Genomic DNA, 101,173 nt, shown 5'->3' on the forward strand with positions numbered 1-101,173 from the left:
TCTATATGTTATTTTGTGTTTCTAAATTGTTTCATCATTTGTGTTATAATAGCATTTAGATATTGTGGTTGCTTTGGATAGTACATCAATGTAATAGAATTATGGAGAATACAATAATAATCCTTGAGGCTGAGTAGGTGGAGATGTTGCTAGTAAGTCTCGGTTCAATGCTGTTTAATTCAAAGAAGAAGGCTTATGGTTTCTACCACAAATATAGAGGAACTATGGGTTTTAGTATTATGAGATAATTTTTACATATGAACAAGAAAGACAAGGCAACCATAACTTCACAAAGATTTATATGTTATAAATCTGTTTGTCAGAAGAAAGAGACATTTATATAAGTAAGCCACAAGGTGAGACAAGAATAGAGTGCTAGTGGCGTGGATGATTTAAAAAAATTAAAGTGTGGGTGGTGTGTGTATATATTTATAATTTATTTATACATCATACATAGCCGAGTTCGCCCTGATTGACCCTGTATTTTGCAATTTGTTCCCTATATGCACTACAAAAAATGAGAAAATAAACATCACCAACACCAATCATTCTTTAAAAAAAAATGTTGACCTTGATATAATAAATCAAGAAAACATAGACGAGTATGAGTACTATAGATAAATTAAAAATATATATAAGTGTGGGTGGTGTGTGTATATATTTATAATTTATTTATTTACATTATACATAGGGTCGGTCAAGCTAGGCCGGGTTTCGCCCAACACCTCAGCCCAGACCTGACCCACCCCGGCCTCAGACCTATAAATCTCAGTACAGGCTCTTCTCACAGGCTAAAAAGGTTAGCCCAAACCTTGTCTAGGCTCAGTATGGGCTAGGGCGGGTTCGGGTGAATCGGGCCAAATTGACACCCTTATGGTTGCAGTGCAGCATCGACAGTACAAGTCGCCAAACTCATCAGAGGCACCTTTTGTCCAATTCAGATCGTCTATGGCGCAGTTGCCCATAGCAGCCTGTGCGACGCAAATTGGGCCGTGCATGCAATAACCTTCTTACCTCGCTCGGGCAAGGCATTTGGGTAGGGGTGAGCAGTCTTTGCACACACGGCTCAGTCTGCACCGCTCAAGCCACTACGGGCAGTGCGCCATAGAGGATATAGATTCCCTTTTGTCTGCCTTTTAGTTGTTCTATGTAATTAATGTTCTATTACTTCGTTCCTTATGAAGCTTTACATTTCTTCCCATATATGGAATGTTGGAATTGCAATGTTAGCTCATTTTTTTTTGTAAGACAATGTTAGCTCATTTGATGGCAATAGAAAACAACAACAACAACCTTGATTAATTATCCTTAATTACATACAGGAGTTATAAATAAAAATCAACTTAAATAAAATTTAAACAATTAAATCAACTCCTCTGCTCCTTGATTGTTTCTGAATATTTCTCTGCAACCTGACGCTTGATATCTTGAACAAAGAGTGATATGTTGGGATGAGAAGAACCCCCTTCTTCAACTGCTTTCCTTACTATCTCCCCAATCTGTCTCGCTTTCTTCCTTATCACTTCTCCTTCCTCTCCACCATCCATTAACAACCCTATAGCCTTCTCAACCTCTTCTCCCTTTACATACACTCCAACCTTTTCACCTTGTCCGATATGAACAGAGATGTCCACACCAACCCTTATTCCAATCCTCAAAATTTGCACAATCACCTTCTCGTTATAGAATTGATCTCCAAACATTGGCCATGTTATCATAGGCACACCTGCGCTCACCCCTTCCAGAGTCGAATTCCACCCACAATGTGTTATGAACACTCCCACCACCCTATGCGACAAGATCAACACTTGTGGCGCCTAGCCTCGAATCAAGAGTCCTCTTCCTTTGGTCTTCTCTTCAAATCTTTCTTACGATAACCATCTCTCCAACTCTTCTGATGGTTTATTATTGTTGCCTTGTTTGATCACCCATATGAATGGGCGATTCGATCTCTCCAAAGCTAACCCAATCTCTGCCAATTGTGAAGGAGCCAAGGGACATAGGCTTCCGAGACAAACGTAAACGACAGACTCTGCTTCTCTCGAATCCAACCATTCCAAGCATTGATTCTCATCAATGGCTGCTTTATTACCTCTCTCAGCGTTATCTAAAGTTTCCTTGTTGTATTGTGAAATAGGGCCAACACACCAAACTTTCTTCCCCATAAGCTTCTGATACTCATCCACATAACAAGTTTCCAATTCGTAAAAACTGTTGATCAACACACCATCCGATGTTTGCTCAGACTCTCTCATTTGTATTCGAAATTCTTGGAAAGAGGATTCATCGTCAATAACACTTGTCAGTAGCTGAGCCTTTGTTAGCTCGATTCGATGAGGCATGCCTGGAACCACAAATGGCTCCGAATCGGATTGGATACTTTCATGTGGCTTGTAATAGAGTAAGTTTTGGCTGCAGAAGAGACTGAAGCAAGACATACCATTGAAGAAAAATCTTGGAATTCCGAACTTAAGAGCTGTATGGGATGTCCATGGGAGACACATATCGGAGATTAAGCAAATTGGGTGTGGCTCCATTTGTGGAATAGATTGTTCTAAGGCTGGTTGAAGCATGCTCGCAGCGTCGAAGAAGTTTTTCAGCATTGATTCTGAGGGGACATGATCGATGTTCTCACACCCATCTGGCAATCCGAATTCTGTAGATGGGAAACAAAGTTGGAGAAGTCGGATTCGAAGGCCAGATTGGGTGGCTCGATTGATGATGGATTTGAATCGGAAAGCGTTAAATGGGGTAGTGATGATGGTGATGGTAACGCCTTGTTGGGCTAGCAAACTGGCTATGTCTGTCATAGGAATCATGTGGCCTTGAGCCATCATAGGAATCAAAATGAAGTGAAGCTCATGGTTTTCAATGGAAGAAGTCATGGGATCGAGTTGAAAATCTGGAAGAGAAATTATGAGAGTTTCAAATTCGGTGTACTCAAGAGACAGTATCACACAGAGACGCGAGAAATTAATGGTTTCAGATGGATCATCCCCTTAGTAGTGTATATATATATATATATATATATATATATAAGAGTGGATCACCGAAGGGTGTAAAACGTAAGGTCGCACACCATTTTTGTCTATTCGGTTCAGCTCAGTTCGGTTAATTCGGCTCGGTTTCGGATTCCGTTTGGTTTTGACACCCTTAGCTACACATGGCAAAATAAACATATTTATATTCGGACCATCCATCAAGTCACAATCATGCACTAGGAATGTCTCAAAACAAAATCAAAAGCAGGTCTGATTCATGGCATTCCGAAAAGACCTCATTGTGGGATGAAGAGGCGAGCTTGACTCATTCGAAAAAAGATTGACTTGAGTGGCAAGTCTTTAGCCTAGGAAACTAGGCATCCGCGGATGAGTGATCCTGATTATCAATCGCTCAATACTTGAATCCAACACGTTTAGTAATTGACCAGACATGACAAGATAAACTTACCCTCTCTATTCCCTCCAGATCCCTGCCCGGACCAGTTCTCCAGTCCCCCTTAACAAGAAGGCGCAATGAGCACCCTACCTCTGTTGGAACACTCTGTCCAGATGGGGTCCATCCCCGCCACCTTATTAGAGGAACTGGGGAACTAGGTCGGGCAAAGAACTTGGGGAGAAAATTTCCCCCCTACCCTTGACTTCCAATCCTTTCCTTGGTCACTTTTTGTAACCATTTCTTGGTTGACTCACTCATAGTCTCACAGTCAATGTTGTAGGTGGCAAACCAACAATTCTTTGCATATCTAAATACATGGTTCATCACCTACAACATTGCTTGCAATCAAAAGCTTCAATTGGATCAAAACCCCTAATTCTAGGGTAGAGTTGAGGGCATTGTTCATGGTAATTGAAGATGGCTTTCCAATTTTTTTGAGGAATTTTTCTGGGTCAAGTAGCAGGGTAGTTGAAGGATTAGGATAGCACAGTTAAGGTCGTCTATTTTTTAAAATATCTTGGGAAGCTCCAATTTAGCTTAACCCAATTGAGGATTTGTGTTGCAGGGATTTAAATTGCCGTGCAGAATTGTGGATGATCATGGGTGCAAGAGAAAAATAAGAGGACATTAATGTCATTTTACCCCATCAAGGTTATATTGGTCATAAAATGACTTCAACACTCCTAGCGACAGTTAACGGAAAGGGTTTTAGTTATTAATTAGTTTGGAAAGCAAGGGATGTATGCATTATTTTCCAAACCTCACGGGTGAAAGTGTAATTAAAGCAAACCTCAAGGGAGACAGGTGTAAATTACCCCAAAAAAATTCTCATGGTTTTGCTTTCTAGCTTTGGGTATTTTTAAAAAGGTGGAGGTTTATAACTTAATATATAATGTCGGGAAATAGACCTACTTGGGCCCGTGTAGTACGCTATTTCTGCATGGAAAAAATCCTCTCCAATTCTCTAAAAGTGCTGTTCGGGGCAGAGAGCTCGACACTTGGAAGATGTTAAATCCAACGGTTCCAAGCTCGACAAGAAAAAACAAAAAAAAACAAAAAAAAGGACAATTTCTTAGGTCTACTAGATAAGAACTATTACAAGATAAGTAGGTTTCAAATTTGATTTACATCCATTACTTTCCATTTTAAAAAGATTTACTCAATCCCCAAAGTTGGTTAAGAATAAATAGAAGCGAACTTCCAAAATTATCCCAAAAATCTGTTTTAAACCACGATAGAGGAAAATAGGAGGGAAGGGCGCACAACTTTCTCTACCTTTTTTCTTTTTAATTGTTTCTCTCAATCTTTTCTTTCTTTTTTTTTTTTTTGACCGAGTTTCCCTCCACCCATTCACCACGGAGTGGGAGAGGGCGGTAACAGGTTTCGCGAGGGTATTGAAGGGTATTTTGGAACTGTAGGTGCAGCGGACGGAGGGTCGCTGGCGTGCACCTGGGGGAAAGAATGAAAATGGGAAAATGGGAGTCGCCACCTAGATTTAGGGTCTAGGACCCATGAATGGTGCCCCTCCTTCGCAGAAGGGGCGCTAAATTAACTCCAATGACTCAATGGATGGTCTGCCCCAGATCTCTAGATAAGTGTCAAGTTACGGGTTGGGAAGGTGTTAGGCACCCAGCAACCGCCCGGTCGACGGCCGGTCTTCCTAGACCAAACTCTGTTGGGTACTGTTGTGTTAGACATATTATGCACCTAATTAAACTAATTTTTCTTTTGAAGATTTTTTTATTAACTTGATTGAAATTTATGAACCTAATTAGGCTAATTAAGATTAATGTTTTAATCCTAATTACTACTCCTAAGTTTGGTGATTATGTACATTATGCATCCTAATTAAGCTAATTAATGGATTTTACCTAAATTAGAAAGCCTAACTCTATGGTCAAAAACATGGTTGACTATAAAAAAGAAAACCAAGTTTAATTATATTATGGAAAAGGACAATCATTGATAAGCAAAACAGCTCATAGGCCAAAATAGCCAAAATTATGAAAATACCACTAAAGGGCCAAAATATGTACACAGGCATGAAATCACATTTAAATGCTGTAAATAAGCAAAACATGATTAAATAACATTAACATCATGCATTTGGATCATCAAGAGCACATGAAATGGCAAGAAAATGTGGGGTGGTAAAAATTACCAAAATGCCCCTATTATGGCAAACATGTAGAAAATGCTGACTTATGCTTAAAACATGTTTATTAATGTTAAAACATGTGGCAAAAGTAACAAGAGCCTTTTCGGGGTCCTAAACAAGGTTTGGTCGCAAAATGACCAAAATGCCCCTAAGGGAAAAATGGTAAAGTGTCAAAAAGACAGTTAGAATCATTATAGGCATCGAAAGTGATGTTAAACATCCTAAAATGACTGAACACACCAAATGATATTTCTAGAATGATAGCCTAGGCCCACGTTTGGTAAATTACCAAAATGCCCCTAGAGGGCGCAAATGACTTTGTATGCATATCTATCAAGCATGATGGTCACGTATGCATATGAAAACATCCTAAACCAGTCTAAAACAGCATGTCATGTATAAAAACATTTTTTCCTATTTTTCCAGAATTTCTCATTATAATTAAGAAAATGACATTTATACCCCTAAATGAGGTGGGAAATGTATAAAAACTATCAAACATGCATATCAGTGGATAATGATTCCATAAAATCAAGCATGATTAAATATGCATTCCATAATTTTTTTGTGAATTTTTATGCGTTTATGTTATTTTTAATATTTTCTGAAATGCTAAAAAAGAAGAGAAAACAAAGAAAAATACAAAATCCCCATCACAGATCCGAATTGGACCAAACCAGAGCCTATTCCCACTAATCAAAACATGATCTTTAACATGGTTATAACACTTTTGTCCAAATACCCACCCACATGTTCAGATTCTACATAATCCGAAATCCTTTACATGGGAAAAAATCTCACAAAAAAAAATGATTTGGAGATTGAAAAAATTAATGAATGTTAAACATAGTGACAAGCATCATCCCTGAAAATTTCATATTTTTATCACTCTTGTATTATTTTTAACATTTTTATAACTGAAAAACAACCTTTGTTGTAAAGAAAATCAAAACAAATACTTAGAAATAAGTAAAAAATATGAAAAAATACCCTTGAAGCGTGGAAGTGCCTGGGCTCAGCTTGAGTAACCTTTTTTTGACCGTAAGTATCGTCGGAAACCTCCAAAAGCCCCTCCAAGTGTGGTTGCTTTGAATAGCAAGAGTGGTGAAGAAGGGGTATTTATAGAATTTTATATCAGTAATGGAGCATAACCTATGGATAAGAAAACCATGGATGGAAAGAGGGGATCAAGGACTACGTGAAGGTAACTTTTCACTAATTTTCCTCTGTCCCTAGACCCTCCAAATGGTCTCCTATTTATAGGAGAAAATCTGTTCGAAGAAAAGTCTCAAAGACCCTTGGGGCCTTAGTGGCTAGGATAAGGTGATGGGCTGGCTTGCGTGTGGCCAGGCTTGCTGAGCAGCCTGGGCTTGCGTGTGCCTAGGCTTGCTGTGCAGCCTGGGCATGCGTGTGCCTAGGCTTGCTGGGCAGGTGGGCATGGGTGATGGGCCATGTGTGGCTCAGCCTAAATGGTGGGGGCTTGTCCCCTGCCGACAGTCCAGCTGGGCCGGGTCATACTGGGTTGACCCGGTTCGGGTCAGTCCCGTCTGACTCGGGTCGGTCAAAATGTTTTTTTTTTTTTATTTTTTCTCTCTTTCTCAAAGATTCCATTTTAAAGGCCCACATTCAAATATTGATATCTTCCAATCTGTGTGGCCGATTTTGACGCGCCACATATTGCCGCAAAGGTCTCAACCCGTACTTTTCATCCATGTGACAGATATGGTCGGATTTTGCCTAAAAATGGCATGAATATCGAGAAAAGCACATAAATGGTGTTTCACACCGATCAAGGTCCAAATGATACCAAAATTACATGAAATTTTACGTGTAAGCACAATATGACCAAATAAAGTTATCCAAATGATTTCAGGTCACATCGGGTGGCTCGAGTACCAAGAACCATACCAGGGGCAAAACGGTCATTTTCACAAAAGTTACCTAATTTGGCCGAAACTTTACGTGAAAACTTAATATGACCAAATGAGGTCATCCAAAATATTTTGGACTAAATCAGGTGGTCCAGATACCGAGAACCGTGCCAGGGGCAAAACGGTCATTTTCATGAAAGGTGCTGGATTTGGGAGAAACTTCACATGTGAACTTAAAATGGTTAAATACGGCTATGTTAAGGGTTTAGGCTCTATTTGGGACAGTTTGGTTACTAAAAGTGGGGTAGGGGTAATTTGGTAATTCTTGCCATTCAGTCACCACACGAGTTACGAACTTTACCATCATTGCCAAGACACACTTCCAAGGTATCAAAATGTGGTGTCTACAGAATGCCCCCATTTGACGGAGGGCACGCAGTGGACGAAAGTCAAATGAATGACTCCGCATTTTGTCACAGGGGAGCGAAAATAGGACCTACACCTTGCTCAAGGATGCGAGCATTAAAATGAAAATCCGGAAAACAAAAGCCCCCTCGGCAAACAAATTCCAAGATTTTCAAAAAGAGAAAAAGAAGCAAAGTAGATCGGAAAAGAAGTCGTTAAAGATCAGCAATATGAGATACCCAATAACCCAACTAGGCGGTTATCCGATTGAAAACCCGATAAATCCCTTAACTATTCTAAACATCTGGCAAATCTTGCTTAATTTAAAGGAAGGAGGTCAGATACTTACCTGAATCTCCAAAAGAATAATGCCTGGTGAAGTGAAATCTTACAGTTCTTACGCCAATAAAAATGAGTACGAAAGTTCCAAACTGCGATCAACTGCACCATTTGACCCTTGCGGGCTAAAAACTTTGTTATCCTGGGACTAAATACCCGGAGGGTTAAATACCTAGTTGTTTTGGGACTAAATACCCAGAGGGTTAAATACCTCGTAGCTTTGGGACTAAATATCATGAGGGTTTAATACCTCGTTATTTTGGGACTAAATACCCAGAGGGCTAAATACCTCGTTGTTTTGGGACTAAATACCTTGAGAATATAATACCTCGTTATGAGAGTTCAAGGCAAAATGCTACTTTTGTTATTTTTATTTTCTTAAGAATGCTAGAAAATAATGCATTTATTATAACATGTTTAGTGATTACCAAAATATTCTAACACAGTAATGGTCAAGCAAGAAGGAACTTAGAAAGAAAGCAATCTATCACCATGTTTATTCGAGAGACCAGGTACCACCGGCCGAATTCAGGTGTGTAGACTGAAATTTCAGATGGGTACATGATGTCATGTGTATACTTGAGATGGGCAACATGGAGGGCAACAAGATAATGGTGCGAAATCACATTGCATTAAAGTCAAGGTTACAAAAAAACAAACATGGGACATGAGAGAGGAGTCAAAGAGATCTAGATGCCCCAGTCCTTGATATTCGTGACCCACTTTATCTTGAGGCTTGGTCCTGATGCCACCCCCATAGCCCTGAGATCAAGCAAACCGTTCTATCTGACAATTCCTCAGGCGGGTGAAAATTCACAATCTCAATCGGGTCCCCCTGAGTTAGTCGATACTGTCTAAGAATGCAAGACGGCATATAAAATGAAGTATGGGTCAAGCCCATCAATCTGATGTAATTATAGCCTGGAGATCTTAGTATCGGGTTGCTCTCTCGCCACCAATGACAATCCCATCGGATGTCCTCAACTGTCTTATCTTGGAGAAATTTCTGCCAATCACTTATCAGATGAAAATTTGTGATCTCTCTCCTGCGCTAATAATGGAATGTACTGAGGTGATCAGCTGGTAAGGGCTTCAATAATTGCAACCTTTCAGTCAACCAGAGTTGGAGGACATAAGGACAACCTGCGAAATGATCTATACCAAATTTCTGAAGTTGTTGCATTCGGTCAAGACCCTTGAAAGTCTCAGCTAAAACTGTAGGCACAATGTCGCGACCCTCCTTGAGCTGGTTGATCACATCAATGATAATGGGGGATGCACCACGCCCTGGGGCACGTAAGAGACATCGAGCTATCATGCAAAAAAGATAAGCATTCTCTCTTTACTCATGAAAAATTCCTTTTGCGTATCGTCGAGGAGCGAATGACTTGGCGACCTTCATGATGTCGATCTTCCCAAAATTCATAAATTGCCTCATTTCTTTGGTACTCCAGCCGAAGAATTTTTGGATACCTTGAGAGTAATCCTGTCGTAGAGTGGGGCAGAACACATTGCCTTGAGGAGGAGACAGTAAGCAGGCTCTCAATTCTTCAATGGTAGGGCAAATCTCTACTGATCCAAACTGGAACACATGCAAATCAGGTATCCAAAATCGGGGTACTTGGCGCAGAAAATCATTATGTAGTTCCATACATCTCATGCGGCTAAGGACCTGGAGTTTGATAGTTTCTAGAATGTCGGATTGTCCGGTGGACCTAGTGAGGGTCCATCCTCGTAGTAAATCATCCAAAGTCTCGGTGCGTGGTCGATGCATCTGTACCATAAGCCACAAATTAGTCAGATAAACATACCACATCCCCACACCCTTTTTCTTTATTTTTTTTTTTGGTTGCACTCCCCTTCTGCTGCTCCTGATTTTTTAGGATGACCTATTCAAGAAATAACACATTATGTCTGGACCCATTTAAACCTATGACAACCATAAGAGACTTTTTTTTTTTTTAGGACCCCGCAGGGACGTCTGATGGCTCTACTACGGACAGAGAGACTGGAAGGAATGGTGAGCTCGCGAGAGAGGTTGCACCATTTTAAAGAAGTTGATGGTTTGAAAGAAAAGTGGATGGCGGGTTAGCAAGAGCAGATCCCGTTGACGTTAAAGATGGATAGAACTCTTTGGGAATTCTACCGATGGAGTAGGTAGTGGAAAGAATTCAACTAAGATGATGGGAGGATTAGATGATGAAAATAGCGATGAATTCATCGTTCCCTCAAAATAAAAGTCTCTAAGGAAATTCACGAGAAGCCCAAAATGATGGTTTTTATGGTGATGATGATGTGATGGGTGGTGCAACCGGGCTTGAAAGCTGCCTACGTATCCCAAGTGAAGGAATTAGGTCAAACGTAGTTCGTGGGGGTGGATGGATCAGACATAATACCTCTTCAGCTGATCCAAGTTGGTCAAATATTGTAGTTCTTGGCCGTCTAAGTCAACAAGATGAACTGTCTTCCCTAGGAGGATCTCTGTTATTCTGAATGGGCCGCTCCAATTTGGTCAGAATTTCCCCCTTGGGTCAGAGATGGGAGCCCTCTGCTCCTTCAACACTAAATCACCAACATTCATAGGGCGTGGGTGGACTTTCTTATTGAAGGCTCTTGCAATCCTCTGCTGATATTTCTTTGCATTGTCCATGGCCCTCAATCTCCTTTCATCAATCAAGTGCAACTCTTCATGCCTCCTCTTCAACCATTCAGCTTCAGGGAGTTGGCATTCCATGAGTACTCTCAATGATGGTACTTCTATTTCAACGGGGAGGACCGCTTCCATACCGTAAACCAAGGAATATGGGGTTGCCCCAGTCGGAGTACGGATAGACGTCCTATATGCCCATAGTGCATATGATAGTTTATCGGCCCAATCCGAGTGGGTGTCAGCCATCTTTTGGAGTATTACCTTCACATTCTTATTGGCCGCCTCAACCGCTCCATTAGTCTGAGGTCGATAAGGTGAAGATCTGTGCCTAAGGATCTTGAATTGATCACATATCCATTGGGCCTTCCCCCGAAAATGTGTACCTTGATCAGAGATAATCTCGCGGGGTACCCCATATCGACAGATGATGTTCTCTTGGATGAACTTAGCTACCTTAGCCGCTGTCAATATTACATAAGATTGGACTTCGACCCACTTCGTAAAGTAGTCGATGGCCACTAAGATGAATTCATGCCCATTCGAGGCCTTTGGTGTCACTTTCCCGATGATATCGATGCCCCATGTAGAGAATGGCCAAGGAGAGCTTAGTGTGTGTAGCTCTATTGGTGGCACATGGATTAAGTTTGCAAACACTTGGCATCTATGACATTTCTTCACATACTCAATGCAGTCTGCCTCCAAGGTGTTCCAATAGTAACCCAACCTTAGAATTTTCTTTGCTAGCATGCGAGCATTCATGTGTGGCCCACAAATCCCCTGATGTATCCGGTCCAAGATGGTCTAGGCTTGATCTTCGTCAACACACACCAATTACACACCATCGTAAGATCGCTTGTACAAGATATTCTCATGTATGATGAACTGGGTGACATAACGCCTAAGAAACTCCTTTTCCCTCAAGGTCGCATCTGTCGGATACTTCCCTTCTCGAATGAAATCTATAATGGGGGCGAACCATGGCCGGCCTTCAGGGGTCAAAGTGTTAATGCAGTTTTGATATGAGGGTTGGCTTCTTAAGTCTACCATGAATGGTTGAATCTTCTCCTTTGGGCCAAAATTGATCATTGACGCAAGCGTTGCCAAGGCATCAGCATATCTATTGTTATCCCTTTGGAAATAGTCAAAACTAATCTCCGCGAACTGCTTCATCAAGACTTCTGTATACCCTTGGTAAGGCTTCAGCTTTTCATCTCTTGTCTTCCAATCACCTCGGACCTGACATACCACGATGGACGAGTCACCGTACACTTGCAGGGTTTTTACCCCTATGGAGAGAGCTGCCTCCAAGCCAATGACACAGGCTTCATATTCGGCCATGTTGTTGGTGCATTCAAATTCCAATCTAGTGGCCATGGGCATGTAGACTCCCTCAGGGGTTATAAGTAGAATGCCAGCTCCGCATCCTTTCTGATTGGCTACACCATCAAAATACATTTGCCAAGGTTTTATCTCCCTTTCTATATTTATCACTGCTATTTCTTCATCAGGGAAGATATCCTCTAATCTTCGTGTATCCATGACTGGATGTGCAGATAAATGCTCTGTGATGGCCTTTCCTTTGACAGCCTTCTGTGTGACATAAGTGATGTCAAATTCTGATAAAAGTAGTAGCCATCGGGCAAGTCTCCCTGTCAACGCAAGCTTCTCGAATAAATACTTTAAGGGGTCCATCCTGGAAATCAAGAGAACCGAGTGAGCCAACATGTAATGCCTCAACCTCCGTGTAGCCCATACCAAAGCCGTGCAAGTTTTCTCCAAGGCTGTGTATCTTGTTTCATAATCTAGGAACTTCTTGCTTAGGTAATACACACCCTGCTCTGTATGACCATCTGGTCCATGTTGGGCCAACATCGATCCCATTGAATCCTCAAGCACAGAAAGATATAGTAGTAGAGGCCTCCCTGGTATTGGAGGAACGAGAACTGGTGGATTCATTAAATATTCCTTGATGCGATCAAAGGCGTCCTGACACTGAGGGTTCCATTCCTTCGGTTGTCCCTTCTTCAGTAATTTAAAAACAGGCTCACAAATTGTGGTTAGGTGTGAGATGAAGCGGCTGATGTACTGGATTCGTCCCAAAAACCCTCTTATTTCCTTCTCTGTCCGAGGTGGAGGCATTTCTTGGATCGCCTTGATCTTTGATGGGTCGACCTCAATTCCTCTTTGGCTAACCATGAATCCCAGGAGCATCCCTGCTGTTGCTCCAAATATGCACTTCTGGGGATTCAGTCTCAACTTAAACTGCTTGATTCGCTCGAAAAAGAGCCTTAAGGCCTTGAAATGTCCATCCCGATTGACAGACTTCACAATCATATCATCAACATACACTTCCACCTCCTTGTGTATCATGTCATGCAAGATAGTAGTTGCAGCCCTTTGGTAGGTAGCGCCAGCATTCTTCAGTCCGAAAGGCATCACCTTATATCTGTATGTCCTCCATTCTGTGATGAAGGAAGTCTTGTCTTTATCTTTAGGGTTCATCTGGATTTGATTATAGCCAGAGAAACCATCCATAAATGATAGGAGTGCATGCCCTACAGTATTGTCTATCAGAACATCCATATGTGGTAAAGGAAAATTGTCCTTGGGGCTTGCCTTGTTTAGATCTCTGTAATCTACACATACCCTGACTCGACCGTCCTTCTTTGGCATTGCTACAACATTCGCCACCCATTGCGCATAATTTGACACTTCAATGAACCCAACATTGAACTGCTTTTCAATCTCCTCCTTTATCTTCAAGGCCCACTCAGGATGCATGCGTCGGAGCTTTTGCTTAAATGGTTTTGCATTCGGGTATAAAGGGAGGTTATGCTGCACCACCCTAGTATCGATGCCTGGCATGTCAACGTACGACCAAGCAAATACCTCTTGAAATTCCTGTAGCAACTCCACCAATTTGTCCTCTTCAGCTTCATTGAGAGATATGCCGATCTTGACCACTTAGGGGTTTTCTTCTGTTCCCAAATTGACCAACCTGAATTCATCGGGTAAGGGTTGGGCCTTGTTTTCCTCGAAGGCCTTTATTGCTTCTAAAAGTTCGGGCGATGGTTCATCGCAGGATTCATCATCATTAGAAAGAGAATCATGAAAGGTGGGACAACAATCATACGCAAATGGAGTCATTTCATTTATTCCAGAAGTAGCGGTTACATCAGACGCAACTGACCCAACTGGGGTCGACTCGAACATTTTAAAAGGAAAAGTAGAAACAGAAGCACCATTATTATATGGTGGGATTACAGGAATGGACTGAGTAAGGACTGGACAACCTATGAATTCTAAGGACTCAGGTTCAGACACAACAGACTCCACAGTATTCAGAGGGTGGTAAACAAAGTCACCCAAGCAGCTCCAGTTGGGGAGGATGCCTATAGCAGGGTGAATCATTAGGTGTGGGGTAGGAACATCATCTCCTCCGTCTTCAATGACCATAGCCACTTCATTGAACAATTCTGTTAGATCCAGGTTGTTCACCTCTTCCACTTGCAACTGGTTCATCTGCATTTGGATGTCGTGTTCCACCTCGACCCAATCAACCTCAGCATAAAAAAAGATCTCGAAACCTGAAACTTTGCACTTGGTGACCCCATCATACCACGGCTCAGGAAACCCATAGTATGGATAGTCCTCACCCTTCCTAATAAATTGTCCATTCAGGGTTTTAAAATAGGGAGCCATCTTGAAGTCTTCAATTTCTTTGTGTTTCTGATCTGGTATTTCTGCCACTGTGTTGGCTGCCTTTCCCTTGCCATTGTCTGCCATGAGATTTCTACCCTCAGACTGACTTTGCTCAGGTATGATTGTTGACTTCTTAAATCCTTCACCCTTCTGCTGCTGGCGGTTGCTTCAACCACAGTCTTGGCCCCTACGACCACTTGAATAGGCTTTTTCTTGTTCATACTTCTTCACTATCTTTTTCTCATCCCGAGTTTGAAAATCCTGCTTAGTTGGAATATATCCGAGACCATGACGTTGATTATTTGGGGAAATAGCTGGTACAACTATGATGCCCTGTTGATACTTTTCGAAACCCATTCCGGGAAAATAGCCCATCTGCAGGATCATTCGCGGTACGACAGGATTGGTGATATTGAACTCTGGGAGGAAAAATAGTTCTCTTGGTGGAAATGGTCCATTTATGGCACTCACATTGCTCAAATGAAAACCCCCAAGACGAACATCACCAACCACCTTACCATCAACTGTAATGGTAGCCAAAGTGTTCACTAGTTCAGGATCAGCCTCAACCGTCACTACCTTCCCGTTGGATATGAATTTCACCTTCTGATGGAGGCTTGAAGCGACTGCCCCAGCCTTATGCAACCATGGACGACCCAACAATATATTGAACGAGGTGAGTATATCAATGACCTGAAAGTCAACTTCAAAATTGGTTGATCCAATGGTGATAATGGTGGTAAATACACCCAATACGTCCCTCCTTGTATTGTCATAGGACCTAATGCTTTGGTTTGATGGCTTTAGCTGTGCTTGGTCGAATCCCAAACGCCTGAAAGTATGGAGTGGGATTACATTCAGAGCGGATCCATTGTCTATCAGAACCTGAGGGACCCTACTCTTATTGCAGTCCACAGTGATGTGTAATGCCTTAGTGTGATTAGCCCCCCCTGAAGGGGGATCCGCATTCGCGAACATCAAGGAATTCACTACATACACTGCCCCTACAAGATTTTCCAATTCGGTAGTGTTAGTTTCCATAGGAACCTAAATTGTTGCTAAAGCTTTCAACACTGCGTTTCGGTGAGGAGGGGATGCCATCAGTAGCCCCCAGATGGAGATCTGAGCTTGAGTCTTCTTTAGCTGCTTCATGACTGGATTTTCTGGTTCTGCCTGGTTGATTGCTTGTTTCGGATCCTTCTGCTGCCCCGATTTCTCAACAATTAACTCAGTAGGCTTGTACTTCTTCCCACTCCGTGTCTCCGCAACCACTTCCTCAGACTGGGGAGTAGTGATAGGGATGTATACCTCTACATCATTATCTAGTTGTTCCCTTATCGCCTCTGAGCTCTTCCTTGGGATGTAGATCTCGAACTCTTCCTTCACCGCCACCGGTTTGGGACCATGCCCTGGTATATGGACTTCCATATCATACTGCTCTAAGTCATCAACTTCAATTATCTGAGGCTCCAAAATAGCTAATCCTTGGGTATCATCCGCAATTACATTGATGCTTGCGGAGTCAGAGTCTTCAGATAGGTCAGCTGCATTGTGTGGTTCAACTGCATTGATAGGGCTCCGAGGAGGGTACACATTAAAGGCATCATCAGGAATATTAAAGTTAGGAGGGAGAACTTCCAGAGTGCCGCATCCTCCCAAATCACGATCTCCATACTTCAAAAAATGCATGATTTCTCGCCTTACAATCTTCCTTTCTTTTTCATCTTTTGTCTCAACCATACTCTCTTGAATGTAAAACTCCCATTCTTCTATATCTTCAGGATCAGAATCGGATTCAGTGGTAGACTCTGAGCTGGTTGGACCTGGGATTGGGGCAGATTCTGAAATGTTCAACTCATCTGTATCTACCCGTATGTATTCTCCCGGAGGGGTAGACGGCGTGTAGTATGGGGAGCCAGAGTTAAATGACCAAGTGTCATCTTCATTGAATTCTGCTTCTGAGTCACTTGACTTTCCATTGTCATCTGCTGGCATTGGCTGGATTAATGAGGTTGGATCTGTCTCCATACATTCTCCTTGCAACATGTTGATAGAGTCATGTGATGGAAGAGGATTGGTTGTCACATTTGGCTGCTTTGGTCGGAGTTCAAACACCTTAGAATCCAACCTATCTTGAATAGCATGCCGGAGGTTGTAACAGTTGTTGGTAGCATGCCCCTTCTGATTATGATAGTGACAATACAGTTCAGGATCATACCATTTTGGAGGAGGATTTGGGATTGGTCGGGGTCCAGATTTCTCAATTAAGCCGGCTCTGAGGAGCTTTTCAAACACGACTTCCAATGGCATGCCCAGATCCGTAAACTTTCTCTTCGACGGTCGAGGAGCTGGAGGAGGGGCCGGGTGGACTGCTTGTTCCAACTGGTATGGTACTGTGGATAGTGTTGGCTCGGGAAGAGGAAGTGGAGGAAGAGCAGCTACCATCATTGTGTTCACCTCTTTGTTTCTCGGCCAGGGAGGTCTCCTACTACTGCTTGCTTCATAGGAACCTGTCTGGTATCTGCCATCCTGTGGGAGATTCTCCTCATGAATTGCATCTTCAACCTGTTCGCCGGCGACAATCAAGCTATCAAAAGTGGTGATGCCTTGTCCAAATATGTATGTGCGGTATGGATGCCGCAACCCCTTCATAAGCATGCTGACTTGCTCTCGCTGATTGGGTCGGTCCCACATCTGAGCTGCTTTGTCACGAAACCTTTTCAGGTAGCTAGTGAACCCTTCCTCAGGCAATTGCTTTGTTGTCTCTAATTCTCGCCTGGTCAATTCTACCTCAGTGTTGTAGGAGTATTGACGGGAGAAAGCCTTCATCATGTCTTCCCAAGTCCGAATCACAGATGGATCTAAGGCCATCAGCCAACGGTGAGCAGCGCCGGTTAGTGAAAATTGAAAAGCTTGCCCCAACTGTTCATCTGTGAAACCACGAGACTTCAACTGGCCGATGAAAGACCTCAAGTGGGTACGAGGATCTCCTCTACCATCAAACTTCTCGGTCTTCCACCTAAATCTGTCAGGGAGTGTTGCATGGGGGAAAAAGCATAATCCTTCAGTATCGATGATTTGATCCTCAACTCCTTTCAGGTTTCTGATTGTATGCTCAAGTCGATAGAACTTATCTTCCCAAGTCTTATCCTGTTGACTCTGCTGTGTTTGCCGAGCAGGAGTGGAATCGATCACGACTTGGTCCTCACCGTCAGCTGCTAGGGTTGGTGGTGTAGGCTGATGCAGGAAGAATCCTGGAGGATAAAGAGGATCCGATTGTACAGGAGTATTTGGTGTACGGTTGGGATTCCCTTGTGTCCTCATAGTTGTCATCATGTTCACCATCATCTGTTCCATTTTGGCCATTAATCTGTTTTCCATTGCTTCCCATCCAGACGGGGGATCACCATGCTCACTCATTCTGCCTGAACTGATGGAACTTCCTGAACTCTTTGATGTGACACTTGACGGAGGCAAAGAAGGAATTCTGACAAGTCTGCTTATAGTGGGATCTCTGACCCAAGCTCTCTCTGACAAGAAACTCTTTGACGAGAAATGATGTGAGGCGGGGGAGATTACAATGTCTGACTTTGTATGACCCCCTTGATAAGAGGAGAAAGGGAAGTGTGAGAATAATGGAGGTGATGATCTCTCTTCTAAACACGATCATAGACATTCGGCATACAATGGGGGACTCGAACACACAAAAATTAGCTCAAAAGAGAGTACCACCAACTCAAGAGCACATTAAGGAAAGGCATACCCAAATTGGGGGAACCCTCTTTTGACAAAACAAACAAGATGGTCCAAACAAGAATTTCATGCAGCCAACACTACCTTGAGACAGTCACCAAAGACCATATGGACCATATGGTGGATAAATTCGGATCTTCCCCTACTGCCAGGACAAAAATGTAAAACCTTTATCAGGTTGAGATCTACTACCAGGTTGAGATCTACGCCACATTGGATTGATTATCGAGGAGTAGGCATCACCCTATAGTTCCAATCTTGCGGTGTGGACGTAAAAACCAACACTGATGTAGTTATAAACACTTGCGCCCTAATGTTAAAGTCAAATCCTTATTCATCTGTCAATAGATGGGAGACTGAAACTAGTAGGATTGGCTATAAAGGAATTCTGGAATGGACCGCAGACAAAGTATAGTTAATTGTGGCGTTCCTACGCATTGGGTCTATGTTCAATACATGATGCATGCATAGGGTAGGCTATAGGACAGAAAAGGTCACCCTTGACAGAACCGATATACCTATCGCTCGTATGTACGAAGCGAGTCGACGGTACGTGGTTCCTTTGATACACCAAAGGTACGATATCAAGGGCTGTGGCTTCGCCGCGGATTACCCATGACTACACATGGGTTCCAACGACTAACCACGAGGTTGAGTGATTCCATGCAGCGAGTGTGTGCACGAATGTGATGCAGGAAGTGGCTATCATCCGACCTCAGAGTACTTAGTATGATGTGCCCCACCTCCCTGGGGGTAGAGGCACAACAGGGAATACCCTCGTCGTTTGATTTCACTTCGAGCACGATGCATGATGCAGTTAGTACAATCACAATATATACAAACAATTATGTATAACACAATAAGTATACAACAAAGAGTGGTCAATCAGAAGTCTGACAGTCCCCAGTGGAGTCGCCACTGTAGGTACAGCGGACGGAGGGTCGCTAGCGTGCACCCGGGGGAAAGAATGAAAATGGGAAAACGGGAGTCGCCACCTAGATTTAGGGTCTAGGACCCATGAATGGTGCCCCTCCTTCGTAGAAGGGGCACTAAATTAACTCCAATGACTCAATGGATGGTCTGCCCCAGATCTCTAGGTAAGTGTCAAGATACGGGCTGGGAAGGTGTTAGGCACCCAGCAACCGCCCGACCGACGGCCGGTCTTCCTAGACCAAACTTTGTTGTGTACTGTTGTGTTATACATATTATGCACCTAATTAAACTAATTTTTCTTTTGAAGATTTTTTATTAACTTGATTGAAATTTATGAACCTAATTAGGCTAATTAAGATTAATGTTTTAATCCTAATTACTACTCCTAAGTTTGGTGATTATGTACATTATGCATCCTAATTAAGCTAATTAATGGATTTTACCTAAATTAGAAAGCCTAACTCTATGGTCAAAAACATGGTTGACTATAAAAAAGAAAACCAAGTTTAATTATATTATGGAAAAGGACAATCATTGATAAGCAAAACAGCACATAGGCCAAAATAGCCAAAATTACGAAAATACCACTAAAGGGCCAAAATATGTACACATGCATGAAATCACATTTAAATGCTGTAAATAAGCAAAACATGATTAAATAACATTAACATCATGCATTTGGATCATCAAGAGCACATGAAATGGCAAGAAAATGTGGGGTGATAAAAATTACCAAAATGCCCCTGTTATGGCAAACATGTAGAAAATGCATGATAATTCATGAAAATGCTGACTTATGCTTAAAACATGTTTATTAATGTTAAAACATGTGGCAAAAGTAACAAGAGCCTTTTCGGGGTCCTAAACAAGGTTTGGTCGTAAAATGACCAAAATGCCCCTAAGGGCAAAATAGTAAAGTGTCAAAAAGACACTTAGAATCATTGTAGGCATCGAAAGTGATGTTAAACATCCTAAAATGACTGAACACACCAAATGATATTTCTAGAATGATAGCCTAGGCCCACGTTTGGTAAATTACCAAAATGCCCCTAGAGGGCGCAAATGACTTTGTATGCATATCTATCAAGCATGATGGTCACGTATGCATATGAAAACATCCTAAACCACTCTAAAACAGCACATCATGCATAAAAACATTTTTTTCTATTTTTTCAGAATTTCTCATTATAATTAAAAAAAATGACATTTATACCCCTAAATGAGGTGGGAAATGTATAAAAACTATCAAACATGCATATCAGTGGATAATGATTCCATAAAATCAAGCATGATGAAATATGCATTCCATAATTTTTTTGTGAATTTTTATGCATTTATATTATTTTTAATATTTTCTGAAATGCTAAAAAAGAAGAGAAAACAAAGAAAAATACAAAATCCCCATCACATATCCGAATTGGATCAAACCAGAGCCCATTCCCACTAATCAAAACATGATCTTTAACATGGTCATTATACTTTTGTCCAAATACCCACCCACATGTTCAGATTCTACATAATCCGAAATCCTTTACAGGGGCAAAAATGTCACAAAAAAATGATTTGGAGCTTGAGAAAATTAATGATTGTCAAACATAGTGACAAGCATCATCCCTGAAAATTTCATATTTTTATCACTCTTGTATTATTTTTAACATTTTTATAACTGAAAAACAACCTTTGTTGTAAAGAAAATCAAAACAAATACTTAGAAATAAGTAAAAAATATGGAAAAATACTCTTGAAACGTGGAAGTGCCTGGGATCAGCTTGAGTAACCTTTTTTTGACCGTAAGTATCTCCGGAAACCTCCAAAAGCCGCTCCAAGTGTGGTTGCTTCGAATGGCAAGAGTGGTGAAGAATGGGTATTTACGGAATTTTATATCAGTAATGGAGCATAAACTATGGATAAGAAAACCATGGATGGAAAGAGGGGATCAAGGACTACGAGAAGGTAATTTTTCACTAATTCTCCTCTGTCCCTAGACTCTCCAAATGGCCTCCTATTTATAGGAGAAAATCTGTTCGAGGAAAAGTCTCAAAGACCCTTGGGGCCTTAATGGCTAGGATAAGGTGATGGGCTGGCTTGCGTGTGGCCAGGCTTGCTGAGCAGCCTGGGCTTGCGTGTGCCTAGGCTTGCTGTGCAGCCTGGGCATGCGTGTGCCTAGGCCTGCTGGGCAGGTGGGCATGGGTGATGGGCCATGTGTGGCTCAGCCTAAATGGTGGGGGCTTGTCCCCTGCCGACAGTCCAGCTGGGCCGGGTCAGACTGGGTTGACCCGGTTCGGGTCAGTCCCGTCTGACTCGGGTCGGTCAAAATGTTTTTTTAATTTTATTTTTCTCTCTTTCTCAAAGATTCCATTTTAAAGGCCCACATTCAAATATTGATATCTTCCAATCCATGTGGCCGATTTTGACGCGTCACATATTGCCGCAAAGGTCTCAACCCGTAATTTTCATCCGTGTGACAAATATGGTCGGATTTTGCCTAAAAATAGCAGGGATATCGAGGAAAGCACATAAATGGTGTTTCACACCGATCAAGGTCCAAATGATACCAAAATTACATGAAATTTTACGTGTAAGCACAATATGACCAAATAAAGTTATCCAAATGATTTCAGGTCACATCGGGTGGCTCGGGTACCAAGAACCATACTAGGGGCAAAACGGTCATTTTCACAAAAGTTACCTGATTTGGCCGAAACTTTACGTGAAAACTTAATATGACCAAATGAGATCATCCAAAGTATTTCGGACTAAATCGGGTGGTCCAGATATCGAGAACCATGCCAGGGGCAAAACGATCATTTTCATGAAAGGTGTTGGATTTGGGTGAAACTTAAATTGGTTAAATACAGCTATGTTAAGGGTTTAGGCTCTATTTGGGACAGTTTGGTTACAAAAAGTGGGGTACGGGTAATTTGATAATTCTTGCCATTCAGTCACCACACGAGTTACGAACTTTACCATCATTGCCAAGACACACTTCCAAGGTATCAAAATGTGGTGTCTACAGAAACATACAAAAACCCTAGGATGGTGGATGAACCATCTATTTTTTTTTTTAATACGAGTTTCTATTGTTTTCTATTCCAACATTAAGGTGTACTTCCCTTTGGACATGACGCTATAGTTTTGTTTTATTTTTTGTTTATGAGGGGTACTCCAACAATTAAGGTGCATTTTCATCGGATTTCATGGTTTTAAAACAGTTAAATGAGGTTGGGGCAATTTTGGAAGTTTGTTTCTATTTTATTCTTGCGTGGAATGGGTACTTTGGGGATTAACTAGTAAATCTTTTTAAAATAGAAAATAGTGTAAGTAAAACAAATTTGAAACCAACTTTTCTTGTAATTTTGGTTCTTATCTAGTAGATCTAAGAAATTTAAAAAAAAAATAAAAATTGGGTCAATCGAGCTCAACACCGTTGGATTTAGCATCTTCCACGTGTCGAACTTTTAGCCTTGAACTACACCGCATTGCACTTTTAGGGAATTGGAGAGGATTTTAATCCATCTCTGCACTTAGAGCCTCAGACATAAGGGCAAGTGAAATGATCGCCACAACCCAGAGAAAATTTGCCTTTACATGGGGGGCCTGGCGGTCATTTCACCCACCCCTATGTCTGGGCGTAGAGGCAGTGCACCATATATAGGGATGCAAATGGATATTCGTAAATCCGTATTCGATCCGCATTTGTATCTGTTTAGGAAAATCCGAATCCATCCGAAACTAATTGGATACGAATATGATAATCCCCATATCCGACCGATTATTATCCGATTCGTTTAGCAGTCCGACGGTAATAAAATATCTGAAATATAACTCTGTGTTTGTCTATCCTTTTAAGTTACCGTATTGGATTTTGTTATCCTATTTTTATAAATTTATAAGCTAAGATAATGTGATTCTTTTTCTAGATTTGCTATTGGTTTATATATATTGTTTTATGCAATGTGATACATGGAATTACATATCTATTAAAAAATAAACATAAAAAACGTAAGAGAATAAAAGACTAAAAAGAGTAGAAGAAAGGGTAGTTACTGAACTCTGAAGTCTCAATCCTAACTCTCATCATAAAAACGGTAAATATGTCAACGGATAGTCGATTCGATCCGTATTCATATCCATTTAGGAGAACCGGTATTCAAAAAAGCACTATCCGAAAATTATCCGAATCCGTCCGAAAACCGATAGGATATTATCCGAATCTGTCCGAATATAATCGGATACGAATATGATAATACCACTATCCGACCGAATTCGATCCGTTTACATCCCTAACCATATGCACCCAGATAGCGTTCTTTCTCCCAATATCCTTACTTTATAAATAGGGAGTGAGATTGACAAATAGAATTGCAACTCTAGAAGTCTATTAAGAGGTGGAAATAACAAATTTTAGGGTAAATTATACGTCACCCCCTGGTTTTCAAACGAAACTCAGATACCCCTTGGTTTTTGAAAAAACTCAAATTACCCCCTGGTTTAGACCCCAATATGACAAATTAGTCTCTTCTATTAGTTTAATGCTGTTAAGTGATGATGTCAACCAATTAAATAAATTTAAATCCCTAAACTACCCTTGACCAATGTTGAAGATGAAGGAAGGGTAGTATTGTAAATTTAATTCTAATGTTTTAGTACAAGGATAAAATAGTCCTTTCACACCAATAACTAACAACAGACTAACACCATTACTATAGAGGGGGTGATTTGAGTTTTTTCAAAAATCAAGGGGTGATCTGAGTTTCGTTTGAAAACCAGAGGGTGACGTGTAATTTACCCTAAATTTTAAAAACATATATATAATTCCTTCTGTCCATTTACCATCATACAAAAGCCTACCCAGTGCGTAAGGCTAACTGTGACCACTAGAACACGACAGAGCAACATTACAAGTTGCCCAAGTCAGCCCTCGATCCGGATCCTCTCCAATTACTTGGGAGTTGTCCAACTACTTGGGTGTCCAACTCCTCTCCAACCACCCATCCAACAGCAAGGAGTATTTGGATATGCATCCCAACACTAGTCAACACTTGGAGATGCATGTCTAAATCTTCTCTGTCGTTGAATAGGTGATTGGAGAGCAATTGGAATTGGAGTTGGAAAAGATCTTTTTCTCTTCATAATGTTGTAAGAGTACATAATATATCGTACTTCACAAGTGTTTTCAGTTATTAGTCTCTAAAGAATTCAGGCATCACATCATGAGGTCTTTCAGTTGAGTCGAAGTCCACCCACATTTTGACTTGCAGTATCCATGGGTTTTAGTGCATGGTATCGGAATGGGTATCGGTCAACTCAGAAATTGATATGGTATTGGATCAATATTGGCACGGATTGGCCGTAGCAGACAAATTTGTCCTGATTCTCCTTTAAAAATAATTTTTTTTGACCATTTTACCCTTTGTATATACCGTTTCAATAATACGGTATCGACACGATATTAGGATCAATCACTTGCAAAATCGATACGTATACCCCGATACGAGAGATAAAATACCAATACCGATACCAATACCTCAAACCATGGCAGTATCAATGGATTTACTCTGTCTTTTGAACCGAAATCTGATACTCGACGAACCATGAATCAAATGCAAAAGTATTAGACTATTCAAGGAGGGCATGCTTTATCCTTGCACAATACAATTATTATAAAAATAAATCAACTTGAATAAAATTTTAATAAATATATTAAAATCTCTTTGATTTCACTTCAAATCAACTCCTCTCCTCCTTGATTGCTTCTCTACTACCTGATGCTTGATATCTTGAATAAAGAGTGAGATGTTCAGATGAGAAGAACCCCCTTCTTCAACTGCTCTGTTTGCTATCTCCCCAACCTCTCTTGCTTTCTTTCTTACCACTTCTCCTTCCTCTCCACCATCCATTAAAATCCCAATTGCCTTCTCAACCTCTTCTCCCTTCACATAAACCCCAAGCTTTTCACCTTCCCCCATCTGACAAGAGACATCCACACCAACCCTTACTCCAATCCCCAAAATCTGCACAATCAGTTTCTCGTTATAGAATTGATCTGCAAACATGGGCCATGTTATCATAGGCACACCTGCACTCACCCCTTCCAGGGTCGAATTCCACCCACAATGTGTTACAAAAACTCCCACTGCCCTGTGTAACAAGATCAACACTTGTGGTGCCCAGCCTCGAATCAAAAGCCCTCTTCCTTTAGTCCTCTTTTCCAATCTCTCCAACTCTTCTGATTGTTTATAATTGTTGCCTTGTCTGATCACCCATATGAATGGGCGATTCGATCTCTCCAAAGCCAACCCAATCTCATTCAATTGTGAAGGAGCCAAGGGACATAGGCTTCCAAAACAAACGTAAACGACTGACTCTGCTTCTCTCGAATCCAACCATTCCAAGCATTGATCCTCATCAATGGCTGCTTTATTACCTCTCTCAGCCTTATCTGAGGCTTCCTTGTTGTATAGCGAAACAGGGCCAACACACCAAGCTTTCTTCCCCATAAGCTTCTGGTACTCATCCACATAACTAGTTTCCAATTCGTAGAAACTATTGATCAACACACCATCCGCTGTTCGCTCAGCTTCTCTAACTTGTTTTCTGATTTCTGTGAAAGAGGGTTCATCGTCACGAACACTTCCCGATAACTGAGCCTTTGTTAGCTCGATTCGATGAGGCATGCCTGGAACCACAAAGGGCTCCGAATTGGATTCCACACTTTCATGTGGCTTGTAACAAAGTAAGTTTTGGTTGCACAAGAGACCGAAGCAAGACATACCATTGAAGAAAAACCTTGGAATTCCAAACTTAAGAGCCGTATGAGAAGTCCATGGAAGACCCATATCGGAGATTAAGCAGCTCGGGTATGGTTCCATTTCTTGAAGAGATTGCTCTAATGCTGGTTGAAGCATGCTTGCAGCGTTGAAGAAGTTTTTGATCAGTTCTCGTGAGGGGAGATTGTCGAGATTCTCACACCCATCTGGTAATCCGAATTCTATAGATGGGAAACGAAGTTTGAGAAGTCGGATTCGAAGGCCGGATTCGGCAGCTCGATCGATGATCGATTGGAATCGGAAAGCGTTGACTGGAGTAGTGACGATGGTGATGGTGACGCCTTGTTGGGCTACCAATCTGGCTATGTCTGTCATTGGAATCATGTGGCCTTGAGCCATTAGAGGAATCAGAATGAAGTGAAGCTCATGGTTATCAATGGAAGAAGCCATGGGAGTTGAAATTCTGGAAGAGAAATGAGAGTTTCAAATTCGGTGTACTCAACACAGTATCACACAGACGCGAGAAATTAATGGTTTCAGATCCTCTTAGTATATATATAGTGGAGTTGATCACATGAGTTTGAAAATTAGTGACGTAAGCGCTTACATCGCTTTGAGTAGAAAATTCTATTATGTATGTGACTATCTACGATGCACCTTTGAGAAATGGTGATTCAATAAGCCAGATTCTTGATCCCTAAATTCCCAGGCTCATTGAAGGGTGTCAACCTGTCATCCCGGTTAGGCGACTCAGGCCTAAACGGTAGGCCGTACTCACCAATTTAAGGTCCCACATCATTTTTGTCTGTTTAGGTATTTGAGTCTTATCGGGCAAGAAAAAGAAAAGGCTAAACATGACAAAATAAAAACATTTATATTGTGACCGTTGCTTGATTATTAATAAGTCAATATTTGAATCCAAGACAAGTCTACCAGAATAAACCAAGGGCCTCATTGGTATATTCTTATTTTTTATTTTTAGTAAAAAAAAAAAAATTTTGGTTGTGTTTGATATGTATATGGAGTTTGATTCTATTTAAAAAGGATTGAAAAAACATTAAAACCACAAATAGGTCCCCAAAAATCAGTTTTAGTCATTTATATGGGGACTTTAATCAGCACGCGCTCATACTTCTCAAATTCGAAGGGTAAGAGGTCATTTCTCGTTTAATTAGAAGTATCGACCCCCCCCCCCCCTCCTCCTCCTCCTCCTCCTCCTCCTGCAACACCACCTGGCACTTCCCCTTCTTATTTCTCCTACAACTCCACCCACCTCATCTTTTTTTCATGTGACCCCACCCGCCCTTACTGCTCCAACCTATCCCCCCACATTTGTCCCTTACACATTGCAACCGACCTCTTTCTGCAACGAGAATATACTGTTTTGCATCGATATCGACCATGAATCTTTGGTGAAGATGAAAGCTTTGGGCCCAAAAGGTCGACCCATCACAGCTTTGGGCCCAAAAGGTCGACCCATCACGAGATTGGATTCAATAAAAAATTGCAGTCCTGTAGTAACAAAATAACATGGGCAAAAAGTATAAGACTAGAAATATGGCAAGTAGTACGGCTTTGAAATATCTTTGTAAAAAGTACACCAATACGCGTCCTCTTGTGTAATCCGAAGTCCCGAACCATAAATAGTAGAGTTGAGTCGCATTAAACGATGCTCTCCTTAAGATATTTAGATACCCCAATTCTGCAATCCGGGTTGACTATACATCTATACCTCCTAGATAAAACAATTCTCTAATCACATAAGTTGCAGTTCCAAAGGAGATTACAAAAGGAGTCCAAAGGCTATATTTACTAACTCACTGACAATGACAGACTATGGTGGGGAAGAAAACATAAACTATAATTACTTCTAAAGATGTTTTCAAAAACAATTGTTAGAGAATGAGCAAGACCTCCTCTCTTTATATATATAGGAGAAAAAGAGACACCACTAAGGGATGTCTCCAAAAGATATGTCCCAAAACATGTCTTTTCCCATAAGGCTTGTTTTTTAGCCACTCAAACAAGTCTTCCAATAGGCACTCATTGGCTATTTAGGTGTATATTAGGAAATGACTTAACCTTCTAACACATCCAGCAAAAAAGTATTTTAAATCATTAATTTTAAAAACAATTAAAATTCCAACAAGTCCTCCTTTTGTCCATGCCAAACTCACCATAAATCTTGAGCATCGTTTCGCCTTCGTGGCTCTTGGCCAATCCGCTTCTTGGGTATCCCCAACTTCAAATTTTGCTTGCTTTCATTTTGTTCCATTAGAAATTCAATGTGATCTTTGCATAATTTTGTGGAGGTTTAATGGGGTTCTACTAGATTATGTGAAAGGTTGTGAGTTCCTGGCATTGGCTTTTCTGCAATCGCGACCTTGATGTTTTGTTTTGTCTTTTTTATTATATTCTTGGTTAATTGGTTATCAATAGCATGATATAAACTAAAAATTAGAACATTTGATGTGAATCATTAGATTATCTTTTCATTTTGTTGGGTGTTTCTCAAAGTATCTGAAGTTTGATGAACTTGTCGATTCTCTGCACAAACAGGTTCCCCTCCGCCTGTCTATTCTTATCCACTTCCAATCGGAATTAGGAAGAATCGCCTAAAAAATTGTAACCGATCGATGCTTATCCGAATTCCGAATGGTGATTCCAAGTGGGATCCATTCCTAGGAAGGAAGGTGGGTGAAGAGGAAATGTCTTCACCCACCACTTACAATATATATGAGATTTGATAATTTGGAACCATTCTACGCATAGGCATACCAAACCATTTCTCATTCTACACTCTATTATGTCTAATGTTTATCAAATGATTTTTAGTTTTTTTTTTTTTTTTTATCAAAAATGGTTTTCATTAATGATTCTTGTTAAATAGGCAAAAATAAAACTAAAAATGATACCCAAGAGAGCCTAACTTTTAACACCCCTACCCTCTTTATCCCCTCCAGCTCCCTGCCCGGCCGAGTTCCCTAGTCCCCCTAACAAGGGGGCACAATGACCACCCTACCCTTGCTCGAACACTCTATCCGAGTGGGGTCCATCCCCCGCCCCCTTATTAGAGGGGCTGGGGAACTAGGCTGGGCAGGGAACTGGAGGAGATAATTCCCCCCTACCCTTGACTTCCAACCCTTTCCTTGGTCACTTTTTGCAACCATTTCTTGGTTAATTCACTCATAGTCTCACAATCAATGTTGTACGTGACGAGAACCAGCAATTCTTTGCATATCTAAACACTTGGTTCATCACCTACAGCATTGCTTGCAATCAGAAGCTTCAATTGGATCAAAATCCCTAATTTTAGAGTACGCTTGAGGGTGTTGTTCTTGGTAATTGAAGATGGCTTTCCAATTTTTGGAGGAATTTTTCAGGGTCAAGTAGCAGGGGAGTTGAAGGATTTGATTAAGGATACCACAGTTAAGGTCGTCTATTTCTGAAAATATCTTGAGAAGCTCCAGTTTAGCTTTACCCAACTGAGGACCTGTGTTGCAAGGATTTAAATTGTCCTGCAGAATTGTTGATGATCGTAGGTGCAGGAGAAGAAGAAGAGCACATTAATGTCATTTTACCCCATCAAGGTTATATTGGTCATAAAATGAATTCAACACTCTTATTGTTTGCAACTAACGAGGACAGTTAACAGAGTGGGTTTAGTTATTAATTAGGTTGAAAAGGAAGGGAGGTATGCGTTATTTTCTAAACAAGGTGAATGTGTAATTAAAGCAAACCTCAGGGGAGGTACGTTTAAATTACCCAAAAAAATTGTTCATGGTTTTGCTTTTTAGCTTTTGGTAATTATAAAAGGGTCAGTTTGAATGTCGTAGGTTTATAACTTAATATATAATGTCGGGAAAGAGACCTACTTGGGCCCGTGCGGTACGCTATTTCTACGTGGAAAAAATCGTTTCCAATTCCCTAAAAATGCAGTACGGTGTAGTTCGGGCCGAGAGCTCAACACGTGCAAGATGTTAAATCCAACCATTCCGAGCTTGAGAAGAAAGAGAAAAAAAAAAAAAAGAGGACAATTTCTTAGATCTACTAGGTAAGAACTATTACAAGATAAGTAGGTTTCAAATTTGATTTGCATCCACTACTTTTCATCTTAAAAAGATTTACTCAATTCCCAAAGTTGGCTAAGAATAATAAAAAAGCAAACTTCCAAAATTGCCTCAAAAATCTGTTTTAAACTATGATGGAGGAAAATAGGAAGGAAGGGGCACGCAACTTTCTCTACCTGTTTTTTTGTCTCTCAATCTTTTTTTTTTCCTTTTTTTTTTGATCAAGTTTCCTTCCACCCATTTAGAGCGGAGCCGGAGAGGGCGGTAATAGGCATCGGAAGGGTATTGAAGGGTATTTTGAAACATACTAAAACCCTAGGATGATGGGTGAATCTAGTGGATCTAAGAAATTTTTTCAAAAAAAATAAAAATAAATTGGGTCAATCGAGCTCGATACCGTTGGATTTAGCATCTTCCACGTGTCAAGCTCTCAACCTTGAACTACATTGCACTGCATTTTTAGGGAACTGGAGAGGATTTTAATCCATCTCTGCACTTAGAGCTTCAGACATAGGGGCAAGTGAAATGATCGCCACAACCCTAAAAAATTCTGCCTTTACATGGGGGCATGGTGGTCATTTCACCCATCCTTGTGTCTGGGCGTAGAGCCAGTGCACCATATGCACCCAAGTAGCATTCTTTCTCCCAATATCCTTACTTTATAAATAGGAAGTGAGATTGACAAATAGAATTGCGTCTCTAGAAGTCTATTAAGAGATGGAAATAATAAATTTTAAAAAAACATATATAATTCCTTCTGTCTTTTTACTGGCATACAAAAACCTACTCGGTGCATAAGGCTAACTACGACCACTAGAACACAATAGAGCAACATTACAGGTTGCCCAAGTCAGCCCTCTATCCGGATCCTCTCCAACTACTTGGGTGGCCAACTCCTCTCCAACCACCCATCCAACAGCTAGGAGGATTTGGATATGCATCCCAACACCAGTCAACACTTGGAGATGTGTGTCCAAATCATCTCTATCGTTGGAGTGTAAGTACCGTGGTCCTCGCCGTGATGAGGTTTCCGCAACCTCGTTGGCGACAAATGATAGTATGGATAATATTGTCAATGTATAAGAATGATATCGGAGATTGGGGTCACACATTAAAATATACAAAAATGATGTGAAGTCGCCACTTAGGGTTAGGTCCTAGGACCCGTTAAGTGTAACCCTATCTGTTGTGAACAGAACCGGGCTACGTGATTCCATATGATCCGACCAGAGGTTCGGGTAAGGGGTCAGGTTACGAGTGTGGGAAGGTGTTAGGCACCCACCTCGCCCGGCCGAAACCGGTCTCTCTATAATAGATGCTACAAAATGATAAATATTCACTCTTTTTTATTAGGGGGGGGGACATTATGTATGCTACATTATGACATTATGAACTACGTTATATCTATAAAATATACAGTAAAATGATAAGACGATGAAGGACTACATCGAATCAATAAAAAATGCAGTAATTTTACCTGTGTGGATGTGTTCCTTTGGCTCAGGAGAGACGGACGAATGGACCGACGCCGATTCCTTTTTGGATAGAATAACGGGTCTTTTAAGTAGCTTGGCAGTAAACAAATGGATAGAATAACGTCTGTAACGAAGGGTTTCGCTTGTTATCCGTGCACTGACGGGATAACAAACTCTAAGAGCGGGATCGCTCTATTATCGGACGGGTAATCGAAGGATCTACCCACACCCAAAGACTTCACTCACTCGCACACTCATGAGAGATAAACAAAGGAAAAGAGAGTGAAAAGGGAGGAAAACAAGCCCTGAAAGGTCTCCCTACCCGAGAGGATTCGTCTTGGAGGGGAGGGGGACCCTCCTATTTATAGGGGGGGCGACCCCCACTGTTATACCCGTACCCCGGGATATAATTAAATATCATTTCTTCTCGTGACGTGTAGATACCGCTGCCATGTATGCTGGTGACCTGTTCTCCATGATGGTCAAACCTAGCTACAAAATCGTTGACCACAGCACGGGTGTGCCTGTGGAGGAAAGATTCCTCAACCGCCAGTGGGGAAAGTTCGTGGACGGCGACTTCGTCGACTACCCTCCAAGTACCAGCCCGGGAAGCGAGGAGTTCAGGAGAGAGCATCCTGGACCGTCACCTCAGCTGGATATTTCGTTCGGTGATGAGCTTAGCGTTGCCGTGGCGAAGCTGTTCGGGGTCATGGGTAATAAACCATGACAGGGGGGAAAGTAAGTTCTAGCCTCAAGTCTTATTAATTATTCTTCCCTTGGTAACCTCGAAGTGCGGGTCCGGGCTTGAACCGCTCGAGCTATTTCATGAGAGAAGGGAATAATTTAAGTTCGGGTCCCGCGTACCTTTAGGAAGTACATTGGGGACTTATACCCATCTCATATGAGCCCATCTAAGAATGGGCTTTTCCCTAATTAAGGTTGTGGGCAGGCCCACTTAACCTATTGGCCCAATGGTGGGTTATTCCATCCACTTACCCACATAGGACTAATGGGTTGACCCATTAGGCCTCATGACCCATTTGACTAAGGGTACCCATAGACCCATTTATTATAAAAGAGAGGAGGAGGGGGAGAGAACATTACTTCTTCTTCAACATCCTCTTCTACCCTAAATCGTGGAGGAGAGAAAGAGGAGAGAAAGAGGAGAGAAAGAGAAAGAGGAAGGAGAGAGAGGCTTGGAGGAAGGTGGAGACCCCATCTCTTGGGCAGAAATCGTGGAGCTCTCATCTTGGGGGTAGGTAAGCTTCTTCCTTCTTCTATTTTGGATTTCAAAAAGGGGTTGGGTAATGGGAGAGATTGACCTAGATCTCTCTTGGAACCTAGGGAGTAGATGGAGCTTTAAAGCCAAGCTATGGTGGAGTTAGTTCACTCCATTATGAGCTCTAATGTGAGGGTTCTCATTGCCTTTTGAGAGATTTAAGGTTGGACCCTAATGAGCTTAGGATGGAGTTTTCTAGAAGTCCTTGTGCTTAAAACCACTTGAAATGGGGTCCTTGGAGGGGAATCCTTCGGATTTTGGACCTGAAGGTGTGAGGGTTACATGTGATTTCGACCTGCAAGAAACCCCCGAAACTACCTTCCCGAGAAGGATTCGTGAAGGTCGGATTTACACTCGGATTGAGTTTTTCAAACCACATCTCGCATCCGACCTTGACAAAAATTGTCCTGAGCCCCTGTGAAGGTCGGATTTACACTTGGATTCAGTTTTTCTGAAACCACATCTGCATCCGACCTTGACTAAAACTGTCCCGGTTTCCTAGGATTTACATGTGGTTGCAGAATTTGGGCATGAAACCACTCCCGCAACCACTTCGTCTCGAAACCTTATACTTAAGTGTTTATGGGAGATCTTTTGGGGATCCGTTCCTTTCGCTCGTTTAACCTTATTCCACTCTTTGTATAGGTTAAAATATTCACTTTTGTGGCTTATTGCTTGATCGAGGCGACAACTGATAAACTGGGTGCTTGGCGTATACGTTGTGAGTGGGTTTGGTTGTATGGGCTTGTTATTATTATTGCATTATATATTATGTACTCATTATAATTAATAAGCATGATTGCGCATATTGCATAATTTTATATCTATTTGTTATAATGTTGATTGGTAATGTTGTATCTTGATGGGTCTCGGTGCCGGTGGGTACGTGGGAACCCGAACTCTATAAACATTTATGAAGAAATTATGTTGAATGTCATGTTGAATCTGTATGCGCGTGCCGTGCTTGTAACCGGGCACTAAACCGGATGAAAAGTTGATGCGCCCGGATTACCTCTCGGGACGATAGGACTTGCATGTAGTATATTGTGGCTAGGATTTCACACCCTTATGCTACGACCCTTACCAACAGGGGTTTAGGTGTTGGGTAATCAGTACACCGGATTCTGTGGAGGTGGGAGAGGCCAGTCATGGTAGTATTGGTTATCAGGGGTCTGCCACTGAGTGGTCTTGGAGGCTTCGATCGGCGTAGGTCCCACGTGACAATTGAGGTTTCATTGTGGCGATAAGTTAAGTGACCCACAGTGTCTCCCGAGTTGTCACAGTAGCATATGCCATTGACTTAGTTGTTTGTTAGGTGGAAAAATGGACTTAACATGTGCATGCATCATTGGACTATGTGAATTGCGTGTTTGTGCATTCCCATCCCCTCACTGGCTCAGTGGAGCTAACCCCCTCGTGCGCACATTTTTTTAGATTATGGTGCAGGTGACGGATATCTCGCGGGACTTGGAGTTCAGCCCTCGGGATACGATGAGATCGGTGAGGAGGAACCGGAGGCCGTGTTTGAGGAACATGGCGACGGGTGTCCTTGCGATGATTGTGCCTACGGGCCGTGAGGATATTCGGGACTCGATCCCTTTTTGATTACTTTTGAGGCTAAGGCCTATGGTGAAATACTTACTGTAATACCATTTTTGATAGTTATTAGATGATCATTGGAAATGTAACTAATTACTGTATTTATCATCTAGCTTTGAACATCTTGTAACTATTCGATTTATACGCTTCCGCAATACTACTGATCCTTGGAATGTAATATTCCTCTTTTCTGCATTCTGATATTATATTGTGTTAATATTGGATATGACTGTGCGTTGGGACACTGTGTCAGTGATCCGGGCGGTTTAGTAGGATGACACGCGTCGTCCTAGTCACCCTTTATATGATATTATATTCCTTGTTGGGATGGGGGCGTGACACCCACCCTGGGCCAAATAAGACCTCCACGGCGCCGAGGAGGTCTCCACGGCTTCGTGGAGGGCTTTCCCACGACGCCGTGGGCGACGTCATTAGGTTGATGTCGAAAGTAGTCCCGGTGCCGTGGAAAAGTACATGTGAGCCGTGGGACCCCTCCACAATGCCGTGGGACACTATCCACGACACCGTGGACAGTGTACTTCCTCTCATTTCAATTTTTGGGCCCAAATGGGCCATTTTTGGGTTCCAAAAGGTTTTTGGGCTCATGGGTTAGGTAGTCCAGGGTCCAGAAAGGGGGAAGGTGTGTCGCCCATCGTTCGTGTCCAGTTGTCATCCTCGCCAAAGGTGGTGACAAAAATTGGTGTCTACAGAGAGCAATTGGAATTGGAGTTGGAGTTGGAATTGGAGTTAGAGTTAGAGTTAGAGTTGGAGTTGGAAAAGATCTTTTTCTTGGATCCGGCTCCTCTCCATGGAGCTCAGCACCCAGGGCACGCCCAAGGGGCATCCAAGGGTGGGGTTGTGCAGCACACATCTCGGTGCATGCCTAGGGATGCGTGAGGCACAATCCAACGGCTGGATGCTCCCTGAGAGTGCTGGGCTCCCTAGAGACTAGCTCAACTCCTTTTTCTCTTCGTAGTGTTGTAGGCACAGAGTACTTTAATATATTGTACTTCACAAGCGTTTTCAGTTATTAGTCTCTAAAAGATTCAAGCGTCACATCATGAGGGCTTTCAGTTGAATCGCAGTCCACCCACATTTTGACTTGTAGTATCCATGGGTTTTAGTGCATGGTATCGGAATGGGTATCGGCCAACTCAGAATTTGATATGGCATTGGATTAGTATCGACACGGATTGGCCTTATCAGACAAATTTGCCCCGATTCTCCTTTAAAAATGGATTTTTTTACCATTTTACCCTTTGTATGTACCATGTCAATGATACGGTATCGGCACGATATTAGGATCGATCACTTGCAAAATCGGTATGTATCGCCCGATACGGGAAATGCAATACCAATACCGATACCGAAATCTCAAACCATGGCCGTATCAGTGGAGTTGCTCTGTCTTTTGAACCGAGATCTGATACTCCATGAACCATGAATCAAATGCAAAAACATTACACTATTCAAGGAGGGCATGCTTTATCCTTGCATGATATAATTATTATAAAAATAAATCAACTTAAATAAAATTTTAATAAATATAAGTCTCTTTGATTTCACGTCAAATCAACTCATCTCCTCCTTGATTGCTTCTCTACTACCTGATGCTTGATATCTTGAATAAAGAGTGAGATGTTAAGATGAGAAGAACCCCATTCTTCAACTGCTCTGTTTGCTATCTCTCCAACCTCTCTTGCTTTCTTCCTTACCACTTCTCCTTCCTCTCCACCATCCATTAAAATCCCAATTGCCTTCTCAACCTCTTCTCCCTTCACATAAACCCCAAGTTTTTCACCTTCCCCCATCTGACAAGAGACATCCACACCAACCCTTACTCCAATCCCCAAAATCTGCACAATCAGTTTCTCGTTATAGAATTGATCTGCAAACATGGGCCATGTCATCATAGGCACACCTGCGCTCACCCCTTCCAGTGTCGAGTTCCACCCACAATGTGTCACGAACCCTCCCACCGCTCTGTGCGACAAGATCAGCACTTGTGGCGCCCAGCCTCGAATCAAGAGTCCTCGTCCTTTGGTCTTCTCTTCAAATCTTTCTTCCGATAACCATCTCTCCAGCTCTTTTGATGGTTTATTATTGTTCCCTTGTCTGATCACCCATATAAATGGGTGATTCGATCTCTCCAAGGCCAACCCAATCTCTATCAATTGTGAAGTAGCCAAGGGACATAGGCTTCCAAGACAAACGTAAACGACAGACTCTGCTTCTCTCGAATCCAACCACTCCAAGCATTGTTCTTCATCAATGGCTGCTTTATTACCTCTCTCAGCCATATCTGAGGCTTCCTTGTTGTATAGTGAAACAGGACCAACACACCAAGCTTTCTTCCCCATAAGCTTCTGGTACTCGTCCACATAACAAGTTTCCAGTTCATAAAAACTGTTGATCACAACACCATCCGATGTTCGCTCAGCTTCTCTGATTTGTTCTCTGATTTCTTGGAAAAAGGGTTCAATATCGTCACGAACACTTCCCGATATTTGATCCTTTGTGAGTTCGATTCGATGAGGCATGCCTGGAACCACAAAGGGCTTCGAATCGTATTCGACACTTTCATGTGGCTTGTAACAGAGTAAGTTTTGGTTGCAAAACAGAGTGAAGCAAGACATACCATTGAAGTAAAACCTTGGAATCCCAAACTTAAGAGCCGTATGAGATGTCCAAGAGAGACCCATATCGGAGATTAAGCAGCTTGGGTGTGGCTCTATTTCTTGAAGTGCTTGTTCTAAGGCTGGTTGGAGCATGCTCGCAGCTTCCAAGAAGTTTTTGATCAGTTCTCGTGAGGGGACATGGTCGAGATTTTCACACCCATCTGGTAGTCCGAATTCTGTAGATGGGAAACGAAGTTGGAGAAGGCGGATTCGAAGGCCGGATTCGGCAGCTCGATCGATGATCGATTTGAATCGGAAAGCGTTGAGTGGAGTAGTGACAATGGTAATGGTGACGCCTTGTTGGGCTAGCAATCTCGCTATGTCTGTCATTGGAATCATGTGGCCTTGCGCCATTAGAGGAATCAGAATGAAGTGAAGGTCATGGTTATCACTGGAAGAAGCCATGGGCGTTGCAAATCTGGAAGAGAAAGTGGTTTCAGATCCCCTTATATCCTTATAAATATATAGTAGTATTTGTTCCTAAATCTACTGAACTGGTCTGTGGATGGCTACTGGCTACTGGCTACTGGCTATGGCGTGAGCATAATTTTATTGTAAATTAAAGAGTTGCCTTGCGTGAGCCATGTGCTGGGCTCGGTTGGCGCACAAAACGTGCCTTCAAATAGAATATTCATCGTCCCTAACAATCTTCTTATGCGAATCTTGAGAGTCTTGAGTTAAGGCCTCAAAAGTCAGAACTTGTCCTATGCATGGCTATATAAGTAATTATGTACAAAAAAATGAATTTAATGTTTGTGTCATATTTTTGTTAGATAAAGAGGGCTTCTCGTAGTGTCCAAATTTCCCAAAAGGAAAGATACCTAACTTTAGACCTTAGTGCATAAGAAATTAATTTACGGAGAAGAAAGAAACAGATTGGAAAATTAAGCCTCACCCTTCATTTGTTACGTTCTATCGCTAGGCCATGGATGTAGCTCATCTTGGGTACCCACTGCACGAGGCTCTCAGCACTGTAGGATCTAGAGATTGAGGGTCATAATGCACGATTCTGTTCTGTTTTTACTTTCTGTTTTGTTTAAAACCCCAGCCCAACCCTAGTTCACCCTGATTGGGCTAGAGTGGATCGGGCTGGCCTTAGTTGACCCTATATTTTGCCATTTGTGTTCTTATATGCACAAAAAAAAAAGGGAGACAATGAAACATCATCAACACCGATCATTCTTTAAAAAGAAGTGTTAACCTTGTTATAATGAATCAAGAAAACATGACCCATAAAGAGTGCTAGTGGCGCGGATGGTTTAAAAAATTAAAGTGTGGGTGGTGTGTGTATGTATTTATAATTTATGGGAAGCAGTTTTCTATACGGGAGTGTGGCCTACGCCAGCACTCCCATGTGTCTATCTCTCTCCTCCTTAAAACAAGGGGGCAGATGTGTCTTTTTACATGGGGAGGAGAGAGATAGACTCATGGGAGTGGTGGCATAGGCACATTCCCGAACAGAGAACTTTTTCCCATAATTTATTTATGGGAAGCAGTTTTCTGTACAGGAGTGTGGCCTACGCCAGCATTTCCATGTGTCTTTCTCTCTCCTCCTTAAAACAAGAAGGTAAAAATGTCTTTTCACATGGGGAGGAGAGAGATAGACTCATGGGAGTGCTGGCGTAGGCCACACTCCCGGACGGAGAACTTTTTACCTTTATTTATATACATTATACATAGGGTCGGTCAGGCTGGGCCAAGCTGGCCCAGATTGACCCAGTATTTTACAATTTTTTCCCTATTTGCACTATAAAAAAATGAGAAAATGAAACATCACCAACGCCAGTCATTCTTTTAAAAAAAAAGTGTTGACCTTGATATAATAAATCAAGAAAACATAGACGAGTGTGAATGGTGTACACTGTAGATAAACTTTAAAAAAAATAAAGTATGGGTGGTGTGTGTATATATTTATAATTTATTTATTTGCATTATACATAGGGTTGGTTGGGCTAGGACGGGTTCAGCCCAACACCTCAGCCCAGACCCGACCCACCCCAGGCTATAGGCTAAAAATGTTAGCCCAAACCCTGTCCAGGCTCAGGGTGGGCTAGGGCGGGTTTGGGTGGACCAAGCCAAATTGACACCCCTAAGGGATTATCATCTTCTCTAATTCCTAAAGTGTGACAACGCGGCAGTACTAGGTGGAAATGTTGATACCTGGCTGCTGCATCCAACGAACTCATTGATATCAACAGTTGGATGCGACAGCTACCAAGTGTCGAGGTGATGCAGTGAAGCATTGACAGTACGACTCGCCAAACTCATAGGAGGCAGCTAGCTTTTTAGTTGTTCTATGTAATTAATGTTCTATTGTTTCGTTCCTCATGAAGCTTTACATTTCTTCCCACATATGGAATATTGGAATTGCAAAATTCTAGCTCATTTTATGGCAATAAACAACAATAACAACAACAACCTTGATTAATTATCCTTAATTACATAGTGGAGCTATAAATATAAATCAACTTAAATAAAATTTAAATAATTAATCAACTCCTCTCCTTGTTTGTTTCTGAATGTTTCTCTGCAACCTGACACTTGATATCTTGAACAAAGAGTGAAATGTTGAGATGAGAAGAACCCCCCTCTTCAACTGCTTTCCTTGCTAACTCCCCAACCTCTCTCGCTTTCTTCCTTATCACTTCTCCTTCCTCTCCACCATCCATTAACAACCCTATAGCCTTCTCAACATCTTCTCTCTTTACATACACCCCAACCTTTTCACCTTGTCCGATATGAACAGAGATGTCCACACCAACCCTTATTCCAATCCCCAAAATCTGCACAATCACCTTCTCGTTATAGAATTGATCTCCAAACATTGGCCATGTTATCATAGGCACACCTGCACTCACCCCTTCCAGAGTCGAATTCCACCCACAATGTGTTATGAACACTCCCACCGCCCTGTGCGACAAGATCAGCACTTGTGGCGCCCAGCCTCGAATCAAGAGTCCTCTTCCATTGGTCTTCTCTTCAAATCTTTCTTCCGATAACCATCTCTCCAACTCTTCTAATGGTTGATTATTGTTGCCTTGTTTGACCACCCATATGAATGGGCGATTCGATCTCTCCAAAGCTAACCCAATCTCTATCAATTGTGAAGGAGCCAAAGGACATAGGCTTCCAAGACAAACGTAAATGACAGACTCTGCTTCTCTCGAATCCAACCATTCCAAGCATTGATGAGGATCAATGGCTGCTTTATTACCTCTCTCAGCCTTATCTGAAGCTTCCTTGTTGTATAGTGAAACAGGGCCAACACACCAAACTTTCTTCCCCATAAGCTTCTGATACTCATCCACATAACAAGTTTCCAATTCGTAAAAACTGTTGATCAACACACCATCCGATGTTCGCTCAGACTCTCTCATTTGTATTCGATATTCTTGGAAAGAGGATTCATCGTCAATAACATTTGTCAGTAGCTGAGCCTTTGTTAGCTCGATTCAATGAGGCATGCTTGGAACCACAAATGGCTCTGAATCGGATTATGAGAGTTTCAAATTAATGGTTTGAGATCCCCTTTACTAATATATAAATACAAGAGTGGAGTACATAACTTTGAAAATTAGTGACGTAAGCGCTCACATCGCTTTGAGTAGAAAATTCTATTATGTATGTGACTATCTACGATGCACCTTTGAGAAATGGTGATTCAATAAGCCAGATTCTTTGATCCCCAAGGAAAACGGTCATCCCGGTTAGGCGACTCAGGCCTAAACGGTTGGTAGTACTCACCGATTTAAGCCTTGCACGGCAAGAAAATACCTCATTTTGGGATGAAGAGGCGAGCTTGACTCCTTCGACAAAACAATGACCTTTGAGTGGCAAGTCTTTAGTGTAGGAATCTAGGCATTCGCGGATTCCAATCCTTTCCTTGGTCACTTTTTGCAACTATTTCTTGGTTGACTCATTCATAGTCTCACAGTCAATGCTGTAGGTGACAAATTCAATAAAATACAGAAATGGATCAAAATCCCTAATTTTGGTATAGGGTTGAGGGCATTGTTCATGGTAATTGATGATGGCTTTCCAATTTTTTTGAGGAATTTTTCTTGATCAAGTAGCAGGGTAGTTGAAGGATTAGGATAGCACATTTAAGGTCGTCTATTTTCAAAAATATCATGAGAAGCTCAGCTCCAGTTTAGCTTAACCCAATTGAGGATTTGTGTTGCAAGGATTTAAATTGCTGTGCGGAATTGTGGATGATCATGGGTGCAGGAGAAGAAAAAGAAGAAGAAGAGGACATTAATGTCATTTTACCCCATCAAGATTATATTGGTCATAAAATGACTTCAACACTCGTAGCGTTTGCAACTAATGGGGACAGTTAACGAAAAGGGTTTTAGTAATTAACTAGTTTGAAAAGCAAGGGAGGTATGTGTTATTTTCCAAATCTCATTGGAGAAATTGTAATTAAAGCAAACCTCAGGGGTGACACGGGTAAATTACCCCAAAAAAATGCTCATGGTTTTGCTTTATACCTTTGGATAATTATAAAAAGGTGGAGGTTTATAACTTAATATATAATGTCGGGAAATAGACCTACTTGGGCCCGTGTGGTATGCTATCTCTACATGGAAAAAATCCTCTCCAATTCCCTAAAAGTGTAGTTCGGGGCCGAGAGCTCGACACTTGGAAGATGTTAAATCCAACGGTTCCGAGCTTGATAAGAAAAAAAAAACAAAAAAAAAAGGACAATTTCTTAGGTCTACTAGATAAGAACTATTACAAGATAAGTAGGTTTCAAATTTGATTTACATCCATTACTTTCCACAATCCCCAAAGTTGGTTAAGAATAAAATAAAAACAAACTTCCAAAATTATTCCAAAAATATGTTTTAAACCTTGACGGAGGAAAATAAGAGAGAAGGGCGCACAACTTTCTCCATGTTTTTTCTTTTTAATTGTTTCTCTCAATCTTTTCTTTTCTTTTTCTTTTTTTTTTTGACCGAGTTTCCTTCCACCCATTCACCGCTGAGCCAGAGGGGGCGGTGATAGGTCTAGCGAGGGTATTGAAGGGTATTTTGGAACATACTAAAACGCTAGGATGGTGGGTGAACCATCTTTTTTTTTTTTTAATACGAGTTTCTATTGTTTTCTATTCCAACAATTAAGGTGTACTTCCCTTTGGACATGACGCTATAGTTTTGTTTTATTTTTTTGTTTATGAGGGGTACTCCAATAATTAAGGTGCACTTTCATCGGATTTCACGGTTTTTAACACAGTTAAATGAGGTTGGGGCAATTTTGGAAGTTTGTTTCTATTTTATTCTTGCATGGCATGGGTACTTTAGGGATTAAGTAGTAAATCTTTTTAAACAAGAAAATATTGTATGTAAAACAAATTTGAAAACCTACTTATCTTGTCATTTGGTTCTTATCTAGTGGATCTAAGAAATTTTTCCCAAAAAAAAAATTGGGTCAATCAAGCTCGACACTGTTGGATTTAGCATCTTCCACGTGTCGAGCTCTCAGCCTTGAACTACACCGAACTACATTTTTAGGGAATTGGAGAGGATTTTAATCCATCTCTGCACTCAGAGCATCAGACATAGGAGCAGGTGAAATGATCGCCACAACCCAAAAAAAACTTGCCTTTACATGGGGGCAAGGTGGTCAATTTATATGTGGTTGCTTTATTTACACTATAACACTAGCACCAGGGCTCACATTTGCAAAACTTGTTCATATTTCGTAGGTGATTATCTGTGGTTGATTTTTAGAAGAATGCAATAAATTTGCAAAATTGGTTCATTTTTTTTTTGGGTTTTTTACAATTACCATCCCAAAATCTTTACTATCTACTATTACCCCCCCCCCCAAAAAAAACTTTCAAACAACTGTTACCCCCTTCTGATGTATACTAACCACTAACTGACCCCCACCGTTACATTTCCGTAACGGTGGGGGTTAGTCGTGACAGTGTGCCGTTGTCACAAATTTTCTAGGACCAAAATGCCCTTTTGGGGTGGTAATTGTAAAAAATAAAAAAACCATCACCGTCCTTCTCCTCCTCCTTCCTCCTCTGCAACCCCAAACCTGAGAGAGAGAAAGAAGATGATGGGAAGCGGAGAGAACAAAGGCTTAGGTCGACTGAACATGATCTCATCTTTGCCGCTGCAAGTGCAACCATCCACCAGCGAGATGCAATCGACGAGCGTTTCACTCAAGAAGGACGATAGAGTTCCTCAGTGGAGCCATCAAGAGACGAAAGATTTTATCGCGATCAGAGCCGAATTAGAGAGGGATTTCACTATTACGAAGCGAAACAAGACGCTGTGGGAGAGCGTTGCAGTAAAGATGAAGAAGAGATGCTATAGAAGAAGCCCTAATCAGTGCAAGTGCAAGTGGAAGAATCTCGTTAATCGATGCAAGGTGATTCCTAATCTGGTCATTTCTTGAAAAACACAGATCGAAATTTGCCACCTTTTTTTAGGGATTGATTTTTTGGGTTGAAAAAAATTGCCTTCTATTTTTTAGGCCTGATTTTTTTGGGTTAATTTTTTATGCAGGGGAAAGAGACATCTGATCCAGACAATGGACAGCAATGTCCGTTCTTTGAGGAGCTACATGCGGTTTTCGTTGAAAGGGAGAAGAATATGCAGAGATTATTGGAATCAGAGGTTGGGAATGTGCAGGCGAAGAAGAAGGTGAAGAAGCTGAGTGGGGGAGATCGATCTTCTGATGATTTCTCAGAGGACGATGAAGAGGATGAAGATGAAAGCGAAGATGAGTGACTCACGAGGAGTGGAAACCGCCGGAAGAGGAAAGCTGATAAGGAGAAGCATCCGCAGCAGCCGAGGACCTCGGAGAGATCAGTGAGGATTAATGGTGGGAGCATTCAGGAGATGTTGCAAGAGTTCTTTAATCAGCAGCAGAGGATGGAGATGCAGTGGAGGGAGAAAATGGAGAGGAGGGCTCAAGAGAGGAGGTTGTTAGAGCAAGAGTGACAAAGGCTCCTTCTTGCTATAGTTCGTCTCACTCTGTCGCCATTGATTCTAACTTGGAAATGGATATATTAGAGATGCCTTTTTAAGCAATTTTGTTTTTGGACTCGATTTTGATTAGTTTTATCAGTAAAGACTATGAAGGTTTGAAACTTGAAATGAAGTGAAATGGAACAGAGGAGGATGAGGGAAGAGAGAAGAGTAGAGGAGAGAGATGCCCTTTTAACCTCTCTGTTTGGGGTTGCAGAGGAGGAAGAAGAAGGAGGAGGAGGAGAAGGACGGTGGATCGGTGATGGGTTTGTTTTTTTTTTTTTTTACAATTACCACCCCAAAAGGGCATTTTGGTCTTAGAAAATTCATGACAACGGCACACTGTCACGACTAACCCCCATCGTGACGAAAATGTAACGGTGGGGGGCAGTTAGTGGTTAATATGCATCAGAGGGGGGTAACAGTTGTTTGAAAGTTTTTTGGGGGGTAATAGTAGATAGTAAAGATTTTAGGGTGGTAATTGTAAAAAACCCTTTTTTTTTTTGTAAACAAAATTGGTTCATACTTCTTAAGTGTTTTCAAGACTTCTTAACTTGTAATTTATGTTTCACTTTCTAGAAAAAAAAAAGAAGGGAAAATTACATTGCCACCTCTTGAGGTTTGTACTAAATACAGAGCGATCCCTTGTGTTTCTAAATTATACCGTTGCACCCTCTAAGTTCCCAATCTGTTAATTAGGTGTTACGGTGTTGGTTAAGTTTGTCCTCAAATGACAAATATACCCCCTTTCAGGATGTGAGCTTACCATTTTGCCCAGGCATCCCTAACGTCACACCCCCTTCCCCTGTTACTCGAATCAGAAAGAGGGTTTAGGGTTATGTTGAGGTGGTTCAGCGGCAATGACTATGGGAGATGAGCAGCAACAGAAGCTGCTCGTTTTGAGGTTGTGTCTTCCCTCTTGGATTCTTCTACGACCTAGTTGTTAGAATTTTAGTTCTAATAAAATTCTATATTGACATAATTAAATCCCTAAACCAGGCTAATTAGGATTTTGGTCTAATAAAGTGGGGTCATTAAGTTATATTAGAAGTCTAATGTGGACTGGCTTAGTGTGGGCCAGATAGATTCCTATTGGGACTGTGATGAGTCAGACCCTATAGGGATTATTATATAAGGAAAGCTAGGTCCCCCCTCTACCCAATACAACTTATTATTCTCAATTGATATTGAGGAGTGCATTCTTGAAAGAGAGGGAGATATTCAGGGTTCGTCGTCCCTGCACATTCGGTATTCTCATCAAGCCAGTTACTTTAGGAACAGAGGGGAAGCACCTAGATCTTTGTTCTTTATTTTCCGCTGCAATCATCATCACTATGGATGCGAAACAAGGTTGGTGGTTCTATCCCTGTTTTCTATTATTTATTTGATTGTGTTCTTGAACGCCCTATGGAGATCCTGGCTTTTGGGATTTTGTCCCTACTCGGATCAATTTATTCTAACATGTGGTATCAGAGCCTCCATAGATCCGTTCTTGAACCTATATGGATTCGAAATAATAGATTTGGCTAAGGGAATCGAAAATTTTTCGTTTCAAATAAGGTTTTTTAGGGTTTTTTTAAAAATCCGTACGGGCATAGGCTTACTGCCAAAAAATTTCTTCGGCGAAAGTTGAAACAAAGTATATGGTTGGATAGATCTCAAAAAATCAGAGATTTTGGTGGGTGGATCGACGCCGTCACGCGCCGCAGGTAGTGGTAGGTGATATCACTCGTCGTTCAGATTTTAAAAAAAAAAAAAAAAAAACTGAGTTGCGGGTTTTGCTAACGTGCGTCGTGTATCGCTTAGGGCTTTTGCTAACGTGCAGCGTCAGGTCGGGTCAAACCATTTTCCGACCCGAGAACCCGACACGTCGACCTAGATTTCTAACCCGATTGGGTTGACCCGAACCCGGTTGGACCGGTGGGTGAATCGTTGGGTTGCCCATTGGTGAACCGGAACAAACCGATTTCGGGTGGCTTATATATGATTGGATCGGGTCTGCTGACCCATAAAGAACTGGGCCAGAACCAGACCTAGCCGTGGCCCGGCCAGTCCAGAACCAGGCCTAGCCCTGGCCCAGCCAGACCTGACCCAATATTCAATACCTAATTGAACCGAGCTGGACCGAGCAAATACAATTGAACCGGAATCTTTTGGTTAAACCAAACCGAACCAGTCAACTATTGATCGCCTTTTTGGCTGTAACTTTGATCGGGCTTTCTAGGAGCTACGAGACTCCGTTTGGGGTCCCGTTTTTTATGTTGGCTCTATTTTTCTATGCTCTACACAGTGGTGCCCTCTGTTTTGATCAGATATGCAAATTTTTAATATGTTTGGTATTCTTTTGATGCACGTTCTTTTATGGAATTTCTCATTTTGTTCCATTGGGAACCGAACCAATTTTCTGACTTGCTGGAATACCTACCTTGATGAACAGAATCATTGAATTTTGTGTTAGTTTTACGACATTAAAAATAGATATGCATATTTTAAATATTCTTGGTATTCTTTTGATGCATGTCCTATTCTGGAATTTCTCGGTTTGTTCCATTGGAAACTGAACCAACTTTTAGACTTGCTTGAATACCTACTTTGTTGAACAGCACTGTTGACATATTTGTGTTAATTTTGAGACATTAAACCCATTGTCATAAATTGTAAAATAACACAAATTTTTAAGGATGTAAGTAATTTTGGAAAATCCCAAGAGAGGGTTCCATGGGTTCGACAGGATGCAGCCGCCAAAACGACCTTCCTTGTTAGATTTGTGAAACACCGGTCTTATACAGTTGAGGGATGTCTTTCAACTCTGATGTGTGATCATACACCCAAAGGTGGTGATCATGTATTGGTACTTGAAGGGGATACATATGCAGTATGCATGAGAATAGACTGACCCTAGAATTCTGCACACCCAAAGGTGGTGGATTTTGAAAGTTGAGTTGTATTCCCATGGCCACTGGTATGTGGAGATTTTTACAATTGCATGTTGGGAATTCAGCCCAAAGGTGTTTTCAAAATGATGTATGTAAAATTCTCATTAGCTTATAAGGTTTCAAGCTATACTTGCATCATACTGATTATTATACTGTTCATTGTTTAAATTTTCAGTCACTTTTTCTGTCAACAATACTATGGTCACTATTGAGATTCTTACTGGGTCAAATTTTAAGAAATGAAAAGAGGACATTATGTTTGCCATGGAGATGGCAAATGTGCATACGTCCCTTGTTATAGATAAACCAATGGACCTAACAGATGATAGTACTGATGATGAAAAATCTGTGCATTCTGCATGGAAAAAGAGTAATCGATTAGCTGTACTGTCTAAAAGAGAACAATACCAGAACACCTTAAGAGTGGTCTGCCTGATAAATGTACTGCCAAGGAGTTGTTGGATGCAATCTCCAAGAGATACCAAGTTTCATCGAATGCTAAGATTAGGAGACTTCTGCAAGGGCTATTTAATATGGAATATCATGGTTCTGGGGGTGTTAGGGATTATATTGTTTGGATGGTTGACTATCAAATCAAAATCAAAGCCTTGAATATTGCTTTTCCTGATGCCTTGATTGTTCATCAAGTTCTTAATACCCTACCTTCTGATTTTGACATCATTAAAACCAACTACCTTTCCCAGGATGATATCTGGAGTATCGATGACCTTATTTCTAGGGCTGTATCTGAGGAAGAGAAACTACTTGTTATTTCCAAATCCCATGAGAGTGAAAAGTCTAAACATCATACTCATAAGTCTGCCAATAAAGAGTGCGATTGTATTAACAATTTGGGACCTAAGAAAGACTCTTTCAAGAAAGAAAGTGATCGCTGCTTCTTTTGCAAGAAGAAGGGTCACATAAAGAAGGACTGCAACAAATACAAGACTTGGTTATCAAAACCCAAGCCATCAGGTATTGATTCTTTGGTTTTTGTTTGTGAATCCAATCTACCAGAAGCCTCATGCAGTTATTGGAGGCTAGATGGCGGGACAACTAACTATGTTGGTTTCACCATGCAGTGATTCATAAATCGGAGGAGGCCAAATCAGGATTAATCAAGGCTTATCGTAGGGAACGATGGATATGTTGACGTAGAGTTCGTGGGAGATATAATTTTATTACTAGTTTCTAATTTTAATTTGACTTTAAAGAATATTTTTTATGTACCGTTCTTCTGGAGAATTTTAATTTCATTTTTAGTGTTGGACATTGGTAGTTACCATTTTTTTATTGTTTCAAATAAAGTTGGTTCCTGCATTATGTCCAATGGATTGTACCGACTGTGTTTATCTCCCAATGATATATATGCCTCATATAAAGTTGAAAACGTTGTTTCCAAAAGACCCTTACCTAAAGAACGATCTTTCACATTGTGGCATAAGATGTTAGGTCATATTTCTAAGGCAAGAGTGGAAAGGCTGATAAAGTCTGACATCCTACCCACTCTCGAAAGTGATCTAGAAATTTATGTAGACTGATGTAAGGGAAAGATGACCAAGATAAAGAAGAAAACTGTAGTCTATAGTTCTGATCTGTTGGAGGTCATTCACACTGGCATCAGTAGTCCCTATTCAGCCACATTGTGTAGAAATTTTTTATTTCATCACTTTTAAAAAACGTCTACTCCCGATATGGCTATCTGTTCTTAATTAAAGAAAACTCTGAATCTCTTGACAAGTTCAAGGTTTTTGGGACTGAAGTTGAGAAACAGTTGGAAAAAGTTATTAAAATTGTTAAATTCGATCGTGGGGGTGAGTATTATGGCAGACATGGCGATGCTGGACAGCTTAAGGGCATGTTTGCCAAATACCTAGAGGAGTCTGTTCTAGTTGGTCAGTTGACTATGCCAGGAAGTCCTGAGCAAAATGGTGTCACCGAAAGGCATAATTGCACTGGTGAAGAGTATGGTTAGTATGACAAATTCACCTAAGTTCTTATGGGAGAAATTTTTGAAAACTATTCCTTGTATCCTTAACCATGTAGTTACTAAACCCAGAAACCATCTTAGAGTTTGGGGGTGCCTTGCAGAAGTAAAATTATATTATCCGACTTTGAACAAGTTGGATCCTAGGACTACTCGTTACTATTTTGTAAGCTACCAAGATCATTCGAAGGGATATAAATTTTATAATCCCTGCGGAGGCACTAGGATTGTGGACTCATAGACAGCGAAGTTTCTGGAATTTGATGTGGCCGAAAAGAATGCTTGTTCTCAGACTGTTCAAGATAGTGACATGGTTGGTACATTAGTACCTATACAGACGGATGTGGGGCATACTATGCCATTGGTTACACCTGCTGGAGTTTAGGATCCTTATATTGATACGGTCCTTAACATTCATGTAGCACCTGATGAGATTCCTCTTAATCAGGATGCGGTTGAGGATCCTATCATTGATGAAGTTCCAGCTGAGATTCCTCAGATTCAGGGTGAGGCAGTGGTAGCACCATTACGAAAATCCATCAGGGAGAGAAATTCAGTTATACCATCTATCTATGAGGTCTATCTGGGAGAACATGACTACGACATAGGTTGTGTAGTTGATCCAGATACTTATTTGGACGTTGTTTCTAGTCCTCAGTTAGATTTGTGGTTTGATGTAATGAGAGATGAGGTGAAATCGATGAAACATAATGATGTTTTCTAAAAGATTTTAAAATGTGTATATTTCAATATGAGGAGGAATTACAATTTAAGGACGTTGTGCAATTTTTTAAGGACTTCGAAAGGGCTGTGAATGATAAGCGAGCTAATGAATTAAAAGCTTAGTTTGATTTAAGAAATAAGATACCAAAAAATATGTTCTCTATGTCACCTGTTATGAAACAAGTTGGAGAAGTCTACACTCCTTCGATTTTTTTAAGGATTTCAAGAGCAGTATAACTGGGTTAGTGTTTGCTACATCAAATTCTGGAATGAAAGTAAATACTTACATGAATATTTGGTTGGCATTGTTGATTTAGAATGTGAGTACAAAGTATGTAGTAACCCATACAAGCATATGGTTAACTGTAGTTGTGGTTCCCTCCCGCTATCTATGGATGCCATGAGAAAACCAAGATATGTATCGATTTTGTTAGGGTTTCATGGTTGTGGTTCCCTCCCGCAATTGATTATACCTTAGGGAGAGGATCCTCTTGTATTTGTTTCTGGCTTCTTTGAGCCAGTTTCTTTAATCTCTATACTATATTTTTTGCTTCTTAACACAATTGATCCTTCTAGCTAAAAAACAAAGGTTAATTGTAGTTGCAAGAAATATGAGGCATTTGGCATTCTTTGAACATTTACGATGTGCTATCAAATGTATTACAACAATAAATAAACACGCTGGTAACGAAACCTCAAAATCGTATTGCATTAGGACTGACAGAGACAGAACCCGATCTCAATTATGAGCAAGCAAAACACCGCACTATACATGACCTAGGGTTTCTAAGAGCAACCCAAAAATTGCAGAACATGAATCAGATATGCTTGTAGCAGGAGGGTGTCGATTCCAACAATAAGCCGAAGAAAGTGTTAAGTTGTGTACATAGATTACCTTCCCAACTATCTTTCATTCAACGGTAGATTACCTCACCGGATAGTGTTCGGATCCGTCACAGGAGAGTATTGATTCTACCGGAGAGAAAACCAAAAGTAATAGGGAAGGATTCAGCACAAGAAAGTGTCAATTCCACCAGAGAGGAAGCCGGAAATAGCAGGGGAAGAACCAATTAGGATTTTTTAGAGCAACCCAAAGTTCGTAGGGGCTGGTCTTCACTTCAATCAGTCACAATGATCAGACAAATGTACGTTATAGCAACCCAAGATCTCAGAGGATCCTTGCAGAGTTGTTCCAAGATCGCATAGGAAGATCGTTAGGGAGGAATAGTGAGGAGCAGTGGGATCAGTGAGGATGTAAAAGTAACAGAGGGCCTCACCGCTTGGGTTTCGAAGAGAATGGGAATGAGAGAATGGAAAGTGACAAAGAGGTTTATTATTCGAAGGGGATTAAGTTTGATCCGGGTGGGTTAATCGAGGATCCGCTTCCGGGTGATTCGAAGAAGCTTGAAGTGGTTCATTTAATTCTCACCGTTGTGTTTTTTTAAGGACATGTGTCTACAAATGAGGAATCGTTATCCTCCTGTTACTACACGGTGCAGTATTGCATCGTGCAGCACTGCAAAGGCCATGTGGCACAGCGGGGCCCATATGGTGCTCATGGCCTCTGCAGCCACCGCACGAAGTATTACTGCACCGTGCAGTAATAGGAGAGGATAAAAATTCACCAATGAGGACCTCACTGCACCTCACTAGTAGATGTTCACGCTGGAGAGGATTTTAATTCCACAAAAGGATACCTTGGGAGGCCTTGGAAGTACCCCTTGAGATCAATGGTGATAGGGGTGTTAGTGGGTCGGGTTTTCTAAACCCCAGCCCAACCCCCTTGTCAGGCTCAGCCCAACCCTAGTTCACCTTGATTGGGCTAGAGTGGGTCGGGCTGGCCCTGGTGGACCCTATATTTTGCCATTTGTCTCCTTATATGCACTAAAAAAAAGGGAGAAAATGAAACATCACCAACACTGATCATTCTTTAAAGAAGTGTTAACCATGTTATAATAAATCAAGAAAACATGACCCATAAAGAGTGCTAGTGGCGTGGATGGTTTTAAAAATTAAAGTGTGGGTGGTGTGTGTTTGTATTTATAATTTATTTATATACATTATACATAGGGTAGGTCGGGCTGGGCCAAGCTGGCCCAAATTGACCCTGTATTTTGCAATTTGTTCCCTATTTGCACTATAAAAAAAATGGGAAAATGAAGCATCACCAACACCAATCATTCTTTTAAAAAAAAGGTGTTGACCTTGATATAATAAATCAAGAAAACATAGACGAGTGTGAATGGTGTAGACTGTAGATAAACTAAAAAAAAAATAAAGTGTGGGTGGTGTGTGCATATATTTATAATTTATTTATTTGCATTATACATAGGGTCGGTTGGGCTAGGCCGGGTTCAGCCCAATACCTCAGCCCAGACCCGACCCACCCCAGCCTATAGGCTAAAAATGTTAACCCAAACCCTGTCCACACTCAAGGTGGGCTAGGGCTGGTTTGGGTGGACCGGGCCAAATTGACACCCCTAGGGATTATCATCTTCTCCAATTCCTAAAGTGTGACAATGTGGCAGTTCTAGGTGGAAATGTGAACACCTGGCAGCTGCCGCATCCGACGAGCTCATCGATATGGACAGTTGGATGCGACAGCTACCAGGTGTCGAGATGATGCAGTGTAGCATTGACAGTACAAGTCGCCAAAATCCTCTCCAGCGTGAACATCTACTAGTGAGGTGCAGCATTAACAACAACAACCTTGATTAATTATCCTTAATTACATAGTGGAGCTATAAATATAAATCAACTTAAATAAAATTTAAATAATTAAATCAACTCCTCTCCTTCTTGTCTGTTTCTGAATGTTTCTCTGCAACCTGATGCTTGATATCTTGAACAAAGAGTAAAATGTTGAGATGAGAAGAACCCCCCTCTTCGACTGCTTTCCTTGCTAACTCCCCCACCTCTCTCGCTTTCTTCCTTATCACTTCTCCTTCCTCTCCACCATCCATTAACAACCCTATAGCCTTCTCAACCTCTTCTCTCTTTACATATACCCCAACCTTTTCACCTTCTCCGATATGAACAGAGATGTCCACACCAACCCTTACTCCAATCCCCAAAATCTGCACAATCACCTTCTCATTATAGAATTGATCTCCAAACATGGGCCATGTTATCAAAGGCACACCTGCGCTCACCCCTTCCAGAGTCGAATTCCACCCACAATGTGTTATGAACACTCCCACCACCCTGTGCGACAAGATCAACACTTGTGGCGCCCAACCCCGAATCAAAAGCCCTCTTCCTTTGGTCTTCTCTTCGAATCTTTCTTCCGATAACCATCTCTCCAACTCTTCTGATGGTTTAATATTGTTGCCTTGTTTGATTACCCATATGAATGGGTGGTTTGATCTCTCCAAAGCTAACCCAATCTCTATCAATTGTGAAGGAGCCAAGGGACATAGGCTTCCAAGACATACGTAAATGACAGACTCTGCTTCTCTTGAATCCAACCATTCCAAGCATTGATGAGGATCAATGGCTGCTTTATTACCTCTCTCAGCCTTATCTGAAGCTTCCTTGTTGTATAGTGAAACAGGGCCAACACACCAAACTTTCTTCCCCATAAGCTTCTGATACTCATCCACATAACAAGTTTCCAATTCGTAAAAACTGTTGATCAACACACCATCCGATGTTCGCTCAGATTCTCTCATTTGTATTCGATATTCTTGGAAAGGGGATTCATCGTCACAAACGCTTGTCAGTAGCTGAGCCTTTGTTAGCTCAATTCGATGAGGCATGCCTGGAACCAAAAATGGCTCTGAATCGGATTCGATACTTTCATGTGGCTTGTAATAGAGTAAGTTTTGGTTGCAGAAGAGACTGAAGCAAGACATACCATTGAAGAAAAATCTTGGAATTCCGAACTTAAGAGCTGTATGGGATGTCCATGGGAGACACATGTCGGAGATTAAGCAACTTGGGTGTGGCTCCATTTGTGGAATAGATTGTTCTAAGGCTGGTTGAAGCATTCTCGTAGCGTCGAAGAAGTTTTTCAGCATTGATTTTGAGGGGACATGGTCGGCGTTCTCACACCCTTCTGGTAGCCCAAATTCTGTAGAAGGGAAACGAAGTTGGAGAAGTCGGATTCGAAGGCCAGATTCATTGGCTCGATCGATGATGGATTTGAATCGAAAAGCGTTAAGTGGGGTAGTGACGATGGTGATGGTAACGCCTTGTTGGGCTAGCAATCTGGCTATGTCTGTCATTGGAATCATGTGGCCTTGAGCCATCATAGGAATCAGAATGAAATGAAGCTCATGGTTTTCAATGGAAGAAACCATGGGATCGAGTTGAAAATCTGGAAGAGAAATTATGAGAGTTGAAAATTCGGTGTACTCAAAAGACAGACAGAGTATATATAAAAGAGTTGATCACATGAGTTTGAAAATTAGTGACGTAAGCGCTCACATCGGTTTGAGTAGAAAATTTTATATGGATGTGACTATCTACCGGCCATCCCAGTTAGCAACTCAGGCCTAAACGGTAGGCAGTACTCACCTATTAAAGGTCCCACATCATTTTTGTCTATTTAGGTATTTTAGCCTTATAGGGCATGTTCAGGCAAGAAAAGGCTGGACATGGCAAAATAAACACATTCATATTTTACCGTTGCACTAGGAATGCTTGATTATTAATAACTCAATATTTGAATCTAAGACAAGTCTATCAGAATAAACCAAGGGTCTCATTGATATATTCTTATTTTTTATTTTTAGTAAAAAAAACAGAGGTTTTTGGTTGTGTTTGATAAGTGTATGGAGTCTGATTCTATTTAAAAAGGATTGAAAAAACATTAAAACCACAAATAGGTCCGGCCACATTTATGTGTTTTGGCCAAAAATCCGTTTTAATCATTTATACGAGGACTTTAATGAGCACGTGCTCATACTTCTCAAATTTGAAGGGTAAGATGTCATTTCTCGTTTAATTAGAAGTATTGACACCCCCCCCCCCCTCTCCTCCTCTTGCAACACCATTTGCCACTTCCTCTTCTTATTTCTCCTGCAACTCCACCCACCTCATCTTTTTTCATGTGACCCCACCCGCCCCTACTACAACCTAACCCCCCACATTCTTCCCTCACACATTGCAACCGACCCTTTTCTGCAACAAGAATATATTGTTCTGCATTGATGTCGACCATGAATCTTTGGTGAAGATGAAAGCTTTGGGCCCAAAAAATCGACCCATCACGGGATTGGATTCAATAAAAAAATGGAGTCCTGTAGGAACAAAATAATATGGGCAGAAAGTATAAGACTAGAAATATGGAAAGTAGTACGGCTTTGAAATATCTTTGTAAAAAGTACACCAATACACATCCTCTTGTGTAACCCGAAGTCCCGAACAGTAAATAGTAGAGTTGAATCGCATCAAACAATGCTCTCCTTAAGATATTTAGATGCCCCAATTCTGCAATTCAGGTTGACCATGCATCTATACCTCCAAGATAAAACAACTCTCTAATCACATATGTTGCAGTTCCAAATGAGATTACAAAAGGAGTCCAAATGCTGTATTCAATAGCTCATTGACATTAACAGACTATGGTGGGGAAGAAAACATAAACTATAATTGCTTCTAAAGATGTTTTCAAAAACAATTGTTAGAGAATGAGCAAGACCTCCTATTTTTATATAGGAGAAGAAGAGACACCACTAAGGAATGTCTCCAAAAGATATACCCCAAAACATATCTTTTTCGATAAGGCTTGTTTGTTAGTCACTCAAACAAATCTTCCAATAGACACTCATTGGCTATTTAGGGTGTATATTAGGAAAGCACATAACCTTCAAACACATCCAACAAAAAAGTATTTTGAATCATTAATTTTAAAAACAATTAAAATTCCAACAAATCCTCCTTTTGTCCATGCCAAACTCGCCATAAATCTTGAGCATCGTTTCGCCTTCATGGCTCTTGGCCAATCCACTTCTTGGGTATCCCCAACTTCAAATTTTGCTTGCTTTCATTTTGTTCCATTTGAAATTCAATGTTATCTTCGCATAATTTTGTGGAGGTTTAATGGGGTTCTACTAGATTATGTGAAAGGTTGTGGGTTCTGGCATTGGCTTTTCTGCAATCGCGACCTTGATGTTTTGTTTTGTCTTTTTTATTATATTCTTGGTTAATTGGTTATCAATAACATGATTTGAACTAAAAATTAGAACATTTGATGTGAATCATTAGATTATCTTTTCATTTTGTTAGGTGTTTCTCAAAGTATCTGAAGTTTGATGAACTTGTCGATTCTCTGCACAAACAGGTTCCCTTGCGCTTGTCTATTCTTATCCAATTCCAATCGGAATTAGGAAGAATCGCCTGAAAGTTGTAACCGATCGATGCTTATCCGAATTCCGAATGGTGATTCCAAGTGGGATCCATTCCTAGAAGGTGGGCGAAGAGAAAATGTCTTCACCCACCACTTACAATATATATGAGATTTGATAATTTGGGACCATTTCTTCAACAAACCATTCTACACTCTATTATGTCTAATGTTTATCAAACGATTTTTACTTTTTTTATTATCAAAAATGGTTTTCATTAATGATTTTTGTTAAATAAGCAAAAATAAAAATAAAAATGATACCCAAGAGAGCCTAACTTTTAACAACTCTACCCTCTTTATCCCCTCCAATTCCCTGCCCAGCCGAGTTCCCTAGTCCCCCTAACAAGGGGGCGCAATGACCACCCTATCCCAGCCCGAACACTTTGTCCGAGTGGGGTCCACTCCCCACCCCCTTATTAGAGGGACTGGGGAACTAGGCTGGGCAGGGAACTGGAGGAGATAATTCACCCCCCCTACCCTTGACTTCCAACCCTTTCCTTGGTCACTTTTTGCAACCCTTTCTCGGTTAATTCACTCATAGTCTCACATTCAATGTTGTGGGTGACGAGAACCAGCAATTCTTTGCATATGTAAACACTTGGTTCATCACCTACAGCATTGCTTGCAATCAGAAGCTTCAATTGGATCAAAATCCCTAATTTTAGGGTAGGGTTGAGGGTATTGTTCTTGGTAATTGAAGATGGCTTTCCAATTTTTGGAGGAATTTTTCAGGGTAGCAAGGGAATTGACGGATTTGATTAAGGATACCACAGTTAAGGTCGCCTATTTCTGAAAAAACTCTTGAGAAGCTCTAGTTTAGCATTACCCCACTGAGGACCTGTGTTGCAAGGATTAAAATTGTCCTACAGAATTGTTGATGATCGTGGGGGCAGGAGAAGAAGAAGACATTATTGTCATTTTACCCCATCAAGATTATATTGGTCATAAAATGAATTCAACACTCCTATTGTTTGCAACTAACGGGGACAGTTAACGGAGTGGATTTAGTTATTAATTAGTTTGGAAAGCAAGGGAAATATGCGTTATTTTTCAAACCTCACGGGTGAATGTGTAATTAAAGCAAACCTCAGGGGAGGTACGTTTAAATTACCCAAAAAAATTGTTCATGGTTTTGCCATGAGAAAACCAAGATATATATCGATTTTGTTAGGGTTTCATAGTTGTGGTTCACTCCTGCAATTGATTCTACCTTAGGGAGAGGATCCTCTTGTATTTGTGTTGGGCTTCTTTTGGACAGTTTCTTTAATCCCCATACTATATTTTTGGCTTCTTAATACAGTTGATCCTTCTAGCTAAAACACAAAGGTTAATTGTAGTTGCAAGAAATATGAGGCATTTGGTATTCTTTGAACATTTAGGATGTGCTACCAAATGTATTACAACAATAAATAAACACGCTGGAAGCGAAACCTCAAAATCATATTGGATTAGGACTGATAGAGAGAGAACCCATTCTCAATTATGAGCAAGCAAAACACCGCAATAAACACGGACCCAGGGTTTCTAAGAGCAACCCACAAATCGTAGAACATGAACAAGATATGGTTGTAGCAAGAGGGTGTCGATTCCAACAATAAGCCAAAGAAAGTGTACAATTGGGTATATAGATTACCTTTCCAACTATCTTTCATTCAACGGTAGATTACGTCACCGGAGAGTGTTCGGATTTGTCACAGGAGAGTATCGATTCCACCGGAGAGGAAACCAAAAGTAATAGGGAAGGATTCAGCACAAGAAAGTGTCAATTCCACCGGAGAGGAAGCCGACAATAGGAGGGAAAGAACCAATTAGGATTTTTTAGAGCAACCCAAAGTTCGCAAGAGCTGGTCTTCACTTCAATTAGTCACAATGATCAGACAAATGTATGTTACAGCAACCCAAGAGCGTAGAGGATCCTTGCAGAGCAAGGAACAACATAAAGATCACATATATAGGAAAATCTTTAGGGACAAAGAGTGAGGAGCAGTGGGATTAGTGAGGATGTGAAAGTAACAGAGGGTGTTTATGATCTCTTCCAATATGATGTTGTTGCGTCAAGAAATCGTCGAGCGGTCCTGCGAGTGCCGTCACCTGCAAGTGGACCAAAGGGGACAACAGAGAGAACCGGTGTAGTCCCGGCCTAGGGCTCTCCGATGCCAAAGTTAGATCTCCTGGCGCAAACAGATGAATAGTGATTATTTAGTATGAGTTTAGATGTCCCTTTAAGGGTGGTGTACCTTTCCTTTAATAGTAGTGTATGGCAGTGTGGAGAGTCCTAGTTTGATGGCGAGTGTGTCGTTGAGTGGATAGAGGCCCTGGGTAATGGGGCTCTATCCTGATTGATCATCTCCCCGCGGGAGGGAGTGTCCTAGTGGTATCAAGATCCTTAGTGGATAGATACCCGAGTGTGGTGATAACGTCATTGGTGCTTGAATCCGTCTGGGTGACGTGACTTCTAAGCGGTGGCCTAGAGTCCTGGTGGTGACATGAATCTGTAGTGATACGATTGGGTCATAGATGAGTAGCCCCGATGTCTGTGCATGTCACGTCTGCTTCCACGATGTCGTGCCTGGGTGCAGGCCGTGCCTGGGTGAGAGGCCGCGCCTGGGTGAGAGGCCGCACCTAGGTGAGGTCGCGCCTGGGTGAGAGGCCGCACCTAGGTGAGGTCGCGCCTGAGTGGTGGCCGCTCCTGGGTGCAGGCCGCGCCTGGGTGTGGCCGCGCCTGAGTGGTGGCCGCACCTGGGTGAGGCCGCACCTGGGTGTGGCCGCTCCTGGGTGAGAGGTCGCGCCTGGGTGAGGCCACGCCCGAGTGGTGGTCGCGCCTGGGTGAGGCCGCGCCTGGATGTGGCCACGCCTGGATGTGGCCGCGCCTAGGTGAGGCCACACCTGGGTGGTGGCCGCGCTTGGGTGGTGGCTGCTCCTGGGTGAGGTCACGCCTGGGTGAGAGGCCGTGCCTAGGTGAGGCCGCGCCTGGGTGAGGCCGCGCGCCTGGGCGAGAGGTCGCACCTAGGTGTGGCCACGCCTTGGTGAGGCCGCACCTGAGTGGTGGCCGCGCTTGGGTGGTGGCCGCTCCTGGGTGAGGCCGCGCCTGGATGTGGCCGCGCCTGGGTGAGAGGCCGCGCCTTGGTGAGGCCGCGCCTGAGTGGTGGCCGCGCCTGGGTGAGAGGCCGCCTGGGTGTGGCCGCGCCTAGGTGAGGCCGCGCCCGAGTGGAGGTCGCGCCCGGGTGCTGGGACCCCAGTTCGTTCCCCTTGGTTCTGGAACGGGTCGCCCTGTGACACTTGGCGGTCGCTGATTGGCCCGGTGAATATTGGATGTATCATATGTATTCTAGAAAAATTGAGTGTTGCTTTTATCTTAAAGAATTAATCTGATTTGCTTATTCTTTTCACTTTCTGTTGAGCATCTGATGAGAGAGGATGTGTAGGTTCTCCATATTAATGTAGTTCTTTCTTTACTTCAATTCATTGATTCTTGTAAAAATAAAAATTAAAAAATTCATCCAAAAAAAAATAATTTATTCACCAAAAAAAAAAACCAGAGGGCCTCACTGCTTGGGTTTCGAAGAGAATGGGAATGAAAGAATAGAAAGTGACAAAGGGGTTTATTATTCGAAGGGGTTTAAGTTTGATCTGGGTAGGTTAGTCGAGGATCCGCTTCCGCGTGAGCCGAAGAAGCTTGAAATGGATCATTTAATTCTCACCGTCGTTTTTTTGAAGGACATGTGTCTACAAACCCCTTTGTCAGGCTCAGCCCAACCTTAGTTCACCCTGATTGGGCTAGAGTGGGTCGGGCTGGCCTTGGTTGACCCTATATTTTGTCATTTGTGTCCTTATATGCACTAAAAAAAAAAAAAAAAAGGGAGAAAATGAAACATCACCAACACCGATCATTCTTTAAAAAGAAGTGTTAACCTTGTTATAATAAATCAAGAAAACATGACCCATAAAGAGTGCTAGTGGCATGGAGGGCTTAAAAAATTAAAGTGTGGGTGGTGTGTGTATGTATTTATAATTTATTTATAAACAATATACATAGGGTCGGTCGGGCTGGGCCAAGCTGGCCCAGATTGACCCTATATTTTGCAATTTGTTCCCTATTTGCACTATAAAAAATGAGAAAATGAAGCATCACCAACACCAATCATTCTTTTAAAAAAAAAAGTGTTGACCTTGATATAATAAATCAAGAAAACATAGACAAGTGTGAATGATGTAGACTGTAGATATAACTAAAAAAATATAAAGTGTGGGTGATCTGTCTATATATTTATAATTTATTTATTTGCATTATACATAGGGTCGGTTGGGCTAGGCCGAGTTCAGCCCAACACCTCAACCCAGACCTAACCCACCCTAGCCTATAGGCTAAAAATGTTAGCCCAAACCCTGTCCAGGCTCAGGGTGGGCTAGGCCGGGTTTGGGTGCATCGGGCCAAATTGACACCTCCCTCCAATTCCTAAACTGTGACAATACGGCGGTACTAGGTGGAAATGTTGACACCTGGCAACTACCTCATCCAACGAGCTCATCGATATGGACAGTTGGATGCAATAGCTACCAGGTGTCGATATGATGCAGTGCTGCATTGACAGTACAAGTCGCCAAACTCATCGGAGGCAGCTAGCCTTGTAGTTGTTCTATGTAATTAATGTTCTATTGCTTCGTTCCTCATGAAGTTTTACATTTCTTCCCACATAAGGAATATTGGAATTGCAAAATTCTAGCTCATTTTATGGCAATAAACAACAATAACAACAAAAACCTTGATTAATTATCCTTAATTACATAGTGGAGCTATAAATAGTGGAGCTATAAATATAAATCAACTTAAACAAAATTTAAATAATTAAATCAACTCCTCTCCTTCCTGTTTGTTTCTGAATGTTTCTCTGCAACCTGATGCTTGATATCTTGAACAAAGAGTGAAATGTTGAGATGAGAAGAACCCCCCTCTTCAACTGCTTTCCTTGCTATCTCCCCAACCTCTCTCGCTTTCTTCCTTATCACTTCTCCGTCCTCTCCACCATTCATTAACAACCCTATAGCCTTCTCAACTTCTTCTCTCTTTACATATACCCCAACCTTTTCACCTTCTCCGATATGAACAGAGATGTCCACATCAACCCTTACTCCAATCCCCAAAATCTGCACAATCACCTTCTCATTATAGAATTGATCTCCAAACATGGGCCATGTTATCATAGACACACCTGCGCTCACCCCTTCCAGAGTTGAATTCCACCCACAATGTGTTATGAACACTCCCACCGCCCTGTGCGACAAGATCAACACTTGTGGCGCCCAGCCCCGAATCAAAAGCCCTCTTCCTTTGATCTTCTCTTCGAATCTTTCTTCCGATAACCATCTCTCCAACTCTTCTGATGGTTTATTATTGTTGCCTTGTTTGATCACCCATATGAATGGGTGGTTTGATCTCTCCAAAGCTAACCCAATCTCTATCAATTGTGAAGGAGTCAAGGGACATAGGCTTCCAAGACAAACGTAAACGACAGAATCTGCTTCCCTCGAATCCAACCACTCCAAGCATTGATGAGGATCAATGGCTGCTTTATTACCTCTCTCAGCCTTATCTGAAGCTTCCTTGTTGTATAGTGAAACAGGGCCAACACACCAAACTTTCTTCCCCATAAGCTTCTGATACTCATCCACATAACAAGTTTCCAATTCGTAAAAACTGTTGATCAACACACCATCCGATGTTCGCTCAGATTCTCTAATTTGTATTCGATATTCTTGGAAAGAGGATTCATCGTCACAAATAGTTCTCATTAGCTGAGCCTTTGTTAGCTCGATTCGATGAGGCATGCCTGGAACCACAAAGGGCTCTGAATCGGATTGGACACTTTCATGTGGCTTGTAACGGAGTAAGTTTTGGTTGCACAAGAGACTGAAGCAACACATACCATTGAAGTAAAACCTTGGAATTCCAAACTTAAGAGCCGTATGAGATGTCCATGGAAGAGCCATATCGGAGATTAAGCAGCTTGGGTGTGGTTCCATTTCTTGAAGTGCTTGTTCTAAGGCTGGTTGGAGCATGCTCGTAGCTTTGCAGAAGTTTTTGATCAGTTCTCGTGAGGGGAGATTGTCGAGATTCTCACACCCATCTGGTAATCCGAATTCTGTAGATGGGAAACGAAGTTTGAGAAGTCGAATTCGAAGTCCGGATTCGGCAGCTCGATTGATGATCGATTGGAATCGAAAAGCGTTAAGTGGGGTAGTGACGATGGTGATTGTAACACCTTGTTGGGCTAGCAATCTGGCTATGTCTATCATTGGAATCATGTGGCCTTGAGCCATCATAGGAATCAGAATGAAGTGAAGCTCATGGTTATCAATGGAAGAAGCCATGGGATCGAATTGAAAATCTGGAAGAGAAATTATGAGAGTTTCAATTTAAAGGTTTCGGATCCCCTTTAGTAATATATAAATACAAGAGTGGACCACATGAGTTTGAAAATTAGTGACGTAAGTGCTTACATCGCTTTGAGTAGAAAATTGTACATGTATGTGACTATCTACGATGCACCTTTGAGAAATGGTGATTGTGACCGTTGCACTAGGAATGCTTGATTATTGATACGTCAATATTTGGATCTAAGACAAGTCTACCAGAATAAACCAAGGGCCCTCATTGGTATATTTGTATTTTTTACTTTTAATAAAAATACAAAGATTTTTTATTGTGTTTGGTATTTGTATGGAGCCTGATTCTATTTAAAAAGAATTGAAAAACATTAAAACCACAAATCGGTCCGGGCACATTCATGTGTTTTGGCCAAAAATTAGTTTTAGTCATTTATACGGGGACTTTAATGAGCACGCTGTCACGGCCCTAGATCTTACTAAGCAACCGCGCCGGCACTTAGCACTCACTCTAGCACTAAGTCAGCCTTTCACCAACTCTAGCAAGGGACTTGGGAAGATAACTTAGAGAACACTAGAGAGACTTTGAAAGAATGCACTTGAATTGCTTGAAAGCTTTTAGTACAAGACTTGATAGCTTGCTTGCTTGATTGGGTGGTTGGTTGGTTGATTGGTTGTGCCTTAGCCAAATGAGGCCACCTCTATTTATAGGCACCTCAACTTACAATGTATGGTTAGGATTTGTACAAGTGTTCTCCATCCAATGGTGGAGAACTTTCTAGCCTAAGGAACTAGAATTTTCCCACCTCCTTTGTGGAGGATTCTAGCTCTTTGGAGAACTCTAGAATTGTCCTCCTTCCTTAGATATTTACAAAGCTTTTCTAGAAGCTTCTCTAGAAACTTCCTTGACCATCTTTGTTTCTAGAGGTTCTAGAACATATCTAGATTCTCTTCTAGTGTAGAGACTTCTAGGCCATGGACTAGGTCTTAGCCCAATGTCTAAGTCCATGGGCTTGCAAGTTAGGCCCGTGGGCCTTTGTTGGGCGGGCCGTGACACTCTCCCCCGCCCAAGTTGGCGACGCCTCGTCGCAACCTTCTTGGAGAACTTCACGTATATGGCCTCGCATGAACGCCTGTATAGCCTCCTCCCGTGTGAAGTAACAACGTCCATTGTGCCACAACTTGAGTCTTCCATGTCTCTCCTCGTATGGGCCAGTGTGTTGGCGAGCCTTCTCCTTAGACACCTCCTTTAGGGACTTGTCGAGCACTAACTCCCCGTCTTTGAAGCTTGTCGGTCGCCTTCTTTTGCTAGCCCTCCTCTTTCTCTTCTTCTTGGTCTTATCTTTGCAAGACCGGCCCACATCCACCTTCCCCTTAGGTGGTGATTGTTTGTGGATCCCTGATGGCCTGATGTCCTTACATCCATCAAGAGTCTTCTTAGTAGGCCTTGCTTCTGCATTTACAAGGCCGCCTTCCTTAGCTCCAACCGATACGTCGAGAGTGGAGTCTTGGAGCTTCTTTCCCTCTTTCTTGAGTCGAATCGCGGTCAAGAGCTTGGCACCCTCCTTAGTCCCTGACACCGTGGGGACCATGCATGGAGCACCTTCCTCCATGATGCACACCGTGTTGATGAATGGCATGGGTATAGCCTTAACCCTTCTAAGAAAATCCATGCCAAGCACCACTAGATAGTCATCCATGGGCACCACCGACAGATCCAAGGTGCCGCTCCACGTCCCCATCCGCATCTCGACCCCTCGAGCTATGCCTTGTATGGGACGAGCTTGGGAGTTAACCGCCTTAAGCCATCCTCCCTCCTTGGAGACCTTTAGTCCAAGCCTCTTTGCCTCCTCCGTTGAGACAAAGTTGTGGGTAGCACCTGTGTCGACCATGACACGTGTAGGCTTCCCGTTCATCTGCGCCTCCACGTACATCAACCCCTTCGTGGAGTAGTGACCTTGACCTCCGTCTTGGCCTTGATAGCACCAAGTCGCATTAGGGAACCCATACGAATCGGCTCTTCTTCTTGACTCTTCTCCTCGAGTAGAGCACTTAAGGCCTTCCTCTTTGGGCGCCCCTAGCCCAATGTGGCCCATCACACAAGAAGCACTTGTCCTTGGGCTTGAACTTATCCTTCTTGTCAAGACGAGGCTTACCCTCCTTGCCTAAAGAGGGTTTGCTACTACCTTCCTTGGGGTGATGAGCATCAGAACCTTGGTCTCCCCCACCATTCTCCCCATTGCTCTTTCTTGGCCTGTCTTCTCTTTGGAACTCCATCAATGATTCTGCCGCTGCTATGGCTGAAGCAAGGTCTTGCACACCACGGCGTTGCAGCTCTTGTGCAGCCCAGTTTTGGAGACCATCCATGAAGTTGAATAATAACTCCTCGTCAGTCATACTCGGGACATCGAGCGCAAGAGTGGTGAACTCTTTGACATAGTCCCGAATAGACCCAGTATGCTTGAGCCTTTTGATGTTCCTTCTTGCCAAGAAGGTAGCATTGTTGGGATAGAATTGCTTCTTTAATTCCTTCTTGAACTCATCCCAGGAGTCTATTGTGCACGTACCTCTTTCTATGTCGGCATGTCTCCTTCGCCACCATAGAGTTGCTGTGTCGGTGAGGTAAAGTGTTGCGGTCCGCACCTTAGTCGGCTCGTCCTCGAGTGCCATCGCCTCGAAGTACCTCTCCATGTGCCACACAAAGTTGTCGACTTCCCGCGCATCTCTCTTCCCATCGAATGGCTTGGGCTTTGGTACCTCCACCCTAGGTACCTCACGCGAGGTAGTGGCTCCCCGCACGCGCCCTCCTACACATTGCCCAATCCGCTTGTACCTCATCGATGCGAGCGTCCATCTTGGCCAATGCTTCCCATACTTGAGCCTTGAAGCTGGCAAACTCTTCCTGTTGGGCGTGCATTATGGTGTTGAGAGTGGTTTGTAGGGACTCCTTGAGCTCCCCCATTTGGCCCACTAGCTCCTCCTTGAGCTCCATCATGTGGCCTTCGAGCTCCTCCCCACTTTGCTCCACAACATCGAGGCGCTCCTTCACCTTGGCCGTTGCTAGCTCCACCCGAGCTAGGCGTGGCTCCATAACTCCACTAACGTCCACAGACTTGTCCTTGCCTCTTCGCCTCTCCTTGGTGGGAATGGCCTCCCTCCCACGGGCTTGCTCACTCACCATCATGTCTAGCACTTCCGATTCGTTAGCCATGATGTCGAATCTACAAGTATCTTCCCTCGCAACCGAAGCTCTGATACCACACTTGTCACGGCCCTAGATCTTACTAAGCAACCGCACCGGCACTTAGCACTCACTCTAGCACTAAGTCAGCCTTTCACCAACTCTAGCAAGGGACTTGGGAAGAGAACTTAGAGAACACTAGAGAGACTTTGAAAGAATGCACTTGAATTGCTTGAAAGCTTTTAGTACAAGACTTGATAGCTTGCTTGCTTGATTGGGTGGTTGGTTGGTTGATTGGTTGTGCCTTAGCCAAATGAGGCCACCTCTATTTATAGGCACCTCAACTTACAATGTATGGTTAGGATTTGTACAAGTGTTCTCCATCCAATGGTAGAGAACTTTCTAGCCTAAGGAACTAGAATTTTCCCACCTCCTTTGTGGAGGATTCTAGCTCTTTGGAGAACTCTAGAATTGTCCTCCTTCCTTAGATATTTACAAAGCTTTTCTAGAAGCTTCTCTAGAAACTTCCTTGACCATCTTTGTTTCTAGAGGTTCTAGAACATATCTAGATTCTCTTCTAGTGTAGAGACTTCTAGGCCATGGACTAGGTCTTAGCCCAATGTCTAAGTCCATGGGCTTGCAAGTTAGGCCCGTGGGCCTTTGTTGGGCGGGCCGTGACAACGCGCTCATACTTTTCAAATTCGAAGGGTAAGAGGTCACTTCTCGTTAATTAGAAGTATCGACCCCCCTTCTCTGGATTCTTATTGCCCCCAGTACCGGGGTGGTCCATTGCCCATCGTGTGGCTGTGGCACCAACCATGTATGCACGGTGGGGCCCACTCGCACGATGGGCACTGGTACTGGGGGGCCATACCCCCTCCTCTTGCAACACCATCTACCACTTCCCCTTCTTATTTGGAAGGAAATAAGACCATTACAAATGCCATAAGGACTAATCAGGAAATAAATGAACTGTTAACTATTTTCTATTATCTGCAGATCTATTCGAAGGAAAACAGGCTACAACGTCAAAATTCATCCTTACCATCTCACGAGTCAGTGTATCCACGAGTAAATTGGCCAGTCAAAATCACCATAAGAACAAAGTAGATGCGAGCATAGATCTGCCAAATTCAAGTAAGCCATGGCCAATCTCTACCTACCACTCACACTTCAAGAACTCAGCTTAATTTTCCTGTCAAAATTCCTTCTGCATCAATATTTAACGAAACCTCTTTAACCTGAAAGCCAAAAAACCAAAATAAGAAGAAGATAAACCACTGCTAGTGACGCTAATTCTGCTACAAACAAATGAAATCAAGCTGTGTACTTTAATTTGCTTCAAATTTCTGGTGTCATTTCTACCACTGATCAAGTTATTCACCATCACACTGGTTGCCATTGCATCTGGCCTCTTCTTCAATCCCTGATGACCAAAATAGCATAGTATTACTTGGGTGACATTTGCAGTGAATGGGATTGAGGAAAAGAGACTTGATTTATAGGGTTTGATTGGTTTGAACAACTGCATAACTGGGTATGGATCAGAGATGATAAAACAAGGTTGGGTTACAGGTTCCAGAAGTATACCTTAATTTCCAGCAATAATTGAATCACGAATTAAATAGAGAGACAGGAATTCAAGGACATTGAAGAAGAATAAGAGCCATCCTCTCTGCTCCAGCTAAATAAAAAATAAATAAATAAAATTAGTCCAAAACACCAACACAAGAGACATTCGTATTCTTTATTGATCTAATTCAGAAAAACCAAATTTCTCATGAGAGATGAAAGGGTTGCGGTTATTGCAAATTTGGTGGACGAACCAGTGTTTCTCACCGTACCCCCTCATACAATTCCTCTTTGATTTCAAATCTGGTGGACGAACAGATTTACCAAAACCCTCCTTTCATTTCGAATTTTTTCCAAACCTCGCCGCTGCGGTGGTTGTTGTTGCCGATGCTTCTGCTGCTTCTTCGGATTTATCTTAATCCTTGCCATTCTCCTCGGCGTTGCCGCCCTTGTCTTCTACTTTGTCGTCAAGCCCAAAACCCCAAGCTATTCGGTCGATAAACTCTCCATCAAAGACTTCAATATGACCCAACTGGCGACTTCCAGAAATCTCTAATCCTTTAAAAAACAACAAAATGCTTGAGACCAACTGAACCTAGAACAGCAGAAATCCATCAATCAATCCAATGCACACCGAAAAAAAAAAAAAATTAACAGGAAGATTCTTCTTGGATCAAAAGGAGAAGAGCAAAAATCTATTAATCAAATTGAAATTCTATTGATTAGAATAGTACAGAAGAAGAAGGAGATGTACCTCTATCTTTTCTTCTTATACACTCGATCAAAAGAAAGATAATTCGACTCCTCCGACAGTAGAAAATTGAGAATTGCGGGAAACTATTGTGAAAAAATTTCCATCCAAATATAAAATTGGGATGGTCGGCAGTATTAGGAAGTGTAGGATATTTTAAAGAGAGAGGAGATAAAAAGGAAAGTAGGAGGAATTTTTTTCATGTACGGTTCCTGACCGGTGCAGTTCCCAGTTCCTCCCACAAGAGGAGGGTGGATCTCGAATTTTTGTTGTGTATGGTTCCCAATGCAGTTCCCTAGTTCCTCTCACAAGAGTGGGGGTGGGACTCACCTGGGGCGTTTGACCGAACAATCTGCCCAGGTGAGGTCCACCCTCCTCTTGTGAGAGGAACTAGGGAACCGCACCAATCAGGGAACTGAAGATGATAATTGTTCGATGGATCCCACCTGAGTCACTTGATCGAACAGTCTACGTTGGGTGGGTCCCACCTCCTCTTGTGAGAGGAACTAGGGAACCGCACCAATCAGGAACCGTAGACGATAACAATTCAAACTAGGAGAGAGAGATATATGAGGAGGAGAATGTGAGAGATGACAGGAATAAGGAAATTAATTTTTAAATGAGTAATTGAATATTTAAAAAAATAGAAAGGGTACCAATATTTTGAAAAAAAATTTAAAAAATGGAAAAAATATATAATAAAAAAGATAAAGTAAAAGAAGGATAGAAGGTTCAAGTGAAAAAATAACCACAAAACATGAGTTCATGCACTTATATATATATAATAATAGTATGATATGAGGAGGAATTACAATTTAAAGATGCATGGCAGAAATTGCTTAATGACTATGGAGTGGAGAATCATTCATGGTTGCATCGTACATATGGACTAAAATATAAATGGGCAAAATGCTATATGAAAAATACCATCAAATTCGGCATGCGGAGTACATAGTTTAGTGATAGTTTGAACAAAGAATTGGAGGATTATTTAAAATCCAGTTTAGACATCATGCAATTTTTTAAGGACTTTGAAAGGATTGTAAATGATAAGCGAGCTAATGAATTAAAAATATAGTTTGATTCAAGAAACAAGCTACCCAAAAATATGTTTTCTATGTAACCTGTTATGAAACAAGTTGGAGAAGTCTACACTCTAGTTTGGACGTCGTGCAATTTTTTGAGGACTTCGAAAGGGTTGTAAATGATAAACGAGCTAATGAATTAAAAGCTTAGTTTGATTCAAGAAACAAGCTACCAAAAAATATGTTCTCTATGTCACCTATTATGAAACAAGTTGGAGAAGTCTACACCTTCAGTTTTTTTAAGGATTTCAAGAGCAATATAACTTGCTTGGTGTTTGCTACATCAAATTCTGGAATGAAAGTAAATACTTACGTGAATATTTGGTTGGTATTGTTGATTTAGAATATGATTACAAAGTAAGTTATAATCCATATGAGCAGCATCTGGTTAATTGTAGTTGTTGTTCTCTCCCGCTATCTATGGATACCATGAGAAAACCAAGATATATATCGATTTTGTTAGGGTTTCATAGTAGTGGTTCCCTCCCGCAATTGATTCTAACTTAGGGAGAGGATCCTATTGTATTTGTGTCGCGCTTCTTTCGGCCAGTTTCTTTAATCCTTATAATATATTTTTTGATTCTTAATACAATTGATCTTTCTAGCTAAAAAAAAGGGTAAAGTACACGTAACCCCTATAATGCACCCAATATTCCTCATACCCCCTAAGCTTCTAATAAGTCCACGTACCACTCCTCAATATTCCACGTGCCACCTCTGCTTTACCCCCTAATGCCATTTAAGTCCACACCAGGTATAAAATGCTAAAAAATTATCAAATTACCCTTTCTTCTATCTTTTCTAAATTCTGAAAAGACTTAATTGCCTTGAACTATTTGGTAAAATTTGAAAAGACCAAAATGCCCTCATTTTCTCCGAATCATCATCTTTTTTTACATATCCAAATACCCACCACCACCACCACCACCACCGCCGCCGCCACCCACCATTCATCATCAAAGCCTTCTTCTCCATCTTCTTCACCTGCTCATGTAAGACATGGAAAATGTCGAATAAAATGTACGAACCACAGAATTCCTTTCCGACAATTAGATCAGTTTTAATAACAGGTTTTTTTCTCGAAAAGGATTCGTATTGCATACTTCTTAATGCATCAATGACAAGGAAACTGAAACAGAATAAACATCAATGGCAAGGGAAAAAAAAACAGAACATTCAAAGCAGATTTAAGGACTTTATTGCAGAAGAAAAACTCATTTCCATAAAGCAATCGGTGTTTTACCTGACAAAGGTTAACATCTGAGGCCCAAGACACCCTTTTGATTTCTGCGATCCCCGCATATTAACAAGACAAAATCTTGCACTTCTTCCCGCTTCAGTTCTCGATAAATTAGAATAATCAGATAAAGAGACTTTATGATCGAGAGCAACTCACGATGATTCTCGATTCAGTTGTCAATAAGTTAGAATAATCAGATGAAGAGGAGATTTTAGGATCGGATACGAGAACCTTATCGAGGTCACGATAATCTAGAAATTCATTCCAAACCCTAATCTACAAATGTAATCGGATCTTTTTAGTAATTTATTGAAAAAAAAACCTAATTTTCAATGGTTTGCTTTACTTAAAAAAACGATGAGTGCAGTCATATAGTGAAGAAGCCTTTGATGACTGGTTGGTGGCGGCGGTGATGGTAGTGGTGGTGGGTATTTACATTGTAAAAAAAAAATGATGATTTGGGGAAGATGAGGGTATTTTGGTTTTTTCAAAATTTAGCAAATAGGTCAGGGCAATTAAGTCTTTTCAAAATTTAGAAAAGATAGAAGAAAGGGAAATTTGGTAATTTTTTAACATTTTATACCTGATGTGGACTTAAATGGCATTAGGGGGATAAAGCAGAGGTGGTATGTGGAATATTTAAGAGTGGTAGGCGGACCTGCTTAGGGGGTATGAGGAATATATTGGATGCATTATAGTGGGTACGTGTACTTTACCCAAAAAAAAATGATTTAACTGCAACGACAAGAAATAGGAACAGGTTTTTGTACAAGGTCGTGTAAACATTTAGGATGTGAGATGTATTACAACAATAAATAAACACGCTGAAAACGAAACCACAAAATCGTATTGGATTAGGACTAATGGAGAGAGAGAACCCGCTCTCAATTATGAGCAAGCAAAACACCGCAATAAACACGACCTATGGTTTCTAAGAGGAACCCAAAAATCGCAGAACATGAACCAGATATGCTTGTAGCAGGAGGGTGTCGATTCCAACGATAAGCCGAAGAAAGTATTTAGTTGGGTATATAGATTACCTTTCCCACTATCTTTCATTCAACAATAGATTACCTCACCGGAGAGTGTTCGGATCCGTCACAGGAGAGTATCGATTCCACCGGGGAAGTAATAGGGAAGGATTCAGCATAAGAAAGTGTCAATTCCACCGAAGATGAAACCGAAAATAAGCAGAGGAAGAACCAATTAGGATTTTTGAGAGCAACCCAAAGTTCACAAAGGCTGGTCTTCACTTCAATCAGTCACAATGATTAGACAAATGTACGTTATAGCAACCCAAGATCGCAACGGATCCTTGCAGAGCAAGGAACAACCTAAAGATCACATATATAGGAAGATCGTTAGGGACGAAGAGTGAGGAGCAGTGGGATCAGTGAGGATGTGAAAGTAACAGAGGGCCTCACCCCTTGGGTATTGAAGAGAATGAGAACGAGAGAATAGAAAGTGACAAAGGGGTTTAAGTTTGACTCCGGTGGGTTAGTCGAGGATCCGCTTCCGGGTGAGTCGAAGAAGCTTGAAGTGGTTCATTTAATTCCTACCATCGTTTTTTTAAAGGACATGTGTTTACCAATGAGGACCTCACTGCGCCTCACTAGTCGCCTCACTAGTAGAGATGCTCACGCTGGAGAGGGTTTTAATTCCACAAAAGCGGACCTTGGGAGACCTTGGAAGTACTCCTTGAGATCAGTGGTGTCATAGGGGTGTTAGTAACCCCTTTGTCAGGCTCAGCCCAACCCTAATTCACCCTGATTGAGCTAGAGTGGGTCCGGCTGGCCTTAGTTGACCCTATATTTTGCCATTTGTATCCTTATATGCACTAAAACAAAGAAAGAAAATGAAACATCACCAACACCGATCATTCTTCAAAAAGAAGTGTTAACCTTGTTATAATAAATCAATAAACATGACCAGTGGCGTGGATGGTTTAAAAACTTAAAGTGTGGTTGGTGTGTGTATGTATTTATAATTTATTTATATACATTATACTTAGGGTCGATCGGGCTGCACCAAGCTGGCCCAGATTGACCCTGTATTTTGCAATTTGTTCCCTATTTGCACTATAAAAAAATGGGAAAATGAAGCATCACCAACACCAATCATTCTTTTAAAAAAAAGTGTTGACCTTGATATAATAAATCAAGAAAATATAGACGAGTGTGAATGGTGTAGACTGTAGATATTTTATCCAAAAAAAAAAAAATGTAGACTGTAGATAAACTAAAAAAAAATAAAGTGTGGGTAGTGTGTGTATATATTTATAATTTATTTATTTGCATTATACATAGGGTCGATTGGGCTAGGCCGGGTTCAGCCCAACACCTTAGCCCAGACCCGACCCACCCCAGCCTATAGGCTAAAAATGTTAGCTCAAACCCTGTCCAGGCTCAGGGTGGGCTAAGGCAGGTTTGGGTGGACCGGGCCAAATTGACACCCCTAGGGATTATCATCTTCTCCAATTCCAAAAGTGTGACAATGCGGCAGGACTAGGTAGAAATGTTGACACATGGCAGCTGCTGCATCCAACGAGCTCATCAATATGGACAATTTGCGACAACTACCAGGTGTCGAGATGATGCAGTGCAGCATTGACAGTACAAGTCGCCAAACTCATCGGAGGCAGCTAGCTTTTTAGTTGTTCTATGTAATTAATGTCCTATTGCTTCGTTCCTCATGAAGCTTTACATTTCTTCCCACATATGGAATATTGGAACTGCAAAAATCTAGCTCATTTTATGGCAATAAACAACAATAACAACAACCTTGATTAATTATCCTTAATTACATAGTAGAGCTATAAATATAAATCAACTTAAATTTTATAAAATTTAAATAATTAAATCAACTCCTCTCCTTCTTGTTTGTTTCTGAATGTTTCTCTGCAACCTGACGCTTGATATCTTGAACAAAGAGTGAAATGTTGAGATAAGAAGAACCCCCATCTTCAACTGCTTTCCTTGCTATCTCCCCAACCTCTCTCGCTTTCTTCCTTATCACTTCTCCTTCGTCTCCACCATCCATTAACAACCCTATAGCCTTCTCAACCTCTTCTCCCTTCACATACACCCCAACCTTTTCACCTTCTCCGATGTTAACAGAGATGTCCACACCAACCCTTACTCCAATCCCCAAAATCTGCACAATGACCTTCTCGTTATAGAATTGATCTCCAAACATTGGCCATGTTATCATAGGCACACCTGCGCTCACCCCTTCCAGAGTCGAATTCCACCCACAATGTGTTATGAACACTCCCACCGCCCTATGCGACAAGATCAACACTTGTGGCGCCCAGCCCCAAATCAAAAGCCCTCTTCCTTTGGTCTTCTCTTCGAATCTTTCTTCCGATAACCATCTCTCAAACTCTTCTGATGGTTTATTATTGTTGCCTTGTTTGATCACCCATATGAATGGGTGGTTTGATCTCTCCAAAGCTAACCCAATCTCTATCAATTGTGAAGGAGCCAAGGGACAGAGGCTTCCAAGACAAACGTAAATGATAGACTCTGTTTCTCTTGAATCCAACCATTCCAAGCATTGATGAGGATCAATGGCTGCTTTATTACCTCTCTCAGCCTTATCTGAAGCTTCCTTGTTGTATAGTGAAACAGGGCCAACACACCAAACTTTCTTCCCCATAAGCTTCTGATACTCATCCACATAACAAGTTTCCAATTCGTAAAAACTGTTGATCAACACACCATCTGATGTTCGCTCAGATTCTCTCATTTGTATTCGATATTCTTGGAAAGAGGATTCATCGTCACAAACAGTTCTCAGTAGCTGATCCTTTGTTAGCTCGATTCGATGTGGCATGCCTGGAACCACAAATGGCTCCGAATCGGATTGGACACTTTCATGTGGCTTGTAACGGAGTAAGTTTTGGTTGCACAAGAGACTGAAGCAACACATACCATTGAAGTAAAACCTTGGAATTCCAAACTTAAGAGCCGTATGAGATGTCCATGGAAGAGCCATATCGGAGATTAAGCAGCTTGGGTGTGGTTCCATTTCTTGAAGTGCTTGTTCTAAGGCCGGTTGGAGCATGCTCGCAGCTTCGTAGAAGTTTTTGATCATTTCTCGTGAGGGGAGATTGTCGAGATTTTCACACCCATCTGGTAATCCAAATTCTGTAGATGGGAAACGAAGTTGGAGAAGTCGGATTCGAAGGCCAGATTGGGTGGCTCGATCAATGATGGATTTGAATCGAAAAACGTTAAGTGGGGTAGTGACGATAGTGACGGTAACGCCTTGTTGGGCTAGCAATCTGGCTATGTCTGTCATTGGAATCATGTGGCCTTGAGCCATCAAAGGAATCAGAATGAAGTGAAGCGCATGGTTATCATCAATGTAAGAAGCCATGGGATCGAGTTGTAAATCTGGAAGAGAAATTATGAGAGTTTCAAATTCGGTGTACTTAAAAGACAGTATGACACAGAGATGCGAGAAATTAATGGTTTCAGATGGATCCCCTTAGTAGTATATATACATATATAGAACAGTAAACGGTCATCCCGGTTAGGCGACTCAAGCCTAAACGGTAGGCAGTACTCACCGATTTATGGTCGCACACAATTTTTGTCTATTTAGGTTTTTGAGCCTGGTACGGCAAGAAAAGGGGAGAATAAATTGCCTATTTAGGTTTTTGAGCCTTGTACGGCAAAAAAAAGGGCAGAAAAAGCTACACGTGGAAAAAATAAACACATTTATATTCGGACCATCAAGTCACAATCGTGCAGTAGGAATGTGTCAAAACCCAATCAAAAGCTGGTCTGATACATGGCATTCCAAAAAGACCTCTTTATGGGATGAAGAAAGAATGACTAGTGTGGCAAGTGTTTAATGTAGGAATCTAGGCATCCGCGGATGAGTGATCAATCGCTCAATACTTCAATCCAACACGTATAGTAATTGACCAGACATGACAAGATAAACCTACCCTCTTTATCCCCTCTAGATCCCTGTCCGGGCCAGTCCCCTGTCCCTTAACAAGAGGGTGCAATGACCACTCTACTCCTGTTGGAACACTCTGTGCGGGTGGGGTCTTCCCCCGCCACCTTATTAGAGAAATTGGGGAACTAGGTCGGGCAGGGAATTAGAGGAGATAATTTACCCCTTACCCTTGACTTCCAACCCTTTCCTTGGTCACTTTTTGCAACCATTTCTCAATTGATTCACTCAGTCTCACAGTCAATGTTGTAGGTGACAAACCAGCAATTCTTTGCATATCTGAATAACTGGTTCATCACTTACAGCATTGCTTGCAATTAGAAGCTTCAATTGGATCAAAATCCCTAATTTTAGGGTAGGGTTGAGGGCATTGTTCATGGTAATTGAAGATGGCTTTCCAATTTTTTTGAGGAATTTTTCTGGGTCAAGTAGCAGGGTAGTTGAAGGATTGGGATAGCACATTTAAGGTCGTCTATTTTCGAAAAGATCTTGAGAAGCTTCAGTTTAGCTTAACCCAATTGAGGATTTGTGTTGTAGGGATTTAAATTGCCTTGCAGAATTGCGGATGATCATGGGTGCAGGAGAAGAAGAAGAGAACATTAATGTCATTTTACCCCATCGAGGTTATATTGGTCATAAAATGACTTCAACACTCCTAGCATTTGCAACTAATGGGGATAGTTAACGGAAAGGGTTTTAGTAATTAACTAGTTTGCAAAGCAAGGGAGGTATGTGTTATTTTTCAAACCTCACGGGAGAAAATGTAATTAAAGCAACGAGTAAATTACCCCAAAAAAATGCTCATGGTTTTGCTTTATAGCATTGGGTAATTATAAAAAGGTGGAGGTTTATAACTTAATATATAATGTCGGGAAATAGACCTACTTGGGCCCGTGTGGTACATTATCTCTGCATGGAAAAAATCCTCTCCAATTCCCTAAAAGTACAGTTCGGGCCCTAGAGCTCAACACTTGGAGATGTTAAATCCAACAGTTCCGAGCTCGACAAGAAAAAAAAATAACAAAAAAAAAGGACAATTTCTTAGGTCTACTAGATAAAAACTATTACAAGATAAGTAGATTTCAAATTTGATTTAAATCTATTACTTTCCATTTTAAAAAAATTTACTCAATCCCCAAAGTTGGTTAAGAATAAAATAAAAGCAAACTTCCAAAATTATCCCTAAAACTGTTTTAAACCATGATGGAGGAAAATAAGAGGGAAGGGCGCACAACTTTCTCCACCTTTATTCTTTTTAATTGTTTCTCTCAATCTTTTCTTTTCTTTTTCTTTTTTTTTTTGACCGAGTTTCCTTCCACCCATTCACCGCTGAGCCAGAGGGGGCGGTGATAGGTCTAGCGAGGGTATTGAAGGGTATTTTGGAACATACTAAAACGCTAGGATGGTGGGTGAACCATCTTTTTTTTTTTTTAATACGAGTTTCTATTGTTTTCTATTCCAACAATTAAGGTGTACTTCCCTTTGGACATGACGCTATAGTTTTGTTTATGAGGGGTACTCCAATAATTAAGGTGCACTTTCATTGGATTTCACGGTTTTTAAAACAGTTAAATGAGGTTGGGGCACTTTTGGAAGTTTGTTTCTACTTTATTCTTGCATGGCATGGGTACTTTGGGGATTAACTAGTAAATCTTTTAAAATAGAAAATAGTGTGTAAAACAAATTTGAAAACCTACTTATCTTGTCATTTGGTTCTTATCTAGTGGATTTACGAAATTTGTCCAAAAAAAAAATTGGGTCAATTGAGCTCGACACCGTTGGATTTAGCATCTTCCATATGTCGACCTCTCAGCCTTGAACTACACCGCATTACATTTTTAGGGAATTGGAGAGGATTTTAATTCATCTCTGCACTCAGAGCCTCAGACATAGGAGCAGGTGAAATGATCGCCACAACCCAAAAAAATTTTGCCTTTACATGGGGGGCATGGCGGTCATTTTACCCACCCCTATGTCTGGACGTAGATGCAATGCACCATATGCATCCAGAGAGCGTTCTTTCTCCCAATATCCTTACTTTATAAATAAAGAGTGAGATTGACAAACAGAATTGCGTCTCTAGAATTCTATTAAGAGGAGGAAATAATAAATTTTTTAGGGTAAATTACACGTCATCTCCTAGTTTTCAAACAAAACTCAGATCATGCCTTGGTTTTTGAAAAAACTCAAATCACCCCCTGGTTTAGAACCCAATATGACAAATTAGTCTCTACCATTAGTTTTATGCTGTTAAGTGATGATGTCGGCTAGTTAAATAAATTTAAATCCCTAAACTACCTTTGACCAATGTTGAAGATGAAGGAAGGGTAGTATTATAAATTTAATTTTAATGTTTTAGTACAAGGCTAAATTAGTCTTTTCACACCAATAACGAACAGCAGACTAACACTATTACCATAGAGGGGGTGATTTGAGGTTTTTCAAAAACCAAGAGGTGATCTGAGTTTCGTTTGAAAACCAGGGGATGACATGTAATTTCCCCTAAAATTTAGAAAAATATATATAATTCCTTATCTCCTTTTTTTTTTTTTTGGTAAACCCTTATCTCCTTTTACCTTCATAGAAAAGCCTACCCGTTGCATAAGGCTAACTGTGACCACTACACAACAGAGCAATATTAGAAGTTGCCCAAATCAGCCCTCAATCCGGATCCCCTCCAACTACTTGGGTGTCCAACTCCTCTCCAACCACCCATCCAATGGTTAGGAGTAGTTAGATATGCATCCCAACACTAGTCAACACCTGGAGATGCGTGTCCAAATCTTCTCTATCGTTGATTAGGTGAGTGGAGAACACTTGGAGTTGGAGTTGGAGTTGGAGTTGGAGCTGGAAAAGATCGTTTTCTCTTCATAGTGTTTGTATTCACAAAGTACTTTAATAGATGGTACTTCACAAGCGTTTTTAATTATTAGTCTCTAAAAGATTCAAGTGTCACATCACGACGGCTTTCAGTTGAGGCAAAGTCCTCTCACATTTTGAATTGCAGTATCCATGGGTTTTAGTGCATTGTATTGGAATGGGTATCGGTCAATCCAGAAATCGATATGAAATTGAAATGGTATCGGCATGGATTGACCGTATCAAACAAATTTGCCCTGATTCTCCTTTAAAAATGGGTTTTTGAACCATTTTACCCTTTGTATGTACTATGTCAATGATACAGTATCGACAAGATATTAGGATCAATCACTTGGAAAATCGGTATGTTACAATACCAACACCAATACCGATACCGATACCTATACCTCAAACCATGGTATCAGTGCAGTTGCTGTGTCTTTTGAACCGAGATCTGATACTCGATGAACCATGAATCAAATGCAAAAGCATTACACTATTCAAGGAGGGCATGCTTTATCCTTACACGATACAATTATTATAAAAATAAATCAACTTGAATAAAATTTTAATAAATATATTAAAATCTCTTTGATGTCACTTCAAATCAACTCCTCTCCTCCTTGATTGCTTCTCTACTACCTGATGTTTGATATCTTGAATAAAGAGTGAGATATTGAGATGAGAAGAACCCCCTTCTTCAACTGCTCTGATTGCTATCTCCCCAACCTCTCTTGCTTTCTTTGTTACCACTTCTCCTTCCTCTTCACCATCCATTAAAATCCCAATTGCCTTCTCAACCCCTTCTTCCTTCACATAAACCCCAAACTTTTCACCTTCCCCCATCTGACAAGAGACATCCACACCAACCCTTACTCCAATCCCCAAAATCTGCACAATCAGTTTCTCGTTATAGAATTGATCTGCAAACATCGGCCATATTATCATAGGCACACCTGCACTTACCCCTTCCAGGGTCGAATTCCACCCACAATGTGTTACGAAAACTCCCACTGCCCTGTGTGACAAGATCAACACTTGTGGTGCCCAGCCTCGAATCAAAAGCCCTCTTCCTTTGGTCCTCTGTTCCAATCTCTCCAATTCTTCTGACGGTTTATTGTTGTTTCCTTCTCTGATCACCCATACAAATGGGCGATTCGATCTCTCCAAAGCCAACCCAATCTCAATCAATTGTGAAGGAGCCAAGGGACATAGGCTTCCAAGACAAACGTAAATGACAGACTCTGCTTCTCTAGAATCCAACCACTCCAAGCATTGGTCCTCATCAATGGCTGCTTTATTACCTCTCTCAGCCTTATCTGAGGCTTCCTTGTTGTATAGTGAAACAGGGCCAACACACCAAGCTTTCTTCCCCATAAGCTTCTGGTACTCATCCACATAACAAGTTTCCAATTCGTAAAAACTATTACTCACCACACCATCCGCCGTTCGCTCAGCTTCTCTGACTTGTTTTCTGATTTCTGTGATAGAGGGATCATCGTCATGAACACTTCCCAATAACTGAGCCTTTGTTAGCTCGATTTGATGAGGCATGCCTGGAACCACAAAGGGCTCCGAATCGGATTCGACACTTTCATGCGGCTTGTAACATAGTAAGTTTTGGTTGCACAAGAGACTGAAGCAAGACATACCATTGAAGAAAAACCTTGGAATTCCAAACTTAAGAGTAGTATGAGATGTCCATGGAAGACCCATATCGGAGATTAAGCAGCTCGGGTATGGTTCCATTTCTTGAAGAGATTGCTCCAAGGCTGGTTGAAGCATGCTTGCCGCGTTGAAGAAGTTTTTGATCAGTTCTCGTGAGGGGAGATTGTCAAGATTCTCACACCCATCTGGTAATCCGAATTCTGTAGATGGAAAACGAAGTTAATTAGAGAAGTCGGATTCCAAGGCCGGATTGGGCGGCACAATCGATGATGGATTTGAATCGAAAAGCGTTAAGTGGGGTAGTGACGATGGTGATGGTAACGCCTTGTTGGGCTAACAATCTTGCTATATCTATCATTGGAATCATGTGGCCTTGAACCATCATAGGAATCAGAATGAAGTGAAGCTCATGGTTATCAATGGAAGAAACCATGGGATCGAGTTGAAAATCTGGAAGAGAAATTATGAGAGTTTCAAATTAATGGTTTTAGATCCCCTTTAGAAATATATAAATACAAGAGTGGATCACATGAGTTTGAAAATTAGTGAAGTAAGCGCTCACAACGCTTTGAGTAGAAAATTGTATCTGTTTGTGACTATCTACGATGCACCTTTGAGAAATGGTGATTCAATAAGCCAGATTCTTGATCCCCAAATTCCCAGGCTCATTGAAGGATGTCAATGAGCCTTGTACGGCAAGAAAAGGCTTACACATGGCAAAATAAACACATTTATTTCTCCTGCAACTCCACCTACCTCATCATTTTTTCATGTGACCCCACCCACCCCTACTGCTCTAACTTAACCCCCTACATTCGCTCCTTACACACTGCAACCGATCCCTTACTGCAACGAGGATATATTGTTCTGCATCGATGTCGGTCATGAATCTTTGGTGAAAAGGCGAGTTTTGAGCCCAAAAGGTTGACCCATCACGAGATTGGATTTAATAAAAAATAGAGTCCTGTTGGAACAAAATAACATGGGCAGAAAATATAAGACTAGAGATATGACAAGTAGTACGGTTCTAAAATATCCTTATAAAAAGTACATCAATACATGTCTTCTTGTGTAACCCAAACAGTAAATAGTAGAATTCACTTGAATCAAACGATGCCCTCCTTGAGATATTTAGATGCCCCAATTCTGTAAGATAAAACAACTCTCTAAACACATAGGTTACAGTTCCAAATGAGATTACAAAAAGAGTCCAAAGGCTATATTCATTAACTCATTGACGCTGAGAAACTATGATGGAGAAGAAAACATAAAGTATAATTGCTTTTAAAGATGTTTTCAAAAACAATTGTTAGAGAATGAGCAAGACCTCCTCTCTTCACATAAGAGAAGAAGAGACACTACTAAGGGATATCTCCAAAAGATATGCCCCAAAACATGTCTTTTCCCATAAAGCTTGTTTGTTAGCCGTTCAAACAAGTCTTCCAATAGACACTCATTGGCTATTTAGGTGTATATTAGGAAAGGATTTAACCTTCTAACACATCCAACAAAAACATATTTTGATTTTAAAAACAATTAAAATTCCAACAATTTCTCCTTTTGTCCATGCCAAACCCGCAATAAATCTTGAGCATCGTTTTGCTTTCATGGCTCTTGGCCAATCCACTTCTTGGCTATCCCCAACTTCAAATTTTGCTTGCTTTCATTTTGTTCCATTAGAAATTCAATGTGATCTTCGCATAATTTTGTGGAGGTTTAATGGTTCTGGCATTGGCTTTTCTGCAATCGCGACCTTGATGTTTTGTTTTGTCCTTTTTATTATATTCTTGGTTAATTGGTTATCAATAGCATGATTTGAACTAAAGATTAGAACATTTGATGCGAATCACTAGATTATCTTTTCATTTTGTTGGGTGTTTCTCAAAGTATCTGAAGTTTGATCAACTTGTCGATTCTCTGCACAAACAGGTTCCCTTGCGCTTGTCTATTCTTATCCAATTCCAATCGGAATTAAGAAGAATCCTTGAAAAGTTGTGACCGATTGATGCTTATCCGAATTCCGAATGGTGATTCCAAGTGGGATCCATTCCTAGGAAGGAAGGTGGGTGAAGAGGGAATGTCTTCACCCACCACTTACAATATACATGAGATTTGATAATTTGGGACCATTTCTTCAAAAAACCATTCTACACATAGGCATACCAAACCATTTCTCATTCCACACTCTATTATGTCTAATGTTTATGGAATAAGCTCGAAGTGGACATGGGTCTACCAATGAGGGCCTCACTGCACCCCACTAGTATATGCTCATGCTAGAGAGGATTTTTAATTCCACAAAAGCGTACCTTGGGAGGCCTTGGAAGTACTCCTTGAGATCAGTGGTGATAGGGGTGTTAGTGGGCCGGGTTTTTTAAAACCCCAGCCCAACCCCCTTGTCAGGCTCAGCCCAACCCTAGTTCTCCCTAATTGGGCTAGAGTGGGTTGGGCTGACCCTGGTTGCCCTATATTTTGCCATTTGTGTTCTTACATGCACTAAAAAAAAGGGAGAAAATGAAACATCACCAACACTCATCATTCTTTAAAAAGAAGTGTTAACCTGGTTATAATAAATCAAGAAAACATGACCCATAAAGAGTTCTAGTGGCGTGGATGGTTTAAAAAACTAAAGTGTGGGTGGTGTATATATATTTATAATTTATTTATATACATTATACATAGGGTCGGGCAAATGAGAAAATGAAGCATCATCAACACCAATCATTCTTTTAAAAAAAAGTGTTGACCTTGATATAATAAATCAAGAAAACATAAACGAGTCTGAATGGTGTAGACTGCAGATAAACTAAAAATAAATAAAGTGTGGGTGGTGTGTGTATATATTTATAATTTATTTATTTGCACTATACATAGGGTCGGTTGGGTAAGGCCGGGTTCAGCCCAACACCTCTGCCCAGACCCAACCCACCCCAGCCTATAGGCTAAAAAGGTTAGCCCAAACCCTATGCAGGCTCAGGGTGCGCTAGGCGGGTTTGGGTGGACCGGGCCAAATTGACAACCCTAACGGATTATTATCTTCTCCAATTCCTAAAGTGTGACACTAGGTGGAAATGTTGATACGTAGTAGGTGCCGCATCCAACGGTCCGAACTCATTGATATGGACAGTTGGATGCGACAGCTAGTCAGCTACCAGGTATCGAGGTGATGCAGTGCAGCATTGACAGTACAAGTCGCCATACTCATCGAAGGCACCTTTTGGCTGCCTTTTAGTTGTTCTATGTAATTAATGTTCTATTGCTTCGTTCCTGATGAAGCTTTACGTTTCTTCCCATATGTAGAATATTGGAAATGCAAAATTCTAGCTCATTTGATGGCAATAAACAACAATAACAACAACAACCTTGATTAATTATCCTTAATTACATAGTGGAGCTATAAATATAAATCAACTTAAATAAAATTTAAATAATTAAATCAACTCCTCTCCTTCTTGCTTGTTTCTGAATGTTTCTCTGCAACCTGATGCTTGATGTCTTGAACAAATAGTGAAATGTTGAGATGAGAAGAACCCCCCTCTTCAACTGCTTTCCTTGCTATCTCCCCAACCTCTCTTGCTTTCTTCCTTATCACTTCTCCTTCCTCTCCACCATCCATTAACACCCTTATACCATTCTCAACCTCTTCTCCCTTCACATACACCCCAACCTTTTCACCTTCTCCGATATGAACAGAGATGTCCACACCAACCCTTATTCCAATCCCCAAAATCTGCACAATCACCTTCTCGTTATAGAATTGATCTCCAAACATTGGCCATGTTATCATAGGCACACCTGTGCTCACCCCTTCCAGAGTCGAATTCCACCCACAATGTGTTATGAACACTCCCACCGCTCTGTGCGACAAGATCAACACTTGTGGCGCCCAGCCCCGAATCAAAAGCCCTCTTCCTTTGGTCCTCTGTTCCAATCTCTCCAACTCTTCTGAATATTTGTTATTGTTGCATTGTTTGATCACCCATATGAATGGGCGACTCGATCTCTCCAAAGCTAACCCAATCTCTATCAATTGTGAACGAGCCAAGGGACATAGGCTTCCAAGACAAACGTAAATGACAGACTCTGTTTCTCTCGAATCCAACCATTCCAAGCATTGATTCTCATCAATGGCTGCTTTATTACCTCTCTCAGCCTTATCTGAAGCTTCCTTGTTGTATAGTGAAACAGGGCCAACACACCAAACTTTCTTCCCCATAAGCTTCTGGTACTCATCCACATAACAAGTTTCCAATTCGTAAAAACTGTTGATCAACACACCATCCGATGTTCGCTCATATTCTCTCATTTGTATTCGAAATTCTTGCTGGAAAGAGGATTCATCGTCACGAACACTTGTCATTAGCTGAGCCTTTGTTAGTTCGATTCGATGAGGCATGCCTGGAACCAAAAATGGCTCCGAATCGGATTCGACTCTGTCATGTGGCTTGTAACAGAGTAAGTTTTAGTTGCAGAAGAGACTGAAGCAAGACATACCATTGAAGAAAAACCTTGGAATTCCAAACTTAAGAGCTGTATGGGATGTCCATGGGAGACACATATCGGAGATTAAGCAACTTGGGTGTGGCTCCATTTGTGGAATAGATTGTTCTAAGGCTGGTTGAAGCATGCTAGCAGCGTCAAAGAAGTTTCTCATCATTGATTTTGAGGGAACATGATCGGCGTTCTCACACCCTTCTGGTAGCCCAAATTCTGTAGATGGGAAACGAAGCTGGAGAAGTCGGATTCGGAGGCCAGATTGGTTGGCACGATCGATGATCAATTTGTATCGAGAAGCGTTAACTGGAGTAGTGAAGATGGTAATGGTGATGCCTTGTTGGGCTAGCAATCTCGCTATGTCTATCATTGGAATCATGTGGCCTTGAGCCATTAGAGGAATCAGAATGAAGTGAAGCTCATTGTGATCACTGGAAGAAGACATGGGAGTCGAAAATCTGGAAGAGAAAATGAGAGTGTCAAGAAAAATTAGTGGTTTCAGATCCCCTTAGATCCTTAGTAAATATATACTTCCTAAATCTACTGAACTGGTCTGTGGTTGGCTACTGGCTACTGGCTATGGTGAGGTGTTTTTTTTTATTTTTTTTATTATTAAATTAAAGAGAGGTTATGGATAGAGCCATGAGCTGTCCTGTCTCCGCTGGCGCACCAAACGTTGGTGATTATTGACGTAAGCGATCACATCGTTTTGACTAGAAAATTCAATCCGTATGTGACTATTTACTACGAATCTACGATTCACCTTTGGCTCCGGTGAGCCGACTCAGGCCTAGAGGGTCCTCATCAATTTAACAGTCATAATCTCACAATTAAGATTTTAAAAATTGCAAACTGGGATCGAATTGGTCAGAGTTGATTCAGATCCGAATATTCGAATATTCGAATCTGAATCAGCCTGGACGGGTCCGATCCAACCGATTCATGGTTTTTTTATGTTTGGATCGAAAATCATCCCTCCACATCAGCACAACAATAATAAAAAGAGAACACTAACTAGTCATGTAAACCCATACCAACACGGAAGCCAATGATAATGTGCATAAAGGCATTGATTTGGATGAGATTTTTTTATTTTACTAGGAGTTGAGCGATCTTTTGATGCGCTATTATATTTCGGTGCAAGAACCTCATGACCAGTTAGTGTTCTTTTTCTAGGGGTGTCAATTTTGGACCGGAATCATCCTGCTAGAAACCGGAATTGATCCACCCAATAGCTTATTGGTTCAGATCTGGTCTGATCCCAAGAACTGCTAGAATCGAAAAAATTGACCAGAACTAGAATAAAATCTGATGCATGATGTCATACAAAAGAAAAATAACTTCAAAAACTGTGTTTTTAATATTATCTCCACTCATACCTAATAAGTGCAATGTATAGTTTATTATTTCAATAAAAATCTTTATTGCCGAATCACCAAATTGATGATGACAGATGGCGAATTATTATCATAGTTTGTTGATTCTAAATCCTCTCTCTCTCATTCTCTGCATAAACAAAGTCTAAATATGAGGAATTATGTGAAAGTTATAGACATCAAAATTAGTTCAAGTCTAACATATCTGTTCACATGAGATGGTAATATACACATTGAAACATTGGAACGTCTACCGTTTTTCTAGAGCAACTCATATTGTCTTTATTTTGGGCTTTACATTATAATAATGTTTGGACCCTCTTAGGAACCAGAACCGGACCATCCATTACTTAATGGTCCTGGATCTCAAATTTGGAACCAGTGAGCTTATTGATCCGGATCTGGTTTTGACATCTTAGAGCCAGAACCCCTAGAGAACTGAACTAATAGTCCAGAACCAGACCAATTGACACCCCTATCTTTTTTCCATTAAAAGAAAATTAGAAAAATAAAATAAAGAGTTCCAAGGGTTACTTTTATCACAAGGCCTAAGTGGTAATAAAGAGTTCGACTATATTTACCAATTCCATCTTCTTCTTCTTTTTTGTAAATAACTAAATAACTCCATCTTCTGGGATTGGTGTGTGGTTCATTATCCTCTCTGGTTCTCTATCCGGTACAGTTGCCCGGTTCCTCTCATAGAGGGCCAAAAATAATGACCTAACCCCCTGCCCGAACACATTGTCTGAGTGAGGTTAAGTCGTCATTTCTGCCTCCCTATGAGAGGAACTGGACAACCGTATTGGGCAGGAAAAAAATTTGTGATTTGTGCGATCTCACTAAAATAAAAAACTCCACATTCTTTTTTATTTCTTTGAAATTACAACTATTATCAGTAATATGTTAAATTTAATCTAATAATTAGTTATCAATTATCTTTAAAAAGTAAAAATTTGTTACTTTATTTCCTATTGAGTTTTTTTTTTTTTTTTTTGGGTAAATTTAATTTCCTAGTTAGTGTTAGATTGTGTTACTACTAAATCTATGATGTCTACTAAGGAAAGTCTTTAAAACATTAAAAAGTGACATCTAATTATGCTTGCAACACTAACCGTCCAGATTTTAGCCGTTTATATTGGATCCCCTAATTAATTAGGCATAATTATATTTAGGGGGGAAAAGAATGCTACTTGGTCGAATCGTTATCCCCTTCAATTCCTCCAATTCATCACATGAGGGCGAAAATGACCATCCTATGGTTCCTACCCCTGCCTAAAAACACTGTCCAAGGTGGGATCCACTATCCCCTACTAGAGGAATTGGAGGAATTAGAGGTGCCCACGAATTGGAGGTGACAATTATTCTAATTGGTCTAATGGCTAATAATTTTATCTTCTCCATTTCCTACGTGCTCCATTTCCCCAAGTTCCTCTAATAGAAGGGGATGTACCCCACCCGAGTAGTGTGTTCAGGCAGGGGTAGGGTGGTCATTTTTGCTCCCTCTATTAGAGGAACTTGGGGAAATAGACCTTCATAGGAAATAGAGCAGATAAAGGTCCCCAATGGCTCTGCACCTACACACAAAAATGGGTGAAAATACTTTGTTGCCCCATGGAAAGGCAAAAATCTCGTCTGAGATGAAGCTTGCACACACACCCCTATTGGCCTACGCACAAGCAGGCTCTAGAGGCCCAAGTAGCGATCTCTTTCCAATCAATGAGGGGTGGGTGATCGAACCGCATAGTGAAAGTCATTTAATGAGGATAAAGAATGTGGGATGTGAAAGGGCATGCATAGGAATATACACTGTAGCATCATGGGTTTCTTTTCACTAAGGCTGTGTTTGGATGTCTAGAAAAGAAAATAATAGATCAAAGTTGGGCCGTCAACTTTGTCATTATATATTTTTGAGAAAATGTTCTCTGTGGGGGAGTGTACACATTACGCCCAAACACATGGAGTGAAATGATCACTCCACCCCATGAAAGGCGATAGTGATTGTCTTGGATGCTGTCGTGTGCTCTCCCATTAGTCCCCGTGCATGCTCCTCCAAAGAGAACTCTTGCCCTGTATTTGTTGTTTGTTTTTTTTTTCCCTTTTATTTGCTTCCAAACATGGCCTAAAATGTAAAAGTCAGATGCTTAGACATAAACATTTCCAAGACGGTCGGTGGACCAATTAAGCTATTGCTTTTTTGTTTTTTATAAAGACAATTAAGCTATTGATCAAAAACTATACTTAGGCCATCCTAACTCAACAGCAAAATCTTTCTCATTAAAAAAAAAACTCAACAGCAAAATCCAAATTCCAAATATTGTAGTTGGTGGTGTTTCCTACGTCCTCTCACAAGACACTGTGAGATGATGCCTCTATCCCCTAGGTAGATATCCAAGTATGCTCACCCATTTACCAAGACACCTGTGTAGAGACCATGCGACCAAGTAGAGATCTCTTGCCCTAAATTAAACTAAAAGATCGTGGAAGTTTTGGGGCAATTTCACATTATCGGGAAGGGGTATCAATTCCATGCCCGTATGCCAGGCCCGACCGAGCTTGGCCCAGTCCGGACCGAATATTAAATGTGTCGGGTTCAAGCCCGACAAGTTTATAATCGGACGGTTCTAGTCTGTCGCACGCTTGATCGGACCAACCATTTAAAAACCCGATCTAACCCGTCCGGTTAATGCCCAACCTAGCCCGCTACTTTATTTTTTTTTTTTTAATCTGTTATACAAGGCAGAGATGTAAGACTAATGTAATATACAGTGATAGATAAATACATGTAATTGCACAACAATTGCAGAGAGAAACGAACCAAAAAGGAACAGGCACGAACAAATTGAGTTGAGTCGGATCTAACAGATACTCTCCTTAAGGTTTTAAATGCCCCCACTTCTGCAACAGGGTTGACCTTACACCTAGCCCTCCAAGATGAAACAACTCCTAAACTTATAGGTTTCAGAACCTGATACGAATACTGAGGATACCAAACGGCTACACTATCCCTCAACTAATTAATAGAAAATACAGTAAGAGATTAGTTTCTGGAACGGACTGTTGCAGAGACAATTCGTTTCTGTTGTATGTAAAATGACAAGCAAGACATGGTATTTATAGTGCTGGAGTACCCTTTCATGAAAAGATATACCCATAAGAATACAGGTAACCTACGTACAGGAAACAACTCTTGCAAGAGAGGTGTGACAATATGTATTTTCTTCACGTATAGGGAGGGGGTGTATCTATTAATATACGAATAGACATGTATGGTTCAACCATATATATGAACTATGGGTGAACCAAACCGAGTTTTAAAATGAAAATTAAAACCCAAATGCAAAACTTCTACTAAAAAGAAAGTTTTGCCCACACCCACACCCCAATAAGGATGACACATATTAGTATCAATATCGATAAGAGTTTTAAAGCTAATGATCTAGATCGGATTGGAATCGATCCTCAGATTTAAAAACAAAGAGTTTTAGGGTTTTTGGATGTGAATAGACCGTATCGGATCGATGAAAATGGGGTTGATCATGAGTCATCATAGATTCATCGATCTGATTTCTGATTCTTAAATACCAGTGTTGCGAACTACTACTACATCCTTTGCAGGCAGATGATAGAAAAGGCAAGAGAAAGGTCGACAACAACATGGTTTGAGGTATCGGTATCGTATCATCCGTATTGAAAATATGTAATCAGTTTTGTTAGTTGTTGATATCGATACTATGTCGATATCAAATTTGTGACACTGTACAAACAAAGGTAAAACAGTCAAAACCCTATTTTTTTGGGGAAATCAATGGCAAATATGTCTGATATGGTTGATCGATACTATCGATATCGTATCGATTTTGTACCTGATCGATACCCGATCCGATATCGTGCATTGCTAGTGAGTTTATTACTTGCACGCAAGGTCTTGACTCCTGAGTAAAACGCCACGTGGTACCACTGTGACCACCGTGAAATGAAACAAACAAGGCATACAAAGTTTCTCCAAATGGCAATGACGGCAAATCATGCTCGCACAAATGGCTCCTCTTCTCTCCACTTCGACCATCGCAACTGCAAGCGCTACTCTCCAATTTCCCATCTGTTCTTCCAGTCCCTCTTCAACTTCCCACATTAATATCAATAACAATATTAGTAATTCTCCAATAAAATCTCAAAACCTCCTCATCACAAGCATAATCAGTTGCAACGGTGACTGCAAGAACAGAAGAAGAGCTAGTGGCAGAGCTCTCCGCCTTCCACTGTGTCGTGTGGGCGTGGCACCTCCTCCAACACCTGTCCCATCCGCCGAGGAAGAGTCGAGCTTAGGAGAAGTGGAGGAGGAAAAGGAGGAGGAGGAGTCCTCATCCTCCAAGTTCTCTTGGAGAGACCACTGGTACCCTGTGTCACTGATTGAAGACCTAGATCCTCGCCTCCCAACCCCTTTTCAACTCCTCGGCCGCGACATCGTTCTATGGAAAGATAGACTCACCGGCGATTGGGTCGCCTTCGACGACAAATGCCCTCACCGACTCGCTCCCCTCTCTGTAATATCAATTCTTCTCTTCAATCATGGTCTTCTTTATTTCTTCTGATTCTATGAATTGAAATCTGCGGTTTTGTTTCTCCTCAGGAAGGACGGATCGACGAGGATGGTAACTTGCAGTGTTCTTACCATGGATGGTCTTTTGACCGTTGTGGATCTTGCGTTCGTATCCCTCAGGCATCGACCCAAGGCCCTGAGGCTCGAGCCGTTCGGTCTCCGAGGTCGTGCGCTACAAGGCTTCCGACCCTCGTCTCTCAGGGGCTGCTCTTCGTTTGGCCCGACGAGAATGGCTGGGACAAAGCTTCTGCCACCAAGCCTCCCATGTACTTGTTTCTCGCGTCCCTTCCACATTTCTATCTTATATAATCTCTCATTCTTCCAGTATTTGTTTAATCTCTTTATGGAGCACAAGTTGATTTTAAATTAAATTAAATAAAAGTTCTTTCTCCATTATTTATTTCCCCCAAATGAATTTATCATGTGTTAATATATAAAGTAATGACGTGTGGTTTCTACTTTGTGATGGGTGGTAATGCTTTTAGGTTGCCAGATGACTTCACCGATCCTGCGTTTTCGACAGTGACAATCCAAAGAGATCTGTTTTATGGCTATGACACTCTCATGGAGAATGTTTCAGATCCATCCCATATTGATTTTGCACATCACAAGGTAAACAAACCTCTGTTTTACTGTTTGCTTTGCTTTTTCCACATCAACATTATTTTAACATTGTAGTTTAATATTCATAGTTCCCAGATAGAAGTTCAGCACATCTACAAAGCTTGACCAATGCTGAAAAGTTTTATTGTATATGCTGGGTAATGAACTGGAGTGTCATCTCATGCCACATGACCTTGTATATGGAACTGTTCTTTATATATTGTAGAACTCCCTATATGAATCTATTGGTTTAGAGGGGGAATGAACAATAAAGTTATACACAAAGCTATATGAGGTTATCCTATAAATTTTCTTACTATTCAAGATTTAGTACTTACAGCTGTTGATCTGTTACTATAGTATACCACCATGAAAAACCTTGCTGCTCATAAAATTAAACCTAAATCAGACTCCTCTATAGACATTTTACAGAACGATGGTTCGAAATAATAAACAGAGGATCTCCTGATTTTCTTCTTTTCATAGTATAATGCAAGGTCAATTAAATTTTAAAAAAATTAATGAATATGTATGTATTTATGCATGTTTGTACATATATAGAATTATGAGTTTCTCATGAAAAGGAATTATGCCACAGGTCACAGGGAGAAGGGACAGAGCAAAGACTTTGCCATTTAAGTTGGAGTCCAGTGGTGTTTGGGGCTTTGCTGGTGCAAATGAGGGGAACCCACGAATTAGTGCTAAATTTGTTGCACCTTGTTATTATATAAATAAGTGAGTCGTTAGTTTCATTTAATGATGCAGTTTTCATATAAGTCTTATTCCTTACTTTATTCCCAAGAAATCTTAATATTTGATTTCCTTGAATTTACATGAACAATTCTGCTGTGTTGGTGCAATGTTTTCAAATGCCAAAACAAGATGTGGGGCATCAAACTTTCTTAAATGATGAGGCATATTCGTTGAAATGTGGTTATATATAGTTAGTTGAGTTTGATACAATGAAACTAAACTTATTCTTAATCATACTGTGGTTTTTGTCTTGGGCATCACATATGAACAAAGCTGATGCCTCCCAAGAGTTGTGCAGGCCTATGAAGAAATATCCCAATATACATGTGGGCCTTTAGAGATCTTCATGATGCATTCCTAATTCCATATCCTGGAGGCTGTGATTGGTGTGTATCTCGGTGCCTTATATAATTCTGATTCGATGCCAAGGAGTGAGGCAGTACCCTAGTTGCAGAGGGTATACAGGTGAACAACAGATCAATAAAAAAACAAGGTTAGGGACTGAAACATGAGTTAAGCTCTACATGGAATAGGTCTGTCAGAGGAATAATCATGATGGTAACAAGGGAAGGATTTAAGGTAGTTATTAGTTCTATAGATATTAGTTCATTTATGGGCAGGTCCTTTTTTTGAATTCTAGCCCTACCCTAAAAAAAATCAACAAGTCACACACTAAGCATAGCAATTATACCAAACGGTTAATTGAATTTTTATTCAACCATATAGAATTAAGAAAAGAATTAGAATGGCTCATTTTTTGTTTTGATTGAAGGGAAAAAATGAGAGAGTTTGTCATTTTTTGTTCCACCAGAACTGGATAGCTATCATTGGAAGAGGAGTACAGTCAGAGGAGGGGATGGGGGAGAGGACAAAATTAAAGGGAGGAAGAAGGGGGCAGGGAAGATTTTTTATACTACAGCCACTAAGTAATGTAGTCCTAGGTAGGAGTAATCCCACTAGGAGCCAGGGTAATAGGATCACTTAACAAGCCTGGCTGATTGGGACAGCTTAGGCTAATTAGAGCAGAATTAGGGTTATGATTAGGGTTTCGAGCTAGGGTTTTATTTGGTAATGATGTGCAGATTTTTAGGAGTCTATTAATGTAAGTTTGGTTTGATTTGGATGAAGTTGGAAATCTAGGGTTTTGGGTAGGATGCCTTATGAAAATAGGCTGTTTGTGGGATCTAGGGTAAAGGCTTATAGGGTTTTAATAAGCAGGCTTAGGGGGTTCTAATGATGTAAAGAGGCTAGAGTTTGGATAAGGTTTCAAATTCTGCTGTAGGGGCAGAATTAAGTTGCAGGTTTAATGGAGGTTTAAGTGAGGTTTAATGGTGATGGAAGAACAGTATAGATCAGGTTTGTGTAAGAGGGAGGAAAGGGCAGCAAGATACTTACTGTAATGCAGATATAAGGCAGCAGCTTGAAGAAGCTTGAATTGAAGAAAAGACCTCCCGATCTACAAGATGCAAGGAGTCGATCGGAGTCCACCCACCCTTCCATCTTGATGTACCCACAAGGATGCAAATACTCTTGAAGAGCAAGGAGCAGCAGCAGCAGTCGGCCAGCAGCAGAAAATAGGGTTTTTTTTCAAATTTCAATTGTGAGGGAGCCTCCCACGATCTCTTATATTTATAATAAGGCCATAAGCCAATTCCTACTACAAATTAAATACCTCTCCTTCACAAAAACGTGGAAGGGAGAGGTTTAAGTCTAATTAATTACTTAAAACAGTGTAATGACTTAACTACCCTTACTAACTTAAAATAAAAGAATCTAACGTAGAACAATTAATTTAAGTGAAGATTCCATACTAGCCAATAGGATATAAGAACCTATTAGCCAATAGGAACATTTCACTTAAATTAGACCCATTGAACCAATTGGATGCAACCAAATCTAAACCGGTTCAATCTAAAAACATAAAAATAACTAAGTATTGGGCTAATCCCGTATGCAACCTATATGCCCCTAGTTTAGGCTCATTAAAGTGGCCTAATACATAAAAAACCCTTGGGAACAAAGGCCCAACATGTATATAACCCAACCCTAGGCCTATTTCTAAAGAAATAAGCCCTATTTGGTGATCATTCTGCATCACTAAGATACTGATGTACCCAGATTTGTCAAATTTTTGGGGTTGAACGGCTAAGAAAATGGACTAACAAGGACCTGTTGATATCATTAGAGTAGAACTTACTGGTTTACCAGCTATAGCTTTGAAATTATAATTGATTTCTCACCTAGAAAATTAAAATACTCAACTCTAATAGTTTCATCCCAATTTGACACAAAGTCCTTTCCAGCCCTCCCCTTGTCCACTTCACAGCTCCAAATTGCACCAGATCACCCTTCCTCAGTGCCTTCATTGTTTTTTGTTGCAAAAGGTTTGAACTGTCTCAATTGATTCCCTGATGACTTGTTTGTGCTATTCTTAAGGCCATTTGAATGCATTCTTTTTTTTTAAATCTATTCTTTCTGGCCTTGTTGTAGAGGTTTGTGATCTGCTTGACATCACAACATTATAACATTGGCAATCATGGGTGGATCCATGTGATATAGGGCCTACCCCATCTCATTGGTCAATTTTCAGCTCAAACAAGTGTGGCAAGTGTGTTAAAATAGAGGTCAGAGTGACAATGAAATTACAGAATTGCCATTTGCCATTAGATTCCTTTATTGTGAAATGTCATTCTTGTAATTTATGAAACTTTTTAACCCCCTTCCCATGCCTATTTTAGGCTGAAATTTGACGGATAGGATGGGCATAGGGTCGTCTATCACATTAACCCAGTTGTACCCATTCAAATTCTGCCATATGACAGAAAAATATCACCTTGTCAAATAAGGCATATCACAAAGCTTTGTGACACTAAGATTTCTGCCCCCATTTTTTGGTTATAAGTTATCAAAATATACCTTTTTGTCCTCTATTAAATGTAATGGAGTATATAAGACTATGCCATTTAGTTTAACGGAAAGAGCATCAATCGGAGTGCTGTGTGATCAGCGTATTCCTTTAAAGCTGGAAGGAAATTTCTATAGGACTCTCATATGACCAGCTATGATGTATGGTACGGAATATTGGGCAGTTAAGAAGTGTCAATGACCATATTAGAGCTGGGTTTTGAGTAGCTCCGATTCACGATAAGCTTCGAGAGAGTCGTTTGAGATGGCATGGCCATGTTCAAAGGAGGCCTTGGGATGCCCCAATATGGAGGACTTATTTGATTCAGATTGAGGCAACTAAAAAAGCCAGGGGTAGGCCTAAAATAACCATAGGAGAAGTGATTAGGAAAGACATGCTTAGCTTAAGCCTCCTATTATGTATGACTTTGAATATAGGTAACTGGAGAGCAAGGATCCACGTGGCCGACCCCATTTAGTTGGAATAAGGCTATGTTGTTGTTGTTTTGTTTGTTGGAAAGAGCATCAATCACATGATACTGCAGTTACTTCTCCACTTGCTTCTTCCAACTCTAATTTTATGCAGATTATTTTGTTCATTTCTCACTTCTTACTGATGATGGAACCAAGATTTTTAAAAAATGCCTTTTTGGGAAATTTCTTAATCACTTCATTTCAACTCCTATTCTCACAAAAGTTGACTCCATATATTTGTTTCTTCTATTTTGTCTTGGAACTTCATTTTTATGCATGCATAATTCTCATGTGGCATCTACATCTCCCGTAATCTCATTAATCAACAATTATATCATTAAACACACACACACACACACACACACACACACACACACACACACACACCTCTATAAGTAAGAATAGTTAACTCTTACCATAATAATGCTAGAAGGTACAAGCTCAATGTTGACCCCTAGGTGAACATACTGTAATTCAAAACATGTTTGTCTCTTCCCTGTTGTTGTAGAACTAGTTATATCTTGACCATCCACTCCTTAATTATGTCAACGCCAGATATCAGCCTCTATAAGTAAGAATAGTTAACTCTACCATAATAAATGCTAGAAGGTACAAGCTCAATGTTGACTCCTAGGTGAACACACTGTAATTCAAAACATGTTTGTCTCTTCCCTGTTGTTCTAGAACTAGTTATAGCTTGACCATCCACTCCTTAATTATGTCAGTGTATCTATTTTAAACCCTTCTCTTCTTAGAACTCAAACATGATATCTCTAGGTACAATGTTAATGCTATCTTTAAGTCAATAATGACCAGTATTAGACATGAATGTCTTTCTTTTTTGTATCCAAAACTTTTCCTTTGACTACCCTAAGTAAGAAAATAGCTTCCATGGCTTGTCTCCCTTGTCATAAAATCAACCAATTTTTGATACCATGGTTTTTATCTGAACCTGTTCTCAAGCATTTCCTCCTAGAGTTATATAGTATAGTTTGTAAGATTGATCATACTATAGATGGTGCAACTCCGAATATCTCCCTTGTTTGTTTTTAGATAGGCACCATAATGCTCCATATATTCATCTTTCTCAAAACCTCTACAATTTTAGGCAACCTGATTCTATAGATGTACCTTTGATATGCATTTCTTTTAGAACTTTATCCTCCTAAAGTAAAATGCCTTCTAGGTTTTTCATTGAGTAATTTGTACCAGTCATGGAGCATTTTCTTATGGTTAATAAAAGAACATAGTTAACCTTGAGTAATCCAGCTTGTAAATATATTTTCGAACCTTATTAGGTTACTGTCTGGTCCTAGTGCCTTTCTATATTCATATTTCTCAAAGCCTCTAAAAATTTAGGCAACCTGATTCCATAGATGTACCTGTGATATGCATTTCTTTTAGAACTTTACCCTCCTAAACTAACATGCCCTCTGGGATTTTCATTGAGTAATTTGTCGAAACTCTTGCACCTCTTTACTAACATGCCCTCCTAGACTAACATACCCTCTGTTCATTTAAACTTTTTGATCGTCATGATGGCTGAGAATACAAGGGGTGAGTCCAACTCAATGACTTCAAGAGGCTGATATCGGATAATTTCAAGGGTGGTTTTTCATCCCATAAGAGAGAAGAAAAAAAAGATAAGTCATAAATGACAGTAGGTTCATGTTTCTGTTGAAGCTTTCAGCTAGTGTTTCACTATCATTGATTCATGCAGGATTCCTTTTTAGTGAACAAAGTGATCAAGGAAAATGTTTTAGTTGGTAAAATATTATATAATTTGGTGGTTTAGTGAATATATTTATACAAAGTGGATTTAATCCTAGTATAAAGAAAAATTAATCCTTTATATTGCTTTCTCAGGATAGAAATAGACACAAAGCTCCCTATATTTGGCGATAAAAAATGGATAATATGGATTTGTTCCTTCAATATACCAATGGCACCAGGGAAGACTCGTTCAATTGTTTGTAGTGCTAGAAACTTTTTCCAGCTCACAATGCCTGGCCCTGCCTGGTGGCAGGTAAGAGCTTCTACCTTTCCTCTTTGTATTTTATTTTTGTTATGGTTTTGTGTAGAACAACAGTTACCATTTAGCTAAATTACATTATTCTACTTCTTGTCATGTTTGTCTCACCATATTTGCGTGTGCATTGTAGATGCTTGATTTGTTTGAGTTTATGTTGATCGGTATGGCAACCCAAGAGGGGGGTGAATTGGGTGTTGAATGACCTTTTTAAACTTTTTGACTAACTTCAAGGTTGCACAGGGAAAATGAAAACTCAAGCAATCACATAATGGAAATACACAATTTATAGTGGTTCGGTCCTCTTGACCTACATATACTCCTAAGAATTCCTCACTCTTGGAATTCCATTATCAAGGATTGATCTTCCAATGGTGCCAATCAAACCCTTACAATGTTGTTTCCACGGACTCACAACAAACCCAATCCCTTTCTCTATGGATCAAACCCTCTACAACTATAACAAAGTAGTTTAAGTTTTGCAACTCAATTACAATACCTTTTAGTAGGCAAATCTTCAATTTGAAGAACAAATAAAACCCAAACTCTAGGATAGATATTCAAGTCAATACACAATTTGTCTAAGCACAAAACTAAGTTTTTGCACAAAATGCAGCTTAAGATTGTTAGTCGGAAAAGGCAAGAAGTCCCATATAAATAGTCATAGCAAGGCGGTCGACCCCGGCTAGAGCCGTTGCCCAATGACTCTTCTTTTTTGTTAAAAATTCTTAGGGTGATCGACTTCGGCAGTTGAACCTGATACTTGGCGGTCAACCTCAGACCCTCGAAACCCAAAACCCCTAACCCCTAAGACGTTCGTCCACTGGCTAGAAGTCGACTGTGGTGGTCGACCCTAGAAACTGGTGGTCAGCCCCAAGCTCTTCCTCAAAGCCTATATGCCTCATTTCAACTCCGGTTTTGGCAATTCTTCAGGAGGGTGACTTGGCCTTCTTTCTTTATTTTATTCTCAGATAAATTAGGTCATTAAGACTTGTCCAAATAATAGTTCTGACCATTATATTCTTGGTTAAGACAGGTCAAGTCCCACCTGTGGGAGGGCTTCAACCATTAGTCCTTTAACAATTTTAATATCCATTTACCTTGGTGTTACCAACCATGATAATCTCACAACCTAGGATTAAAAATATTACAAATTAATTGAAACGAATTCTAAGTTTAGAAACTTGAGTGTAGTTAACTCTTCAGAGTCTTGAATCCAATTGATGCTTGTATACGTGCTTGACACATCGACCTCTTTGTCAATTGAGCTTGTTAGATGATTTCCAAATGATGTATTCTTCAATTTAAATGATGTTGGAGATGTGTCATTGATGCTCTTGCTCAGTTATGCATTTGGTTTGCTTCGGTTGTAGTGCTTGATGCTCTGATACTTGGGAAGGAGCGACCAAAATGATGCGTACTCATCATCTTGATCACTTTGGGGACATCCGACAAACTGTACACAATTAAGTCCGTGCTGTATCATCAATCACACACATGTTAGTAATTACCAAACCTTAAGTCAAAGGAATGAGTTGAAAATTATCAACCATATAACCATTAAGTTCATAAAGCCAAGATAAAGCGAAAATGTGGCATGCATTCGATAAATATGAGAATCAATTTTTCTCCCCCTTTGTCTTTCAAGCATGCTCAATTTAGCATATTTATGAAAAAGTCTCCCCTTATGTCAATTGGAATGTATCATTAATTTTCCATGTCCAATTTTTTTCTCCCCCTTGCAGAAATTCTTTTTGTAAATAAGAATCTCATCAAAACTTTTTTTCTCCTCGTTATCATAAAAAAATAACAAAAAAGAAAACAATGGAAGAATGGGGTAAATGAGGAGAGAACCAATGAACCATGGAATATGCACATTAGCAAGAGATCCAAAACAATATAGAGAAGATAGAAACAAGATTTCATTGCTCACGTTCTACATTGAATATCCTTTAAATTACAAAATAGATGATAGAAGATACATACCAAAACAAAAAGGAAATAAAGAATTTAAAAAAAAAAGACAAAATGAAAATAAAACAACTAAGAAAGGCAAAACTTAAATGCATAAGGAATATTATATTAAGAAGACAAAAATATTATTAATTGAGAAGAGTCTCAACGCCGAGTTGCCTCCTGATTGAGCAAAATCTCTCCTCCTCCAGAGGTTTAGTGAAGATATCAACGAGCTGATATTCTGTAATTTTGAACTCAATATTGACATCACCTTTTTGAATGTGATCACGTATGAAGTGATGTCATATTACGAAGTGCTGAATAGAATTTCTGTAAGATTTATTGCACTCATGTTGTCACATAAAATAGGCACATTCTCAAATTGTGGGTTAAAGTCTTCTCTAATGTTTGGTTAATCCATAAAACCTGAGCACAACAGCTTCCTGCAGCAGCAATGTATTCAGTTTCAATATAAAGGCAGTTTCCTAGTAACTGACAAGTCCCAGTGGTGATTTTTCTTTCTATTCTACACCCAGCAAAATCAGCATCTGAATACTCATCTAGATCAAAAGCAGTATCATTTGGATCATAAACCATGATCTATTATGTTTCTTTAATATTCTATAATTTGTTTCACTGCCTTTATATGTGATTCTCTTTCATGTGGTTTGTTTTGTAAGTTGGTATTTACATTAGTAGAACCAAGGGCTTCCTTCCTGTGCATTATCTTTGCTAGGATTTTTTAGATCTTACTTTATTAAAAACAAAATTGGTTTGTCATGTTGGTCTTGTCATTTGTTCCATGGAGGGAGTAGATCTACACTTGTATGCTAGCCATTCCATTGGTCCTGCTTGTAGCACCTCATGGGCATGTGTGAGACGCAAACTGCACCAATTTTACACTTTTTTATTTGTTAAAAAGACAAATTTAGAAAATGGAACTCAACACTCTAAACCTATTATCTCCTTCACCGCAGTTGGATATTCACTCCCTTAGGCCACATGAAATCTCTTGTATTTTACAGGCCTTGGTTTGGTTCATAGATAGGTTATATTAGCATTGTCCTCTCTTCTTTCTCCTTTCCCAATCTTTTTCAGGCTACTGTCATGGTTTTGCCTCTCCCTTTTCATGTAATAAGAGAATCTTGTTGGTGATATCAGGTAGTCCCTAGATGGTATGAGCACTGCACTTCAAACAAGGTCTATGATGGTGACATGATTGTACTCAAGGGTCAGGAGAAGATCTTCCTCTCAAAATCCATGGAGGATTCGGCTGATATTAACAAGCAGTACTCAAAAATCACATTCACGCCCACCCAAGCAGATCGTTTTGTCTTGGCATTTCGGAATTGGTTGCGGCGACATGGAAACAGTCAACCTGAATGGATTGGCATCATTAATCAACAACCTTTGCCATCTACAATCTTATCTAAGCATCAGGTGCTCTTTAGATCACATGTTGATATGTTATCAACATATATAAGTTCCAAGCTTTAGGTCACTTTTATTTCTGTTCTTCATATTGATACTTACATTCCACTAATCTTGCAGATGTTGGATAGATTTGAGCAGCACACTCTTAAGTGCTCGTCGTGTAAAGGAGCTTATGATGCATTCCAATTGTTACAGAAAGTGCTGGTGAGTGTGACTGTATTGTGCTGCGCAACAGCAGGGATTCCTTCAGAGATGAAGCTACGTATTATTATCGGTGTGCTTGCACTCGTGAGTGCTGGTTTGGCTTATGCCTTGCATGAACTCCAAAAGAATTTTGTATTCATAGATTATGTACACTCTGAGATTGAATAACTGAAGAAAAAGGAGTAATGAAACTGAGGAAAAGAATGTAAAGAATGTAATAAAGGGCACGAAACTAGTTCACGATGTGTCTTGCATTGCAGTAGAATTAGTTAGAATTACAAGTTGTATATATGTTGTTGCAGTCATAGTATGCACATGATGAAATGTACGAGTGAGAAGAAAGAGCATAAAGGAAACATGGCTCATGGTTTTCATCTTTTACATTCTGGCACTTTTGTCCAAGGGATTATTATTCAAGGACTCGGATTGCTGTCACTGCAATTGCGAATATATATGAAATCTATCTTTATAGTTTAACCACAGCCCTCCCCCTCCCCGTAAATTTATCCTCTCAAGAAGTGTGGGTAGTGCAGT

At 40.9% G+C, this 101,173-nt stretch overlaps 8 protein-coding genes and 1 pseudogene across 8 annotated transcripts; 2 read left to right on the top strand and 7 right to left on the bottom strand.

The window, feature by feature from the left end:
• Window positions 1-1,690: 1,690 nt before the first annotated feature.
• Window positions 1,691-26,507, bottom strand: LOC122653093 (UDP-glycosyltransferase 73C3-like). Its single transcript, XM_043847021.1, has 3 exons — window positions 26,025-26,507; window positions 25,500-25,928; window positions 1,691-1,915 (listed from the first exon to the last, which is right to left on the bottom strand). Exons 1-3 carry the CDS (start codon window positions 26,467-26,469, stop codon window positions 1,869-1,871), a joined length of 921 nt encoding a protein of 306 aa, XP_043702956.1. The 5' UTR covers window positions 26,470-26,507; the 3' UTR covers window positions 1,691-1,868.
• A 9,488-nt stretch (window positions 26,508-35,995) lies between these two features.
• On the bottom strand, window positions 35,996-37,547 carry LOC122653092 (UDP-glycosyltransferase 73C12-like). Its single transcript, XM_043847020.1, has one exon. It carries the CDS (start codon window positions 37,523-37,525, stop codon window positions 36,020-36,022), a length of 1,506 nt encoding a protein of 501 aa, XP_043702955.1. The 5' UTR covers window positions 37,526-37,547; the 3' UTR covers window positions 35,996-36,019.
• Window positions 37,548-39,612: 2,065 nt separating this feature from the next.
• Window positions 39,613-40,630, bottom strand: LOC122650447 (annotated as a pseudogene).
• Window positions 40,631-43,228: 2,598 nt separating this feature from the next.
• Window positions 43,229-43,866, top strand: LOC122650448 (trihelix transcription factor GT-3a-like). The gene is made up of 2 exons (XM_043843861.1): window positions 43,229-43,504; window positions 43,642-43,866. The coding sequence occupies exons 1-2, from the start codon at window positions 43,229-43,231 to the stop codon at window positions 43,864-43,866; spliced, it is 501 nt and encodes a 166-aa protein (XP_043699796.1).
• An 8,669-nt stretch (window positions 43,867-52,535) lies between these two features.
• LOC122650449 (UDP-glycosyltransferase 73C3-like) lies at window positions 52,536-54,053 on the bottom strand. Its single transcript, XM_043843862.1, has one exon. It carries the CDS (start codon window positions 54,051-54,053, stop codon window positions 52,536-52,538), a length of 1,518 nt encoding a protein of 505 aa, XP_043699797.1.
• A 6,902-nt stretch (window positions 54,054-60,955) lies between these two features.
• Window positions 60,956-62,473, bottom strand: LOC122652361 (UDP-glycosyltransferase 73C3-like). Its single transcript, XM_043846075.1, has one exon. It carries the CDS (start codon window positions 62,471-62,473, stop codon window positions 60,956-60,958), a length of 1,518 nt encoding a protein of 505 aa, XP_043702010.1.
• Window positions 62,474-73,176: 10,703 nt separating this feature from the next.
• LOC122650085 (UDP-glycosyltransferase 73C3-like) lies at window positions 73,177-74,697 on the bottom strand. The gene has a single exon (XM_043843386.1). It carries the CDS (start codon window positions 74,695-74,697, stop codon window positions 73,177-73,179), a length of 1,521 nt encoding a protein of 506 aa, XP_043699321.1.
• A 4,044-nt stretch (window positions 74,698-78,741) lies between these two features.
• Window positions 78,742-79,860, bottom strand: LOC122650450 (anthocyanidin 3-O-glucosyltransferase 4-like). Its single transcript, XM_043843863.1, has one exon. It carries the CDS (start codon window positions 79,858-79,860, stop codon window positions 78,742-78,744), a length of 1,119 nt encoding a protein of 372 aa, XP_043699798.1.
• A 3,222-nt stretch (window positions 79,861-83,082) lies between these two features.
• LOC122650451 (pheophorbide a oxygenase, chloroplastic) lies at window positions 83,083-100,950 on the top strand. The gene is made up of 8 exons (XM_043843865.1): window positions 83,083-83,108; window positions 89,836-90,226; window positions 90,313-90,548; window positions 90,768-90,894; window positions 91,484-91,620; window positions 96,883-97,042; window positions 100,163-100,441; window positions 100,553-100,950. The coding sequence occupies exons 1-8, from the start codon at window positions 83,083-83,085 to the stop codon at window positions 100,805-100,807; spliced, it is 1,611 nt and encodes a 536-aa protein (XP_043699800.1). The 3' UTR covers window positions 100,808-100,950.
• Window positions 100,951-101,173: the final 223 nt, after the last annotated feature.

This window comes from Telopea speciosissima, chromosome 2 (genome assembly GCF_018873765.1).
Source record: "Telopea speciosissima isolate NSW1024214 ecotype Mountain lineage chromosome 2, Tspe_v1, whole genome shotgun sequence".
NCBI lineage: Eukaryota > Viridiplantae > Streptophyta > Magnoliopsida > Proteales > Proteaceae > Telopea > Telopea speciosissima.

Bases quoted from the DNA above. Each gene is read 5' to 3' on its own strand.
- LOC122653092 (XM_043847020.1), bottom strand. From the start codon at position 37,525: ATGGCTTCTTCCAGTGATAACCATGACCTTCACTTCATTCTGATTCCT.
- LOC122653093 (XM_043847021.1), bottom strand. From the start codon at position 26,469: ATGGCTTCTTCCATTGATAACCATGAGCTTCACTTCATTCTGATTCCT. The intron at 25,929-26,024 runs GTATGTCTTGCT...TTGTGGTTCCAG, and splicing joins TCCAAGGTTTTTCTTCAATG to GCATGCCTCATCGAATCGAG. The intron at 1,916-25,499 runs GCAACAATTATA...TGATCAAACAAG, and splicing joins CATATGGGTGATCAGACAAG to GCAACAATAATAAACCATCA.
- LOC122650450 (XM_043843863.1), bottom strand. From the start codon at position 79,860: ATGGGTCTTCCATGGACATCTCATACTACTCTTAAGTTTGGAATTCCA.
- LOC122652361 (XM_043846075.1), bottom strand. From the start codon at position 62,473: ATGGCTTCTTCCATTGATAACCATGAGCTTCACTTCATTCTGATTCCT.
- LOC122650449 (XM_043843862.1), bottom strand. From the start codon at position 54,053: ATGGTTTCTTCCATTGAAAACCATGAGCTTCATTTCATTCTGATTCCT.
- LOC122650451 (XM_043843865.1), top strand. From the start codon at position 83,083: ATGAAGCTTTACGTTTCTTCCCATAT. The intron at 90,549-90,767 runs GTACTTGTTTCT...TAATGCTTTTAG, and splicing joins TCTGCCACCAAGCCTCCCAT to GTTGCCAGATGACTTCACCG. The intron at 91,621-96,882 runs GTGAGTCGTTAG...TTGCTTTCTCAG, and splicing joins CCTTGTTATTATATAAATAA to GATAGAAATAGACACAAAGC.
- LOC122650448 (XM_043843861.1), top strand. From the start codon at position 43,229: ATGATCTCATCTTTGCCGCTGCAAGTGCAACCATCCACCAGCGAGATG. The intron at 43,505-43,641 runs GTGATTCCTAAT...TTTTTTATGCAG, and splicing joins ATCTCGTTAATCGATGCAAG to GGGAAAGAGACATCTGATCC.
- LOC122650085 (XM_043843386.1), bottom strand. From the start codon at position 74,697: ATGGCTTCTTACATTGATGATAACCATGCGCTTCACTTCATTCTGATT.